The 144,179-nt window shown below is 38.9% G+C and overlaps 2 protein-coding genes across 3 annotated transcripts in view; both read right to left on the reverse strand.

Moving 5' to 3' along the window:
* Window positions 1–10,720: 10,720 nt before the first annotated feature.
* On the reverse strand, window positions 10,721–60,309 carry LOC136883567 (uncharacterized). Of its 2 annotated transcripts, none has more exons than XR_010861272.2 (3): window positions 58,934–60,309; window positions 35,094–35,245; window positions 10,721–10,866 (listed from the first exon to the last, which is right to left on the reverse strand). XR_010861272.2 is itself a non-coding variant. In XM_067155952.2 (3 exons), exons 1-3 carry the CDS (start codon window positions 40,466–40,468, stop codon window positions 10,809–10,811), a joined length of 270 nt encoding a protein of 89 aa, XP_067012053.1. In that variant the 5' UTR covers window positions 40,469–43,534; the 3' UTR covers window positions 10,721–10,808. The 2 variants fall into 2 exon arrangements, 1 of the variants encoding a protein (XP_067012053.1); XM_067155952.2 differs by lacking the exon at window positions 58,934–60,309 and adding an exon at window positions 40,409–43,534.
* A 36,615-nt stretch (window positions 60,310–96,924) lies between these two features.
* LOC136883066 (nonsense-mediated mRNA decay factor SMG9) overlaps window positions 96,925–144,179 on the reverse strand; it is a 51,975-nt gene continuing 4,720 nt past the window's right edge. Inside the window, exons 3-9 of the mRNA XM_067155217.2 lie at window positions 132,257–132,318; window positions 124,634–124,835; window positions 120,452–120,754; window positions 117,303–117,450; window positions 115,875–116,022; window positions 103,639–103,759; window positions 96,925–100,499 (exon numbers count right to left, since the gene is read on the reverse strand). Of these exons, the coding sequence (XP_067011318.2) occupies window positions 100,421–100,499; window positions 103,639–103,759; window positions 115,875–116,022; window positions 117,303–117,450; window positions 120,452–120,754; window positions 124,634–124,835; window positions 132,257–132,318 (1,063 nt within the window). The 3' untranslated portion in view covers window positions 96,925–100,420. The remainder of the gene's footprint in view (window positions 100,500–103,638; window positions 103,760–115,874; window positions 116,023–117,302; window positions 117,451–120,451; window positions 120,755–124,633; window positions 124,836–132,256; window positions 132,319–144,179) is intronic.

The following is a 144,179-nucleotide window of genomic DNA, read 5'->3' on the forward strand; positions in this document are numbered from 1 at the left end:
AGGCTGAGTAGACCCCGTTCCAGCCCTCGTACTATTTGTTTTCAACTTTCATGGCAGAGCCGGGAATCGAAACCGGGCCTCCGGGAGTGGCACACATTAACCACTACACCACAGAAGCGGACTAGTACTATAATGCTACCTATATGTTTATGTTAGTGCTGAAATCCGATTTCTTACTTTACTAATGCTGAAAGCCTGAAAATGTAATGTTATTCTTTAATAGGGGAATCAGTGTAGAAGGAAATGTTGAAAGTGATGTGATATCTATCCAGGTTCGTTGTTATCCTAATACTATGGGTTACAGTACATTGCACGTATATAAAAGACGCCACTTACAAACTTGCTTGTTATCCGCGAATTTCTGCGGCCACAAAAGTCACTATTTTTCAAGAATGATGACATTTACACATGATAGATTGTCTGATTGTGCTGTTTTGAACCTTTCTTCTGTCATTTTGAAGTTATTCGCGATCATGAATAATAAACAATCGGCTTTTAGCAACGGCTGATGCACAACGGCTGGTAGAGCTCCATGCGGTACTGGATCGTGACGTCACAGCGCGCCGCTTACGTCAGAGGCCGTTTCACTCGCCTTGCGGAAAGGCACTATTAAATATTTTTTTAATGGTAGAAAACAAGGCAACATACCACAATGTAATACGTTTACGTACTATTTCATTGGTGTACTTTTCAAAAAAAATATTTTTGAAAATGATGCATGTTCCCAATTCAGGATATCTGTTGAGGAATGTACGAGTTTTTAGCGGATTTTTCGATGATACAGACCACTATCTGATCTGTAGTGAACTAAGTATCTCTAGGCCTAGGGTAGAGAAAGTGAAATCTGTCTGCAAACGAATAAGGGTAGAAAATCTCCAGGACGAGGATATTAGATAGAAGTACATGGATATGATTAGTGAGAAGTTTTGAACAGTAGACAGTAAGCAGGTTCAGGATATAGAAAGTGAATGGCTGGCATATAGGGATGCTGTAGTAGAAACAGCAAGGGAATGCCTAGGAATAACTGTGTGTAAAGACGGGAAAAGGTGAACATCTTGGTGGAATGATGAAGTGAGAGCAGCCTGTAAACGTAAAAAGAAGACTTATTCGAAATGGCTCCAAACAAGGGCCGAGGCAGACAGGGAATTGTACGTAGACGAAAGAAACAGAGCAAAACAAATAGTTGTTGAATCCAAAAAGAAGTCAAGGGAAGATTTTGGTAATAACCTGGAAAGGCTAGGTCAAGCAGCAAGGAAACCTTTCTGGACAGTAATAAAGAATCTTAGGAAAGGAGGGAAAAAGGAAATGAACAGTGTTTTGAGTAATTCAGGTGAACTCATAATAGATTCCAGGTAATCACTGGAGAGGTGGAGGGATTATTTTGAATATCTTTTCAATGTAAAAGGAAATCATCCTGGTGGTGTTGCAAACAGCCAAGCTCATGGGGAGGAGGAAAATGATGTTGGTGAAATTATGATTGAGGAAGTGGAAAGGATGGTAAATAAACTCCATTGTCATAAGGCAGCAGGAATAGATGAAATTAGACCTGAAATGGTGAAGTATAGTGGGAAGGCAGGGATGAAATGGCTTCATAGGGTAGTAAAATTAGCGTGGAGTGTTGGTAAGGTACCTTCAGATTGGACAAAAGCAGTAATTGCAACTATCTATAAGCAAGGGAACAGGAAGGATTGCAACAACTATCGAGGTATCTCAATGATTAGTATACCAGGCAAAGTATTCACTGGCATCGTGGAAGGGAGGGTGCGATAAGTCGTTGAGAGGAAGTTGGATGAAAACCAGTGTGGTTTCAGACCACAGAGAGGCTGTCAGGATCAGATTTTCAGTATGCGCCAGGTAATTGAAAAATGCTACGAGGAATAGGCAGTTGTGTTTATGTTTCGTAGATCTAGAGAAAGCATATGACAGGGTACCGAGGGAAAAGATGTTCGCTATACTGGGGGACTATGGAATTAAAGGTAGATTATTAAAATCAATCAAAGGCATTTATGTTGAAAATTTGACTTCAGTGAGAATGGATGGTAGAATGAGTTCTTGGTTCAGGGTACTTACAGGGGTTAGACAAGGCTGTAATCTTTCACCTTTGCTGTTCATAGTTTACATGGATCATCTGCTGAAAGGTATAAAATGGCAGGGAGGGATTCAATTAAGTGGAAATGTAGTAAGCAGTTTGGCCTATGCTGATGACTTGGTCTTAATGGCAGACTGTGCCAAAAGCCTGCAGTCTAATATCTTGGAACTTGAAAATAGGTGCAATGAGTATGGTATGAAAATTAGCCTCTCGAAGACTAAATTGATGTCAGTAGGTAAGAAATTCAACAGAACTGAATGTCAGATTGGTGATACAAAGCTAAAACAGGTTGATAATTTCAAGTATTTAGGTTGTGTGTTCTCCCAGGATGGTAATATAGTAAGTGAGATTGAATCAAGGTGTAGTAAAGCTAATGCAGTGAGCTCGCAGTTGCGATCAACAGTATTCTGTAAGAAGGAAGTCAGCTCCCAGACGAAACTATCTTTACATCGGTCTGTTTTCTGACCAACTTTGCTTTACGGGAGCGAACGTTGGGTGGACTCAGGATATCTTATGCATAAGTAACAGACATGAAAGTAGCAAGAATGTTTGCTGGTACAAACAGGTGGGAACAATGGCAGGAGGGTACTCGGAATGAGGAGATAAGAGGCTAATTTAGGAACGAACTCGATGGATGAGGCTGTACGCATAAACCGGTTTTGGTGGTGGGGTCATGTGAGGCGAATGGAGGATAGGTTACCTAGGAGTAATGGACTTTGCTATGGAGGGTAAGAGAAGTAGAGGGAGACCAAGACGACGATGGTTAGACTCGGTTTCTAACGATTTAAAGATAAGAGGTATAGAACTAAATGAGGCCACAACACTAGTTGCAAATCGAGGATTGTGGCGACGTTTAGTAAATTCTCAGAGGCTTGCAGACTGAACGCTGAAAGGCATAACAGTCTATAATGATAATGTATGTATGTATGTATATATGTATGCAAGGAAATAATTCCTTACATGTTATAGAGTATTCCCATCATAATTAGGTACTTCGGTATATGACAAAGCAATGTGTTATTGTGTGTAATTGTACGCGACAACTTTAAGACAATGTCCGAAATGCAATGTACTGTAAGTCGTGGATGTTGGTTATTTTGAAGAGACGCCAAATTGCACAGCCCGCTGTACTGTTCGTTCAAAAGAAGTAAAATATGTCAGCATAAATACTTCTGGGATGATCCGGCACTTAAAAACACACAATATCAATGAAGGGGAATGGTCAGAATCCTAATTCTGGTTATCATTTCCAGATTTACTTCTTTGCCTGATATCCTAAGTGAACTTAACCCGCCAGTGCACGAGTCACAAAAAGTTACATGAGTAAACGGGTTGGGTCTCTCAGACCCATCATCACATTTATTTTTTATAGTATGCTAATATACTTTTATTTTCAGTATTCATTCTCTCCTATTCCGATAACATTATAAACACATTGCTGTCACAAAACCTTTGATGATTAACACTAACTTAACATTTTTACAAAGCAATTCTCTAACCACTGCAAATTTACAAACAATATTTTATTTGATCAGAAAATTCAAATCTTATCACGTCAAAATTTATGAAATCGTCATAACCTAATCTTCACTATCCAGAAAGTTCACATTTCAGCTTTACATTCACTGCACACAAATACGGAGTGTTCACGACACAGAATCTTTCTGCACAAACAGCATGAGTAGCGGGTCTTTCTGTCTCTACAGTATGCACGACGTCCTCTTTTTTTTTTTTTTTCTTTTTCTGTGTTTTCATGTCCTGCTTCTTCTGTCACCCCAGATATCCTTCTTGCTGTATCGCGAATGCTCCTGGGAAGATATCTTGAGACAGCTCTTTCTCTTATTTGTTCTTCAGTTAGAAGAAACAAGAGTTTCTTCAAAAAAACTTATTCTATTCCTTGTGTCTGGAGAGTTAGGGTTGTTGGCTCTGAATATTAAATATGCATTAAAGCCTGCAGTATTCAGCAACGCATAGAAGACCACCATTGTCCAATGTCTGGTGTTTCGAGCCACGTCGTAGAATGCCATCCTCTCGTCTACACCACCCTTAGTTGAATTATAGAATGTGACTATTTCAGGCTTACTCTTTCCTCCTATAGGGTACTTTCGTCAGTTTTATCATCGCTGTGCATCGACGAAAGGAAAACAACATTCCTCCTTTATTTGGAACATAGGAAACCAACGTCATATCCTCTTGGAAGCCAAATAAACTGCTGTGAAGTTTTCATTTTGCAGCTACAACAAAACTTGTGGGCAACTCTCTCTTATTTTTTCTAACAGTACCGACCATGGTAATATTATGTTTATGCTTCATTTTTTTGACAATAGGGTACGAGGTAAACCAGTTGTCAACTGTCAAATTACGTCCACTTTCGGACACAGGGATGCATGTTCTCTCTACAACATCAGCAGGTCTGAAAGTCACATCTTGATACGGACCTTCAGGTTGCTTACCACAGTAAATTTCATCATCTGATAATGGTTCCTCCAATAATGCGGCAACTCATTCCATATAACGTGGATTGCTGGCATTGTAACACTCCTTTCTCTTAGACCTACGAAGAAACAAACTCATTAGCCCAGGTCAACTCATTTTCAGTCTCACCTCTGTACTAAAGACCCAAGGAACTAAGGTGAAAGACAACCAGGCTAGCTAAACCACGGATTTCGACAAGACGCTAAGATATAATCACCCTATAATCTTCTTTATGTACACGGTTAAAATTGAAAGACTAAAATGCTTATGATTAAAAAACTTACATGACTGCACGGGTTGGGTCTCAGAGGCCCACAGAGCACTATAACTTAACACTGCTCACGTACTAAAGCAATCACTTCCATGTTCGTCTGCAGGAATACTACACTGGTGAAAGTAGGAAGGTAGCAGAAGTCGGAAAAATGCAGCTCCCACCGTCTATCAGAAAATCTTGGAAATATCAGAGCACGGGTCTCACAGACCCAACCCGTGCATTGGTCATAACCATAAATTTTGTTATTTTAAGTAATTTTTCATTATTCCTGCAACATTGTCTAAAAAAAAAAAACATTGTCTATTATGCGTATGTTTTACTTATCACATACTCTGTTTAATTTTTATTTGGCTGAAGATGGCCACTAAGTGGCTGAAACTAGTCCCAAGACTTATGTAATATCATTTACTTGATATATTATATTGAAAAGGTGAACCCTCTTGTCAATTTATTCTTATTGAAGCTACCCTGTCGACAACAACTGCGAGGTATCCAGGTAGGTGTATATCCTATCTATAGTTATCAACAAATTACACAGGGTTATTCAGCTGAGATGCTCACCTCAAATAAGTCGTGAACAGTAAAACTGACATTCTGTTTTCACTTTTGTTTATGGTATTAAGGGGTTCATAGTTGAACATGCAGTACTTTTGCAGGCTTTCGACAAAATTTATTGGCACATATGTTTCCATATGAGAATGTTATTTCAGGCAGTAACTGCTTATGATATACTATCAAGCTTACACTCGTAGTTACTGGGACATCGCATATATCGCGGCACTGGAGAATCAGTCTTGAGATTCTCGCGAGTGTCGAGATCTGTGATGTCAGTTTCGAGAGAGAGCACTGCCTATCACGATATATCATTGAATAACAATTTAGAACTCAAGCAGTGTGCTTTTGTCAACATTTTTCGGCACACATGTTATGATTGTGCTTCAACATCAAGGATGTTATTTCACACGTTCACCGCCAAAGACACACCAATGACCAGCCTTTGGGCAGTGACTATGCTCGTAGTTACAGGGAAATGCACAGACTGTAGCGTAGGAGAATTGGTTTTGAGAACTTCTCAAGACCCATAATGTCAGTCTCAAGAGTTTTGAGCAAGATCACTGCCAATCCCTATCACAAAAGGAAGGAGAACACACAGATATATATTAAGATTGCAAACAACTTATAACAGTCAATGGACACACCAAGTGCCTGGGTATTAGAATACACATTTATATGCTACAGATAGAATTCGTTGTGTGTCCGTCTATTCAGGTAGATATCTTCATTTTCAAACTGGTGCTATTCTAACCCTAGTTCCTGTAGATCTTGTTTTACCTCGTTGTTCCGTAACTGACCACTTGGACTTTCTCCACTTACACTCTGGCAATTCAATTTTCTTGAGATGACAATCTTAGCCTGGCTCTTTTTTTTTTTTTTTTTTTTTTTTTAACTAGAGTTCTTTCAAAATTGATTTCCACACTGTTGATATCTCTGTTGGATGTTCGTGGTCACTGGCTGACAGAAGTTCTTGCAGAGTATTAATTTTGATCTTAAAAGGACTTGATTAATGCAGAGGATCTTTCTCACCGAATTTCAAAACAATGCTCCTTTTTGTACTCCTCAGGTGACTTGTACAGATAATGGACAATCCCAGCTTTGCATCATCCAGAATGATTACGTTCAGCTAATTCTTACTAATATGCGTATCTGAATATTGGTCTCTCTTCTGTTTGCCTTTCATATAAAAATTACTGACTGAGCTCAAATTTGGCAGGTTTGTAGCTTGTACCTTCGGTTAACATAAAGGCTACTCTTAATGGGGCCATACAGCCAAAAAAAAAAAGCAAGTCAGAGGAAAGTGAATGCCTGGGACCCATAAATTTTTATAATCTGCTTTATCCCTGTTTGGGAAAACAGCGCTCTTACCACTAAGGTTGATGTGCAACTCAATGAGACCATAAAAGTTATCACTGGTACCGTTAGATCTACTCCCATACAGCGGCTACCAGTCCTAGCTAATATCGCTCCACAAGATCTAAGGAGGAAAGCAGCTAAGGTAAGCTTGCTCAAGATCACCTCTCATAAGAACTCTGCGTTGTATGATGCCCAGCAAAATCCACGAACAACACGTTTGAAATCACGCAAGCCACCCTGGGTTGATTTAGAAGATATCAATTCTTTCGACATGACCTCCAAGTGGCAACAACGTTGGAACAAATATCCACCCAACAATACTCATCTGGTTGAAGATCCTACAAAAATGGTAGAGGGATTCAAACTACCACGCCAAACCTGGTCGAAGCTGAACCGCATTAGAACGGATCAAGGGAGGTGTGGTCACACCTTAAAGAAATGGGGTTTCCATACATCTGCTGCCTGTGACTGTGGAGTGGAGGACCAAACCATAGACCATACAACACATAGTTCAGGAGTGCCCACTTCGTGCATTTGACGGTGGTCTGAAGACTCTACACCAAGTGACACCATGTGCCCTGGAATGGTTGTTAAATTTGGATATTTTCATTTGATTTGTAAACTTTTGTTTACTTGTACAACCATACGATATACATATCTGCTGTATAATGCACTGACACAGATAGGTCTTATGGCGACAATGGGATAGAGTCCTAGGAGTGGGAAGGAAGCGACCGTGGCCTTAATTAAGGTACAGCCCCAGAATTTGCCTTTATTCATAAATTCAAAAACACTCTGTACTTTGTTAAATTATATACATAATCAAAATGAGGAAACTAAACCCCTATTGCTCTAGAAATAGTCAGAGCTCTCTTGTCAAGATTATACATTAGGATTACGACAGTCGGCTACACTTCGAATTTTCTCAAAAATTTACACAATGTATTGTTCAAGGAGACTAAAGATTGCTTTAGTTCTTGTGTGACTTCTATCACGCTAGAGTGTTCATTTTATTTTATATTTGTTTTACATGGCACCAAAACAGAGAGGTCTTATGGCATCAATGTGATAGGAAAAGGCTAGGAATGGGATGTGACCATGACCTTAAAAGAGGTACAGCCCCAGCATTTGCCTGCTGTAAAAATGGGAAACTATGGAAAACCATCATCAGGGCTACCAACAGTGGGGTTCAAACTCTATCCCCGTATGCAAGCTGATAGCTACGTGACTCAAACCACGCAGCCACTTGCTCGGGACCCTTAAAACTGAATGCGCTGTCTAAATGGTTAGTCCTATTAAAAATGGAGTCTGCCAGGTGAACTTAAAATCCAATTTCATAGAAAGAAGTTGTAAGCATTTTTTTCCCGATCCTGTTTTCCATGCAAAAATGTTTTTCTGCATTTTGCCGCATGCATTATCCAATGCAAACCAAAATAACTGGTAAACATACAAAAGAAGTATAGATGCAGGATTTAGAATAAAATTTCCTACACAAATGCTCATATGCATTTTATCTGTAACCAACTATATGCCACACAGTTACCCTTTTATATGGCTTAAAGGAGCAATTTCAGCATCCAGCCAAGAGTACCGGTACTCTCACATCCAGCGAGGAAGTGGAAAAACTGTATGTAAAATGCATGGATCAATGTTGTAAGAACTGCTATAATAAGATCTTCTGATAAACTATATGCAATAGAACTTGGTTATAACGACATCCAAGGTACCTGAAAAATTGTGCTGTTATAAACAGGTGTCATAGTAACCGAGATTCGTGTTATCACTCTAGCGAGATGGAAAATTAAAAATACAGTAAACTTAATTAGGCTTCATCCATGTCGCTCCATTCGAGTTTTCGTATTCACTTCATTTTTGAACCATTCTGTTCAAATGCAGCAACAATATTATCCTTGCTTTTCCAAATCGTTTGGACTGTGGAATTGACAAGGCCAAACTCACAACATATGTCAGCTTTTTTTTTTTTTTTAAATTCCATTCTCAATTTGGTGAACCACTAACCTTTTCTTTTTCTTCTAACATTAAAACTTTTCTGCCGGGCTGAGTGGCTTAGACGGTTGAGGCGCTGGCTTTCTGGCCTCAACTTGGCAGGTTCGATCCTGGCTCAGTCCGGTGGTGTTTGAAGGTGCTCAAATACGTCAGCCTTGTGTCGGTAGATTTACTGGCACGTAAAAGAACTCCTGCGGGACAAAATTCCGGCACCTCAGCGTCTCCGAAAACCGCAAAAGAGTAGTTAGTGGGACGTAAAGCCAATAACATATTATTATAAAACTTTTCTTTTAGTAGTCTTATTACTGTGTTAAAATGCGTGCACTTAGAGGAAACTTCCAGTCGAAACAGACCACACGCAGGAACCGTTAATACCGAAATGGGGTGGGGAATCTGCCCTGAGGTCTATGATAAAAGAAGACAGGAAAGAATTTGCCAGGTTGCCAGATTTCAACAAAATATTCCTTAAAATACTTTAGTTCTTAGAAAATCTTATTCCAAACTGAAGATGAAAATGACATACGCGAGGTAGAAGCATATAAGTTTGTCAAATTAAGCAGAAAAACACATTTCTTAAAAGGAATATGTCTGTACCACAGAAAACATGACATTATAGAAGAGTTGTCACTGAAACCAATGTCGTTATTACGAAGTTCATCTGTAGTAAGGTACAAAATTTAACAATAAACAATATGTATTTTTTTTTTATCAGTACCATCATTTTAGGCAGTGTTTAAATCCACTTCTATGGCAGATTCAGCTTGCTTGCATGCAGGTAAGGACATGAGACAGAAGGATCACCCCTCCTACTTGTAAGATGATGAAGGCAAAGAGTAATAATAATAATAATAATAATAATAATAATAATAATAATAATAATAATAATAATAATAATAATAATAATAATAATAATAATAATAATGTTAATTGCTTTAGTCCCATTATCTACTTTTACGGTTTTCAGAAACGCTGAGGTGCCAGAATTTAGTCCCGCAGGAGTTCTTTTACATACCAATAAACCTATCGACATGAGGCTGACGTATTTGAGCACCTTCAAATACCACCAGACTGAGCCAGGATTGAACCTGCCACGTTGGAGTCAGAAGGCCAGTGCCTCAACCGTCTGAACCACTCAGTCCGGCAAGGCAAAGAGTGAGAAAAGGAAACCTGTTACTGCAAGGTCTGGACTTCTTTGAGTTTCTTTGAACGGGGTTGAGGAATTGTCCATAGTGTCGCTTCCACCGCTATGCTCGCACTGAAAAGCTTCTTATACTGTTCGCATGGAGCACTAAAGCTCTGCTGTTGTGTGATGGGAAAGCAGGTGTGAGCTACTTCTGGTTGGGATTCATATCAAACTGGAAAAAATTCCACGAATGTGAAGCCACAGGTAAATGCTAGCATTGAATAGATTGTTAACGTGTTCAATCCAAAAAATTGTCAATAAAAGCTCTCACAATTGGCAGTACTTGAAGGGGCATTAAAACATGCAGTATTATCAGTCATGAAGCATTCAGTTCAACATCTGGGGAATTTTGTAGTCTGCAACTCAACCCAAAACAAAACTTAAACAAGTCATTTTGTACTTTTAATTAATCCACTTCATGGATTTCCAAAATTTGCTAAGTTTACAAAATAAAAGGAGAAAGCAGGAATTGAGAAAAGTAAGGGAGAGAGGAAAGCTTTGATGACTAGCAAACAAATGTTTAAATAGCACAGTTTCAAATGTCAGCAGGAACATTCAAGGCAAAAACAGTATCTCTTGCAAGGTATCATAGCAAACATGATGGAGGAAAAAATAAACACCACTCTTACAAATTATTGGAAAAATTGGAAAGAACAATTCAAACAATAAAGTGAAGACCAATCATCTGACTGAAAATCAAATTCATTTGCTAATTTTCATCTCATTCACTCCATTGTACAATACTGGACACACACACACAATCTACAGGCTGCTGGTAGGCTAGGCTCCATTTCTCATGGTAAAGAACCACCCTTTATTGTACAAGATATTAACAAAGTACACAGCAATATACAAGTCAACACAGAATACTAAACATGAAGCACATCAGTCCGTCCATGCAGCCTTTGTACGCGCTGTCCGCACAGCCTGGAACACACAAACCCAAAGAGAAAAATCACTATATGGTAACTAAGAAATTAATTTAGACATATCTTGGCTGTATACCTCTAAATGTAGGAACATTTTGAAATTCTACAGGACAAATCAATACATTACATCTACTGACAAGCACTCTGTGGGAGATGGAAATAAGGGACAGCAACAAGCAATCTACAGTATATAGTTCTATTTGAGCCCTTCTGATCTGCTAGAAGCATCACTGCTTAATCAAGTCATCCCTTTCCATTCCTATCCATTTTAACATTTTACTGCCTGTATTTTGCCTTAATAAAATGATCGAACTTCATAACCCATGCACAGATAGATTGTTATTTCATGATATTAGGTACTATGCATTTACAGCAGAATTTGCATTCTACAGTCTACTATGTACTAAATTATTTTTCTTCAGGAAGCATTGACAGGTTACAAAAATATACTCTGTTAAATACCCCTCTAGTATTTATTTCATAACTCACAATTCTTGGCCATGTTTTACTACCACAGCAATATAGCAGACCACATGGCCAGTTCTTCGATGTTGAGGGTCTGGCAGCAGTACATAACCAGACACCTTACAGGAGCCAAAAGCTTTAAAAGACTACAAGGCAGCGTCTGTACTCGAGATTAGGAGCAGCTGTCAAAAGTATCTGTTCTCCATATCCAAGATGGCCTTCTATCGTATTTCCAACAAGTGAAGCGCACACATCAGTTGGAAAATTTCCTTTGCCACATCAATTAATAATGCTAGATACATGCAACACACCAATGTCTCTCCTGACAATTCCCTTCACTGCCAGAAATGGAGACTGGTGTGTAAAACAGCAGACCTTGCAAGAAGGCAGGAAAAGTGCTAAAAAGATTCATGAGTGGATCGAGTCATTAATTAGTACTGTTTGGATCAGAAACGTAGGTGATGAAGGAGAGGGATAAAAGCAGAATACAAGCAGAGGAAATGGAAGTTTCAGAGGTATCAAGTAGGTTTAACAAGAATGGATAGAGTACAAAATGAGAGAGTTCAGGAAATGGTAAATGAGGTACTCCTACAGAAAAAGAAAAATCAAGACTGCAGTGGTATGGACATGTTAAGAGAATGGGAGAAGAGAGGATACCAAGAAAGATGTTAGGAATGGAGTTGAAGGAAAGGAGACCTAGATAAAGACTGAGGGACAGATGCCTGAAATGTGTAAAGAAGAGCATCAAGGCAAGAGTAGGGAACTGGATGACAGTGAAAGAAGAAAAGTGGTGGATGGACAGAAAACTACGGAGATGCTAATGTTCGAAGCAGACCCAGCCTGTGGTTGCAAACTGCTGCAGATGATGGTTATGCTGGAGGGAGCACTGTACAAACGTTCAAAAATGGTAGGAGTGGTGATTGTTTTGAAGGTAAATAGACATATTAAGAACATCCACAACACCCTTTAATAAAGCATTAGATTCTCAATGGAGACAGATCATCAACCACCTCCACATGGGAAAACTGATTCAAAACATGTCAATGATTGGAGTTTGTTCAAAATGTACCACCAATCATTTATGCAGCTCTCGCCCAGATACAACTTACTTTTCCACCAGCATCATCAACAATTTACCCAGCAACCTCTGTAACAAAACTTCTCTTTACCTGTAAATGACCAATAGTAAAAACTACCTGCAATCATCTAGAACACGTGGTTCATTTCAACGGACGTTAACTATGTAACATACATTAGTATCTACCAAAGACGAATAAGAATACAGAGCGAGTTGGCCGTGAGATTAGGTTCACGCAGCTGTGAGCTTGCATTCGAGAGACGGTATGAACAAATCCCACTGCCTGCAGGCCTGAAGATGGATGCCCATGGCTTCCCATTTACACACCAGGCATATGCTGGTTCAGTACCTTAATTATGGCCATGACCATTACCTTCCCACTCCTAGCCCTTTCCCATCCTTGAGTCGCCAAAAACCCATGTGTTAGTGCAATGTTAAACCACCAGCAAAAGAAAAAAAAGAAGAATAAGAATAGAGCTTCGACACAGTCACCAACCCAGATGCAAAACAGAATTTACCTGCAATTTCTTTTGCAGAGAATAATAATAGTAATAATATTGGTTTAATGTCCCACTCACTAATTTTAACAGTTTTCTAATATCTTGTGATGTTTTCTGAAGTGGTGAGGTGCTGGAATTTTGTACTGCAGGAATTCTTTTATATGCCAGTAAATCTACCAGCATGAGGCTGGTGTACTTTTAACATCTTCGAATACCACTGGACTGAGCAGGGATAGAACCTACCAACTTGAGCTCACAAGATAAGCATTTATACCATCTGAGCTACTCAACTCAGCTTTCTACAGAGAGAGTGAATGAGATTAACAAGAGAATACACAGCAAAAAGCAAGCAAACTTGTAGTTTTACATGGCTATAGATATTGTGATCATAGCCAGAGGACCACAAGGAATGTAACACTTCAGTTCAAAAATCTCACATGTAATGGCCATGATCTCAATCGCAGCCATCAAGGTGAGTACCCAGCAATGAAGTTATTTGGCAATCAAGTAACGACTGAATGTAAAGTCAGATTAACCCGGGCTGAGTATTATACGTGTATACATCGCTACAGCTCTGCGGAGAAAGTTGAAAATGTTTATTTGAAATTTCACATTCGTATCCGCAGCATTTGGTTTGCGTTTATTGTTTTGGTCAAGCAGCTGGGGCTTGGACTATCAGTCATGTTTTAGTGTATAGTAAAGTACTGCTTATTTGCGACTGTAATTATGTAGGTCATTCGTGACGAAAATTTTTCTTCAGTTTTTGTCATTTAAATATTTTCATAATGAAAATGAAACACAGTAAAGAATTATGATACAATCATAACAGTCTTTAAAGTCAATAATGTTGGTAGGGAAAGCTCTTTTGAGTTGACATCATATAGGTGAACTGCGCACTATCTAAGATGAATTCTAATGCTGAAGACTGTACAAACACAAAGCTCCAGAACCAGAAGAATTAACTAGGGAAAGCAAGAAAAGTGGTGATAAAGAGACAGTGTATTATCTGTGTAAGAATCTGAACCCAGTAAACTCCTATACTGTTGGCATATTTCAAAATATGTAATTGTACAGTCTATGGAAGCTAAATAAATGAATCAATGAATGAGGAGAATATTCCCTAAAACTGACAGTGAGACTGATGACTACAAATCACTACCTAGGACCAAAGAAATTCCCATTCACAAATCAACAAATTCATTCAACTTATCTCCCCACTTTTACATAGAAACTGAGCCTACTGAATTTTCTTCTTAGTTTTTTGATGATGAAGTGTTCAAAACTACAGTAGAGTCTCATTAATCCGAAGTAATTGGGACCGGAGTCTGTTCGGATTACGAAATTTTCAGATTATTGCAAGTGACTAATCTCATGTTTTAATCCGTATTGAAATCTGTTGATATACAATAATAAAGTTTTATTATGAATCCACCTGTTCAATACATTATAATGTTGTCACATTTAAAATATCTTCATTAGTTAAAAAGTTATATATGGGACATGTTTCGCTCCCTTACAGAGCATCATCAGCCAAATATGAATCTCGAATAATTGTTATATACGTAAATAATTACTTAAGAACTATTAGAACATTTTTGACAAACTTAAAACTTACTCTATTAGAATACCATAAAATATAAAATCTTTGTATACATGGCTTAATTACATGTGCTTAATAGGAAGATACATTAAAATTGTGGAAGAAAGAGTACTAAAATATTAAATTACATAATATATATATATATATATATATATATGTCTGAAATCTTAGAAAGACGTGAAAATCAATCTTAGGAGCTAAATTTGAGGATTTTCTTGGCAATGAGATCTGGTAAAAAAAGTTATTTATCCCTTGTGGATAAGAGTCTATAAAGATTCAAATTTATCGTCAATCTGATGATTGAACTTGTAACAGGATAAATGTTGTTCTCCAAGGAATTTAAATGCTTGTTGTCATTTGACCTCGGTGAATGCTGTTGAAAAGATATGTTCTTATAGATGTCAATGACCGTTCGTTGAACATATCTTTTCAACAGCATTCACCGAGGTCAAATGACAACAAGCATTTAAATTCCTTGAAGAACAACATTTATCCTGTTACAAGTTCAATCATCAAATTGACAATAAATTTGAATCTTTATAGACTCTTATCCACAAGGGATAAACAACTTTTTTACCAGATCTCATTGCCAAGAAAATCCTCAAATTTAGCTCCTAAGATTGAATTTCACGTCTTTCTAAGATTTCAGACATGATAAAATAATATATATATATATATATATATATATATTATTTTATTTAATATTTTAGTACTCTTTCTTCCACAATTTTAATGTATCTTCCTATTAAGCACATGTAATTAAGCCATGTATACAAAGATTTTATATTTTATGATATTCTAATAGAGTAAGTTTTAAGTTTGTCAAAAATGTTCTAATAGTTCTTAAGTAATTATTTACGTATATAACAATTATTCGAGATTCAGATTTGGCTGGTGATGCTCTGTAAGGGAGCGAAACATGTCCCATATATAACTTTCTAACTAATGAAGATATTTTAAATGTGACAACATTATAATGTATTGAACAGGTGGATTCATAATAAAACTTTATTACTGTATATTTTCAGATTAACCGGAAAATATTTTCTAATAACAATGTTATTCTTTTTACGCCCCGTTAACTACTTTTACGGTTTCCGGAGACCCCTAGGTGCCGGGATTTTCTCCCGCAGGAGTTCTTTTACGTGCCAGTAAATCTGCTTACACGAGGCTGACGTATTTGAGCACCTTCAAATACCACCGGACTGAGTCAGGATCGAACCTGCCAAGTTAGGGTCAGAAGGCCAGCGCCTCAACCATCTGAGGAAAATAGTTTCTACAAGACAGTACATACTGTAATTTGAAATGTCCATTCTTTAGCAGTTACATTAATAACATATAAAATTACAGTAGGGTAGTTAAGAACCCGTAGAAGAGAAAACGACAATGAAAATGACATTAGCGAGTGGATGGAAGCTGACTGTCATCATTTACAAACAGACCAAGAAATTGTACCTATGGTGGAGAAAGAATCTGGAGTTGATGAGGAACAGATTGATGACGAAGACCACAATGAACAAATAGTGTCACATTCAGATGCCGCGGCCGCCTTACAACTTGCCGTACACTACGTCAAGCAACACTCTGCTACTACGGCCACTGATGTAATGTTTATGAGACGCTGGTTTAACACTGCGTCTTCGAGTAGGTTCCAATCACTACGGCAAAAGAAACTAACAGACTTTGTAAAGATAAACGACCAGTGATTGATGGTTTATAATGTGCAATTATGTTTACATTCCGTTATTCTAGTAAAATATGACTAATGAAATGCAAGTAAATCTTCATTCTATAATATGTTCTTTCACTTCAATAAGGAGTATTAGTTTTTAATTTGAATATTTCAATTTGGATTAACTGGACTTTCGGATTAACGGGACTGTGGTGTATTACCAATCATTTGGTGTAAGGGTTTTAAGAGACTAAACATTACATCTTGTCAAAGAAGATCAAGGTTCAATGCTCAAAACAAACCCCAACCCCCCGGAGTTGATATTGCTACACTACTAGGTTTGTTATACTGAAAGCCAACTTTTCAATTCCACCTGAGTTAATTTATAACTCTAGGTTCATCAGTCTGTGGAAACTAACTAAAGAACCTAACAGTTATTGATGAACTACTAGGTGTCACAATAAACATGTGTTATCACAGAATTGAGAATCACAGTACAGAAAAGACTGGAAAAAAAAAAAACTACATGCAAACAACCAAGCACTATTGATCAGGGTTGAGAACCAGATTTTTTGGAAAATAAATAAATTAAAAACCAGTTTATTTTGTTTAACCCTTTGAGAGTCAGGTTTCTTAGCCCACTGCACACCCCAAAATTTAGGTTTTTGCACATGTTTGTAAAACAACCCTCAAGAGGCATTCTATTTTAATGAAATGAATGAATTTACTACAGTATGTTAACAAGACATCACACAACTAGTTTAAGCACAAAAATTGTGAAACATTTTTAGTATGATAATCCTCAAAACAAGGTACAGAGCAAAGAGTATTGTTGCACTCCTTACAATGGTAGATAGCCCTTGTGTTCCTTTTCTCCCTTCTTGATGTGAGCACACACATGGCACACTCTTGAAGGTGGTCTTCTTCCTGGTTCATTTGCGGGAATAACGTGCTTCATTTACCTTCATTAGCTTCGGACATGGCAGCTGTAAGACCTCATCCTCACTTTCATTTTAAGTCTTCAGCTCTTGAATTATTTACAGATATACCTCCTACATCGTCTTCATCACTGTCTTCAAATACTGAACAATCACTTTCATCATTCATAAGAATTTATTTACCTTAGTTTCCTTTGGACGTGGCAGCTGTAAGACCTCATCCTCACTTTCATTTAAATCTTCACCAATTGAAGTATTTTCAGATATACCTCGTACATTGTCTTTATCACTGTCTTCAAATACTGAACACTCACTTTCATCATTCATAAGAATTTCACAAACTGCATTGTCACTTGTAAGCAAGTCAGCTCGACTTGGCACAGCCATTTTCAACCGTTTGCAATTGACTCGCTAAAGCTGAAGACATCCACTTAAAAACATTTCATTTCCAGTGCTCCCTGTGGTGATAACAATAACCTAACGACTTCAGAAAATAGCCAACAGATGTCGGAAGCTATCCGTTTATCAATCTTTGTCCAAAGACATACAGTTACAAAGATATATCACTTCAAATTTCGACACACAATATATTGCGCCATGACCTTCAAGGGGTTAAACCAGGTTTAACTTCAAATATTTAGTTTTAATTAATTTAAAACAATTGTAGTTTCTTATTAAGTATATATGTGCCCATTCTCAACTCAAACAGAAATTATACTCTGTCCCACGTACTAGTGGAAAATCCATGTTTGGCTCTCAGCCGCCACTTTACACAAGCGTATGCCAAGTCAGGATGAAGGCATGCAATTTTTACATCTTCATGTATGGCTTTATGGTTTCAAGCCAACTCTGCCACAGTCATCCTACTGGCCTTTTCCCATCATTCAGCAATGTCAATCCAATTTGTTGTATCTTATGGCTAACCCGGATTCCAATCCATCAGCTTTCTTGTATTCCAGTATAGATGACTGAGATTTCCTGAAGTTCTGGCTGTCACATCAAGTTTGTTGCATTGTAACAGGTGTTCCTTATCCATTTTGCTTTCAGGGTCATGGCAAAGTATGCATTTCTTGGATCTCAGAATGTTGATTCGTTTCAGATGAGATGCAAGACAGTCGTGGCCAGTGTTAAGTCTGAAGGAGGATACGGATACAGCTCCTCTTATTGGTTTTATTTTATACAGATCCCATTTAGCATCAATATCCTTCCATAATTTGGTTCTGCTGTTTTCTTTGCCATTTCTTCATACCTGTTTCTAATATTTATTTTTCAGAATCCTTTTTGCTGACATAAATTAGTCTGACTGGCAGGTTGTTGCAGTGTGATACCTTTTTTGGCTAATCTGTCTGCCTTTTCATTACCTGTTATTCCAACATGAGAAGGAATCCACTGAAATGAGATCTGTTTGTAGAGTCTTTGGAGGATTTATATCATACATAGAATTTCTTTCAGGTCTTTATTTTGAGACTTATTGGACAAGACGGCTTGGATGGCTGCTTTTGAATTTGTAAGGATAACAAGTTTTTGGTAATCACTGTTTCTGCCTAATAACTGTTGTAGTGCATGGAAAATTGCTTTTATCTCTGCATCAAAATTTGTTTTGGCCTATTGGGAAGTGCAGTGAGAAGAGAGATGAATGTATTCCTGCCCCTGTTCTGTTTTCCTTGTCCTGTGAGCCATCTGTATATATTTTTAGCCACTGATTAGACGGATATCTTTCTTCTATTATACAATGTTATTTAAATATCTTGGCTCGACAATTACTGCATATTGAACTCTCAATCTTGAAATACCAAACTGCATGAGCAGCGCATAGCTGAAGTGACATTCAGTAGCTGATGTTCTACATGATAAGATTCCAGCTGTTTTAGATCATATGGTGAACAGCATTTCTTGCAGGCCTCTTCTCGCAAAGTAAGATCTGCAGTCACTTGCATATATTCAATGGGGTTGACTGGCATACGGAGTGGTTCAAGTTTTATTTGCAGATTGCACTTATTAATATATTCTTTGGCGAGACTCAAAGGATCTTTTTGGGTTTTAAGATTGGGGCGAGTACGAGGTGTGTTTTTTAAGGTCCATTTGAAAAGAAGTACACAACGAAAGGTTTTTTCAAAAAAGTAAATTTATTTTCAGAATTTATTTTCACTCTATTTTTCGACATAGTTGCCAAACACTTATCATACCTCGTAACCAATTTTAAAATAGCCTCTTCATAGAAACTTGCCGCCTGCTCCAATAACCAAGTGTTCACTGCCGTTTTCACATCGTCATCATTGCAATGGTTGCCACTGAGGTGATGTTTGAGGTGGAGGAACAGATGGTAATCACTGAACGCAAGATCAGGATTGTAGGGTGGGTGGTCTAAAACTTCCCAGCCAAAACTGTCCAATAAATTGCGGGTCTGACCTGCAGTGTGAGGTCTTGCATTGTCATGGAGAAGGACAATTCCCTTTGTCAGCATGCCGCGTCTTTTGTTTTGAATCGCTCTGCGTAGCTTTCTCAGGGTTGGCAGTATGCTTCTGCATTGATAGTGGTTCCTCGTTGCATGAAGTCGACCAACAAAACACCATGCCTATCCCAAAACACCGACGCCATGATTTTACGCTGGGACAGAGTCTGTTTGGCCTTCACCTTCACAGGCGAGTGTGTGTCTCTCCATTCCATGCTCTGTTGCTTCGATTCGGGCATGATAAGCGAAACCCATGTTTCGTCTCCAGTTACGATTTGACTCAAGAAGTCGTCACCTTCTTCGTCATAACGAGTCAATAACTTCATCGCACACTCAAATCTTTGGTTTTTGTGGTCCTCTGTTAGGAGTTTCAGGACACAGCGGGAGCAGTTTCCTAAACTTTAGGTGTTCAGAAACAATGTTGTAAAGCACTGATGTCGACACGTCAGGAAATTTGTTTTGAGAGACCTGTTATTGTGAAGCACCTGTTCTCATGAATCTTCGCTTCAACTGAAGCCACCAAATTGTCTGTAATCAATGAAGGGCAACCGGAGCGGTCCTCACCATGGACGTTGTCACGGCCATCTTTGAACTGTCGTACCCACTTACGCACTTTGCTTTCACTCATAACAGTATCACCGTACACTTCGCAAATCTGTCGATGAAATACTGCAGCAGACAGGTTCCTTGCTGACAAAAACCGTATCACTGACCGAATCTCACAAATAGCGGGTGAGTTGATAGTCTTAAACATTTTGAAAGTACAGAACAAAACCGTACAGATTGGCTACAGAGTTGAAACTGAGCATAGCTGTTCCCGAGGCATGCCGGTACATGACGCACACGCTCGTTGCGATGTGTCTACAACAAAACAGACCTTACTTAAAAAACACGCTTCGTAATTGGTTTTTTGGCCCAGGTCGTTTGGAGTAGTCTTTGTAAGCTGAGATACGCTGATTGTTGTTTCATCTCGTCTTCTATTGGCAAGTTGTGGGCATACAACTGTAAGGCGGTTACAGGCGTGGTTGTTATTGCACCTGTTATGATTCATAGGGCAATCCAATCTTTGCAACTGTTATTTCAGCAACCTGAAGTGTATGTGCACACCAACAGAGATGGCTTTCCCTCATCTTTTCAGTAATTGGTGCCACTCCACATTGCTAACGAACCTCATTGTTCCTGACATGGATCATGAAGTTCCAAGCCACAGAAGTCGTTGAAGCGATTGGTAAAATGAAGTCTGGGAAGGCAACTGGACCAGATGATATTCCTACAGAACTCGGAAAAACAAAGCAGTGAGATTTGGCTCAATGAGTCACGTTTCTTTGGTAAGATAATTGAAGGTAGACAGATACCAGCTGAGTGCATGTCCAGTACAACAGTCCCAATTTGGAAGCAGAAGGGTAGTCCAGCTGAACGTTCCAAGTATCGTCTAGTAGAACTTCTGTCTCCCACAATGAAGGTTTTCGAGCGTATTTTTTGGTCAGAAAATCAGATAAATTGTCCACCTCATCATCAACCAGTGCCGTTTGGTCAAAAAATATGATACAATAGATGCTATCCAGGCTGCTCGCTTGCTCATCGAGAAATCAAGGCGCCTACACCTTGCTTTCCTCAATCTCAAAAAGGCGTTTGACCTTGTGCCACATGACTGGATCTGGCATGCACTCCATGGTCATGGTGTCCCTGAAGAGTTGATAGATTGAGCCAAACTGCTCTGCCACAACCCAAAAAGGCAAGTACAATCAGTGGGTGGATTATCTGGTGATTTTCCTGTTTCTGGTGGTGATGGTGGTGTCCATTAGAGATCTCAGAAATCTGTACCTTGGACTTTGTTCTATGCTGACATGCTTTTGGCCTACAAGTTCAGGCATGGGTCAACCGCCTCGCAGAATTTGGACTATGGCTCAACATTAAGAAGACTGAATATTTGAAAACAGATCTAAATGATCTGAATACGATTCAGATTAATGGTGTTGACCTTCCAAAAACAATGTCATTTAAATATCTTGGCTCAACAACTACTGCATATTGAATCCTCAATTCTGAAATATCTAATCGCATGAGCAGCGCATGGCTGAAGTGACATTCAGTGGCTGGTGTTCTACATGATAAGATTCCAGACCGGCCAAAGTCCAAAGTTTACTGATCTGCGTTCAGGTGATCTGTATGGTGCAGAATGCTGGCTTTCTACTAAGGAAACAAAAGACGGTTGTAATTTTGCGATATCTGATGAAAGTGTATTGTGTACTGATAAATAGAAATGTACTAACTTTCTACTCAGCCACAGCTAATTAAGGGATTTATTTCTTGTAGGGTGCGTCGTAGAGATCTGAAAAAGAAAGTGCTGGAAACATGCCTGTGATTTCAGACGGTCAGCCAAGATGGAATATTTTTTTCGAGACTCGCCTTTCACCCATCGAAAAATACATTGTGTAGTCTACTGGTTAATGGGAAAAAGGCCCCATTACCTGGTAATCCAGCAAGAACTGAAAATCGGTTCTGAAGCAGTGTGTGATTGGTCCAGTTATTGCAGGGAAGTTCGGGAGGATTGGGCTGAATGTGATTCAGCCACATACTGCAGGAGTACCACAGAGCAGAAAGTCAACTGTATTTTGGCGGTGCTGAACAAGTGAACAATAAGTTCTTTATCGTGCCTGTGGAATCTCACCACAGTGCTACGTTATTGAATCTTATTAAGGAATATACATTGCTCAAAACTATAATAATATTGGACTGCTGGAAGGCTTATGACTGCCTCCAGGAGGCATTTGAGGCACTTCAATGTCTCTGCATGGCTAGGAGAGGAAAAGTACATGAAGTGAACCAAGATTGTCTAGCGGGAGATGATGTCGCAGTGCACAGGAACACAACTGAGAAGAAGTGGCAGAATATTCGGAAATAACTACCTATATCGGTGCAGAAGAAGGAATGGCTACTTTGCAAAACATTAGTTCAAATACTGCCACCCCACCAGGAGGAACAGATCTACCAGTTTCTACTCGCAGCACACGCCAATGAATCCCCCACACTAATGAAGGTAAGTCAAATCTTATCACAGAAGCTTTCTATGGCTCTTTTCTATGGTTGCAGTACATACTGTCCACACAGCAAGGGGAAAAATGTAATTCTGTAGCTACGTATAATGCACTAATGTTGACAATCCTGTTGAGTGCATTGTGAGGTCATCGGAGCGGGATGATGTTGGATCTCTAACTTATCTTTCGTAGGATGGGTACCAAAGCTTTACCTTTTCAACACTTGCTGAAGACGCCTTTGCTGCAAGTAACTGTTCAACAAAGGTGAAAAACTTTGTCATTAAATTTATCAGTGTCATTCTTACCTCCTGTAGATTGTAACCCGTGATGTAACTTCTTTCTCAAAAAGTAACTCTTGAAAAGGCAAAGTTCTGGACAGAAAATGACAATGGAAAAAGTTAATTACAAATATTTTTACTCTGCAAATCCAAATGCTGCTTTCTTTTCTTCTTCAGTTTAATTCAGTGCTGAACTGTTTTCTTTTGGATCCAGCATGTAAACTAAGAAATAAGCTTCTGCTAAAGCCGTTTTATCGGTTTATGAACTTTTGTGCGACATGTTTGTCCTTTGTAGTTTCCAATTCCACTTGAAAATTCTTCCACACATGTACCGACTCTGAAATCATAAAGCTGTTTTTCTGAAGCATATGCTCTACATTCTGCCAGCCTTTTATAATATGTCTCCAGGCAATCTACCATGGTTTTCCAACACACTTCATTTGGGAGAACGAGTTTTGTGGCACCATATTTTCGGTAATAGGCAGTAGTAAAGTGGTTGTTTCTGAAGTACTTCATTATATTTATGAAATGCTCTCTCTCCCTCATTTGGAAAATGCCATTTGCTACCAGATTTAGTACGTGCTGAACATTCGTAAGTGATAATATCCAAATCGTCATAATTTTCAAGCAAAAGACGCATTTTTGAGATGTTGACAGCATTATCTGTAACCACAGAACAAATTTTGCACTTTTAAAGTCCTCACATTTTTGAATGCTGTTAACAGACTCTTTTGCCAGTTTGCAATGTGAGCATGATCAGATGTGTCAATAATGTCCACTAAATAAACATCACCCATTCTGGTAAGGCATAACAGAGGTTCACTGAGAATATTTGACCAATCATCAAACATTAGACACACTCACTGATTTTTCAGTATAAAAGAACAAGTTTTCGGTTCCTCTTTATAAACAGTTTCCAATGACTCACTAATTTTCCTTTTGTTTGGAGCGGTGTAATCTGGGTGAAGTTGATCCATAAGTCGAACAAACTGAGCATGATCAACACTACAAAAAGCAGCAATTGTTGCAAACATAAAATAAGCTACTTGCTCATCCGAAGATTTCTGCACTGATGTTGATCAAAACACATAAGAATCAAATGATCCAGCTTTTCTCTGAAAATACTGTGATGTATTTTCACTTCTCTGATTAGAAGATTATGCTACAATACCAGAAGTGGGAGTGGCAAAAGCACTGGATGTACTAAGGTTAGGTGTAGCTGTTAAAGTTGTGGTTGAAATGGTACCTGAAAGAAAAAAATCAAGTTAATGTTAATAACATATTTTCCAGATGGATTAGCAGCAATTTATTTCTTATTTGTTCTTACAATAGAACCAGAAGACGTATGCAGTACATGTTAATGCATTGTACGTGCTTCTTATTACATCCCGCTCTCATAAAATTAACACACTCCAAAACCCGACCCAAGACTGAATAATTCCGATCAGTCCATCAGCAGAAGTCAACAAACACTCAAATTCCCCAAACAAAGGTGACGCTGGCACTGATACAGTATAATAGCGGTATTCTGTTTTTAAATTTAGGTCTTTATTATATTAATTTTCCTAGTTTAAAAATTATGCAAGAGATAACATTATTACTGAATATATTTGTATACAATTCTTTTTGTTTTATAACAGCATAGGATCACTTTAGTTAGTCCATCGTTCAGGTCTCTTTGAAGGGATGGTTCGGCCTTTGCGGTCCTCCCAGTTCTTCTTCAGACGCTCCGATCTTCCTGCCCTTTCCTTGGTTGAAAATGTGCGTGCTATGAGTTTGTATCGCGTAAGGGTAAAGCAGAGGTTTTTATTCTTGAGTTTTGTATTGAATATCTTATTTGTGATGTCTTCTGTTGTAAGGCCTATTTCCTTCAGATACCCTCTTACTTCTTGATCCATTTACATCCTGTTGTGGGATTTTTTGCGACGAGATTAATGTTGTCAATCTTATGTTAATTTTAAGGACACTTCCTCTAAAGCATTAATTTTTCAATTTATGTATTTTTCATCTAAACAATGTTATGAGCCTGAAGATGTTGATAATATACAAAACATGTACCACTTTTAACCATTAAGTTGTCTTAGGCAATCATTGTATCGACTAGGTGGAAAATAAATAAATATTTAGTTATGAATCTATTGAAGTGCGATACAGACCATGAAGCTGATTTTATGTAATTGTACTAGTTGTTTCAGAAGTCCTGAATCCTGCATTCTCATAATATGTCCAAAGAATTCCAGTCTCCTCTTACGCATAGTATCTGTAAAGGGTTCTAACTCTTTGTAGACAACTTTGTTAGGTATTATCCACCACTGTTCATCTTTCTGGTATTTCTTGTTGATGCAGGTTTTTCCAATCCTCCTTCCAATTTTCTGAAGTCTGTCAGTCTTTGATTGTTTATTCAGGTGAAAAATTGTTTCTGCTGCATATGTAGTTTCCAGTTTTATAACTGTGCTGTAGTGTTTTATTTTTGCATTTATTGGTAGACATTTCTTTTTGTAGATGTCCCATGTTAATTTTTGTGCTGTAGCTATGTAATCTGTTCTTGTTTGGACTGAGAATTTTTCATTTAGGTTATGTATTATTACTTCTCCAAGATATTTAAATTTAGTTACGATTTTGGTTTTATTACTATAAATGGTAACTTCTTTGAGCTGTGTTGGTTTAGGGGGCCTAATTTATGTTTTTTTTAAAATGATATTCTGAGGCCAATTTAATTTACAATGTTTTGAAGTTCTGATATCTGGGTTTTTGCTTCTTTTATGTCAATTACTAATAATGCTAAATTGAATACATTACCAGAATTTACATAAAAGCCAACCTTCAAAAGTGGTCCATAGTGGCATGTCTGCTGCAGACAAGGGAATATTCAACCAAAAAAAAAAAAAAGTGAAATAACGTTCAGCCCATATAGCTATATTATTGTAACTTTTTGTAGCTAAAATGAAGACTACACCACTATGTGGACAGTCATAGTGACCTCCATGTTTAACTGAAAAACCACACTTGCATGTCACATACAGTACAATTACTTTGGTGAACTTTTTGATGGTCGTAAAAACAAAAACTCTTCTGTATACTGCATTTGGTAATACTGATGCGCTGCGATCATTCATGTCTACAGTCACTCTGCTTTTCATTGCTTTTTAGGTTTACACAACATTCTTATTTTATGTTGTTTTTCACTTCAATGAAATAAATGCTTGTACTACACGAGATAAAAATTACAACAAAAGGATGCAATGGAAGTAATAATCTGACTAGGCAACTCATTACTAAATCACAGGTATTAGGACAGAAACTGGGTATATACACTGGGAATTTGCATTCATCAACGAATGTTACACTCGCTGTTAAAGGTTGTAGACAAGTGTCACTATTTCATCATTTCTTCAAGAACTCCAACATTCAAAACTACTTTCTTTTTTCTTTGTTTCTTATATTCGTGGGGGAAAAGCCCTAAATGCAGATCAGTGGTGAATGATGTCAACTGACTTGAGAATTTAAGAACTTCAATTCAATTTTATGAAATTTGCAATAATCAGCATTACTTCCGTACTACCATAATATACTGTGACAAAACCGTAGAAATAACGGAAAAACCCACATTTGGAGTCTCTACATAAGCACGTTTTTAAAAAGTATTTTTGATTCTTTGAACTATTTCTGTACATTCTTAACCCCTTCAGTGCTAGTATTTTTTATGTATACATACACACTCCATGCTGTTTCTTCCTCCAAAGAATATGCAATTATTGAAAAAATAGCTTTACTAGTTATTTAACTGAAATTTTAAGATTACAAACTGAAATTAAGTATAAATTTACAATGATGATAAAAGTCTCAAAACAGACATTACTGTAGTAATGTGCAAAGAAAGGCACAGTATACAAACCTACATCACATGGTGGATACATGAAGTTTTTTCAGTCTTGTCATGAGTAGTTGAAACATATAAAGTTTTTTCAGTCTTAAGTATTGCAAGTGCAAAAAACATGTACATTTCATTCACATTCGTATCACTCCACTTCTGAAGTCCAGTATTTGGAGAAACTGGGTAAAGAGTTAAAACCTTCTTGTAATATTCATTGATAGCTTCCACAATAACCTGAAACCAGTGCAGAACTGAACAAATAAAGACATCTATTTCCGGAGAACCACCACGTAATATATTGTCTGTAACACCTGAATTGTGTGAACAGGAAGTGTGAAATATTGGAGTAAACTGACCCAGCAATCTAGGAAAATGATGACTATCTTTATCTTTCTATTTCACTAGTGGAGGTAGACTCTTCACCTTCATCTTTCTCAGTGATGTCACCATCATTGTCCACATCTTCACCATTACTTTGTATCACATTTTCAATTTCATATTCACCATCACTTTCAATGTCCAGAAAATTATATATATTTTTCTTTTTGCAATTTGCTTTACGTCGCACCGACACAGATGGGTCTCATGGCAATGAAAATTATTATCCAAGTCACTATCATCTGAAAACTGTCCAAATTCATCATTGCCAAGACATTTCATCTTTCGCGACACGCCATTTTTTGTTGTTGTTGTGGTCGGAAGCACAGAAGATATATATTTCAACCTTGCTAGGAAACAAAATCCTGACATAAATACAAGGAAAAAGTTAACTATCCGTCCTTTAGAACTTCCTTGAACTTCTGGCATGCCATGTGAACTGATGGGATGTTGCATATATTTTTATGGGCTTATCAAAGCAAGCGCTGTATGAAAACTTAAATTTACGGGTTTAGCACAGATGGCTTGTCATCACATAACACATATTTATGAGTTTAGCATTGATACCGTTAAACAAAAAATGAAAATTCATTAAATAACTTACCTGCCATCATCTTCACTGTCTTCAACTTCCATGTGTGGAATTTCTGCTAAATGATTTTTCATTCTGACAACTTGGCCCTCTACCACAAAATGACAAAATACGTCGTAAGAGCTGGATGTCATTCGAAAAAACTTGTGTGACAAAACAGTGTCATGTAACAAAATGTGTGACGCGATATTACCAAGCTACAGTGCAGGCTGCGACGTGAAGTAATGATAGATGGACATGACTGAGAGGCATAAGACATATGTACGATAATTTGATTTTCCCAAACGGAAATTTTCCTATTCTTCCCACTCCCCACATATATTTGGGTCTCACACCCATTCTCGATTTCTTTTCAACTTCATCAAAAGAAGACCAAACAATATCACAGTTTTCTACCAGTCATATTGAATTTTTGAGCTTAAAATACTCAAAAGCCAAGACCAACAAGGAACACATCTGCACTCTGTCACTAAACTTCATAACCTGCCCCAGCTCCTTGTTTCACACCGTGCACCAGCATCTGGAATGGGGACTCACCAGGGTAAGATTCATTACCAATTAGGTGATTATTGAATGATGTAATTGGGCTAATACTGTATTACAGAACAAAGGACATAGGACCTAAAAGGGTCATGTCATTTTCATGTCCAAATATTTGAGTGGAATAGTCTTCAATTTCATTTGATGATAAAGGGCACTGGGGAGGCAAACCACTGTTCATGACATGCTTCACAACCCATTTCCCTTTGTAGTTGTAATTATATTGGCCTATTTCACAAGTGTATTTCTGTTGTTTCTTCTCTTTTTGACCTATGCACCGGTTAGAGCTTTGAGAATACGTGAATCATTGATTTCTTGCCCTTTTTTATATATATTATAGTATCTTGCAGCCAGATGTTGAAGGTCCACCCAGTCAATACTAATACAAAGTCCGATTTAACTAAAATTCAATGTTCTCAAAAACATATTTCATGCAGGACATGTTTCAATCCAAATGGATCATCTTCTGCTATGTAGTAGATTAATAATAATAATAATAATAATAATAATAATAATAATAATAATAATAATAATAATAATAATAATAATAATAATAATAATAAAGTATGCCGATCATTTTTAGTAAACAATACTTCACAATACGTTTATGAAAGTTCAAATCCATTTTTCTACAAATAAAAATATCCTCTCATTCATATGTAGATTAAGTCCAGAATAAAATGTTCCTTTAAAAAATGTATATATAGCAAGGGAACATCACAAAAAATATTTTATTATGCATTAATAAAATCTTATTCAGAAAATGTAATGTAGGCCTAATGTCAACACGTATCGTTAGTTACATTAACTTGAAAATGGAAGTGCAATAAATGTTATTTATCTGAATCTTGAAGATTATGTTTAGAAAGAAAAAAGGAAAAATGAGAAAAGCAGAAGGGAATTAAAGGAACAATTTGGGTTCGGAAATAAAAATTTGTGTATTCATTCCCCATTGACCTCGCTCTGTTACTCACTGCCCGTCAGCCAAGCTGACACTAAAATTTTAAGGACAGCTGATTGCTACGTAATGCTACTTCTGTTCAGGGAAAGGGATGGCAAGGGAGGAGGAAGAGGATCTGGAGGGGAAAATATAATAGGAGTATTATATGCTTTAGGTAAAATGTTGATATGTTGCTTGCTATTAGTATTTATTATTACATTGTATAGTACATCGAATGATTTCTGAGATTTCATTTAGATTTAAAATCGGATTATTTCTCTGATCCAAATAGACCTATATACAAAAATACTATTCCATTTAAAAGAATAAACTATTTTATTAATGGATGTGTGATATGAGGCTGTTCCAAAATTTCCCTCTCTTCATCAAGACAGCCAGTATGGCACCCAATCTAGTGATTACAAATTGTGCATCACCACCTCTCCTGCCCTGCCACCCAACATTCTGATGGTAAAAAGTTTTTCAACCAATAGGACTCGAACTGGCTATCCACGGTGTCAGACCCTATAGACTTCACACCGTAACGAGCATGACCATCAGGCGGGCTATAATAATAATTAGTGGACCTGTGCTGCTCCGCAGCATTGTTGGCTGGATCTTAACATTTTCAAACAATCTTGGCCATGACTGAATACTGGTTCGGGTAAGTAAACTACCCAATTTTTCAAGAGTTTGTCCCTGCGCTTTATATACGGTCATACAGAAGGCTAGTCGAATTGATAACTCCCCATCTGTATGTACGTAGACTGTTTTGTCTTAGCAGCTTGTAAGTTATTAGGAAGGTTCTGCCATCTTTTGAGTATATTCAGAAGCTTGGGAAAGAATCAGAGAATCTAGTACAGAATGGTATTCTTCCATCGTCAAAGGACGTGTATACTCTCTGGGTTCACATATAGTAATCAAACATGGCTGCATGCAACGACATTGCTAAGGATGAAAATCACATATATCAGAACATTAATAGAAGTGTATACGATCTATGATTGCTGAAGCCCTGACAGAAAAGCATTATACATTCTACGAAGAGGTACATGGATTGCCTCAGATGGGGTCAAGCCAGCGGACTGACATGATAGCTATACCACCGGGCTCAAGGGTTCATAACAGACCCCACAATTAGAACCGAAGCATTATCCTCTCAACCACATGATGTATACAAGGAGAAATGTGATATATACGAACCTACAATTCCATACTATGCCGAGAAATATCATCTGGACTCCACAGATGTTTTAGGATTGATTATAAGAGCATGAGGCACCATTACTCACACATTGCAGAACTTTTGTAAGAAATTTAATTTGCATAACGAATTTATTATGGACACTGGATTAGCAGCTCTGAAAGGATCATTAGTAGAGTTTGTGATTTTTAGCATTTGCGATAAATGCGAAATACGTCGAAACTTTATCAGTGTATGTGCCTTCATCTTATATGACCCGTATGAGTGGTTTTTAGCGATTTTGAATTAGCGATAAAATGCGAAATTTGTTCAAAATGCGAAGTTATGCAATTTATGCAAAATAGATGCAAAACTCTTGGTTTTATACGAAATAAACATATATCTTTTTTTAAACGATGCATTCTTCCTAAAAATAAGATATATGTTGTTATTTATTTCAGGAGAAAGAATTATTACGGCGCCCATTGTGATCGTAAGGCGGTAACATACTTTGACGGACAGTGCACGGAACATTTATAAGTTCACTATTACAGTTAGCTGGTCAGAGAGATTTATTCTGTTTGTTTTTCACATTGAACTGTAGGTATTACCTATAGTTCAGTGGTTTTGCAGCTTACCCGATTGATGTCAGAAGCTGAAGCTATTTTCTCTTTGTACATAGTAACTCTGAGCTGAAGTACGGAAAATAAAAAGCACCTCAGTTAGCCGCTCGTTGTAAACAATCATGGTGGCATCCAAGCGCGGCATGGATGAGGTTATTCATAACTGGCTTGAAAATAGTGATGTTGAAAGTAGAAATGATTCTCTGGAGAGTGAAAATACTTCTTATTCTTCAACTGACAGTGATGAAAGTGATTCTGATTTCAGTTCCTAGATGATAGTGTCAACTGAAACTACTTGACAAAACCAGAATGCAACAAGAGCAGGTGAAAAGTCTAGTAAAATGATACTTGGAATTATGATCTTGTTGACAATAAGCCTGTTTCTGTAACATGCAAACCACCAGTTTCTGAAATTCACTCTACAGTGAGGAGGGGTTGGGAAATTATCCGAAAGAAATGGACGTAGGGAATGAATTTCTAACCCCACACCTCTGGGACCACGTTACTAAGGAAACAATGCCTATGCCTCTATATTTCTTGCTAATTTATCTGCTTCCCTTGAAACCAGTAATACTTACGAACAAAAACATTAGTTTCCTGTTACTATAGACAATTTAAAAGCTCACTTTGCTCTGTGTATTCTTATGTATGTGATTAGTCAAATTTACGTTCAAGTGACAGAAATACATAAATGGTATGCAAGGGAATATTTCCTTTCACAAGTAATGATGGGCCAAAGGGTTAAATCATTCAATGTGTGGAATATCTTTCACTGGCCAAAGAGCACTGCAAAGAACAATCAATCAAACAGCAAATGCACTTTCAAGGACACACATTCATTCTCTTTGTGTTGACGCTTGATCATAGTCGGTTATTGAGCAGTAGTTCCTGTTTTAAAGTACGGTGGCGATTTATTTTAATGTCTGGTAGCCATGGGTAGAAGCGAAGTGACGATCAAACAGCATGCCGAGAGTCACAGATCGGGACATTTTTATGTAAGCGATACAAATAGGTCTATATTGATGTGCTGACTTTGCAATCAAAGACTTGAAGGAACAAAAAATATTTTGCAGTCCTTCCTTTGCCTCAGCAGCACTGATGTGCATTTGGGCCTCCACGAACGGTGTCGATGTAGAATTATTTTAGCAAGTACAAAATAATTATAACTGATAGGCCGTCTCGAATGAAGGAGGACACCGTTTAAACAATTGGATGTTGTACTTCAATCATCAGTGAAATTCCTGTTCCTTGTAAGTGTGTTGTATTGTGATAAATAAATACGTTCAGAATAGTATTTTTCACTTTGAAATTGTGTTCGTAAATTTGTAAATAGGCATATCCGTGTGTGTGTGTTAATACTTCTTGAAGTCTTATGTTGATGTTTGTCTTATTTTCTATAGTGAATTTAAAGGTTGCAAGCTCGGATCCCACTGGTGTCCGGTTGGCAATTTTTGTTCTGTACTTAACATCTCTTCAACACGTACTAAATGTACGTAACACGACCTAATAGGTTGAAAGTCGGTTTCGATTAGCAAATTATGCCTATTTTTAACCAATTTGCTACAAAACGCTAAATTTGAGAAATTTAGATGCTACAAAATGCTAAATTTGAAAATCAAAATGCTAAATCTGATTTTTAAATGCTATAAACCACAAACTCTAATCATTAGCAATAGTAAAAAATCATCTATACTCTTAGCTATATCTTTGTCCTATGAGGAATTCCTCATAGATTGCAAAATTATTGACTGATACACATATTTTAAAAATTATTAAGTAGGCTTTACTACAGTATACCTATCATTTATGGAAATATTTTAAACAACCATTGTAATTATTAACCAAATTTTCCTGTAAGCTTTGTCTTTTTGGCAGCCTCCAAATGGGGGAAGCAGAAATAAATGCATTTCTCTCTCTCAGCAACCTGCTAAGTACAGAATCTATTGCGGGTTAGTATAATTCTTTGCCTGCAATTGAGGCGCTCGGGGCTAGATAACGGTAAGTCGCACAGTGAGCAATATTGAGATTTGTACGCATTTTGTATCTGCTAGAGGATGGCGAGCCACTGGAGAAATGGTATTTGAAGAAACCAAGAAACGGCAGCACACGCTCTGTTGTTATGTATTGCACCAAGACACAGCACATAATTTTTTTGCTTTAGTAGGGTAAGCCGCAGCAAGATGGCGTCTTGCAGAGGAAACGGTGTGAGCTGTTGTTTTGATGAAAAAATGCATTTTGGAACGGAGACGGAAGCCGATTGTCTTGAGAGTGAATCCTCGTGCAATGACAGTGTTGTAGATGTGGATTACCAGCCAAATCCATGTGATATCTCATCAACATCAGAGGTAAGCATCAACAAAATATTATGTGGCATGCCATATTATAACATGTGACAATGTGGCTTATCATGACAATGCAGTAGATGTAGTACTGTAAGATAACGCTAATATTTAATGGAAGTATGAACTACAGGACTATGTATAAGATATTTATATGGAGCCAAGTAACCATAAACGACTGTTAAACTAAGATGGGCATCACTAGGTGACTGCTATAGGGGTTATTGTGGCTTGCCATTATATAGCTCTTAAATTGCTGTATTGTTCAGTGTAGTTTCATAGGTTCATGCTATTAGTTTTTTATTCTTTTTTCTTCCGCAAGGATGAAGACTTAGCTCCCATTGTTAGAGAGGTGCCCATCTCACCTGCTAAGAATGGAAGGCATCGATGGCGGCAGCAAACACCAGAGTTGAGTAAAAGGGCTAAACGTAAACACCGGTGTAATCGGGTATGTACTTAAACATAGCTATTAACCAGAATTTTAAAAAATATTAGAAAAATAATTACTGTAATTAAATAATAATATTATTTAGGAAAGCCGGCAGAGAATATTGAATTAATATTAAATTAGTAATACGATATGTTTCATAAACATGTTGTAAGATAGACATTATTTTTTTATTTTTAAGGGTGAAGAAAACACTGTTCACGGAGACTTCCGCAAAATTAATGTCAAGAAGCGTGGTCGTCTTACACAAACATCGTAGATTGCGACCTTAACATCAAAAAATCGTAGGCCCATTCCTATACGGCATAAGAAACTGATGTCATGGACCAGCTTCCCTACATACCTGCGGTGCATCATGGATATTATTTATCTCTGACTCAGTACAAAACCGCAGAGCAGGTTGAGGAACCTGAATTAATTGATGGCAGTTTCTTCGATGACGGAGAGTGTGTCGTGATCGGTGATCAGTAAAGCCAAATGTTGACATAAACTTTCATGATAGACAATGACATGCCACAAAATTATATGTTTTTTCTACTACGTACATTAGTTAAAAAAAGGTTCTATCATGTTACAAGAATACCTTAATGGATGTAGAACCTTATCATTCAATAAACATACCTCTTATGTCCATCACCTGATTTATGGAATTTTTTGAACCTTCATATGTCTCTCCTGTAAAATTTCCTCAACGTGGCTTACCATTATCTAGCCTAGAGCGCCTCAATTATTGGAATGATCATTTAATGATTTGATTGTATGATTACTCAAAGTTTGCTGAACTTAGAGACCCATCAAAGTCTTATGACTCACTGGCAGGTAATTCCGGAGAGAATAAAACAGAAATGAAGCAAATCGGTCCACTAGAATGGACGGACGGATCTGCCAAAGCTGTTCTTAGTAAACTATTTTAATACAGAGACAATAATAGCGCACAATGTTCATTGCAAGCAAGTCAATCAGACATGATTCTAATTTAGAAGTTTGCAGGCAACCCTTTGCTTTTGTGAATATTGATATTAAACTAACTTGTTGAATGCAAAAACAGCATAAAGCCTGTCAGAGCATTTTCTGGCTTGTAATAGTAAATAATCTCCATGTGCCATACCCGGTCCTCTGGACGATGGTGATCACTGTGGTGAAAGATTTACTACAGATATTTTAGGATTTAAATGAATATTAGAACCATTAGGCTTTGAAAACGTGGCGAACCATATGAAACTATGAAGTGAAGAGTAAAGCAAGAACATTCACATTATAATACCTTGGAAAATAAAAAATACAAACCTTCTACCAAGGAATTCCGATGTAGCAATTCTCCAGATATCGGCTGTGATGTGAGCATGGTAGATGTGTGTGAGTAGATGTGATGACAAGTCGCAAGATGGGTACAACGAAATAAGGAAGTAGGTTTGGAAGCTGAGACATAGGACTTCCATCTGAAAGCAAAAGATCAAACTCATTACAGAATTTTTAAAAAAAGAAAGGCTTATCAACACATGAATTTGAAATTAACAGTTCAATAATTCTCTCTCTCACTACAGGCTTTCTGGAGTGCAGAACTGATGTTGATGATGATGATTATTGTTATTATGACTGTAGGCACAATTCAATAAAGATTTCTTTCCAGGTTCTAACATCCATTTGCATCAAAATGGCATCATAAAATGCCCTTAACAAAAAAAAAAACACTTATCTAGGTATTTGGCTTCAACGTTTCAGTTAGTGAATGAACAAACAACTCAGATGTATAGTCATTCAACACAAAAAAGAATGAGCACTTCGTATTGTCTATTCCTCGCATTTACTATCAGAATTAATTTTCTTTTTTTTTTTTTTCCTTTCAATTTTCATCAAAATGTAGTTCTTTTTGAGTGGCTGTATATAGCCTACCTAGTCTAGCCATACATACTGTCACAAACTCTTTTGTGAATAACTGAAAGATGGTTTGTGAGTTTTCAATTTCATTTTAATATGTTATAGACCACGGGTTTCCAAATAGTGGCCCGCAAAGCCAAATTTTGCGGCCTGCAAGTGCTTTTAAAAGAAATATTTTTAAAAGTGTGAAGAAAATTTACAAAACATATTTCATAGTTCGTTCAAAACTATATTAATTTTTATACCCTTTCTGGACCCAAGTCAGAACTAATTAATTCTTTAATATTATTTCCTGCTTTTAAGTATTCACATGGTCTAAATAGATTAATTTTTATTTTAAAAGTTAGAACCCAAGCTTTGCCAGAAAATGAGCCCTCACTGGGTCTTAAAAAATGACTAGGGGATCCACATCAAATCTCAACTCCATGATGCCTTACTGTGGATAGATATTGTATGCAGCGTAACATGCAATGAATACCAAGAAATACTTTAATTGCCATTGGTGTGAGAAGCGGTTTCAATTCTTTGTTCATCTCTCATTGGTAGTATTGGCTGGTACACAGCACTGCAAACTTGAAGAAATGTTTAGGTATGTACTCCTTGAAGTACATTGCTGGAATTTTAGGCTCTTACAACTGTATATCATCGTTCCCTTTTATACTACTCCCACTAAATTGTCCTGTAAGTTTTGTTTTGATTACATTATTAATTTCAGTTTGTCTTTAGGTATTTCCCCCCCACCCCCTTTTTGTAATTTGTCAAATATTAATTCAAATGAACTGACATTGTCAGGTGCTATTCTTCCAAATTCAATTGTCCTGGGTATAACAGTCTTTATTTTAAATTTCACTCTTTTATGCACTTGTAAAATAGTGTTTTAAACAGTTAAAATTATTAAACCTTTGTTTCAATTGAACTATGCACATTCCATACTGGTGCTTCTGTTCTATTTGCAGAATTTTACGAAAATTTGTCTATTATTAAAGTGCGGCCCGTGATCATGCCTAAGCTTTCCAATGTGGCCCTCAAGCTCTTACAAATTGGAAACCCCGGTTATAGAGATACATTACTCTCAGGAGACACTACCAGCAGGTGTCATTACCCACAACCAAACAAAAATTCCTAAACAATTTCTTTGCTGTTAGGCCAATGGTCTGACGTGACGCAAAACTTTCTTTCGAGAGGTTCTACACCAGGCACCCCTAATGTCTTAGACCTATGGGTTTCATCCCTAACTAGAACGTTCAAAGGCTAACGAAGATGAACTGATTTGTTAACAGTTGATGGCATTGTGTGAGCAATAAAATAGGGAGCTAACAGCAACACAGCATAATCCTCCATGCCATTCGCTTGCCAATGCTGCATATCCTAGTGGTACAGGCCGATGTATGTTGCACAAGTCTCACATTCTGCAAGTCCCTGTGTTGGGAGTCACTGGGCTTTAGCAAGATGTGCACTTAATTGAGAATATAAAGGAAAACAAAGACAGAAAATCAATTTTCTGATGATTATGCTTCTGATGATGATGATGATTGTTGTTGTTTAAAGAAGCCTGACAGCTAGGTCATTGGCCACCAATTTTATTTTATTTTTTTTTGCTAGGGGCTTTACGTCGCACCGACACAGATAGGTCTTATGGCGACGATGGGATAGGAAAGGCCTAGGAGTTGGAAGGAAGCGGCGGTGCTTTAATTAAGGTACAGCGCCAGCATTTGCGTGGTGTGAAAATGGGAAACCACGGAAAACCATCTTCAGGGCTGCCGATAGTGGGATTCGAACCTACTATCTCCCGGATGCAAGCTCACAGCCGCGCGCCTCTATGCGCACGGCCAACTCGCCCGGTGCCACCAATTTTATCACCCTCCTAAAAGTTACAATTGTCTGAGATTACATATTATTACTCTTATATTTTGAAGATGGATAATGCATGTTTATTTTCAGCAGTGGCTATAATATTCTGTGGGCTGTCTTTCTGCTGAGTTAACTGCCAGCTAATGCACTGCATTATCACAATGATAACACACAAACAGGTATACCTTGCAGGCAATACCTTATCTTATTTGTTACTTCCTCCTGGTAGACACCCAAAGGCAACAGTCTAAAGTGGACAAGGACATTCTACAATTTACAAGTTTTGCAGATAATCTGACTGGCCCCATCCAAAGCATCAATAAAATAAATCACTAGATATCAGCAAACTGTTTGTTGAATTCATTCTTAATTAACATTTATCTCCTGCTTCCAAGTACCCTCCTGCCATCGTTCCCACCCTTTTGTACTAGTAATCATCTTCATTATCTTCATGTCTGTTCCTGCCAACTTCTGAGTGGTACAGCGCCAGCATTTGCCTGGTGTGAAAATGGGAAACCACGGAAAACCATCTTCAGGGCTGCCGATAGTGGGATTCGAACCTACTATCTCCCGGATGCAAGCTCACAGCCGCGCGCCTCTACGCGCACGGCCAACTCGCCCGGTGCCACCAATTTTATCACCCTCCTAAAAGTTACAATTGTCTGAGATTACATATTATTACTCTTATATTTTGAAGATGGATAATGCATGTTTATTTTCAGCAGTGGCTATAATATTCTGTGGGCTGTCTTTCTGCTGAGTTAACTGCCAGCTAATGCACTGCATTATCACAATGATAACACACAAACAGGTATACCTTGCAGGCAATACCTTATCTTATTTGTTACTTCCTCCTGGTAGACACCCAAAGGCAACAGTCTAAAGTGGACAAGGACATTCTACAATTTACAAGTTTTGCAGATAATCTGACTGGCCCCATCCAAAGCATCAATAAAATAAATCACTAGATATCAGCAAACTGTTTGTTGAATTCATTCTTAATTAACATTTATCTCCTGCTTCCAAGTACCCTCCTGCCATCGTTCCCACCCTTTTGTACTAGTAATCATCTTCATTATCTTCATGTCTGTTCCTGCCAACTTCTGAGTGGTATGAGAAAGAAATATCAGATTTAACAGACATGCCACACACACAAAATCTAGCCAAAAATTTAGATACAAGATGGCTTTCAGAACAAAAAACAGAACTCTTCATAGAATTCATTTCAGAAACAAGATATAGTACAGATTAATTACCTAATGTTTACAAACTCAAATATAGAGAATGCCTCGAATTCTAACTGGGCAAACAGGCCAATATTTTAAAACAAGGTACATCAAACACATCAGAGCAGTAAACTATAATCGAGAATCTATATTTGCCAACCATTTACTTATAGGCTACACAAGCCATAAAGTGAGCATGGAAATTCTCCGTACACACCCGTAAGAACATAGGTACCTTACAAAACTCTCGAAAAATCACATATGTACACACTACACGTCATAGCCATAACGTTCTCGCTGAATAGAAACAATTAATTCACAAGCACTACAATTATGATCACATTTAAAACTGCCTTGTGAAAGGAGTGTGATGCAAGAAATTCTCAGGCCAATCAATGATGGAACAGATTGGAAGCAGAGGACAGATCAAGAGAAAGCACAGTTTGACAAGCAGATATTGGATAGATCCAGTGGGCTAGTCATGTGGCATGCATACATCTTCATTATAGACCATTATGCCTTTCAGTGTTCAGTCTGTAAGCCTCTGTGAATTTACTAAATGCCACCACAATCCTCTATTTGTAACTAAGGCCTCGTTTAGTTCTATACTTTTTTATCTTTAAGTCATTAGAAACTGAGTCTAACCATCGTCATGTTGGTCTCCCTCTACTTCTCTTACCCGACAAAACAGATCTATTATTCTCCCAAGTAACCTATCCTCCTTCATTTGCCTCACATGACCCCACCATCAAAGCATACAGCTTCCTTCCGTAAGCCTCATCAATACAGATAGCTCCCCATCGAATTCCATTTCATTCGCCAAGTTGTTTCGAAGGTGTCCCTCACCTGTCAAATGGGAGTGGGATTCCGTTACTTCCATAGGTTCGACGCTTGCTTAAAACGTTCTGGGTGTGCTCAGTGAAAATTCTGTGAAGCAGGATGCTACCCTTACTTACACAGAGTCCAAGTGAGGATCTTTCTTCTAATGAATTAGGGATCACCGGTGGATTGCATAGTCCTAGCCGCATGAGCACAAAGAGGGCCATGACTCAGAATATATCCGAGATGCCCACTCCCATTCCATAACAACTGGTATGCCGATTATCAGGACCACTTTCTAGGCCACTCAGCTGTTGCCCACGGTTCATAAACTAGGATGCAACTACAGTAACCCACACCATCAACCATAGTCATGTGGCAAGTATGCCAAAAATAGCAATACTCAAGAGATATGATGGAAGAAATAGCAAGAAAAGCTCTTCTCCCTTGGTAGACCAAAAACCAAGCCTGCAATGGTGGGGTGAGCTGAGTGGGGTGTCACGGAAAAGAAGCACTACATCAGCAGAGATGGAGGCAACTTGTGGTCTTCAGGGCTAGTGATCATGGAATGATGAAAACTATAATCACAATGTAGGTATTAGACACAAGATAACAAACATTCCTGTCTCAGGAGTTGGTTGCAAATGTCGAAAGGTTTAAACGATTTTCTTTCAATGTAGGTAGCCTATTTTAACGATGCAATGAAACCTTGATTTAAAAATACTTTTGTAATGAAACTAGCTTCAAGTATTAATGTAATATAAAAAATCCTCCAAAAAGTTGCAGCACATACTTATAAGAGAACATAAAAAAAACTTGTTTACTCACTTTTCTTTCTGGATCTTTTTCATTTGTAACTGCATCCAGAAATCCAGAATCATTTTGCATGATGTTCAGCTAATACGTTCAGCAGTAACCTTCTGGTGTATCTTTCTCCCATCATAGAAATATTCTGACTGAACCATTCTCCAAGCTCATCAATCATAGCGCCCAGATTAGAACGAAAAAAGTCCCAATGGGGGTTGTACATATAATGTAAATTTTTAGAGATATATGTATCCCATCAGCTAAAAAGCTAGTATGTCTTCTTAAAAAGTCCCCAAAAAGATTTGTTTCAGTTTTCATAAGAATATGAAATTTGTGCACACACATACAAAAACTAGACATGCAATATTTGTCTATTTCTGTTGTTGTCTCACAAAAGAAACACGGTAGATGATCCTGCAAAACTGAGGCCTAATTTATCATCTTTTACTGCATTATCAGAAAGTTTAGAAAATGTCCTTGAATACTCAAAACTTAGTCTAAAGCTTTCACAAAACTAACCAAACCTATTATTCCTCCACAGTTGTCCCATTCAGAGAAAAAACAATAGAATTTGGCACAACTCAACTGCATTTCCTAAATTAAATCTACCACTTTAAGAGACTATAAGTCTCCATAAAACTTCAAGATAAATACCCAGATGATCACATCCCAATAACTAGGTTTAAAAAATATATATATTATGCATTGGAGAAGGTTATGTGTGAATGGAACAAGAAATGCCAACCAACTATCAAGATCTGTAGAAATATTAAACTCAACTGCCTTGCTTTTGCGGATGATTTAGCATTACTTGCAAATACAACAGAAGAGGCTAAATTTCAAATTGAACAACTAGAAATTATAGCAACAAAAATGGAATTAAAAATTTCATTTGAAAAAACAGAAATGGGAACTTTTAAAGCTGATTTACCAGTTATTCAACTGAACAGTAATAAAGAGATTAAAATTGTTCAGAAATTCAAATATCTTGGGGAAATAATAACATGGAACACAAATGAAAAAGAAGCAATAGAACACAGAACAACTAAATTTAAACAAGCACAAAGACTTACCTGGCCAACCTATAAAAAAAAAAAATCTCTTTCGATAAACCCTAAGCTGAAACACTATAATTCCGTTGTTAAACCAGAGCCAACGTACGCTAGTGAAACTTTATTCAAATTAAATGTAAAATCTACAACAGATAAATTACAGAAAACTGATAGAAGAATTCTTAGAACAATTATTAATAAAAAAACACCAAGTTGATGGACAGTAGAGATTGTTGCCTAACAACACTGTCTATCGTGAATGTGAATCAATAATATCTACAATGCGTAAAAGAAGAATTTCCTTTTTCTGTCACATATCAAGATTACCAGACACCAGGATATTGAAACAACTATTTGATTATTCTTTGAAAAATAAAATCAATAATAATTGGTTCAAAGAAGTTCAGGATGATTTGGAAGAATTGGGTATAACTCGGCAACAAATCTATTTTTTATTTTTTTTCTGCTAGGGGTTTTACGTCGCACCGACACAGATAGGTCTTATGGCGACGATGGGATAGGAAAGGCCTAGGAGTTGGAAGGAAGCAGCCGTGGCCTTAATTAAGGTACTGCCCCAGCATTTGCCTGGTGTGAAAATGGGAAACCACGGCAACAAATCAAAGAAAGAAAAGAGAAGAGGAGTTTGAAGAACAAAAGCATAAGTCTCAAACTAAAAACAGTTGAACGGAAACAATATACTATATCGGACACACAAAGGGCTTCCAGGTCGGAGAGGATGAGAAAGTTCTGGGAGAAGAAAAAGAAGAAATTAACTCAAATGTATTGATTTGAGTGCTCCAATGTGGGTGTAAAATATGTAAATAATAAATAAATAATATAGTCTTCAACAATGCCAAAGCTAGAAATCTAGTACCACAGAAGTTCTTTTGCAAGCCAATAATTCTACTGACATGGGATTGGCATAGTTGAACATCTCATTTCACTTCATCTGTCAGTCATTAATCAGGAGCGTGACAGGCTTCGGAAACCTGCACAATTCCTATCCTCGCCGCCAGATGGGGCTTCATTTATTCCATTCTTGACCAGGTCAAATGACTGGAAACAGACTGAGGTTTTTCATTTAAGCTAAAATCTGCCAACTTGGGCTCAGATTCTTCTATCTGTGCAACTCAGCATGACCATATATTTGCACAGATTTCCAGTATGTTACCAAGAAGAATGGAGTACTAACAGGTACGTATTTCCCTTATGTAATAGCACTGTTTTCATGTTGCATGTTGACAAACCAAAAATCGTCTCTATTGGAACCCTGATCGAACACACAGGTATAGATAGCTTTGGCTTCTAGGAAAGTCCTGCTCAGTTGCTCTTGTCTATTCAAGTTTTTCAGTACAAAAAATTCAGAAATCACAATTTCAAGTTGAAAGAGGAGTGAAATGTACAATCTGATGATGATCATCACGTCGTCGGTGGCAACTAGTATCCGAGTATACATATTCTTCAGCAGTTTACAATCACACGCTCATATGACTTACTAAACTTAGCCCAATCTTGGCATGAAACATACGTCCATGCAGATCACATAGGATGGCTGGGGGAGAGGGCCGGGCTGTGCTTGTCGTTTATCCTCTTCACGTCGTCGCCCTTCAAACACGGTAACTGTAGTAGAAACAGTGTGGCATCAAAGTGCACAATTCTCAGCAAGCATATCCCAGGACTGAGTGTTAATTCCAGCTCTTTTCATAGTATGTTTTAGCTGATGCTTGAAACACCTCAAAGGGGCTCCATGAAGTCTTGTAACAGAACAGAGTTCACCATACAGGAGTTGACGAGGAAGCCTGGTTTCACTCATGTGACATTCGTGCCCTATTCATCTCAGACAGTAGCCAATGATGGTAGCCTCAATGCTTATAGCATATGCTTTCTCAAGAACTGCAAGGTCGGTGACAAGGTCCTCCCATTTGATGTTAAAGACGGTTCTAAGTTTTTGCAGATGGAAGCGCTCTAGCTTTTTGATATCCTGATGGTAGAGGGTCCAAGTTTCACAACCGTAAAGCAGTGTTGATATGACAACAGAATGGTAAACCATGATCTTGGTATGCCGTGTAAGGTCCTTATTCGGGATAAACATCGAAATGCTGAGTGGGCAGCGCGAATTCTCCCACCTTGTGAACAGTTAGCATTTGTTGAGAGGATACTTCCTAGATATAAACAGTGGTAATTGCGGCAAGTTCTCGGGAAGCTGGTGAGAGAGTTTCCAAGGTCCAGAAAGGTCATGACCCCTCTTCAGTGGAGTATCCATAATGGAGATATTGAAAGCTGGGAGGTTTGACCCAGGTGCAGGCTGTGCGAGTACTTTGGTTTTCTGAACATTAATGCAGAGACCAAAATGATCGCAAGCACTCTTGGAACAACCGACGAACTGCTGTAGCTCATTGAGAGCATACTGCAATTCCGTAACAGAAGAAATCTTAGTAAGCTTTTGAGAGCAAAGTCGAGCCGGATTCATCTATTGCTGCTAAAAAGCAACAATAGGTCAGTACAGGTTCAAAATGCAACAGAAAATAGAGATAAAGACAAATATAAACACATAAAAGGATGATCTCCATATTAACCACTGGTCTTCATAAATATATGTTCACCAATTTGCATTTTCTTACATTACTTGTAGTCAGTCTTCTCGAGGTCTGAGCTCATTTCTGCTTCCCAGTTTCATGAGTGGTACATTAACACTAAATAAAAGAGCTTTTTATTCTTGGCCTGCTATGTTCACCATAAATATGAAAATAGATAAAACAATAAGGGTCAGAAAACGCTCACGTGTCCCAGTTACGATGTTCACGGCAATTGTTACTTATCTGTTAATAGTTGACTAATTTATTTGTTAAATTTTTTTTTTTGCTGGGGGCTTTACGTCGCACCGACACAGATAGGTCTTATGGCGACGATGGGATAGGAAAGGCCTAGGAGTTGGAAGGAAGCGGCCGTGGCCTTAATTAAGGTACAGCCCCAGCATTTGCCTGGTGTGAAAATGGGAAACCACGGAAAACCATGTTCAGGGCTGCCGATAGTGGGATTCGATCCCGGATGCAAGCTCACAGCCGCGCGCCTCTACGCGCACGGCCAACTCGCCCGGTATATTTGTTAAATTAGAAGTTAACTTATACGGGGGGGGGGGGGGGGCAATTCTAGAAAGGAGAGCAAGCTGCTAAGTTGGCAGCAGATCATGTTATAAGAGTACAATTTTAAGAATATAAAGCTGGGAGGTTTTTATGTGTTGAGTGAACCTTCAAAATATAAAAGTTAAAATAAAAAGATTTTACATGTGAAGAGTTAAATGGTTCAACCAAAAAAAAAAAAAAAAAAAGAAAAAAAGGTGGGGGCGATAGAAGTTATTACCAGTACACTATTTACAGAGAAAGTCAAGTTATCCCATGAATTTTCATTGTATTCTTTTTTCATAGCCTTTCCCCCCATTATCTGGGATCGGCACAAATTTGGACTGAAGCCAGTTTTACAGCCAATGGGCTTCCCTATGTCAATATGTGGAGGGATGTATTCACCATTTCATTTTTCTGTGATGGTAGGTAGTGAAGCTGTGTATTAAGATGATCACAAACACCCAGTCCCCAATCTAGAAGAGTGAACCAAACGTAACTAAAATCCTGGCTGAAAATTGAACATGGGGCCCTTTGAACTGAAGGCCGCTACGCTGACCATTCAGCCAAGAAGTCAGAATTTCAGTGAATTGGTCTATCTGCAATCTTTGATGATAGATGCAGCCCCTAATGGTATGAACTGAGACGAAATGTAATGACAATTTAAAAGTCCAAAATCATCCACTGATCAGAATTCAAAACGTTATGGATATGAATTTAAAACAATCGGTGGATCCGACCCGCAATGTCCCACATTCCAAGAAACTAGCGTTAAACAACAGTATAACTGACCAAGGGACTGCTTCTAAAGTACAATACTGAATTGATGATGCTTGTAGTCTAAAGGGTTTCAAAATTCAGGTCATCGGCCCCTCATAATGGTACTTATTGCTAGGAAAGTAGAACCATGGTAGTTGTCATGTTGCGGTATTAATCAAAAGTAGCGTAGACTCGCGGTCTTCCACACATTATGGTATTACTCTAAGGTGATGTAATATGCACATGTAACACAGACCTATGGTGTTTCTCACACAGCAACGCCATTTACAGGCAATGCAAACCTATGGTGTTCCTCACATAGGCTAGGTGTACAAATCGCAGGGACTCTTACTATCCCGTGGTGTTCCTCACATAGTGGGTACTAATCATAGGCAAGGCAGACCCATGATGTCGCTCATATAGTGATAGTAATCACAGGTACTGTAAAACCCACCGTAATTCACACACTGTCGCTACTAATCACAAAACTACTGTGTACCTAACATAGTAGTACTACACGCAAGTAAAGGCGACCCATGGTGTTCCCTCGTGGTGGTACTAATTACAAGTAGTCTCATGGTTCTAATTCAATCATCCCTTGGTCACCTCTTTTGACAGGCAGGGGATACCGTGGGTGTATTATTCGCTTGCGTCCCCCACCCACAGGGGATACAATCTTTGATTTTTTTGTGCGTGTTCTCCTCTTTATTGGCCTAAGTAACTGGGAGTTTACTACACAGGCAAGTGCATTAGTAATTAACTGGGATGATACTGGGGAGGCTTGTACATTAGGTATCATCCCGCTTTGAATCGAATCAAGAAATCTTAAAAAAGGAAAACCTCTGGGATGACCACCAGTGGGATTTTAATGTACTCCATTAAGATAAGTCTTGCAGATATCTTACAGATAACTTAGTGATTGTAGACTATCATTCAAAGGAGATTACCAGGTACAAATTTCACCTTCAAATTATCTCTGTCTAGATAAGCAATTACATACACAGAATGATTATGGAAACAGCATTCATATTTGCATTGTAATACTAAATCAAGCACTCTCCTAGTCATGATCACTCTTTCTCGTGTAATAGGATACATTTCATAATATGACAGCGGCTTGCCTGCCGTCTTTTCACACTACGGCAATGAAGCAGACCAGGCTATTCAAACTCAGTGTTTGAAGGGTAGGGAGCGCTGATGCTACCCAGTGCTGACCCCCTCACTTTCTATCCTTGCAGATGTAGTGTGCTGGGTTGCTGACCTTGACTTTTTAGCCCACTTTACAAAAAAGTGTGAGTGATTTAAATGTTTCTTTGCAAGGCAAAAATGTGTTCATCGGTGAAAATGGGGGAGAAATCATGCCTTTAAGATGAAACTATCAGTTCAAAAAACAATTACAGGAGAAAGATTTTGAAGAATTCACGTCTTTAAAAACATGTGAGGTATCTGATTGTAAAGCTGATCATTACCATGAATCCTATAAACTTCAAATACAGTACCAACTGAATGAGCCGCTGCTGATGTACTGTACTGAAAGCTATGCTTTTAATGTTTCGTCTAAGAGTAATAGAAAGCGAAAATCCCCAATATGATAGGGGTATTGCTTGGAACTGGCCTTCTGTGATGCTCTTCTTCACCAGTTGGTCTACTGTTTCAGTGCATAGATTTCTGGCATTGCCCTTGATCCGCATAAGATGAACTTCTTTTCCATTTTCAATAGCTTAATATATACTAATCACTATGTCCATGATGTATTTATTCAAATGCTTGTTTCTGGACAGTTGTTCTAATTTTTAAAGTACACTTCTAGAGTCCGTGAGAATTAATATTCTACAGAAGTGCTGGATGCCGTATGCAATGGCTGATTCAATAATAATAATAATAATAATAATAATAATAATAATACTATTTGCTTCACGTCCGACTAACAACTCTTCTACGGTTTTCGGAGACACCGAGGTGCCGGAATTTAGTCCCGCAGTTCTTTTATGTGCCAGTAAATCTACCGACACGAGGCTGGCGTATTTGAGCACCTTCAAATACCACCGGACTGAGCCAGGATCAAACCTGCCACGTTGGGGTCAGAAGGCCAGCGCCTCAACCATCTGAGCCACTCAGCCCGGCGGCTGATTCAATGGCAAGTATTTCAACTGTGAACACTGAGGCTTCGTTGGGAAAAGAGAATACCCTAGAAGTTTTTGAGAGCAGGGCAATAGCACACATAAACGACTCCACGTTCGGTCTCAGACCTGTCTGTGTATATTTGAGTATAACTGGCCCAATATATATATCAATGAAATTTGTTAGTTTTTGTTGATGTTGGTATTGTAGATTATAAATTCCAGTAGGTGACAGGTGGATGGTTGAGACATTGAAAGTTCATACCTCCATAATACTGGAAGCAATGGGTATAATGTACTGTAATTCCTTGATGCTTTCGACCAATGACGGTGTCCGCAGTCTTCTCTTTATTCCTCTTTCACACATCGGAAGAAGATAGCACAGTTTAGAAGATGGCTATTTATGCTATAAAATACAATATGTTTATTGACAACCACCTATTCAAACAAATTGTATTTTATAGTATACTGAAACTTAAATACGGATAAAAAATAATATTAATCACTTGTTGGATAGTTATGGTCGAGCGTTTCCTCTCAGACTGATTCTGATGGTTCCGTCAGCTTCTGCTTCGAATGCTAGTGCTGTACCACGTACGGTGAGCCACCTGGTGAAGAATGAATGTACTACTTCCACTTCTATTATTAACATCTAAATTCAAACTTCATTCTTGGAGAAGTCTTCCTCGTGAACAGTAGCGATTTTCTTCTGAAGATACAGAGCAAAGTTCTCTGCTAAATGTGAAGATTTTCAGCTTATTTTCTATAAGAACGGGCTGTGAAAGCATTAATCATTAATGGTAACAGAAGAAAGTTGTTGGCAAGCAGATTTCATCTTATTTCAAGGAGTATTTCTTTAGCCTCCACCAGGAGTGCATTAGTAGGACTTAAATTCATGACTCTGAGACATAGTCTGAGTGCACGAAACTGTAGGACATTAGTTTTCAAAACATGTGCTAAGATGTGTTGCCAAAAAGCATGCAACTATAATCTAGTACAGATCGTATAAATTATCTATATAATAGTAGTAAAACAGATGGTTAATCTCCAAGCCCTACTCAACATACCGCTCTGATGTCTGTAAGGGGAAGGAATAAAGCCCAAGATGTACAGGCAGTGATGTGTAGGGGAGCTTCTTCCAAGCCGTGACAATAACAGAGGATTTCTAATGTTAACATTGATGCTTTCACAGCCCGTACTTGCAGACATGATCTGGGCTTTTGGACTTATGCAGTGTCCAGAAAACAAGGTGAAACCCTTTTCGTTTCGCAGAGAACTTTGCTCCGCGTCTTCAGACGAAAATCTTGACTGTTCTCGATGAAGTCTTCTACAATAATGAGGGTTTGAATTTAAGATGGTTTTACCGTTGAAGCTGTACCGGTAGTGGTACGCTCGTTCGTCACCAGGTGGCTCGCTGTATGCTGGCACAGCGCTCCAAGTGGGAGCTGACGACAACATTAAGCTCCTACAGCCAAGCTACTGGTCTTATATCTCAACAGTAAACTAACATGGAGAGCACATGTTGAGTACCTGGCAACTTGAGTGGGCCGAACGTTCATACATCAGAGCGGTATGTCGATTAAGGTGGGGAGATTAACCATCTGTTCTACTACTATTATACATATCATTTATACGATCTGCACTAGATTATGGTTGCATATTTTTTGGCAACACATCGTAGTACGTTCTTCGAAAACTTATGTCCTACAGTTCCACACGCTCAGAATATGTCTCAGAGTCAGGAATTTAAGACCTACTAATGCACTGCTGGTAGAGGCTAAAGAAATGCCCCTTGAGATAAGATGATATGCTTGCCAACAACTTTTCTTCCTTGGAGCTTAATGTTCTCATCAGCTCCCGCTTAGCAGTTTTTACAAGAAGTTGGTTAAATGCATTTGTGTCACTGGTTGTATCATTCTTCTTCTTCTTCATGTGCCATGTCCTCTCAGACGTTGCTGATCAGTAGCATAAGTAGCATGATCTGTTGTTTGTTGCATCATTCCCAGTCCCCATATCTACTGAATATTCCATATATAAATTCGGATCAGCACGTAAACGCTTAAGTTTGTTTTAGGGTCTAAATAAGCATTCACGTTAGAACGGTTATTACTATGAATACCTGTACTCGATTCTCGTTCCACTGCCAAGTTGACGATGTTGGCACTGCTCATTTCATGATGTCCAGTAAATAAGGAGCAATGTTCCATTGTGAGAGCCTCTTGCTGCTGATTTTGAAGATCCGAAGGGACATCGAGAGGATTCAGTCATACAGGTGTTATAGCTGGATCTGCATAGAATGTCTGTAGGGCAGAATTAATAACCTGCCCCGTATCGGGTAGATTATTCATAGTCCAGTTAATAATGTTAATTGCAATAGATATGTAATTCAATGAAAAATAAATAACCTACACTAACACTCAGGTCTGTACAGTTGGAACACTACATTACAGATGAATCACACTGTAAGTTGCTCAGTGAATCTATATTTGGATTTATTGTTTTATGTATGTTTGGTTTCATCTAGCTTGAGTTCGCTAGTCTTGTTTCCTTTGGTTCAAAGAGCATACTGCAGTCATGGCCATCCATCAATACTTCACATCACAGCCTGCAAGGTAACATAGCGTCACACATTTTGTATTGCTGATTTCAAGATGACCCTCAGCTATAAGAGATTTTTATGTCAAAATGATATAAAACAACACAAAGTAGCTTGCCAGGGACCCACCAACCCACCCACAGAAGTATCTTACTTATATAGAAAATTATAGGAGACTAAATTATCTTTGAAATGCAACTATTTTCTGTGTACCTATTGGCTGGGGAGAAATTTGCTAGTGTCTCCAATAAAGCTTGCATCACGTGTGGCCCACAGCAACCACATTCCATGAAGAATAATCAAACCGTGCAGTGTGAAAGTGATGCATCATGGTGCATACTGGATGTAACTGCAGTATCCACAATGAGTGAAAATCACAGATTACTTAATCATGGGTTAATGAAGTGATGAAATCATTGTGGAGTTTGTGGCAGAGATCTTGAAGTTAAAGTGTGGGGAACATTTGTTCAAACACAGCCACCCAAGCAAAGAGCAGATTCATGAATATCTACTAGCAACCAGCACATTGTATTGCATCCTCCACCATAGAAGGTAAGTCAATGTTTTCATTATGGTAACTGAAGTTTTGTCCAGTCAAATATGGAATGCGCTGATCTCATGTTCTCTCTTTTTTGTCACTAGCTAATACCGCCACAAAGAAGAGGCCTGTGGACTGCTTTGGGGCTCTAACCTAGGGGTTAAATAATCCCAGACTCCCTTTGCTAATCCCCAGCCTAATGGTCTTGTCACTTGCCAGACCTAACCTATCCAGCCCAATGGTCTTGTTGTTAGCCAGACCTAACCAAATCAGACCAGTGGTCTTGTCACTAGCCAGACCTACTGTTGGAATATGAAATAATATTGGAGAGTGTTGCTGAAATGAAAGATAACAGGGAAAACTGGAGTACCTGGAGAAAAACCTGTCCCACCTCCGCTTTGTACAGCACAAATCTCATATGGAGCGACCAGGATTTGAACCACGGAACCCAGCGGCGAGAGGCTGAAGCGCTGCCGCCTGAGCCACGGAAGGTCTTAGTGTGATACCAAATTTATGAAAAGTAATACTGATGGGAGGTTGTGCGTGCGTTGGACCATGCAATTAGCAGCATGTGCAATGTTACCACAGACACACACCTTGGGCTGTTGTACTGTACAATGGAATGACAGTGACCTCACTTTGTCCACATGTTATTTTCAGTCTGCCTGTATCAAGCAGTTGGCCACATAACTTCAAGGTGCTTCAGAGACCGCCATTGTCAGAGGGTGAACTTGCAATGGTTATGAGTACTATTTGTTTCTTTCAAAGTGCGCGCGCGCATATGTGTGTGTGTGTGGGGGGGAGTAGGGGACAAGAGGTTTCCTGAGTACCAGAGTGGTAGACTGTCTTGGATTATTGTTGTCAGTGATGAGAGTAGGAGCCGCTTCAAAAGAGAATGATGGAAATACGTCAACCAGATTAAGATAAGCAGGCCAGGCCATCTGAAAATCAAAGTCTATGATTTAACTTTGGGCACAATACAAAGACAAAAATAAACACAATTTTTACACAACTAAGGTATTCCCTCTAATTGTGCAATTCTTGGTCATATACTTCACCTTTACAATACAAATTGCCTGCTTTTATTAAGACAATATTAAGATTCGATACAAGTTTCGTCCTTTATCAGGACATGTGCCATTTTAAATTCTGATATTTTAGTATTGTTATGACATGACGTTTCATACATCACATTTTAGATGGACGCAATCGTCACTGAATTTTTATACTTAATATGTTCAATATCCTTGTTACAATTTTAAGGTCTGTACATTTATTTTTTGACTGAAGATGTCCTGATAAAGGACAAAACATGTATCAAATTTTAATGCTGACTTAATAAAGAAAGACAATTTGTATTGTGAAAGTTGAGTATATGATCAACAATTGCACAAGTAGTTACTTACGACAATACTGGTTTTACAATGAAGTTTATTTCATGTAATACGGTATTCTCTGCAATTAAAAACCTCTGTTAGAAACAGGAAATGGGACTATGGGGTAGACATACACTGAAGGGCCAAAGCCCAAATGAGAAAAAGTAATGGTAAACAGAATTTGTATGGGGGAAAAAAAAGGCTGTGTTTGTTGCAAGCCGTGTTTAATAACTCCTGAATGCAGCAACATTGCACCTGCTTTTGGAAATGCGTCCACTGCTAATCATACAGTCCAGCATTCACACAACCCCCCTTGAATATTACTCTTTGTAAGTTTCGTATCACACTGTACTGTTGCTGTGGTTGTAGTTTCTGATAACCACAACAGAGAGCTTCAAAATGAGCCCAGGTTTCCTGCTGTATGTTTATCCTGGGCTGAGAAAAACAGGTTACAGTAAAGAAGTGGACCATTGCCAATTCACTTCCAGGTGCTCTTAAATGTTATTAGATACTGTATATTCATTAAGACAAGATAAAGTGGAAAAAAAAAATACTGCATTCTTGTTCTATTACTCAAGATATAAAACATTGAGCAGTTCCTAGAGAAGTAGCCAAAAACCCTACACAATTTTTACTACAGCCACAAATAAAAAATAATTATTGAACAAACACAGAATTAAACAAGCAAAATATTGGTATAACACATTTTGCTATAGGCATATTGGTTCATTTTTTAAACTGAAGTCTAAACTCAAGTACACATAATAAAAAATCTAATTTCCTAAATTGGCAGCCTTGTGTAGTGCAGATGTCGTGTGAGCAGTGCCACGTTGGATTCCTAATCTTTCTTTTGCAAACCCCATTAATAAAGTTTTACCCATAAAAGAAATACATATAGTCAATGCGGGAGAGATGGCATACCGGGTGAGACGGCGCAGGCTAGGCCAGTGCAGCAATCGCCTGCTAGATTGTTTGTGTGTACAGTGTGTATGTGAGATTTTTTTTTTTTGCTAGTTGCTTTACGTCGCACCAACACAGATACATCTTATGGCGGCGATGGGACAGGAAAGGGGAAGGAAGCGGCCGTGGCCTTAATTAAGGTACAGCCCCAGCATTTGCCTGGTGTGAAAATGGGAAACCACGGAAAACCATTTTCAGGGCTGCCGACAGTGACGTGAGAACAAAAGCTATCTATTGGCTGTCACATAGTGCAAGTGATTTCGCCTGAAAACCTGGATATTTCTGGTAAGTACGTCTTCTCTACCTTCAAAGTTTCTCTACGGCATGATATAAAAGCCCAGTGACTGGGTTGTTGTAGCTAAATTAACATTTCATTGCCACAGGCAGCTGACTAGGATAGTCAATGACTATGCTGGTGTTTAAAGATAAAAATTTCATGATGTTCCGTATTGAACTGTATCACAATTAAATTGAAATAACAAATAATGTAGTTCAACCTATTCAATACAAGTAAATAAGAAATGTAGTGTTATATTCTTATTTAATTATAAGCGGAAGTGGTACCGGTTTCGACCCCACTCTGGGTCATCAGCCGAATAAAAATGCAAAAACAATGCATAGGTATATAAGAAATTAAAGGATGAGTCTTTCACCAAAACAGTTGAAGAAGCAATAAAAGATAATGGGGATTAGCACTGCGCAATTTTAAATCATAAAATTTAGAAGAAGTAGGTCAGTCACTTATATGACGTAAGGCTCAATCTTCTGAATAATAGCACAACACACGCAAAGTTCGGTACTGTCTCAAAATGTTTACGAGAAGAGGTGAACAGTTCAGTGAGCCAGCCTGCATATACTATCAGGCGCGAAGTCACAACACAATTTAATGAATATGAAGTCCCAAAATTGTGTGGAAGTCGAAGACGAGTCGCTCCCAGCGACTGGCTGGCTCACTTAACCCCAAATGTCGGGTCAGATGGCGTGCTACATTTCCGGGAGAGATGGCGCAGTATTCTTTGGATTTCCATTTGTGTGTAAAATGTGTTTCCATTCTCCAATCAGTTTGTTAATAAAAATATATATAGCCTATATGTTTTTTGTTTAATTCTGTATCAAATTATACGAATTATGGAGAAGAGGAAGCAGCTACAGCCTAATCGAAGTTTGTGGTACATGCCTGTAATGCAACTTTAAAGCGTAATATCTCCAACAAAAGAGAAATCTCAGTGAACAAAAAGAACAAAGTTCAAAGAAAAATTGCAACCACTGCCACGACGGGAAAGAGTAGGAAAGGAGAAAAACCTCATTCCACTGAAGCAGCTAAAATGATTCAAGATGGGCAAAATAATGCAATATCTGATGATTGTAACACGTGTGTGGAGTGCTGGGAGAACTCTTATTTGACAAAAAAAGAATGACGATTGGATTAAGTGCACCTGGCTGCATGAATTGTGTTCAGTGTATAAGAACTTGTGTAATGATTGTGGACGAGAGAGAGTAAGGAAAAACATATCCTAAAAGGAGTGAGGGATAAATCTTGAAAGTTTAAATAATTGATTCATTAATGACCAAGGAATAATGGACAAGTGAATATAAATAACGTAATTAAATGTATTAAACATGTAACCATAGTTTACTTCTTAATTTCTTCCCTCCTTAGCATATCAACTACATAACACCATCTGACCCGGATACTACGGGAGGGATGGTGCAGGTGACACACTTTCAAATAAATTCTCTCTTTCCGTAATCTACTTACATTAAGACCATTTCCTTCAAAACACAGTGAGGAGAGATATAAGGAAGGACGTCTAGCATAAAAATAAGCGAATTGAAATGCTGGCGAAGACTTGCTGCACGATCATTACAAAATGTGCGCCATCTCTCACCGACTAACTCTATATTCTTTACAATTCACCACTGATGGAGGCAGTTAAAAAAGTTATATGCACTTGAGTCATGTGTGCTTACATGGTGAGTCACTGCTCTCTATTTTCCATACATATAAATATTACTGGTAAAACTACTGACATTAGTTTTTCGCAATATAATACATTTAAATGTTGCCTGTCAGTCCTCAGATTCAGTCCTGCACATTGTACACAGACAGCAAACACCCAAATGACAAACATCTATAGATTACATAAAATCAGCTTCATGGTCCGTATCGCACTTCAATAGATTCACAATTAAGTATTTATTTATTTTCCACCTAGTCGATACAATGATTGCTTAAGGCAATTTTTAATGGTCAAAAGTGGTATATGTTTCGTATATTATCAACATCTTCAGCCACATAACACTGTTTAGATGAAAAATATATAAAATTGACAAAGTAATCCTTAAAATTAAGGACACTTCCTCTAAAGCATTACTTTGTCAATTTTATATATTTTTCATCTAAACAGTGTTATGTGGCTGAAGATGTTGATAATATACGAAACATGTACCACTTTTGACCATTAAAAATTGCCTTAAGCAATCATTGTATCGACTAGGTGGAAAATAAATAAATACTTAATTGTGAAACATCTATAGGACGCAACTTTCTGCGCAATTCTACTATTACTGTATTATTTGTATCAGCAATTTCAATGAGGACGGAAGTGTTTTGACTCCTCAATAATAAGGGTGAGAGGATACAGAAAGAGAAGGATTGTCAAAGATGAACAAGACTCCTTTTAGTTTTTGCTGGTGGTTTAACATCGTAAAAACACACAAAAGGTTTTTTGGCAATTGAAGGATGGAAGAGGGCTAGAATTGGGAAGGTAGTTACCATAGGCTTAATTAAGGTATAACCCCAGCTTTTGCCTGGTGTAAAAATGGGAAAACCATGTAAAAACCATCCCAAAGGCTTCCAACAAAGGGGTTTTGAACTCATCATCTCCCAAATACAAGCTAGCAGCTATGTGACCCAAATTGCATCATAGATGGTTAAAAAAATCGAGAATATCACTGGAATTTCATACTTATTTTTACCTTAAATAGAAGATCATAATGGGTTGAAGGTAAATTAACAGTAAAATTTGATCATCATTAGTAATATTATTAAAACACCTATTTCGCAGCACACGACTTTCTTCAGAGGCATTGCGCTTAAACATGTTGTCTTTTGTTTAGTCTACCTGTTCAGGTTCAGGGCTCATACAAAGTACAGGATGTCTCGAAATAATGTACTAACACTCCGAATGACCAGAAAGTCATGCTGATGTTTTTTGTTTTGTTTTCAGGTATAACATGACAGCATGGCAGGAGACCAACTCAGCTTTGAAGAGATTGCCCTTAAATGACCAACCACATGGATTGGATGAAAGGGTAGCATTGAATACCCTCCGCATTCCCAGACCTCACGCCAATGTCCCCCTGTGGGTGGGGGTGGTAGAATAACACCCATGGCATCTCCTGCCTGTCGTAAGAGGCGACTAAAAGGGGCTCAGGGGCTCTGAACTTTGGAGCGTGGGTTGGTGACCACGGGGCCCTCAGCTGAGTCCTGGCATTGCTTCCACTTACTTGTGCCAGGCTCCTCACTTTCATCTATCCTATCTGACCTCCCTTGGTCAACTCTTGTTCTTTTCAGACAGCGACATTATTACATATGGAGGCCTAGGGAGTCTTTCATTTTCATGGCCTTCGTAGCCCTTGTCTTCCTTTGGCCGATACCTTCATTTTTCGAAGTGTCGGACCCTTAAATTTTTCTCTCTAATTAGTGTTATATAGAGGATGGTTGCCTAGTTGTACTTCCTCTTAAAACAATAATCACCACCACCACCACCTCATGCCAATGGACTTGTTTTTATGGGGATACCTCAAGGACAGGGTTTACCGCACAAAACCAAGAATAACTGATGCATTGAAATTGGAAATTGAAAGACCATTTCACGAAATTCCAAATGTACTGCTTCGGGACATTTGTGAACATGATTCTGTAATGACATGTTTCTTCTGTAATTCAAGCCCTCAAACTTGTCTCCATGTCCACATATAACGACTTTACAGTCCTTCTAAGTGTTAGTAGGCCTACATTATTTTGAGACACCCGATATTATGTCTGCGAAGTCTCAATATTTTGGCACTTTGCTCGAACATGTCATCTTTTGTTACCTGTTGGTCCAAAGAATGTCGAGTACTATGTCTGTCACAATAATAACTAAACTAACTACATTGGTCCACCTTTTCAAAACTATATTATGCAATGTTTACATTACATTTTTAATCTAGGAACTAGTTTCAGCCTTGGCTGGCCATCATCAGCCATAATACAAAACAGTACAAGCATATTTAATGACTAAAACAAATGTATAAACATACACAAATTACATTAAAAGGTATTAAAAGCATCTGGGATGAACTATGTGCACAACACGTAAAATATATGATGAAATTAAAATAAGGCTCAAAAATCCTTAGAAGTGTTGCATCATGTTAAAATGTTTCATTAGTGCTTCCTGTTAAAATATCTTGAAAAACGCTGAAAAGTTCCTCTCTCAGAAACTGACAATGGTCGAGTCAAGGACAGCACACGAAGATATGATTAAAAAGCTAGCACATTCTTAGATCACAGCTGATAGAGATTCGCAATTCAATGCGGTGTGCATGAAGTTAACCTTTTCTTGCGGCCTGTAGTGCATGGCCTATTGTCGTGTGCCTCATACTAACCTTGTAATCACAATTCAGTACGGATCAAAACCATGAAGTTTATATCCTATGTATACTAGCCTACGAAGTCTGAATACCTCTCTCTGTCCTTACTCTTGTTTTAGCTTCCAACTTGCGATCTTCTAATGTTACATAACCCCAGCCATCAGCTAGCCCTGGACCAATAACACGACCAATTAACAAATTATGGCTATATAATTCGAGCAATTTAACAAATTATGGCTATACAGTTTGAGTAATTAAATTATGGCCATATCATATTAAGTCTTTCATGACGTTATTTTAAGAATCAATTAAAAAAATTAAAGCAAAGAACTTCATACGAGATAAGACACTGTGTTTCTTACAGAAAAAAGACAAAGCACAGTGACGAACTAAATAAAGTTCTGGGTATGTACATATATACTTTCGTTTTAATATAAATAATACTTATCAAGTGTCACCAAATTTTACTCTTGATTTACCCTAAACCCATTATGATCTTCTATTTAAGACAAATAACTACAAAATTCCAGGGATACACTCAGTCTACGTAACCAGAAGACAATAGTCTAATGTAAGGTAATTCAAAACAATTCTATAATTCAGCTTATGGTCACCAAACACATCACACAAATTGTATATTACTAGCCCAGATGGTGTGATATGCATTTCAGCATCTTTAGCTATCAGGATTCAAGTTTCTAATTTAGTTAAGGAACAACTGCTCATGCAGATATATAATACGAGCTTCAGGCAGCTTTGATCAGCAGCTCCATGTAGCCTATTTGTGAGTGTAGAAACTGTTCAAAACATGTGATACCCGAGCTTTGCAGCTGTGTACCCAAGATTGGCATAAATAACATTCATGACGTCAATTAAAATGCCAGGATCAGTTTTCGATTAGAACTGCATGTGCAACTAACTCACATTTCTAAGATTAGGAAATATGTTCGTGTTTGTGTAGATACATTCGCCAGTACAGAGCACCTAGTTCACAATTGGCTACCTTATGGTAAAACCTATCTCATGCCACTGCATGACCAATATAAGCTCTCCAATTCTCTTATCAGTTGATTTCACCTTGGAATAAATTGGCTAACAACTTGTTCTACAAACAAAAAACTTCAATGAGAAAAAAGAGCAATACTCACAGAAGGACCAATCAAACATATGGCATAGACAAACCAACCATTACTCATTTCCTAGATGTACATGCATTTTCCTCCTTGATTAGGAAACTGTTATTTGTGGCTCAGAGACATTAGTAAATATATAAAGCTTTATATTATCTAAATTTGAAGATCAAATTCAATATACTTAAAATGCTCAGCTGTCTAAGTCACAGAATACGATTTCTGTTTGTGCTTTTTTTAACTAAGCATACTTACATTGTGCTACCAGAGACGATGTAGATGCAGGTTACGGCTAAGAACACTCCGCACATCATGGGTGAAGCGCAGGGCATCCAACATGGGCAACAGGCTGAGTAAGGCTGTATCCATGGGATCACAGAACCATGACTTGATGGGAATAGCATTATCAGGATAACCCCTGTATGCTCCAGGAGAGTTGTCAAGAATAAATATGCTGGAGAGATCAGGACAGATGGCAGATAGATCTTTAGTATAGCTACCAAGATCTGGTGTGCAGTGTTGACGATAGTATCTTCTCCGTAGGATGCCACGGTTGTTGTCTAGTTTATCTGCTACAGCAGCACCATAGATTTCCATGCTCGCTGTGAACACTACCAGCTCATACCACTGGGAAACAATATCAAGGAAGAAGTCGACATGGGGTCTCTTGTGAACAAAAAACCGCACAGGATGCCTATCTATCATAACCTTCAACACAAAATCTGGAGGTGTACCTGGCTTTACTGTCTGTCTCACTACACCATCATGGTGGGAGTGGATCAAGGTCTCGTCCAAATCTAAAACCAAGACCTTTTGTTTGACTAAGCTGAGCCTGTGTCTTGACAATGGAGATAGAGGAAATATCTCGTATTTTACTGCTTGGTGTTGTATTATTCGCTTCTTCAATATAAAACAGACGCATGTCCAGACTTTAGATGCCAGTAATAAGAACGCACGAAGGCCCATTTGCAACTCCTTCAGCATTGGTATGTTATTCATTAATATAGTAACACGTAAAAAATTATTCAAATACAATAATTCCGCAAATAAGTCGCATATATGCTTCTAAATAAACACTTCGTCACTACACTATCATGATTGACTGGAGATCAGTGAGCACTATAGTCCTTCAACACATAGGAATCGCGGTTCACCAACGAGATACAAGTTTTTTTTGCAATCTGAGTGACAAAAATATCCTTCGAACCGCCCGGTTCGTGCGTCTTCTAACGTAAAATATCGTTGGGATAGGTTAGGTACTTCGTTGCGATCGAAGTCCACGAATTCACAATGAGAAGGAGTAAAGCTCTCACAGCCCACCTCAGCTTAACATGGGCTTTCTGACACACTATATCAGATTAATTCTTCCGATCATGTAAATGATGGACAAATTATAAGTACATAATGCATGACGTACCTTTACGCCATATTACAACTCTTCAACAATAAACGTAGCTCTACATATACTCCCCACTTCCACTTTGTACACTGCAAAACACTTGTTTCTTCGTAAATACTACTATACATCATAATTCATCTCAGGTATAACCAAAAATCAACACGAAAATTTAAAAAGACAAGATCTGAACTCTCCTACCGGAAGCCATGTTACCGGAAGCAGTCCTTCAATGATAACTCACCACAAGGAGTATTTAACGAAAATAATCTACAACAAAGAATAATAAATGTCAAAACGAAAATCATATTGAATTTTGCTCCGCAAAGAGTCTGTCACGGGTCAGAGATTGTACCGAATGGGAAGAGATACAGGTGAGATTCCTAATTCATAATTTAAGAAAATCACTGTACCTTTATCCAGATCTAGTTTTTACTTGACGTTTCGATGGATGTTGTCCAATTTAAAACAAATGACGGTGAACTTTGTTTCCGCGCAATATCAACAAAAAGTCAGCCACATCAAATGAATGATTCACTTGCGAATGTACAGTTCGCTTGGAAACGCAAGGTCTGAAAGACAGCATTGGCAGTGCACGAAGAGGTCCATGGATTGTCGAAGAAAGGCAGTACCCGTAGGATTGATATGATAGTCTTCAAAAATAACAACAATGGATATATTATTGATCCTATGGTTCGGTGTGAATCGCACGCTAACCAAAATTCTAGCTAGTTGCTTTACGTCGCACCGACACAGATACGTCTTATGACGGCGATGGGACAGGAAAGGGGAAGGAAGCGGCCGTGGCCTTAATTAAGGTACAGCCCCAGCATTTGCCTGGTGTGAAAATGAAAAATAACGGAAAACCATTTTCAGGGCTGCCGACAGTGGGGTTCGAACCTACTATCTCCCGAATACTGGATACTGGCCGCGCTTAAGCGACTGCAGCTATCGAGCTCGGTACTAACCAAAGTAAAGCAGGAGCCATCAACTCAATACAGTAGGTACTGTGTAGGCTAGAGTTACCCATCTACGTGAGCCTATCCTTCAAAGGGAAGGAAAAAATAAACGGTGATAACAGCTATGGCCTGTCAGGCAGTCAACCATTATGACATTTCAGTGTATGGAGCTTACTAAGTTAAGCGACTTACCGTACTTGGCAGAATATTATCTGGCTGGTTGCGGTATTTTTAGAAAAGTTAAAAGTCTTGTAAACAGAGTAAAATCGGCCTTGAATGATGTGATCCTTGGTTTGAATAAACTGAAGGTCCAAGTTCAAGGAATTATTCACAGATATTTCTTAAAAGAGCCCATCAAAATATGTCGAAAAATATTTTGAAATTTTACCATTCAAATTTTGAAACATATTAGGAATTCATACTTGATGAAATATCAGATACCATCTATAACCTGAAAGACAAGAAAGCATGTGGCCCTGATCTTTTATTCAACGAACATTTGAAAGCTACTTTCCCAGTGTTACAGAACTCGACATCACTACTGCTAAACGAATGTTTGCGTCAAGGTAGAGTACCAGAAAGTTGGAAACGATCGACAATTGCACTGGAGTGTATTCTCTTAAAAACCCTGGCTGCTTTAGTTCATAAACGCATTACAGAGTTCATTGCGGACAAACTCCCAGATACCCAATTTGGTTTCAGGAGTGGTAGGTCAACACTTCAGGCAGTTCAATGCCTTCAACAGGACATAGAGGAAGCCTTGGATCAACCTAGAGGAAAACTTCATGCATCTTCATTGATTATTCAAAGGCTTTTGACACGATTGACAGAACTATTCTTTTAGAGAAATTGCAAAATATCACCGACCATAGTTTCTATCTTCTTCCACTAATCAAAGATCTGCTCACCAGCTATTGGATAGAAATCAGTGACGGCATTACCAGATCAGGTCCTATTTTACAAACTATTGGTGTACTCCAAGGTGACCCGTTGAGTCCTTTGCTCTTCATTATTGCAACGACAGACATTACAAAATCGATAACGTCTAGCAATGTCAAATGCAGATGACATGGCCTTAACGTCCATCTCAGAGTCTGACCTACAAAGTAATTTTAACAAAGTGAGTAACTGGGCAGAAGATACTAAGCTGAGACTGAATGAGGATAAGACCGTCTCGATGACTTTTAGGAGAGGAGGCAAGAAGGGAACATTCTACTATGCGGACCGGCAGTTAAGATCAGTAGCAAGTTTCCGGTACTTGGGAATAACATTTCAATCAGCTGGAAAACAATTTTCCCTTCATGTCGAAGAAAGATCTAAACACGGCCATTAAAGCAATAAGTGACATCAAAATTCTCAGCAGCTTGTCGCTGACAACGGCCACAAAGTTGTTACATCTCAAAGTCAGTCCAGTTGCGTCCTACTGGGTAGAAAACAATTGCAAAGTTTAGAGAATGTAAAATTAGCATTTCTTAAAAGGGTACTTTGTCTATCCAAGAGCTGCGTCTGAAGTTCCTGCTCATCACCATCACGGCGTCTAAGGCACTACTGGAGGAACTTCTTCAAAAGAGGAACACCATATCGGACGATTTTTACCTCAGTGACGCAATGATTAACTTAGAGTGGATGAAAGGTGGTTATAAATTAAGGCATATATCAACAAGGCTCGCCGTGCATGCATTTCACCATAAAGTTGTGTGAATCCAAGCAATTTCATGACCCCTGCCATGACTGTAAGTGCAGAAGATGTGGTGAACTCTGTGAGAGATACCATGTACTAAAGTGCAAATTGAGAACAGAATCTCTGAGAAACTTTTGTGAGACAGTGTAATATTTTGTATACTTGTATTCATGCACATTGTGCGCAATTAAATATTTAATTGAGGCGGTCCGTTCCAAAACTGCCTATTTGACATTTTATACATTTTAAAGAAAAGGAAAAACATCTGGTTTTGAAACTACTTCAGATAAAAAGGAGATATTTATATAAAAAATATTCTGCTAATTTAGAATTATTTCAGAAAGATACCTCACGTAACGATTTTGTAATTTTAAAGGTATTTAGTGTTTAATTGTGTACACAGACAGTTTTGGAAAAACAGCATGAATAAACCAGTTTTGGAAGAATACTACTTGTGACATAGCATGTTTCGGGATGACGGAAGTTTTGGGAATTGTATTAAAATGCTGATAAGAGAGGGTGGACATTGAAGAACAATGTTTAGGAATAACACAGGAATGTAATAAATGGTTATAAGAATAGAGGTGGAAAAGTTAAATGAGTTTTAACTTAAATTATTCACATCATCATATTGTACCATTGAGTTAGTGCTTATTGAATAAAAGCTTAAAATCCAACACTTAAAGAGGACTTTATACAAGTTTTCACAGAACACTATAATTTTACAGAACATTATAATTTTAGACAGTCCAATCTGGAAGCTCGTTGTTAAAATCAATCATACTCCATATGGCGTCTGAAGTTCCACTAGTATTTTCCCCTTCTAATAATTCTGGGGACTCATTATCTTGTTCGGCTACGACATCAAGTAGTTGTCTGTACACGTCTATGCCTTAATCTGTTGTTCTCCAAGATTGACCAAAATGTGCTGTCAGTAGTCTGTTGATATCCCTAAGCTTTGCAGGATTCACGCCCACCCTTCATGGTACCGGAGTAACGCTCAGGTCAGCCAGGTGTTTAGCTTTTTGACTACAGATTTGGACATTCCAATATCCGTAAAATAGTATGGTTTTTCAATCACTAGTGTGTTAATTCCCAAAGCAAAACGAGTGAGCAAAAGCCTCTCTGTACTATTGAACTTTGCCAAGTTCCAGCGGGCTTGATGAATTGAGAAGCTGCTTGCTTCCAGTTGTTAACTTCACAGTCCGCTTCCAACATTGTGACAGACCCATGCTCATAAAAGAGGTTTAAATTAAGGCAATGAGTATTTTATTCTTTCGGTCGTTTTAAGGTATTATAAAATAGATTTTATATTTTATTTTCGGTTCGGTTCTTCGGTGACAACTTTGGGTTCTTCCTTAGCTTGTTTTTAATGTTTTTACTTGAAAATGACGGTTGGTTAAGCTTCACTCGTTAATACAGGCTGGGTATTCTCATTTTAAATTATTTTTCGTGAGTATTTTCTTATAATAACTACTTTAATTCGTTTGTGATTTAGGTTTCGTTAGTGCTCCAGAGGGGTATGCACAGGATGAGCGAGAAATCTCCGTACCCCTGTAACTTATTTATGCAGGTTGGTAGCTATATTACTTCTTATTCATTGTTGGAATCAAGTGTTGGAGTACATATTGTCACAGTCGAGTGTTAATGTGAAGCCATGACAGATGCGAGTGGTAAGTTGCTCTATAGAGGAGCGGTTAGTGGCAAGTGTGTGGGTGCACGAACAAAACACAGGGCAGACAATGAGACAGATTTTGGGAGCATTCCAGGCAAGATTTAATGAGGCTCCACCGCATAAAGCTAAACTTATCGATTGGGACAGACGTGCTTTGGCCTCGGACAGTGTTAAAGACAGGCCGCGAAGTGGAAGGAAGAAGATAAGAGAAAACATATTTGCTGGAGTCTGTGCTTCGATTGAACAATCTCCTGTGAAGTCGACTCGTAAACGTGCTTCTGAACTCGGTATACCGAGGACAACAATGAGAGATTACATTGAAAAATACCTTAAGTATAGACCTTTCATCCGATATTCGTAAATGAGCTATCGGATAGAGATCGGAATGGGCGTGTTTTAGCATGCTGTGCTTTGTTAAGTACATTCCCAATAACGCATTGAGCCGTGCCAAGGTTATGTTTTCGGATTAATGTGCTATTTATCGCAGCTCGCGTTCTAGAAATGTCGCGTGGGCCAAGGAGAATCCTCATTGCAGTGTTGAGTTGGAAAGGAACCCGCCTCACGTAATGATGTGGGTAGCGGTGACATCACAACATCTGTCTGGACCGAACATTTTTGAAAGGACTGTGAATGATGCAAATTATTTACATATGTTACAAACGTGGTTAATACTCCAGCTTGAGGAAAGGGGCCTCACAGAACGCGTATGGTTGCAGCAAGACGAGCACCTGCTCACTATGCTCTTGCAGTGTGCGAGTTCCTAAACGAACACTTTTTTCAGGACGGTGGATAGGTTCTGATTCACCAGCAACATCATCTCCCTAGAAATGGCCACCAAGAAGTCCTGACCTCACAACACCTGACAACTCGTTATGGGGAGTCATCACGGCGCATGTACCGGTATCTGCATTGTCGTTATGCTACAAACGAAGAACTATGCAATTTTGTTGAGGATGCATTTCGCACTATAACACCGGACGTGCTCAGAAATATGTGATGAATAACACGGGGGCGTACAGAACTGGGTTTAAAACATGATGGGAAACATACAGATATATTGCGCACTTAATACTTAAGTAACTTCACCTAAATAACATTTGATACTAAATAATTACAGGGGTACGGGGGGGGGGACTTCTCACCCATTCTGTAGTTCCTAACATACCAGGTATTGTAGTTTGTTGTGCTGGACACTGGGAGTGCATAAGTCATGTATTTACTCCCCTTGATCTTTGGCGCTTGAAGTTTTTTGCAGAATGTGTACTGTTCTAGTCGGCGAGCTAGAAACAATAATTTATTGTAAACCGGAGGCAAGGCTGAAGCCTAATCACTAAGATTAGATTTGTGCAACATACATTGGCAGAAAATGAAATCCCAACACCAAGAAGGAGTTGTGCTATAGTTGGGCCCACGAGAGTTAAAATCTGACGTTTAGCACCATCCGCGAGAAAAAGTTGACTAACGCTGCTCAAAAATGGCCTGTTGTTATAGCAACGATAACAGAGATGCCACATTTAAGGATGCTATCCCACTGTGGATGGGGGCGGTAGGATAACACCCACGGTATCCCCTGCCTGTCGTAAGAGGCGACTGAAAGGGGCCCCTAGCTTGGGAGCGTGGGTTGGTGACCATGGGGCCCTTAGCTAAGTCCTGGAATTGCTTCCACTTACTTGTGCTAGACTCCTATCTATCCTACCTGACCTCCCTTGGTCGACTTTTGTTCTTTTCCGACTCGGACGCTATTAGGTTTCTGACGGCTAGGGAGTCTTTTATTTTCACGCCCTTCGTGGCCCTTGTCTTTCTTTTGCCGATCTTTCATTTCTTCTCTCTGATTAGTGTTATATAGAGGATGGTTGCCTAGTTGTACTTCCTCTTAAAACAATCATCATCACCACCACTTTAACGATGCTATCGCCACGTGGGTTGGCTTGCTCTCAGTTGCTTTTGTGATATTATTCGTAGTACTGTGTTAGTTGTTGCTGGTTTGTGTAATAATTTAAATATTTGTTTCCTGAATTTTATATTTGTTGTTAGTTTATTTTTTGTAAGTTAATCAGTGGCTAGTTGTTCAGTTCTATTTTCTATTTAACACGTGCACTTGTTGAGGTTATCACCAGTTTAGTGAATAAGAAATCTCATATTTATCGGCAATGACGTGTTCTGCCTTAAATGCCGGGATTATTAGCACGAGCTTAGGAACGGGTCAAAGTCTATTGAATTGCATTAGGCCAACATAATTGATTAAATAATCAGGCTGTATGAAAGGGTAATATGCCGCAGATTGAGGTAACTATGACACGCAGCGTACTTTTTAGTTACTGCTTTCGCCGCTCAAATGTCAGACTTCAAATCTCGTGGGCCCAACTTTAGATAAATGAACTTGGGGAGGCGTTTGCTCATTTGAATTATGACGCCTATTCACGTTTGCCCTAGTTGACGAAAAGTGGTGCTGGTAGCACCACTATGGCCTTGCAAAGGAAGTTCGCTTTAAACACGCTCTGTGCACTTTGTGATTCGTCGGCTGTTGCAATGTACGCTTCGGCTACAATTGGTCCGACAGCTCTTCTGTGGCTTTATGCCTCTGAATGTGGGTACTGAGAATGATTTTCCGGTGGATTTCCATTCTCCTGCACTAAGATCACCACCAAACACCCTCACCTTCTCCGAGCATCTCATTCACCGTAACAAATCTCCTGGCCTGAGAGACGGCGTTACTGTCTAAGAGGCCCTCCTCCCAATTCAGGGGAGGAATGAAAATATTTAATATAGTAGTAGTTCGTGAGCGTTAGTCATTGTCCGGTGTTGACATTGTGAGCTAGGTGTGAGTCAGACATGCCTTTAATGAGACAAAGAAGGCAGTATCAGCAGCTTACTGAGTTTGAACAAGGCCGTGTCAAATAGGGCTATGAGAAGGCGGATGTTCTTTCTGCGATATTGTTGAAAGACTCGGCAGGGATGTATGGACAGTTCATCGGTGTTGGATACAAAGGTCACGAAAAGGCACTGTCTCAAGATGGTCGGGGTCCGGCCGTACACGGGCCACTACTGAGAAGGAAGACCGCCGTAATCGCCGCATGGCTGTGGTGGATCGTATTGCATCAGCAGCAGCTTTTAGATCTTCAGTTGGCACCAGAGTGAGACAAAGAACTGTAACAAATCGATTATTTAAGGGACAGCTCCGAGCTAGGCGTCTGTGGCATTCATGCCACTAACTCCAAATCGCTGCCATCTTCGACTTCAGTGGCATCAAGCTAGAGGTCACTGGAGAACTGTTGTGTTCTTAGATGAAAACCGTTTCTGTCTTGGTGCCACTGATGGCTGTAGGTTGGTAAGGAGGTAGTGGTGGTGATTAGTGTTTGAAGAGGAAGTACAACTGGGCAACCATCCAGGTGAGTGCTTGGAACCATGCTGTCTGTGGCATCGACACACTGGACCTACACAAGGAGTTACAGTGCGAGGAGCAATTTTCCTTTGCCAGAGGAGCACTCTTGTTATCCCAAGAAACTTGAGAGTGGATTTGTACGTTAGACTGGTGATTGAACCGGTTGTGCTGTCATTCATTCGCAGTATTCAAGGGAGTACTTTTTATCAGGACAGTGCTTGTCCTCATACCGCTGCTGTCACACATCGTGCTCTATGAAATGTGAACCAGTTGCCTTAACATGCGGGATCACCAGACCTTTCACCCTTTGAGCGCGTTTGGGACATTATAGGGACGACAAATCAAGTGTCATCCAATAACAGCATTCATTCATTCATTCATTTATTTCAATTAATTCCAACGAGCCTGCAGGCTCATACATAGGAATTGTACAGGACATTACATACTGGCGGGCACTTACACATCAAAATATAGTTTGTGTATATAAGATAATTAGTAAACGGTTGAACATATAAACACATACAATATATAAAATATGTACATCATCGATATGAGGATTACAGAGAATTATTTCTGACTGTATTTACATTTACATAACATGAAAGTTGCATGAAAGCATTAAACATTGCTGATTTGACTGACAAAGTGCAAAAGGCGTGGAACTCAATCCCTCAAAATGACAGGTATATACACTGGCAGAAAATGAAATTCCAACACCAAGAAGACATTAGTTTAGTTAAAAAGGTAACCAATTTAAGTTAAGGAATTGTCTAAGTAAGATATCGATTTGATTAAAGTTTCCAGGTCACAGGTTCAAGTATGCACGAGAAGACATAAGGCATGGTGGTACACTAATAACCGCTGTAGTCGCCACAATGTTCAATGCAAACATGTAAACATGCATGCAGTGTGTCGTACAGATGCCGCACTGGTATCAATATTCGGGTTTGCGTCTTGAATCGCTGATTTATAGTTATACAATTACAATATCACTACTGATCTGGATTTAGGGCAGTCGCCCAGGAGGCAGATACCCTATCTGTTATTTTCCTAGCCTTTTCTTAAATTATTTAAAAGTAATTGGAAATTTATTGAACATCTCCCTTAGTAAGTTATTCCAATCCCTAACTCCCGTTCCTATAAACAATTATTTGCCCCAGTTTGTATGAGCTCTCGCGAGAATCTCGTGACCGGTTCTCTGTGCTGCGATTTGTGCGACGTCCCAGTAAGTACGAGTGTAAGCTCGATAGTATATCATAAGCAGTTATTGCCTGGAATAAGGTTCTCATTTATGGAAACGTGTGTGCCAATAAATTTCGTCAAAAACCTGAAAAAGCCGTGCATGTTGAACTATGAACCCATTTACTGCAGCTCGATTTGTTCTGGGTGATTTCTGACAAAAGAGTAGTGTTACAAAAATGGTTGCAAAGTTTGGGCTGGGAAGACTTGGGAGAAAGGAGACGAGCTGCTCGATTAAGTGGTATGTTCCGAGCTGTCAGTGGAGAGATGGCGTGGGAGGACATCAGTAGACGAATAAGTTTGAGTGATGTCTTTAAAAGTAGGAAAGATCACAATATGAAGATAAAGTTGGAATTCTAGGGGACAAATTGGGGCAAATATTCGTTTATAGGAAGGGGAGTTAGGGATTGGAATAACTTACCAAGGGAAATGTTCAATAATTTTCCAATTTCCTTGCGATCATTTGAGAAAAGGCTAGGAAAACAACAGATAGGGTATCTGCCACCTGAGCGACTGCCCTAAATGCAGATCAGTAGTGACTGATTGATTGATCCCGTCTACTGTACAGTTATTCATAAATTGTGCATGATTATTTTGCTAAGATGTCACAGCAAGTCAAGTGAGTCGTGAACAGTTTAAGATACTGGTTTGCAGTCAAATCTGTTTGTGATATGGTCCAAGAACCCAGCCGAGTAAACAAACTAGAGGCGTGCATTACTCGAACTTTAGGCGGGGCAAGATGTGTTTTGCTGCATATGCAACCATCATTACCCATGAGTCGAACGTGTAATCTAAAATGACCGATTTTACTCCAGTTCTTTTGACAGGGTTGCTCCCGAGACCGATTGTCGTGTGCTGAGATCAATGCGACGTCCCAGTAAGTACGAGTTAAACACATTTACTGTACAATATAGCTCCTAATGTGAATAACCTTCTCATTAACTTAATTTATAACTACTTATGAAATTATACTGTATATGCTCCAAACATCTACAATACATTGTCTGACCAAACTGCTCTTTGGAATGAATAATTAATTAATAACAGTAACGTGGGCTTCTTCATCACAATGCAGCTTGATTACACCGTCTCAGCCACATAATTCTTATTCAAAAATATAAGTTCATCTATGAGATTCCCATGCAACCTATTTCTGTGTTTATTAATCAGAAAACCAGTCTTGGAAAAATCCCTTCACTCGGAACTGATGTAGCCGGTATGGAGAGGTGTTTCCTGGATAAAATACTCGATGTTCGATATCGGCTCTCGTTGCAGCGCCAGTATTGTAGAGGATTGTCTGTGCGCTGAACACAGGCTTCACCAAATTAACGCTGCATCTCTACAGCAGCATCGGCTGTAGCGTTATGGCTTCTGTTTCTTGCTGCTGCTGCTACTGCATCTTATGATGCCCATACTGAAAATACGTCGGATGATGATGGTGTGCATTGCTCACTGGTTGAGGTATCTGATTGATGACTCGATGTATTGGTCAGTAAAGCCGTACAGTGTGTCGGCAAATACTCCACTGCGCTTGTCGCATGATGTTCGTTCGTGAATGGCAACGTTTTGAAACGAGGGTCGCGGTGGCGAATAGGAGATATGTTTCACGTTCACCTAGTTTTATATTTACGGATTCCCGCAAGTCATTCTCGAAGTGCCACGCTGACTCTGTTTTCCCACCTCCCCTTGACAGGGGAAGTTGCCTGTTGGTAGGTATAACTTTAGATATCGAAATATGCTGTCCTGTTGACATCTCTGTGGTAATGTGTTCAAATGGCTGCAATATTTGAAAGGTTTCATTTAGAAGATGCCACTCTTCGTGCGGCAGACATTCAATGCCTACACGGAGAGCTGTCAGACAGGCTGCAATACACTCTTTTTGTTCCTTCAGCCTCCTAAACATGTGAAACGTACTATTCCAACGCGTTTCCACCTTGTGAATGAGCTTGTGTTCAGGGTTTTCAAGTTGTTTTTGTGCTTCCGTTAGTTTCTCCTTAGCAGTGCAGCTGGACTTGAAGTATGAGACTATTTTTCTCGCTTTTTCCCGTACGGCTGATAACTCTTCATTGCTCACAAGAACTTTCTTTATAGCTACGTTAAGCGTGTACCCCATGCATGATCCATGTTGCGCATCCTCACCTCCGCTAAGGACCAATTGCATAGCAGCTGTAATGTTGGCAGCATTATCCGACACAACTGATATTACTCTTCCACCTATCCCCGAGTCTTTATTTACCGTATCCAATGCTCCACTAATATCCAACGGCGTGTGTCTCTGAGGAAATCGAAATGTTTTGAGCGGTATACTCTGCATGCCCCATTCGTTGTCGAGACTTGTTAGGGTCATGTACGTTTCACAGTTCATCTATGTCCACATATCGGTGGTCAAGGAAACATGCGCTGCGGCAGCTACTTCATTACGAACATGTTTCTCTACCTGTTCGCTGAGATGTTATGTGTTTTTAAGTGCCGGATCATAACAGACGTATTTCAGTTCTTTGGAACAAACAAGACAGCGAACTGTGCTATGTAGCGTCTCTTCAAAATAATCCCAAGTCCACGACTTACGTTGCGTTTCGGACATCGTCTGAAAGGTATCGCGTACAATTAGACCAATTGCATATTGCACACTCGTATGCCGAAGTATCTTATTATGACGCGAATACTCTATAATATTGTAAGGGATTCTTTCCTTCGTCGCCGTCATGTCGGTACATACAAGCACTGGAAAATGGGTGGGGTAATGAATGTGAGATCTGATAAATTTAGCGATGCAGGACGTACAGTAGCCGTCAGTTTCTGATTTAGCCCACTCATTCGTGAACTTACCGCTGCATACAATGCCAGAATGTGTATCCTTTATAACAGACCTCGGTAGAAATGAATGGCCTAGTCGCTTGCTGACAGGCATTTACGGAATCGAGAACGCTCGTGGTTGGCTACTCGCCTACTCCGCACACGCAGCATCCAGCTCCGTCTACTTGTGAACCTACGACAGCATCTCTTCAAAATACCCTACATCCGCGACTTACGTTGTGTTTCGGACATAGTCTTAAAATTGTCGCGTACAATCAGACACAATTGTACCATCATATACCGAAGTACTTATATAATTACGACGTGAATATTCTATAACATATTAAGGAATTACTTCCTGTCACCAAAATATTGGTAAAGACAAGCAGTGGTAATATGATATTGAATGTAGGGTCTGATAACGATGTACACCTACCTGTCGAAATAATTTGGACAAACTCAGGCATTGTAAATTACACGTTCCACTCATGCATAATGGTAGTTGCATACGCAGCAAGGCGCATCTCGTGTCGTCTGGAGTAGGCCCTACCGGTAATGCACACCTTTAGTATCCAATGGGGGTAGGTGTACCTACAGAAGCCATCAGTTTCTGTACTTAGCCTAATCATTCGTGTACTTTCCGCTGCACACAATGCCAGAACGCGTATCCTTTATAATTATGTTATATTGCGTCAAAATGGACACCGGTAGAAACGAACGGCCTAGTCGCTTGTTGACACGTATTTACGGGATGGAGAAGGCGCATGGTTTGCTATTCGCATACTCGACATAAACATTCAGTTCCGTGCACCTGTAGGCCTACGACACGCTTCTGGGTACACAATGCGGGGAAAACGCTCTCGAGATCTCTCGAAATAGTGCCTGCGCTAGTCTCGAGAAATCTCGAGACCTCGTCTCAGACTGGCCATCACTACCAATTTGTCCTTTTGAATTCCAACTTTATCTTCATATTGTGATCTTTTGTTCTTTTAAAAACAGCACTCAAACTTATTAATCTACTAAACGTCATTCCACACCGTGTCTCCACTGACAGCTTGAAACATACCATATGATATAAATCATTTTGGATCAGTACCGTATTGATGATATTTGATATGTATCAATACATCTCATGTATTGATTAGGTGGATAAAATAACTTATTGTCATTATATAAAGACATACTACTTAATCGAGCAGCTCGCCTCCTTTCATCCAAGTCTTCCCAGCCCAAATCAAGCTGCTTTTCTTTGGATTTTTTCAGTTCTTGAATCAAGTAACCTTGGAACCATACTCTATTTGGGGCCTTACCAGAGACTTATACGCCCTCTCCTTTACATCTTTACTACAACCCCTAAACACCCTCATAACCATATGCAGATCGAGGTCATTTTGCAGTGGCTCACAATCTTGCAACATATTTATTACTCTATACAGAATAACATCATCCGCAAAAAGCATTATCTCCAATTCCACTTCTTTACTCTTATCATTTATACATATGAGAAAACATAAAGTTTCAATAATACTGCCTTGAGGAATTCCGCTCTTATTTATTACAGCATCAGATAAAGCTTTGTCTACTCTAATTCTCTGAGATCTATTTTCTAGAAACATAGCGACTCATTCAGTCACTGTTAATTGTCAAATACAGATTTATTATGTTACGTCTTTGTTTACAAAATTCGACGTTTCATTAGTATGTTCAAGTGTCACAGATCACAAATTTATGACTGTATTTTACATGTCTGGCTCCAGGACTACATGGTTAGCATGCTGGCTTTTGGTCCAGAGGCTCCCGGGTTTGATTCCCGGCTTGGTCAGCGAATTTAACCTTTGTTGGTTTATTCTGCTGGCTCGGGGGCTAGGTGTGTGTACCATCTTCAGCATTAGAATTCATCATAGGTAGAGTCCCATCCTCACAGATGTGCAGGTTGTCTATACGATGTCAAATTGGAAGACGTGCAGCAGACCTCTTCAGAGACCACACAGAAAGAAAAAAAAAGTATTACATGATTAGTTGCTTGATATGCAATATCTTGTTATTTGCTATCTTGGCCAAGTTGTTATACAATACCAACTTGAAGTAATGTATGCAGATTTTTTACATCAGTGCATACCAGAGATCGATTTGGGCTACACTTTATTTTAGCTACATGGATTAGCTATTGCATTTATATTTTATTGTAGTTATTAACTTGTACGACAAGTGACAGGCTATTTGTGGGAAATACTTTATATTTTACTAGGTGGCAAATTATTACCCCAATGAACAGCAGACAGCTGTCAGAAAGTGGCAGTGGAATACACGTCTATCCCACCGTAACATATTGTTTAATGAATATGGTTTTGTAAAATAAATGTACGGGTTATTTATTTATCATATGGCGATAAGTTGCATATGTATTTAAAATTATATACATATGTACACAAACAAGAAATAGGAATTTTAGGGCACTGTATCAAATTTGAATGTCCAATTCCTTGATCCATTTTTGAACTTCAGATTTTGGTTGCAGAAAGTCACTACAACTTGCACTCATTCACAATATGGAGAACGGTTTACTGTGGGGCACCACAATCACATTCTGGCTTTATAGTATAATTACAAGTAATAATTCTACCAGTAAAGAGAGTCCTTGCATCTTCCATGTTTTGTCCACACTTGATTCAGTGTAGTCCACATCTTACGCGGTAGATAAAGTCCACTGGGAAGGTGATCACCAGAAAAGATACTGTGCAGAGAAACATCTGTGGTGGCTGTCCAGCGATCTCTCCATTCCTCCAAAGGGTCAGAGTTGGTAGTAACCCTTATGCTTATGGTTGTACTCTCTAATTAGAGCATATATATATATATATATATTTGTATCAGATGGCATTATACCTGACAGAATTGGAAGCCAATATGGGGAGTGTGGATGGTACCAGATATTAAACGCATACTAGCATTTAGTTGAGTGTTGATGAGTCGTGTGTAAGGACTATTCAACCATTCTGCTGCATAAGAGAAAACCAGTCCCAAAGTAGATGATCTTAAAGTGATTGCAGATGTTCCCAACTTGAGTCACATAATTTCTGAAGGATCTTGTTCCATGTCTTAAGCTTTTTAGACAGGTTTGAAGTTGACACTTAAAAGAAAGTGGGCGATCAAGAGTAATGCCTACATATTTTGTATACCAGTAATGCCGCAGATCTGGTATGGGTATGATGACCTCTTGTATTTTATACTAAACAATAACATTTACTTTTAAACTTATGAGGGTTAAGTATCATTATTCTTTCCTTTAAAAATGTGATAGGATCATTGAATCTAAATATTATGTGACATCTGCTAAATGTTACATAATTTGTTGTTCTCCGCTTATCCTTTGGTTCTGATTGAATCTTCTTGTTTTGAACAATGTGGATTGTCATTGTTATCTCCAGGCTTGGCTTCCTTTGGCTATAATGTTTTACACAAAAATATTGATTTTCTCTATCTTCAGTTTGCGTGTTGACACATTACCAGTGGAGTATTTATCATGCTAGTAATTTTGGGAATTAACCATGTTTAGCTGTTTTTTATTGATCATTTTAAAATCCTTTCTGGATATCCATCCCTTATTTATTGTATTGAGTTGGATTTTGCCTTGCAAGTGAGAAATAGGTTGAATTGGTTCTATCAACGTTTTAATTTAGCTTCATATTTTAATATAAATCTATCTGAGATTAGCTATGGTAAGATTACTAATTTTATTAATACACAATGTAAAACTTCATTGATCTTCTAATGTTGAGTAATATTAATTCTAGTGTGAAGATTCCCAACTTAAAATTTTATGAACCTTCTGTTCACCGAATAAATTTGTATTTTATTCTTGTAATATTTGCCTTATTTATTCTCTTATTTTATCTTAATTTGACCAATCTCATTTAATTAAATATATTCAAAAACTTCAATTGTGTTGGAGAATTATTTATTTGACTGATAGGAGATACAAAGGCATTAAATATATTTAATTCCTCTTTCTTAGCTTTCATTTAGCTTTTGCATCCTGTCTAGCTTAATTTCCACATTTCTTGTTAACATGTCACATGTATGGTCATGGAATGCTCTATCTGTAAACATTAGGGACGTTACCTCTTATCGCAAGTTTTAAGTGGCTTGTTGTGAGAACTTGCTGGATAATTGTTGAAAGAATTAATGAATGAATTACTGTATTTACATAATTTAATAGTACTTTAGTTACGGTACTTTAAAATTATAGATTCTACAATTATTATTAACAACATTATTACTATTATTATTGCTATTAATATTATTTGTGTTTTTTGAATCTGTAGTTATAAGTAATGCCAGCCCTGTGGTGTAGGGGTAGCATGCCTGCCTCTTACCCGGAGGTCCTGGGTTAGATTCCCGGCCAGGTCAGGGATTTTTACCTGGACCTGAGGGCTAGTTTGAGGTTCACTCGGCCTACATGATTAGAACTGAGGAGCTATCTGACGGTGACATAGCAGCCACAGTCTAGAAAGCCAAGAATAACGGCCGAGAGCATTCGTCGTGCTGACCACACGACACCTTGTAATCTGCAGGCCTTAGGGCTGAGCAGCGGTCGCTTGGTAGGCCAAGGCCCTTCAAAGGCTGTAGTGCCATGGGGTTTGGTTTTAGTTATAAGTTATGTCACATACTCTCCTAGTGGTTAGGTATCGGAATGGAACAAACAAGTATCAATTCAAGTCGTATACAGGGTGGTTGGAAACAACGTGAACCAAAGTATATGAGCGTTGGTCATACTGATATGTAATATGAAAAAATTACATCAATATCTCTCGCTGTTGTCATCGAACAGCTGCTGAAGTTAGCCAATCAGATCACTTCGCGGGCGAATTCAAGTGGGCTTTACGAGGCGGGGTTGCTAAATCTGCACGTGGTTTGGTCGGGCGTGAGGGCCATGCCAAGAAACGAGCATCAAACACTAACACACCGTGGGTTTCAGCCAACGCCACTGTAGCGTGCTTGCTATGGGCTGAGCCTATCGGCAGGGAGGTCCTTGTTCAAGTCCCTCCCCAGGAGAAGTTTATCTGTTCTACTGGTGCTCTCAGGCGGTCATAAGCCACGTGCAGATGTAGCAACACTGCCTCGCAAAGCTCATCTGAAGTTGCTCGTGAAGCGATCTGATTGGCTAAATTCAGCAGCTGCTAAAATGACAACTGCGCGAGATATCTGTTTTTTTCCCCAATTATTTATCTGAATGACCAATACTCTAATGCTCATATCTTCGGTTCACGTTGTTTCCAACCACTACGCATAGATAGGAGGAACAAGAAAAGAAACACACAATAGAATGAACATAAAGGCAGGTCAGTAGGTGAAGAAGGAGCAACAGAAAGAGGAGACGAGGACAGACATGAAACACAAAAGAACAGACAATCCCGTATCTTTCTATACTGCTGTCAACAAACAGATTCTCTCCTCATCAATCCCAGTTCTTCTACACCCATCACTTCTCAGCCTGCGACAAGCTCGTTTTTACTTCCCAGTTTCATGAGGAGGGCGGGCATCAACACCCGCTGAGGGGCCACATCTTGCCAGATCTTTAGTCTTCAGAAAACATAACAGATTATACCTGTCACTTAAATAATATTTTTTCAGGTATTTTCCGATTTTATTTATCCTACTAAATTAGTCTGGAGAGACTGAAGAACCTCAAGAAGAAGCTAAGTCGAAAGGAAAGAGAAATAGCTTCCACTATAACAAAAATCTTTTACAGTCAAGTTTGCTGTAGTGTGAGGCCTAAAGGAGCCCCTTTGAATTACTAAAAAGACCTACTTAAACATAACATGAAGTTGACAGGTATCGACCCAAAATCCTGGGATGCATTTGATGAAAATCGTTCACTTCGGTGCCATTCTTTCCCTACTGCCATTAGTACATACGAAGAAGAACGCTGCAGACATGAACAGGCTAAACTACAAACTGAACTGATGTCTGCAATATCCATTCAGTGCAACTTACGTGGATGCTGATTTCATGTAAAAACTGGCCTATTTATTCATCAAAAGGCCATAAACTATACTGAGTATGAAGATGGTTACTGTACCGGGCGGTACACCTCTACACCGTTTATTTAAAAGTTGCGCCAGTTGAAACTCCTCTTCTGGAGGAAGGTTGAACTTTATCTATTCTATTAATTCTCTACTTTCTCAGAAGATGTCACCACGTGGAAAATTTTGAGTTTTTGAACTGTGTCACTTTTGATGTGTTTTTGTCTCGCTTGAAGTAAGAAGTGTGAACTTTCTCTTCTAGAGGACACTACTGAAGAATTACAATAGTGCAACCTAGTGCGAAATCAAAGAACTATTTTGTTGGAGAAATTTTTATTTCAAGAGTTTGTTCTTTGTTAAATTTCTTTCTGTCATGGTTTAAGTTGGCTGTATACCCCTCTTTTTCCCCTTATTTTGGATCTAGCCAATCCCGAATTTCTTTAATTAATTTTCCACCAATAATGTGTTTCTTCTTCCTCTATGTAGGGGTTTCTTTTCCCTAGCCAATAAAATTTTTTGTGGGAGGGTGTTTTATTTCCCCTAACGCCTAGAATCTTCCGCGAGAGGATATAAACTGCTGATTTTAGGGTCTCCAGGCCACTTCTGTTCCATCTTTCAGTGTATTAAGTACATAGCAGGAGGCGGGAAGCGCCTCTTTCTTCTTCAGCCGTTCAACACCAGGTAATGGCCTATTAATAACTTCTTTTCTTGCTAGGTCGGCAGTTTAACACTCGCGGCGGGTTCGAAGCATTTCCATCATGTAACCTTTTCCTAAAATGTAATTACTCTTTTCATCTTTTTTGTAAGGCTACATATTGGGATAGAGAGTGCTAACCCTCTCGAGCTCCCACTCACATTTGTTTTGAGGTGAACTTATTTTCTCAAACTATTCTTCGTTTATGTAATGTAAAGTGTTCTTCTCTAAGTCACCTCTGTAGTATGGGATTAGCCCTTGCGTTAGCGGCCCAGAGCCAGATTAGGTTTTAAAAAAAAAAACAAAGTGTATTAGGAGTGCAAGATCGCCTCCTCTCAAATTGTTATTTTAGAGGTCATGTAATCAACCTTCTTTTCATGTAATAGACCTCTGTAGGTTGGGTATTTTACCCCTGTGAATACGTCCTTAGAGGACAGCTTGAAGGTAGAGTTTGGTTTGGCCTTTGAGAGGCTTAAATTTTAAGAGCGGATCGCTCTTTTGAAAATGGAGTGTCATATGCCTCGTGGAGGCTTTTCTGTGTAATTCGGAGCCAGGGGCTCCTAGGGATGAATGGGGTTTTCTGCCCCTCTGTTAAAACTTGTGTTTGTGGTAAAACTGAGCTGATCGCAGAAGTCAGGGCGTGAAGCCCAAAACCTGTAAATATTGTATCTCCCCTTGTTTTGCTACATTGTACCTGCCATGTCTGTTATTGCTTTGTTTTTGAAAAGAAAATATAACCTAGTTAAATTTTAAATTACTTTTACATTAACTTTGATTCCGTAGTTTGAAACCCATTCACGCCCGCACCTTCTTACGCCTCTACCTACCGCTAAAACACGGTAACAAGTGGTAGCAGAGCGTGGTTGAATGGGTCTCAATTTAGCCCCTTTTTACGGCTAAACATTGCTTTGATTCGAACTCTAACAATTGTCTCAGTTGCTGGAATTTTTTGAGTTTTTCAAAATTGTTCTGTCATCATGCCCGGCCCTCGCGATGTTCTCCTCCTTAACTATTTGCGCAAAGAGGAGTTGATATACGAGTTAACTATCAGAAATGTGCAATCTGGAGGCACGGTTGCAATCGACACCAACAAGCTTAGAGAGTCCCTTGATTTGCCCATTTCCATCCCCAATTTGGGAGAGAAAGAAATTGATGACTCTCTTTCCACGATCGTCGAGAATATTACTGGGCTAGCATCTGTAGTCAGCTTTTTTGATGAAAACGATCCGTCTCCTAATCAAATTAAGCGTGTGCAAGGCAGGCTGTATCACTTTGCAAATAGAGTTAATGATCTGTTGTCTCTAAAGGTGAATGACGTTCAGAGGAAGGACGCTAATACGCTCCTTGAAACTATTTCTGAATTGTCTAATAAGGTCACTCAATTGCTAACCGGCGAAGTTCCTCCTAAAACTGATCAACCCGCCACAGTGAACGTAGGTAGTGATGAAGAGCCTCCTCAGGGAGAAGTCAATAGGATAACCGTTGCTGCTCAAACTATCTCTGCCCCATCGAACAACGAATCTGAACGCCGTGCGTCATTGGGTAACATCCGCTCTGAATTAACTTCTTTGCCATTGAAACCTTTAACGACTATGTCACCTGGGTTCAGTAGCTTGCCTCATCCATTGGCAATGTTGCTTAGAGGTATCTCTAAGTTTTCCGTCAACACCACCAGTGATGTAATTTCATTTTTAAGATTTCTAGTGGAATTTCAGGATCATGCTCTGGTTTTTTCTCTTTCGCCATGTCAAATTTTGCAGATTATCTATCCGTATGCTATTGGTATTCTCTCTGATAAAATCGTAAGAGCCATTGCCGAGCAATCATCTATTGAGGATTTCCATGCCCATTTGCTAGCTAACTTCATCCCGGCTAGGGCCAGGTCCTCCCTGATTCAGAAGTACTATTACCGTGTACAGCGCTTGGATGAAAACTTGGCTGATTTCATTCAAGATATCAAATTCTACACTAGGGTGTTTGCTCTGCACTTTCCTGAAGATCAGATTGTGCAGGCTATTGTAGAAGGTATTTCGCCATCCTACAGGTCATATTTGTGTTTCGCGGCGTGTCCGCAAACCTTCTCTGAACTTGAAGCATTGGCCGTCTCAGCGGAAGGAGTTAGATACGCCGATTCTTTGCGTGTCGCGAAAGAACCCCCGCCTTCCTTTAGTAACACTCGGCCTCCACCTCGCCGACCAGTCAATCCCCGTAAATGTTATGCTTGCGGGTCGCCTGAACATCTGCGGAATAAGTGTCCTCTGATCAAGTCAAGTGGGACAAGGAATGGAGCAGGGTCATCACAAGGCTGTTTTAAGTGTGGGGCCTTCTCACATATCGCCAAGAATTGCCCAAACTCAAATAGCACCCCCTCCTGCTCAACGTCTGGTGCAAATTCCAGCTATTCCAATAATAAAAAGTGACTAGTGGCGTCGGCTGAGCCGACTAATCCATCTTCCCGAGACTCAGCCCCTAGTAAACAGGTTGTAAATGCAGAGAACAGTCAGCCTTCAAATTCATCTTTTGAATGCCCTAAAGAATGTCTTAGGATTGCGGCGGATACCCCCGCACCTGTTCCTTTTCTTAAGATTGAGTTAAATAGCGAGCCTATAACAGCTCTCTTAGATTCAGGCAGTGTTTGTTCGATTATTTCGGCTGAATGGTATTCTAAATTGAAATCTGTTTGTAAACTACCTGATCATGTCTCAGCTCTTATTCAATATGTTTCGGCTAATTCATCGCCATTAGAAATTCTAGGTTCCTTACATGTCAAAATTCGGGTTTTTAAATTTACATGGAAGATCAAATTGTTTGTGGCCAAGCGTTTGTCTTGCCCCATCATATTGGGAGCGGACTTCATTTCTCACACTGGTCTTGTGCTCGATCTCCAGAGTAGGTCGTGCACATTCAAATTTGCGTCCAATTGTAGAATTCCCTTGTTAAAGTGTAATTCTGGATCATGTTCATCTATTTCGCCTACCCAGGATGAGATGTTGTTAGACCTTAGACATCTACCTGAGGAGCAGGCTGATAGTATTCGGAAACTGTGTCAGTCGTTTCCCGAGGTGTTCTCTGATACTCTTGGTGTTACTGACCTTATTGAATACAAAATTGAGGTCACGGATTCAATTCCTGTCCGTTTTCCACCGTATAGGCTATCTCCACCTAAAATGAAGGCTCTGAAAGAAATCATCGATCAGATGTTGAAGGATGGTATTATTAGGCCCTCTAAGTCAGCGTATTCTTCGCCTATTTTTCTAGTCCCGAAACCCCAAGGAGGCTTCAGGCCTGTCATTGATTACAGGGCTCTCAATCGGAAGGTGGTGTTGCAATCTGTGCCCCTTCCCGACTTTCATTCTTGCTTTTCATGGTTTCGTAAGGCCAAGTTCTTCACCATCTTGGACTTGAATCAGGCCTATAATCAAATTCCCCTTGCCGAAGAGTCTAAACATCTTACAGCGTTTGCCACGGACTGGAATTTATATGAATACAACCGCGTGCCTTTCGGGCTCCCCACGGGGGCAGCTGTGCTCACTAGGCTACTAGATAGGGTCTTTTCCGACATCAAATTTGAGTACTTATATCACTACTTGGATGATGTCGTCGTATTTTCCGAAACCTTTGAAGAACATCTAGATCATTTGCGAGAAGTTCTCAATCGCCTTCGTAAGGCTGGGTTAACTGTTAAGTTGTCCAAGGTTGCCTTTGCTAAGCCCTCTATGTCATTCCTAGGGCATATTGTGTCACCTGATGGTGTAGCAGTCGATCATTCTAGAACACAGGCCATCCGTGATTTTAAACCTCCCAAGGACATTAAAGGTATCGCCAGGTTCATTGGCATGGTGAATTTCTTCAGGAAGTTCATTCCTAATTTTGCTAATAGAGCGGCGCCCTTAAACCTTCTTCGTAGGAAAGGCATCAAATTCGAGTGGGGACCTTCTCAACAAGCCGCTTTCGAAGACCTTAAATTAGCTCTCTGTAATGCCCCTGTACTTGCTATGCCGGATTTCTCGAAGAAATTCATCGTCCAAACCGACGCGTCGTCGTCGGCGGTAGCTGCAGTCCTTCTTCAAGAGACTGAACTAGGGAGGCGACCCATCGCCTATGCGTCTAGGACATTGTCAGCTCAAGAAGCAAAGTACTCCATATATGAGCTTGAAGGTTTGGCAGTCTTATTCGCCTTAGAAAAGTTCCGTCTCTATCTGGAACACGTCAAATTCGATCTGGAGACAGATAATCAAGCCTTAAGCTGGGTCTTAGGTAGGCCGCGTCGTACAGGTCGTATAGCCCGTTGGGCCATCCGTATTTCTGCCTTCCAATTCGATGTACGGCATATCAGAGGTACTGAAAATGTTGTTGCCGATGGACTCAGCCGTATGTTTCATAACGACGTAGAGACCCACGAACCGGTCGACAGTTCATCACCTTCCGAGTCCATACTATCTGGTGTTAATCCCATCTTAACAGATGCTCCCATGCTTTTTAGGGATATTGAGAAATACCAACGTGAAGATCCGACGCTGGCTCCGATAATGGAAACCCTTTCTTCTGGGGAACATGCTGTCCCTTATGTTCTGAGGAATGGTGTTCTATGTTGCCCTTCGAGGCATGATAAGTTGATGAAAGTTGTTGTTCCAGCGGTTCTTGTACCTATGATCTTCAAATACTATCATGAGACCCCATTGGGGGGGCACCTGGGTATCTTTAAAACTCGTGAAAAGATTCGTGAAATGTTCATCTGGAAAGGTATGGACGGTGAAATTCGGGAACTTGTAAAAGCTTGTAAATCTTGTTTGATCAGTAAACCCACCATGTCCACTAAAGTAGGCCTTTTGTCTTCTCATCAAGCGTCGCGCCCCATGGAACGCCTGTATATCGATTATGTGGGACCCTTCCCCCAGTCAAAGGGTAATGCCAACAAGTTCATCTTTGTGTGTGTAGATGGTTTTACAAGATTTTCCTGGTTATTTCCGACTAAGCTGGCTACCGCTCAGTCCACCATTACTTGCCTAAATTCTATTTTTGCTTCTTTTGGTCCGTGCCAATACATTGTATCTGATAATGCTAAAGCTTTTACATCAAATCTGTTTCGTAAATTCTGTTTTGACTTGTCCATCTCTCATGTAACTACATCTGCTTATTACCCTCAACCATCTCTGGCTGAACGGGTTAACCGTAATCTCAGGTCCGCACTTATTGCCTATCATCATGAAGATCATTCTAGGTGGGACACGTCCCTGCATTGGTTAGCTTTTGCTTTGAATTCGGCGGTTCATGAATCTCACAAATTTACTCCAGCTTCTTTGATGTTTAAGTTCGTTCCCAACACGCCGCTCTCTAACCTCTGGTCTCTGAATGACATTCTGCCCGAGACAATAGATCCGGACAACATTAAAGATCTTTGGAAGAAGGCTAAAGCTAATCTTAAAGTATCTCATGAAAAGGTTAGGGAAAGGTATGATCGTGGACGGAGACCCACCACCTTGAAGGTAGGTGACCAGGTTATGGTCAAAAATTTTGTTCCCGCGGGCAAGCTTGCCCCCAGATTTCATGGGCCTTGTATCATTCTCGATTTTCTTACGCCGGTTACCTTATTGCTAAGCAATCCAGCCACCGAGAGGATATTTAGGGTTCACCTGTCCCAGGTGAAACCGGTGTAATTTCTGTGTTAACTTGCTTCATATTATTTTGAAAGGATATGAAGGTTATATTTTTTTTTGAGTTTCACTTTTAAGGCATTCTGCCCCTTCTATAGGATTTTGTTTCTTATGTAAGCATGTTTGTGAAACCTGCCCCGACCCATTAAACTGCCATCCTGTCTTTGCCACGGCCATTACCACGCTCCCGTCTCCTGCTCCACCTTACACTGTGGCTTCATAATAGTAAATGCCATGGATATCTACACGCCGCTGGCCCCTCAACCTCTCCACAAGCCTGTACCCTCAAAGAAGATGATAGTCCAACACAATTCTGCCGCCTAGCTTTAATGTTTCAGCGCCCCCGCAGCCGCGCAGCGCCGTGCAGCGACTGGGGAGGGGGATGGGCCCCCTCCTCTCCAGCGAGGACGACATGTGCACGGCGAGCCGGAGCTCTCCTCCCGGCCAAGGCTGATGTGCGGCGCACGACCTGCTACAGGCCCGCAGCCTGTATCTGTTCACCGCGGGCGCGGCGTACTTCAACTCCTCTGCTCCCCTCATAGTGCGGGCGAGCGGTATCTCAGGGTACTTGAGGGGTCCGAGCGGCCTCCGTTGGACGCAAGCTGCAACGGCCGGTCTGGCCATCCGACTCAATCTACATCAACTACATGGACAGTCACCATAAGCAATAACTACACTTGGGAATTCAACAACAATAATTGGTGGACATTGCCAAATTTTTCATCACTTTCAAGTATTAAAAGTTTATCTTCAGAAATTCAAATTTTACAAACATAAAGACTTTCATTCACCTGCAACAACAATATTTTGAAACTGAATTAAGAAATCTTGTAAATGCTTCTGCTATCTATCTTCGTATCAACATCATTACTTGGACTTTGTTTCAAACTGATTTCATGTGTCACCCCTGGGGGAACTTTTGGGGGGGGGAGGTCTGTACCGGGCGGTACACCTCTACACCGTTTATTTAAAAGTTGCGCCAGTTGAAACTCCTCTTCTGGAGGAAGGTTGAACTTTATCTATTCTATTAATTCTCTACTTTCTCAGAAGATGTCACCACGTGGAAAATTTTGAGTTTTTGAACTGTGTCACTTTTGATGTGTTTTTGTCTCGCTTGAAGTAAGAAGTGTGAACTTTCTCTTCTAGAGGACACTACTGAAGAATTACAATAGTGCAACCTAGTGCGAAATCAAAGAACTATTTTGTTGGAGAAATTTTTATTTCAAGAGTTTGTTCTTTGTTAAATTTCTTTCTGTCATGGTTTAAGTTGGCTGTATACCCCTCTTTTTCCCCTTATTTTGGATCTAGCCAATCCCGAATTTCTTTAATTAATTTTCCACCAATAATGTGTTTCTTCTTCCTCTATGTAGGGGTTTCTTTTCCCTAGCCAATAAAATTTTTTGTGGGAGGGTGTTTTATTTCCCCTAACGCCTAGAATCTTCCGCGAGAGGATATAAACTGCTGATTTTAGGGTCTCCAGGCCACTTCTGTTCCATCTTTCAGTGTATTAAGTACATAGCAGGAGGCGGGAAGCGCCTCTTTCTTCTTCAGCCGTTCAACACCAGGTAATGGCCTATTAATAACTTCTTTTCTTGCTAGGTCGGCAGTTTAACACTCGCGGCGGGTTCGAAGCATTTCCATCATGTAACCTTTTCCTAAAATGTAATTACTCTTTTCATCTTTTTTGTAAGGCTACATATTGGGATAGAGAGTGCTAACCCTCTCGAGCTCCCACTCACATTTGTTTTGAGGTGAACTTATTTTCTCAAACTATTCTTCGTTTATGTAATGTAAAGTGTTCTTCTCTAAGTCACCTCTGTAGTATGGGATTAGCCCTTGCGTTAGCGGCCCAGAGCCAGATTAGGTTTTAAAAAAAAAAAAACAAAGTGTATTAGGAGTGCAAGATCGCCTCCTCTCAAATTGTTATTTTAGAGGTCATGTAATCAACCTTCTTTTCATGTAATAGACCTCTGTAGGTTGGGTATTTTACCCCTGTGAATACGTCCTTAGAGGACAGCTTGAAGGTAGAGTTTGGTTTGGCCTTTGAGAGGCTTAAATTTTAAGAGCGGATCGCTCTTTTGAAAATGGAGTGTCATATGCCTCGTGGAGGCTTTTCTGTGTAATTCGGAGCCAGGGGCTCCTAGGGATGAATGGGGTTTTCTGCCCCTCTGTTAAAACTTGTGTTTGTGGTAAAACTGAGCTGATCGCAGAAGTCAGGGCGTGAAGCCCAAAACCTGTAAATATTGTATCTCCCCTTGTTTTGCTACATTGTACCTGCCATGTCTGTTATTGCTTTGTTTTTGAAAAGAAAATATAACCTAGTTAAATTTTAAATTACTTTTACATTAACTTTGATTCCGTAGTTTGAAACCCATTCACGCCCGCACCTTCTTACGCCTCTACCTACCGCTAAAACACGGTAACAGTTACTAGAGGAATAATTTCAATATTCTTCATTGGTACTATTTACACAATGTAAACAACATTGAAATTACATACACATGATGAAAGTTATTTGATAAAATCTAATGATGTTCTTTCAGAACAAAAATGTCACTGCATTACAATGAAACATTTTCTTTTCCAGGCAATTTCTAGTGGATTCTGTTACTGTTTTCTTTTCCATTTTGCTTTAGTTTCAACAAACTGAAAAATATAAATAAATGTATATATTTCTGTTTATTATCAACAAGCAGGGAATAGGAAGAGTGATTCCATAAGCAGAAAGAAAATTACGTTCAGAAAGGATGAAACAGTATTGGGCTGACAAAAAGAAGAAAAAACTCCATAAACCTGGCTAAAATAGTCCCATGTTGGCTAAAAAATTAAAATAATCATTTCTGTTTATTAAAGGAACTAACCTCTTGTATTTGTAGGCTGCCATTAAAACAAGGTAATACATATCGAACTGTATCCCATCTCTCCCAGTTCATTGGCAATGCCGGATCAGATTTTATGATGCAGTGAATTCCTTAGGAATTCTCCATGTCTGCAAAATCTCACGACATGACCAAGAGTTTCTTTCTCTCCGTGGCAATGCCGACAGAGACTGTTGACTAGGGATCACAAAGTACCACATACACTGACTGAGCAAATGTCATGGGATAGTGGGGCACTGATGTGCAGGTGTGTTGTCTGCGCACCACACGCCCCCTGTGCCAGCGGCAGTTGTATAGGAGACCTTGTGAGCAGTGGCTGTGCATGGGACAGGTGTAACATGGAACGTCATCGTGAGCTGACACCGTTCGAATGGGGTAGGGTGGTCGGTGCCCGACGGATGGGAAGTGCGATTTCGGAAGTGGTGCGGGAATTCGGCTTTACACGATCAACTGTGTCCAGGGTGTATCGTGAATAGCTGAATGCGGGTATCACCGTCCACAACAGACGAACAACCGGCCGTATGGCCACCCTCAATGACCGTGACCAGAAACATCTGAGACGGCTTGTCAATAGTGACAGATGGGCAACCGTGCAACAAATCACGGCTCAATTCAACACAGGCCGTGCCAGACACGTCTCCCAGTGGACAATCTGTAGGAACATGGGTTCTGTGGGGTATGAGAGCTGGCGCCGCACAAGGGTGCCACTGTTAACCCAACGTCATCGGCCACAACGACGTGCATTTGTCGCCAGTCACCAGGGATGGACACTGGAACAATGGCGTAATGTGATATGGTCGGACGAATCACGATTTTAACTGTACCATGCCGATGGGAGGCACCGTGTATGGTGCAGACCACATGAAGCGATGGATCCAGCCTGCCTCGAAGGTGTGGTCCACAGCGCTGGTGTCTCTGTTATGGTCTGGGGTGCATTTTTCTGGTATGGAATGGGCCCCCTAGTTGTTCTGGAAGAGACTTTGAATGGTACGTGGTATGTTGAGCTGCTCGGAGACCATCTCCACCCATTTTTGGCCTTCCAGCGCCCAGACGGTTCTGCGGTGTTTCAAGATGATAACGTGCCGCCACATCGCTCCCACGTCGCCCGGGAATGGTTCCAGGAACATGCAGTGGAGGTCCAACGATTGCCATGGCCACCCAGGAGCCCCAATATGAACCCTACTGAGCATATCTGGGATGTCCTGGAACGCAGGCTCCGTGCAATGGATCCAGACCAGCATTGGCGGGCACTCTGCAAATGATTTGGTGTCAGCTGCGTCCAGAGAACTACCAGGGACTTGTCGACTCACTTCCACGGCGTCTCACTGCAGTTTGCAGGGCCAGAGGAAGCCCCACATGCTATTAGGTGACTATCCCATGACATTTGCTAAGTCAGTGGAGAAACATTAGCATTCATCTTGACAGCCTCTTTCCAAAACTGTTTAATCTGACCATTTTTACAGTCTCTTTTGGTCCGTATTGACTTGTACTATTAATCTCATTACAGTAAAAATTAGGAGTTTAATAGGAGTCCACCTTCTCAAGACTATACACTCTTAAAAAATTTTGTTTATAACATTTATCTACTGATACATGTTTTGAGAAAATAGTCCATTATCTTCCTCAGCGAAAATAATAGCCTAAAAAACATTGATGACTTGATTAAAATCACACATTACATTATAATTAAAAACTCACAATTAAGACTGTTATGACTAATTCTTCCTCTAATAAAAACTGTCTGTCTCAGTCTCATTACAGGATTACAAATAAAACTTGAACTTCTTTATTCATGTCAGAAGTATCAACTTTACTTACAGATATTTAAAAAAAAAAAAAACCATATCTACATTCCTACTATACAAATATACAGATCTATTATACAATCACAGATAAAGCAACAATTCGAGAGCTAGATGATTCTTGCCCAGTATTGGGTGACGTCAATAGCGTTGGGGGAGGCTGCAATCAAGTCTCTCATAGTACACATTGAAGGACATCAAACACACTGACATAGATGTTGGATCGTCTGCTACTCTCCGCCATCACAAAGTGAGGAATCACTTGCGAAACCCCACTTCCGCAAATTTACTTTTGTTCTGCTGACTTCTGTACAGAGTCTGTTAAGGGATATCCATAATGTCCACTTCTCCTGGTATCCACATGGAAGACTTTCCTTCGGCTCTATCCAGTTGGAAAGGTGGCTGATTCTTTCCACATTTTGACCCCAGCATTCTCTGCTTTCCACTCAAGGTTAACTGATGTGTGGAGAAAACTTTTTCTAGATTTTAGCCTCTGTGTGGCTGGGTGGTATCCATAGACAGGATGTGCTTCTGAAGAAGATAATTGGAGCAAACTTGAACTGCTAGATATAAATAAGAACTGCTGTCCAATTTTACAATTTAAAAAAAAAAAAAAGTCTCTTCTTTATTATTAATAAGTATCTTGTATACTCTATACAACCCCTCCTCATAATAAAACTACATGTATATCAAATCTTGTTAAAAAATTAATTTCACAGTACGATTCCATTAACAATGTGGAATGACCTACTTAATTAATGACCATGTGAGCCAGGTCTATTTTCTGTACTTTATCTTCCTTTCACACTTTCTTCTCATAAATTTTTCATTCAGACAGCAATGCTATGTTTTGCAGTTCGATATTTTAATAGATCAAGTATGAATTGAATAATTTTGGGCGCATTAGTGGAACAACTTTATAAAGAATATAAACCAGCAAACTCTTGGGTACAGCATCATACTGAACTGTCTCGCGAGTGGAAAGAGGCTTAATCTCATCACACTGAAAATCAGGAGTTTAATAGCAGGGGCAAGGGGGAAGAAAGGGAAGAACAAATTTAATACGCTGTTGTTTTCACATTTCTCCTTTAATCAATCTCAGCCCTACATTCGTTTCTTAGCCTCCGCAAGCTTGTTTCTGCAACCCAATTTCATGAGAGAAGGGAAAAGGCATCCACAATCATTTTCTCAACAGACCTTCGGTCTTGATGTGGGAATTGTATAAGAAAAATGACAAATATACATAAAGAAAAGGAAAAAAAATATGCAGATGGTATAAATACCAGGTTAGAAAGGTGTGGATAATCATATGTAAACATATTCCAAATAATGTTTACTGGATTTAAGGAAATTTCAAGGGAAAAGAATATATAGATATAAACCTAAACTGTACATTTTCACATATTATATTTGATTTTGCAGTCAATGAATTCAAGTTTGTAACAAGCATTCATTAGTTGAAAGGATTCTTTAATTAGATACAGTGTCCCCACTCGCTACTAAACCAAGTATTCCCGCAATAATTCCGCAACCAATGAAGATATTGGAATGAAATTTGAACAAGACTTCTCATTTTGTAAGGAATGTGACGAAATCATAAAATATGCTGGAAGTAGCCACCATTTTTGTCCAGACAGGATTGAGCCTTGCATGAATATTATGAAAAGTGCTTGCCAGTACATCCACTGTCACTGCTTGAATTTCTTCTATATGTTCATGGTTCCCCAATACATTCCCCTTGGTTCCCAGTTTCGACAAGGCCCAAATGTTGGACTTGGTAAGCACATGTCGGACTCTAAAGTTTCCCAGAAATTGCTGTTGACATAACTAATGACTGTTTTCCAATAAACACTTGCTCCTTCGGAGTATACAAATTCATTTTCAACTATTCTGTGTCAACTTACACACAATGCTCTGCACTAACACTCACAAACAACAACCAACTGTATGGAATTGCGTAAGCATTTCAGCCAAATGACATAAGAGACCAACAGGCAGGAAGGCTGGCATCTAATCACTGTCATATCAATTAGGTGCTAGAATATATTCTTATTCTAATGAGGCACTTCTCCCTCATCAAACACATTTGTGTTCAAATTTCGTTGCAATAATCTTCACTAGCGTTGGAATTAACATGTAAATATTGAATTCGGTAGCAGGCAGGTCAATCTATATTCATTTTTAGTAGATACCTCATACCAAACAAATTTTTTGTGTGGGTTTTTACATAATTATTCCCATTTAAATTGGGACAAATTTCACTGAGAAGCTATACACTCAGAATATTTTTAAAAGATTTTAAACAGTAGTAGAAAGAAAATGTGTACTTATTTTCAACAAAAATGACACATATTATCCAGATAACAAAACTGTGTTCTTAGCCCTTCTGACACGGATCAAAATATCAATATTATTATGTAAATAAAAGTACTTTTGCTTTATTCTCTGTAAGCCCAGGAAAATTTTACAGTTCTATTTCCCCATCAATTATGGAACAAAAGCTTTCCTCAAAGTGTCCCTTTATAAGACCTTCTTGCTACACATTCTGATCTACAGACTGGAACCTGTAACCCTCACCGATAGAGACAAAGGACAACAACAAGCTAGAGAAATTAAGTCCCTTAAGTAAAACATTCAAAAGAACATGAAAGGACAAAATTAGAAACGAATCAGTGTACTTCAAACTAGGGCTATGGCAGTGTGCTTGATACTCTAGAAGAACCATGGCTGAAATAATCAGGCCACATTATGAGAAAAATGTAATAAGACTCTCCAGGCCTATTTTGAAGGAAAAGTTAACCCATTCAGCCCTGCATATATTTTGGTTTAAAAGTGCATTGGGGCTGGGATTATTTTGATGGAAGTACAGTGATGCTTCACTTGATGAGAAATTTATTATTTACGTGAGCATTAAGGAGTTAATTATACAAGAATACAACATAGTATGAGTTAAGAAACCCTATATCACTCCTAAAATTTTCCTCAGTAGTTCACAAGTGTGTGGTAAGCCTGAAAACACACTTCCAAAAGTAGTGGAAACTGGCATTTTTGGCACAACCACCTAACTTCAGCTCTCTTCTTGTGTTTTGTGCAAACTTTACAGGCTCTGGAGGGGAACTGCTTTGTTGCAGTGGGTGGAATAGGAATAGGGAAATGAGCCCAGTTCCTGGATTGCAACCTAATGGGGTCATCAGCCAGTGTCCTGAAATTCTCCATTCTGGAAGAATAACACTGCTGATAATTCTTTCAGCTACATCTACTCTAAAATCAGAGTAGTGCATCTTTTTCACAACAATTTTCTGGTACACAACATATGAGTTGAATAAGGTCATCTCCAACATACAGAAGAATAGTTTCTGGTAACCCATTACTGTACGACGCATTACAGGAAAGCTAGCAAGTCCTTGATCTTGCCTGTCCACTCCAGGCATTCCCTTGTCGTAGTCTATGATCGGAAGAGGCTTCTCAATCACCTGCTCACCACCAACCCTACGTTTCTTCCTCTTCCTGGTCTCTTGCATAGAAATGTCGGTATGCATTGTAGACAGAAGACATACATCTCTACGGTCCTTCCATTTCACTACCAGAATGTTCCTACTACTCTGAGTCACTGCCTCCCCTGTTTATTGTTGAACTGTCCTGAAATTTGGTGGCATGTTCTTTCTGTTTATCCTAACAGTGCCAACAGCATGCAAACCTACTTCTAGTAGCTTATGAAACAGCTGGGGTGATGAGTACCAGTTATCCAAGTACATTACATGACCTGCGTTCATAATGGGCTGTACTAAGTCCAATACAACAGATTCACTAACTGGAAGATCAGGGTTCAGGGCCATGTCATCCCCTGTGCAAATCCTAAATGCATAGCAGTAGCCTGTCCTACTCTCCCAAAGTTTGTACATTTTTATCCGAAACCTGGCCCGTTTGGAAGGATTGAATTGAACATAACTCAGATGACCACGGAACTTGATAAGGCTCTCATCAACAGCTTCGTCACATCCCATTTCGTAAATTTGCATGAATTTAGTTTCTAAATAATTTGACAGGCCTTGTCTTTTGGAGCTTATCAATTACAACAGTGGAACTGTCGTCAGAAAGAAGAAACCTGCTTATCAGCATAAACCGTTCATAGCTCATTATGGTGCTATATAGGAGTTTCAGTCACCTTCCTTTTACCCCAGTATGACTTTATTTTTGACTTTTTCATTTGGTCCATAAGAATATACAAGGCAATATATGATTTCAATTCATCCACAGTACATTCTCGCCATGCCAACTCGGACTGTAGTCTCTTTCGTTTCAGATCACTCAACAAATATTTTGTAAAACTGAAGGATTATTGCCTAGCCTTGATACAAGGGCATTCACACCACGAACGGCGGAACAGGGAATATAGGTATTTTATTTTGTTACCATCAAGGGTCCATACACAGTCTGCCTGCTAAGCACGGTCATCTTTTTCAGCTTCCTCCTCAATTTCCACGTCTCTTTGTTCATCAGAACTGTTATTAACACTACTACTAATATCACTGAAAGAGCTACATTCTTGATCACCATCACTTTCTAAAAGGGATTGTAAGTCAGTATCTTTGAGTTGTTTACTCGTAGCCATGTTGATTACATATGAAGCTCAAAGTTGAAAGATAGCCCACTCCAATTTAATATTACCAAACACACTATCGATATATGTTAGCAAAGAACATATAACATTGAAGGCAAAGAGATTCTGCACACATTACACATGCGATCTAATCTGCCATCTCTTGAGGGAAAGTTGACTTACGTAGTAAAGTGAGACAAAGGAACAGTTCCGTGGTCCGGCAAAGAATGGTTCCGTGGCTTGGGCCCAATGAGTTAATGGAGAAAGACCATGACAAACCTAGAGATATCTGGATTAAGCAGACAGAAAAAGATCTGGTCAGGAACAGCTCAAAATGGGAGAAAATACTGGAAGAGAAGTGGTGGCAAGATAAAGTTTATGGAGGAGGCTTATTGATTTCCATACCTGGTTCAGGAATCTAAACATGAAAATCTTTCAAAATCTTTTAGGTTTATTCTTTGTCGAAAAAAACTACTTGAAAACTCGATGTTTCACAAAAACCTTAATTATTCAACCTAGTCAAGAAGTGAAATCACAAATTTGTAAAGTGTTAAGTTTTCCTGCAGTCTGTCTTGATCTATCATCATCAATGTCCCACTCCAGTCGCCCGCGTGTGGTTAACAAGCCTCTTTCTGTCCTTCCACTTTTCCTGCTCCATTATTTCTGCCACATCCAATCCAGCTTCTCTAATGTCTTTCCAAATCTGATCCATCCACCTTCTTCTCGGTCTTCCAACCGGTCTCTTTCCCTTAACTTCTCTTTCCAATTCCCTTCTTGCTACCCGTTCCTTTTCCATTCTTTAAACAAGTCCGAACCATCTCAGTCTTAATTTGTTATGTTCTGTACTAACGGTTCTATATTTAGCTCTTCTCTGATTTTAATATTTTGAATTCTATCTCTTCTTGTCCTTTTAACTGATGTTCTTAAAAATTTCATTTCTACTGATTGGATCTTACTATCTTGTCACTTGTTAGTTACCAGCATTTCTAGTCCGTATGTTACAATTGGTATGAAATGCTGTTTATATAATGTTAATTTCATTCTCTTGGGTATTTTGTCATCCCATAAAAGTTCTCTGACTTGATGATAAAATGCTGTACCTTTACTTAATCTGTTATTAATTTCAGGGTTGATTTCATTACCTCCATTAATAATGCTATCCAGATATGTAAACTGTTCTACATTCTCTAACCGTTCTCCGTCTATGTTTACTTGGCTTCTTTTTTTCTCTTTTCCACAGTGCATGACTACAGTTTTCTTTTTACTAATTACCATTCCAAACTCCTTCAGATTTTCATTCCAAATGTCCAGTCTCCTTTCTACTTCCTTTTCTCCCTTTCCCCAAATCACCACCTCATCTGGAAATACCAAAGCATTCGCTTAATCATTACTGATACTCTGTTTTACACATTTTATGATTTCATCCATCAATATAATACACAATAATGGCGACAGTGCACTTCCTTGCTTGAGACCTTTTTTTGTATAAAATGTTTCAGAGTTACCACTCCCCACTTGTACACTGCTTTTACTCTCATGATACAACATTTTTATCTTGTTAATTAATGATTTTGGTACATTCCTTTTCAGTAGACATTCCCATACATATTATCTCTTAACTGTATCATAAGCTTTTACCAAATCCAAAAATGCAAAGATTATTTCCTTGTTCCTTTCCAGATGTTTTTCTATTATCGTTTGCACTGTAAATATCAAGTCTATTGTTGATCTATTTGGTCTAAAGCCATATTTTTCTTCCTCTAACTGTGCTTCTATTATATACCTCAGTCTTTTGTCTATGACTTTCTCCATTATTTTTAGCCCATGTGATAATAGGGTTATACCTCTATAATTTTCATATTTCTTCCTATTTCCTTTTTTGAACAGAGGTACAATGCTTCCTTGTTGCCAATCTTCAGTTATCCTTTCATCCTTCCATATGGAATTGAGGGCTCTGTATAGCCACTGTAGTCCAATGCTTTCTGCTGCCTTAAATCATATCAGCATTGAATTCATCTTTTCCACTTGCTTTACCTTTGGTCATTGCTTTCACTGCCCTTTCAAGTTCCAACCATGTTATTGGGTTCTCTTTTTTTTTTTTCCTCCATCTATTATTTCCATTTTCTTATCTCCTCCTTCTTCCGAGCAGTTATCCTCATTATAAAGTTTTTCAAAACACTTTGCCATCACCTTCTGAAGACCCTTTTCTTCATGTACTACGGGTCTATCTTCTCTCTCTAATGCCTTGATTTTTTCTTTTCGATTTTATTACTCTGTATAATAGTTTCTGATTTCCTCGACTATCTTGCTCAATTTTTTGGTAAACTCTCCCCAACATTTCTCCTTTTCTTCCTTGATACTCCTCTTTACTTGTAGTTTCAATCTTTTGTATTACACATGTAACCTTTCTATCTTATTCACCTCCCTCTGATACATGGGCGCCCGCAAGGGGGGGCACTTGCCCCCCCCCCCCCTGGAATTCTAAAAAGTTGATGTTCAATTGTTTAATATCATACCAGATTATTTCATAAACTGAACTTACTGACAGTCATCTAGCATCTGTTATATTCGCAAATTTCTGTAAAAAATTTAATGTTGCTGACGTTATATTGGTATTTATATTCAAGAAAATTGTTAATGTGGAAAAGATCCTGCGCGCGCCCATGCTCTGATACGTTTTTTGCTTTTCCTTATCCATTTCTAGAGAAATGAATTTTATTTTATGGATCCGTATTGAACTTTGATTAAACCAAATAAAATAATAAATGATTTATTCCACCTTTTCAATACAAATTAAATAGTGTTTATTAAATAAACATTTAATGGGACTAGTTTCAACCTATTTAAAGGTCATCTTCAGCCATATCACGTGTAGTACAAAGTATTTGAAGCAGAGTTGTTTTAAAGATGGTCTTAAAGCATAGAAGGTTGACACTATGAAAAATTGTTTATAGAATTTCCTGAAAACACATTTGTTGTGTCTCATCAAGACTGTGAAATTTGAATTGTATCCAAGTTCTTAAATACTACGAAGAACATTATAAGACTTCTTCTTCTAGTATATTCCTACAGCTGTGAACTAATTTCTTACAATTCAATGTTAAAATATTTTTTGTTCTAAATCGGGTTTTGTTCTCAGTTCTAACACTTGCACGAACATCAGCATTACCAACATACTGTGCAACTGTAGTCAGAGACTTGTCAATTCCATTTCCATTTTTAAACTTCCATCCGAGACTTGTATTACAGCTGAAAGCAAGAACAAATATACTCATCTGCTGACCTGCTAAGCCTTATTTGAGGATTTTCTTTTGGGATTTACTCCCTTAGCCTTTGAAGATCCTTCTTCCCCACAAGGCAGTGGTTTCCTCTTCTAATTTTCCCCAGAGAGGAAAGGTTTCAAACTAGGAAGAACAAGAGGAAGGTTTCAAACAATGTAAACAAAATTTCAAACACCCCCTACTCTGTCATACTGCCCTTATCAGTACACCTTGGATTTTAGGTATTAAAAAAAAAAAAACCTATTTTGTTCCTGGAGAGACAACTTAAAATGAAATCGTATTTGCACGTTTCATGTATTTATAAGGTTAGAAACAATGGTCCTATAATATGCCTAAATTCATGTTAAAACCTATATTTGCCTATATTCCTATTTTTAATCTTTTAATTTATTAGAGAAACTAAAACATTTGCCAAATAGTTTTCATTATCTTGAACAGTGTATACTCAAAATACTTTTCAAACAAAATCTTAAAATCGGGAATTGTAAACCATACTCCCCGGAAGTCCTTTCCTTAAGTACCTCATGGAGTACACGCCCCTGAGAATGAAATCTCTACCAATGACTCTGTTCTGGAGATACAGTGAATTTCTCCCATGGAATTATTTGCATTGTGAGCAGTGGCAGAGCCCAGCTAAAAAAATGCATAATCACGCTTATGACTCTGGAAAAGGGGATTCATCAATGGCATTCACATAAGCAACACAATCAATTATATTCTCAATGTACATCTACATACAGGATCATCTGGTTGAAGAGCACATGCCAAGTGTAATAATTTAGTAACCTTTTGCACAGACCCATTTGAAATCCCCAAATATTGTGCAAGACGACAAAGTGACTTTTTAGGAAAATTTTTCAGATGATGACTAAGGTCATCTAATTTTTCTTTGGTAAGAAACTTATGCTGATCTTTTTTAGTTTTTTAGGCTGGATAATTCCAATTTCCTGAAATTTACCGTAATTCGTTGGATACTTAACGCATTTTTTGTCGAAAATACAGGCGAAAACTTTGGATGCATCAATTATTCAAGGAATTCAGATATTTAAAAATTATTTACGATTCATTTACATTTAAAAGATACATCAAATATAATGTAAACACAATTGATTCAACTCATTTACCCACTACCCTATCTTGGATATGAACGTGGATCCCTTGCGGAAACCTTACTTTATGCATAGCCATCAGCTGTTACAGCAGCATTGCAGTATATTATTGTTTTTCACTTCCGGTAGCACGTACGGTAACACCCAATGTCCCTTTCTTATCGACTGTTCAACTTTGTGCCATATTGGGACTGATTGGTGTCTGACCTGCGGTTCCTATTTGGGAGATCAAATATTCCTTCACTTTACGCTTCTCAATCACAAAGCGATGAAAATCAATTACTTTTTGGTTGAAATCATTAGTCATTTTTTATTTTTTGGCATAATGGTGTTCTTCATCGAAGAGAAAGTTAATTTCTCTTCATAAAATTAATCATGCAGTCCTGGCTAACCTTCAAATCTGGGACACTGATTCCATGTGCAGCGGCTATTTCTAGTTCTTTAAAATACAGCATTTCTTTAGAAACGGCTTATCCAACGTAACGTAACAAAATCAAATACTTAAGCAGATCCTCCTCTACTTGTGGAAACTTGCCGCTTTTTGGTCCGCGAAATGCTTTGCGAGACTAGTTGGTCGCTTGAAGTGCACTTCTCTGTTACTGCGGTTTGGACACTGAATATTTGTGGCCCGCTGCCCTATTCCCGTATGTTGCAGCGTAACTGATCACCGCAAGTATTACTTGAATACTTGCTCACTGTGGACTAACGAACAATTTTGAGATCACAGAATGTCCCATACCCGAAACACTTGTAAAATATGTTTGTACCAGACTGGAATAGAGCGACACTACTCACTACTGGGCTGATTCTCACAATGAACTAGTGCAGTGGGATTTCCTGCCGGCTAATAACAGCACGTTGCCATGTATTTGAAATCCTTGCTTTAACAATAGGAAGGTTGCAACTTGAGTATTTGACACCTTTATTTCGGAACGCATCCAGAGCTGCGTGATGGATGCTCGAAAAAGTGGGTGCGTCAAATAGGTGAACATTTCTTTTTTCTCCACTTTGGACCCAAAATTAATGGCATGAAAATACGGTATTATAAAGATAATGGACTGGATCTTTCTTCAAACCACTTTTGAATTTCATCAGCTGTGTTATAGCATACTGAATCATGCATAAAGACATATTGAGCCACTGAATATGCACAAGCCATAATACGCTTTCTACAGCGCAATGCATTTTACCACAGTGTAAGAAACTTTGTCTGGGATAAGAAGTACTAAGGAAGTGTAAAGAGATAATGTAAAAAAATGTATTATGCACCCATATTAACGTATGCAGCTGAGACCTGGACAATGACAAATAGGGAGGAGAGCAGAATTCAAGCCAGCAAAATGAAATACCTAAGTTGTATTTATAGGAAAGATGAGAAAAGACAGAGTGAGAAACAAAGATGTTAGAAAGGAAGTCACAATAGAAAACCTAAATGAGAGAATTGATAGGAATAAACTAAGATGGTTTGAATATGTAAAGAGGATGGAGGACGAAAGAATACCACAACAGATGACGGAGGTGAAGTTCGAGGGAAAGACAGCGGGAGGGAAATATAGAAAAAGGTGGATCGATTCACTAAAGAGTTTGCAAGAAGAAGAAACGTGGACTGGGACAAAATGATGGAAGAGGAATGGTCGAAGGAGGGAGGAGAAGGTAGAGAAGTGCCATAAATACCCCGACCAAGCAGGGGCTAGACTGGAGAAAGGAGGAGGATGATAATGAAATGCAATTGTACAATAATGGGATAAAGACATAAGCTAGTATTTTATATAATTGAGTATACACTGTATTTTAACTAATAATAATAATAATAATAATAATAATAATAATAATAATAATAATAATAATAATAAACTATTCTCTTTAGTGAGAGAAACTGAAATACAGAAATACATACCTACTCGTGTTAACATTGATTCTTTCACGGCCCGTACTTGCTACATACCTACTAATTACTTCTGGTTTATGACTACTTAAAAAGCAACTAAGTTATTATTATAATAATAATAATAATAATAATAATAATAATAATAATAATAATAATAATAATAATAATAATAATTCTCTTTAGTGAATGAAACTGAAACTGATCACCTCTGCTATCTTATCAATGGAGTGGCGAGAGGACTGACCTTGCAGCTCCTGGTAGAGGATGGGGTAAAACAAAGGTGAAAGTCAACAGTGATCTGCTGTTAAGTTTGATTAAAATAGAAATCTTTTAAACTGTGTTTCGTTTGAAACAAGCCTTGACAGAATTCACCCTTACTACTCAGAAACTCTCAATTCAATTTTAAATCACATAAATCATTACTATCATGTTCTACCCAAACTCCTCAAAACCAGCCACAGAAAACTGTCTGAACTGACAGACTGTTTAGGTTCAAGACTGCACATGAAAGAGTGAAGCCTTCATTGCTGCATATTACCAATATGATCAGTATCCTCTGGAAACCTCTTACCGACCAGCTTACAGCAGTTATCAGTTGGACATCACAACCAACTAATTTCACCCTCAGTAACTGAGGGACAGGAGTAAAGTAGCTTGATTCCAATGGTACATGCTACAACAGTTTTAAGGCAGCAGTCTGCTGTATTCCATGAAGAAAGAACTCTTCTTTATTCCTTCCCACACTTTGGATGCATAATGGTACCTGCAACATAATATGAAATGATATGCATATCATAAGAGTTAAAAATTGAGTCAAAAATAAAACAAAAGTCAATACAAAAGAACATACGTTTATTAACCTTCCAAGTGGTACATTTCTTTTGAGTAGCTACTAACACAGTGGCACATTTTCCATAAGGTACTGGGAAGTAACATATAGTGAGATACTCTTGTGTAGTATAGTACTTTTATCAGGTTCAAAAAGTACAGAATATGTATCAAGCTATCAAAAATGATCATAGGACGAAGGGCAAGGCGTCTGGCTTGCTGAGGAAAGCAACGGGAACTTACGGTGAGATACTTGTAACTGGTCAGGTATTTTCATCAGGTTTAAGAAACAAAGTCTCAGTTTCAAGTTATTAAAATGATTACAATGCTAAGGGCAAGGAAATAGAATCTGGCTCAGTGAGGAAAGCAATGGGAAACCCACAATAACATACTCTTGTGTAGTCAAATAATTTACCAGATTCCAAAAATACACATTCATTATCAGCTTATCAAAAATGATTACAGTTCCCAGGAAGCCTCTGTAGTAAAGTTCAGTCAGGGCATTACATTACTAACTCCTCTTCAAATAACATATTTACTTACAGGATAAAAGAAATTGTCTTAGTTATTATGATCACAACACTTATTCTATACTTTCACAATATTTTATTTGTATTCATCAATCTTGAAGCATTGCTTCCACTTCTGTAAAAGTAGTCTTCAGAAGTCCACAATTGTGTGGTAGCGCTGGAAGCAAGGTGCGGCGCACAGGGCTACTTTGCAATCTTCACACTCATACCTAGATTCTCGTCCCTGCCCCATTTGGTAACACACAACACACTGCTGAGTAGGGTTTTCCTTGCATGCTGTTGCAACAATGTATGAGGGGATAGTGAGGGGCACTGATTCTTGTTGGGGGAGGAATCTTCAAAGGTCTGCCTGGCTGTGGTCTTTCATGTTTATTGTACTTCATTATGATGTTCTCAATAAGTCTCATCTGGAATTCTAATCAGGTATCCTGACCTCCTAACTTCTTGTACAACAAGTAGGCATTTAGGCAGCATATGTTCAGCATATGGTGGAAGTGCTTCTGGAAGTACTTCAGTTTTTTTTACAAGTACTTCGATAGGTCACGAGATACACATCACTCCGGTCAACTCCGCCCATCTGACAGTTGTAGTCAATGGCTAACTTTGGTTTTGTGGTTTCTTTCCCTCTCTCGCTACACGACACCATGGTATCATCATGCATAGTGCTTATGAGGCACACATCCCTTTTTATCCTTCCACTTCATTATCATGAGTTTCCCGTTAATAACTGACGCATTTTCTCCCTTCCTGAGCGTGCTGTTCTTGATTTCCAACGGAATGCCCTGTCGATTTTGACGCAATGTACCCACTGCATCTGTCTCCTTGTCACACAGTTTGTTGTACAAATCTGGGGTCGAGAAGCAGTTATCCCTTGTTACGCGATATCCTTTGTTTAGAAGTGGTGCCATGAGTTGCAAAACAACTTTCAAACCATACGGTTCATTTTGCAAAGTCATAAAACTGGATGTCTTTTCCTATATAATTTACACCAAGAAATTCCACACGTAACCAGACTTAGATTCACACACCTCAAATGATTTGATACCGAATCTTGAGGGCTTAGACGGTATGAAAACTTTCCACGACAAACGTCCCTTACACAACATAACAGACTCATCTACAGACACATCGCTTTCGGGTGCGTACACACTTCGGAATCTGCTGTTCAAGTGGTCCAGAATGGGTTTCAATTTGTAGAGTTTCTTCAGGCCACGTGTGGCTTCATCGTATGCTTCGTTATCGACAAAGTGTAAGAATTTGAGAAAGAGATGAAATCTTCTTTCAGAGAACAGCTCCAAAAACATTGGGGTCTCTTAATATCTGTCTACGAGAAAAGTAGCTCTTCTTGTCAGGTAGCTGATGAATGCCTTGCAAGAGAAAGAATGCAAGTAAAGGCATAATTTCATCTTTATTCGTATCAGTCCACTGATTCACTCTCGAATACAGTTTCAAGGTTAGTATGCTTTCTAAAAACTGTTGTGCGTACCGGTTTGTTTCCTTACTTATTAGTTCCGCTAATTCAGGAGTGATAAACAATTGAAAATATTCTAGCGGATTATTTACGTCTTCAATTTGTACATTTAGTCCAGGTTGAGCTGTAAATGTAAATCTCGGCCGTTCAGATCCTACCTTTGTCCACACACCGAGCTGAATATCAGTGCTAGTACTACCGTAACGTTCACTTGAGTTGCTTTCACCATTACACTTGCTATCTTCTGACATTTCAACATTAGTCTCGCTATCAGATGACATATCACTCTCCGAATTGTCACAGTGTAATAAATCAAACAGTTCTTTTTCTCGTAGACGATTCTGAGCTCCGCTTGCACTTGCCATAATGTACTATCTACCACTCTCAGCAGCCCAGCGGCCGGTACTGGCAGACTGCCAGCTGGGCGTGGAACGAAAGCATTTCATCTGGTCACGTGGTTTTAGGAGTGTGCTGCTGTAGGGAAAGCTTGAAACTAACATACACACACAAAGGAAAGTGATCTCGGATCCTATGACGGAATAAGTCGTCATACCCATCACTGGAAGACATTTACAATGTGATGACAAAATATTCCATCATGGCAACTTAGGAAGCCATGCGTCTATGACGATTTATTCCATCATTACCGCTTGAAAGGTTAAGAATTGCTGTAACATGTTATTCCTTGCATGAGCTTCTTCAGAGGTATTAAATTATGCTTGTAATGATTTCTCCAGGGGGTGAATAATTTTTTGTCCAGTGAGCTTATTTCACTGTACAATAATGACAATGGTATAGGAAGTACCCTCCCTCTACTAAGAAATCAGGGTGGAACATGTAAGAACTAGGAATTTAGAGGGAAACAGTTAATATATTTCTACAGTTCAGAACCTTCCCACCTTCTCACTATGCATATTCCTTTCAAATATGGTGAGTGAATAACCGTTCCAGTTTGTAAAATTTAGTTTTAACCCCTGCCTAATCAGAAAATCAAAATGCTGCATAATGCTGGGCTATGGCTTTGGGTACTGAATAATCACAATACTAACTACAAAGGATAACATAATTCATACCAGTTCTTCTCGGTTAGAGTAGTGTGTGTGAGTGGGTTGCGAGTCACACCATGAAGTTGGTTACGCAACTTGGAGATCAGAATGCTCACACCAGGATGTCCTCGATACTGGCCTTTCTCTTCTGTAACAAAAATGTAAGTCTATCAATCTTCACATGTGGGTCGCTTATAAATAAAGCTATGACACAGGAAAAAGAAAATATAATCCAAATAAATAGCAAAAATTTCAAGAGATTTGACATGGCTTGAATTCATGAGTCACATTTTTAAAAATCATTAGTCCATAGAGTGGTCTGATGCAGCGCTCCATGCAACCTTATCCTGTGCTAACCTTTTCATTTCTATGTAACCGCTGCATCCTACATCTGGTCTAATCTCCTTGTCTTATTCATGTTGAAATTTCATTGCATGTGCTATTAACATTACATTTTAGTAAAACAATTAAGTCAGGGAACAGATGGATATGCAGGTTGATCAAGAACGTATGGATAGAGAAAGAAGCCCTAGAAGAGAGGAGATAAGGTATGTAATAATTATGGAGGAATATCACCCTGCATGGCATATACATCTTCAGGGCAATTCTTTATGTTGTTGTCTATAGGCTTTTAATGCAGCAAAACTCAGATATACATTGCTACTATGTAAGAGGAAAAAGACTTGCTGGCACTCATGAATAACAGGTTTATACTTTTTGAAAGAGAACCTAGCTATATGGGTATAATAAATCTTTACGTCTTGTGGTACCAGAAAATATTAACCCTAGAACTGATAAGCATTTTTCTCGTAAGTGATCGGCAATTTCTCGCTATGTTACAGTCATGTATTGAAAAAACAATTAAGACACGAAAAACAGGTAATAATCATTACATATTTCCTACAATTTTACTCAAAAAATCAGCAGCATCGTACTTACTTGACAAAAATAGTTTCTCGATTGTGTTTCAGTAAGCAAGACTCAAACAAAACTTAAAAAGTGAAAAAATGATAATCATTTTTGAAATCATTGAAAAAATAACAGTATTGAAATGTCAAAATATACAAAATGTGCAAAATTTTACCTTGAATATATATATATATATACCAGTATATATGGTATGTGTCTGTGTGTGTGTCCTATCCAGTGCCTGGGGAAGATGATGTTGAGGTGTCGGCGAACTGTAATGCGGAAGTGGGGTGGTGCTCCATCATAAAGAAACCACATAACCTGTCTTATTGCCAAAGGCACATCCTCAAGCAATCCAGGCAGAGTATCTATTGCAGTTTTGGTTTCCGTAGTGGGCTATTCTGAGCGCTGATTGTAAAAACAAATGAGGCATTCTTTTCATTTCGTAGATCTCGGTAGCCGCGCTTTACGGGCAAGGTCTTGTCAAGGTTGCTGGTTATTTGTATTAGATATATTGTTGTCTTATGGTATTTTCTAGTAAATGATGGATCCTTGTAGATCTAGTGACATTCGTGAGTGCTTAAAAGATGAAGTGTTTTCCAGCAGCGATAGCAGTATTTCAGTAGAGGATTTGTCTTGTGATGATGACGAGGTTAGGGATCAAAATTACTCTGATTATGAAACTGATGTTGAAAACAAGGGAAATAGTGAAGATCCAGAAACCGATCCTGTACATCGGAACTGGGCAAGAGTATATCCACCCAAACCCGAGCTTGTTACAAAAGACTTTCATGTATGGAACCCTGGAATTCTGATGAAAGAGACCAGTGATTTTCGACTGTGGACATGTGGAATATTTCCTTTTGTCAGGGCCACAGATTAAAAATTTCCCAAAATTTCTATGTTGCATGGCCTCCTAGATCATCGGACTTAAACCCCTGGGATTTTTACCTCTGGGGACATCTGAAAAGTGTTGTATATGCTGAACCAGTTCCTGATGTGCAGACCCTTCAACAGCGTGTTCACGACGTCTGTGACGCTATTCGGCGAGAGGCCGGAACGTGCGAAAGAGTGAGGGAATCCATGATACGATGTCTGAACGCGTGCACTGCAGCCCATGGAAGCCACTTTGAACATCTGCTGTGACATGGATGCGATTCAGCTATGTACTGTGTTCCGGAACTACTTGTTGTCGTTGCACGCACACAGTCCATTTCCGGACACATGTTCGTAGGACATTTTTTTCATCCATTTCCAGTCAGGAACCAATCCCTGCAGTTTGTCGGTTTTATTAAAGTTCACCCTGTATATTAATTAGTGTTATATGTGTATTATGGCATACCCTCCATCGTCGTGTGGGAAACCACTGCAATTGGCCACCCGAGTATTGGCGGGATAACCATACCCATTTCACAAAGGAGAAAAAACCTGCCATTGATTCTGAACACCTAGGGAGATGCTAAAAGCAGCTCTGAAATGCTTGGTGACAGGCAATGTGACAAGCTGGCCGTAAAAGTGCTCTATCACAATCTCGTGGAATAATGTCTTTCGGATTTAGTACCATGCCTAGGGCATCTCCTGTAGGTGACGAGCATTGGCAAGGCTCAATCAACTTGAGAAGTATGCGAGGGTTACCGTCGCATGACTGTGACGGCTAAACAAGCTAGCTCATACGACCAGTCTTGCTTCACTCAATGTCGGCACTATGTCTGGGTGGTACAGGTAACTATCAAAGGCTCTCGAAAAGAGACAGATCGATGCCTGTTCGGCGCAGGAAACACAATGCAGTGGACAGAAGTCGTATGACATCGGATGTGGGTACAAACTGATATATAACCAGTGGCATTTGTACTATTGTATCAGCAAAGTTCGATGGATGTATCTCTGATGTGCTGAGGTATGATGACCATCGGATGAAGATTATCTACACCACAGATAGAAGAAACTGATCTTTAAATAACTCTGTAACAGCTGCATAGAAAGCATCACTGTTGCCACTGAACACAGGTAAAGGCCAAAGAATGCATCAATTACCTCACCACTGTGACGAAAAACACACTACCAGTCTATCATGCATAAATGTTTTACCCAGCCTTTTATATGTCAATTCATCACTTAGCAAAGAAAGAAATGTGTTTTTTTTCCCTTCCAATTTTGCTTTACGTCACACTGGCACAGATAGGTCTTATGGTGACGATGGAATAGGAAAGGCTAGGAGTGAAAAGGAAGCGGTCGTGGTCTTTCGGGTGTTGTCGGAGGTATAGCTTTTTGCCGATCCCTGTTCGTTGGCTTCTTCTCCATCCAAGTTCCAGCCGCTATTTTGGCTTCCTTCCTCGCTCTCTTCCTTTCCTTGTAATATGCACTGTTGCGAGGTGGTCTGTCGATATGAAATCTTTTGATTTTCAATGCAGAAATATTCAGTTCTGTCTCTACGGACGTTCCTGGTTTGCTTGTTTTGAGTCGGCGACAGCCAGTCCAATTGGGACTTCTGTCTCCATTTTTCCATCTTGGGGTTGCCCCCAGATCTGCTCTACTGGAGCTTCCACGGCTTCCCTTAATGTCGAGGTTTTTGAAATTGGTTCTTTATAAGCATCCATATTTCAATCAGGACCCTTGCGGGACCCTTCTAGGGTCCTGAGCATCGTTCTCACCACCCGTGGTGAGGCCAGACATTGTCCTCCAGCAACTCAGGCTCTCCGTAGCAGAGACCACGCCCCTCAGTCATCCATCCAGTGGTCCGCTCCTGGCCCGAACCTAGCCAGGTTTGTTTCCCCTTCAGTAGGCCTACTCACGTGGTCTCCACTTGGCATTATCACGACTGAGTTCGCAGCCATGATTTTCCCCTAGGTTGGGATCGCCCCTTTCCCAACCTGCGGCTCATTCAGGCTACGTAGAGCAAAGTGATGTGTTGGTTCCAGCACCCCGCAGTGAGCCTTCACCTCAATCACAAGCCCAACTTCACCTCAACCACTGTATCACCCACGTGGAAGAACCATGGATGCCTCTCTAGCACGTGTGGGCGAGGTCTCGGCTTCCAAGCCTTGACTTGGGCTAGTAACAATCACAATGCCTCAAGACGTTTCCTGGCAATACCTATTTTTGGTCCGCAAGAGGGTATTTTATTTCCCTCAGACCCTCCAGACAAGTCCGGAGGGCCCTCCTATCCGCCACCTGGGATGCGCTTGATAGGGGAACAGGTAAGAAAAGCCCCACGGGCGCCTGGTGGTTTACTTTTAGAAGTTCATGTAACTACTATGAACTCTCTTTATCAATAACATTGTTTATGATAGCATTCAATTTACTTCTATCACACTGAGTGTGTTTTGCTATTTCTGAAGCAGCATACACGGCTTGTAAAAGTTTAGGTGTATGTTCTATCGGATATATAGATAAGTCATGCCCAGACAAAAAGCTCGCAAAGTCTTATTTCACTTTATTTTTACTTGATCACCAAATTTCAACTTCATAGGTAATATGTTTCATAATATTCTGTACTGAAGAGCAATATAATATAAAACAAAAACTAAAAGGTTTCCACCTATTCAATACTATTTATTGTATCCTAAAAAGAGTTACATATATTTGACAAAACTAGTTTTGGTCTTGCTAGAGTCAATCATTAAAGTTAAGGCAAGATATGAATTGTAGGTACATAAAATTTATGAAGCAAGTGTGTGTTGTTGATATTCAGTGCAAAACAAGTAAAGAGTTGAATGTTAAACACTCATCATGATCACACGTCTTGTGTAAGTTCTCAAAAGTTTTCTTCCCATTTGAAGAATGCACTTCACAAAAGACAAGGTGAAACACTTAAAATACTAGCACTTGAAGAATTTTCTTGAATTCAAGTCAGCTGAAACAAGTGTAACACATTCAACTCTTCACTTGTCTTGCACCAAATATCAACAATACACGCTTGTTTCATGAATGTTATCTAAAATTCATGTCTTACTTTAACTTTAATGATTTTGACTGATGGTCTCTAGCAAGACCGAAACTAGTTTCATCAAATATATGTAACATTCTTTAGGTTACAATAAATAGTATTGAATAAGTGGTAACATTTTAGTTTTTGTTTTATATCAATTTCAACTTCCCTGAAAAAGATGGTAATTCAGTCTCTTTACTTTATTTGGGAAGACCACTGCAGTTTTCTTCATGTTATTTTCCCTGCAACATGCTTCCTCAAATAACTTTTAGCAACATTAGGGAGAAACGAGTATCGCAAGCACTACAACATATGGTGCATTTTTTTTCTACCCACCCATGAAACGAAAGTTTTTTCCCCCATTGTTGGTTGTATTTTGCAACATACTTCAATTTTTTCTTTCTCGTTTCCTCAGAAGATACCTTGAATTTGTGGCTAAAATATAGAGTTTTTTTTAAATAATAGCCTACCAGTGTATAAAGATTAGTAATATATAATACATTGTATTAAGTATTAATGAAAACAAGATCATACTATGGTATGTACCATTAACAGTACAAAGGGCACTAGGAAAGTTTTGCAATGTGAGTGAACGCTTTAGACCTTTTCAAAATAATTACCACCACACTCAATACACTTCTCCATGCATCGAAACAAGTCACTGAACCAACTCTGCCACTTTTCTTCGGTTACATTTTCACACTCTTGATCCCATGCTGCCAGAAGCTTCTCGTCGGATGCAAAACGCCGCCCTTTCAGCTTCATCTTCACTTCTGGGAAGAGTGCGAAGTCACATGAGGCAAGATCAGTACTGTACGGAGGGTGATCAAGCACAGTCAACCCTGATCTGGTAAGAAAATCCATTGTTACATTAGCACGATATGCTAGAGCATTGTCGTGATGCAAGAGCCAAGTGTTGAGCCGTCACCTTGGACGGAGCTGCTTGAGAGCCTGGATGGCCTGAGGCAGAAAAGTCTCATGGTACCACTTCGCAGTACCTGTCCTTTGTGTTTCTAGCACAACCTGAGTCAGGATGCACCGTTTAGTGAAGAATAATGCAATCATCCTTTTCTTCACTGACCTTGACTTTCGCACAGTTACAGGAGTACCCTTATCTTCAAACAGCCACACCTTGTTCTGGGATTTTGCTGGGACATCGTAATAATAAAGCCAAGTTTCATCACCTGTAACGATGCTATTGACATTACGCGAAGTCACATTTTCAAACTGTTTTAGCATTTCTCAGCAACATTTCACTCTACGTGCCCTTTGTTCCTCTGAAAGTGAATGGAAACAAGCTTTCCTGACATGGAGATGGTCGTGTAGAACTGAATGAATAGCTGGTGCAGGGATGTGGAGGGTCTCTTCTACCTGCCGATATGTCAACCGCCTCTCTTGCTGCAACATTTTCCTCACACCTTCAATGTTTTTCTTAGTCACTGATTCAGACGGTTGCCCAGAACAAGGATCATCTTCAACTTCAAAATTTCCCCTCTGGAACTCTTTGTACCAGCGGAAAATTGTTGTCCGATGTGGACAATCTTCCCCAGCATAGGAGTCATTTCTTCCAGGGACTGGTCAACAATTAATCCACGAACAAAACTGTAGTGAATAATTGCACGATATTCACCTTTAGACCACACTGACATACAGTAGAAGTCCGTTATAGAGAGAATTCATAACAGCAAAAAATTTACTCGCTATAATGGATTGTCGTTATATCCGATTTTTGTATAAAAGTCGGGAAACCCCCCATATACATTAAAATCGGTATGAAACGGCAATACATTTGTTCAAAACCTGCGTTTCCGCAGATGATATCCACACCAGCTTACTTGTTTGTTATTTTTCGAAATCCGATACTACGTGAAAGTGTATGTTTAATTTTATTCTGAAGAAAGATAGTACCGTACTTCTCCGAAACCAAGATGAACCCCACATTTTCCTTCAAAAAATTTGAATCAGGCTCAAAAAGTACTTTGTAAAATCATATGAATGCCTTTGTTGTAGAGTAGGCCTACCGCATTTTAAACTATTTTTAGACGCTGAACATTAACTTTCGTCATGCCGGGTTTTTTTTGCGGCTGCAAAATTTTTCTTTATTTCCGCGGGTTTAAGGACCATTAACTTAAAATTGCCATCATAATACCGAAGAGAACCCGTTGAAAATTTGCCGGCAATACCTATTCCACGAGTCTCTACAATACGACGATCTATAAAACTGTTACTTTTACTCAGCATCAGATATAACCGGCTACCGCTACACACACGTCCCGCTTGCCGGATTCAGCCAAATTCAGCAGCTGGCGAAGTATAGGCCTAATTGCAGATGTTGAAAGTCAACGAACGAGTTTATTGCGTCACGGTATGGCCATTCCGCCCTTGCGTTTTTCATGCACATACCTCACAATTTCATCTTCGACTTCTTTAAAGCGTCCTTGTTGCGGACCACTGAATGCATTTTATTTAGTACTTTGTCTTCACGCTAACGCCAAATATTTGCTTTAGTTAGGCCTATGCCGTATTTTCTTGTGGCTGCACAATTATTCTACATTTACGAGTGTTTAATAACCATTAACCTACAGTAAAATTGGCATCATAATATCGACTAGAACCCGTTGAAAATTTGCCGGCAATACCTTTTCCACGTATCTTTACAATATGACTATACATCACGAAAATATTCCTGCTGTCTATAAAACTTAATTTTACTAAGCGTCAAGTACAATACACGCGTTATAACTCTGTCACTGAGTTTCTAAGAATTCAAAGGCTCACATGTTTTAATGCCATTCTGCACATTTGAGAAACGTTTTTGTAGAAGCTAATAGAACATCATACTCTCTTCACTATTTCCTGAGATCCAGTGACGTTACACACAAGCAATGTACGACCGGTTGTCGCGGATAACGATGCAGGCTATAGTAAAGAGCCGGTCGTTTATTGTCAACAAGTTTTGTGCGCGTGTGAAAAGAAGCAGCGTGCTTACCACGGTAGTTGCCAGTGGTATCCATTAACTTACCGTACTGTTAGGCCGCGAATGCAAGACAACACTTGAGAGATTCTGAGAAAAAAAGTCTTGGATTCGGAGAAATACAGTATCACTCCAGAGGTTTCTGTGGCAAACACTTCAGTTTTCTTCAAACGGCGTCACCTAATGTAACTGTATATGTATCATGAAAACATATTTGAAACGCATGTAGAGAAATGATAACCTACTCGCGAAAAATTTACATGTAAATAGCCTTTCCAAAATTTAACTAGACGCGAGAAGATATGAAATATCCACTGAAATCAGTGATGTACTCTGCCATATCTTGAGGTGTATCACATTCTTACTTAACTTCCGAATATAACATTCAAATCAAGATATCGTTTAATTCAGTCATTATTTTTAACGAGTTAACAACTGCTATCGGCCACGTTATTTACGCATTTATTACGAAAACGTGTTATCCTCTTTCATTTTGAATCTTCTTTAGAGAACAGCAGTTGACGGGTATTAGTAATCAATTCCAACATCGCCTTTGAATGTCGACGAGAGAGCTCGCAAATGCACAAAGTTAGAAAACTATACCGTACCGAAGATGATCGATCGCATTTTGTTGCAAACGTTTCAGTTTTCTTATTCAAACGGCGTCACCTATCCAAACTTAACCGTACTATACGTATGATGAAAACACACATCAAGCACCAGTAGAGAAATGATAACCTTCTCGCTATACATTTTCATAATAGCCTTTCTGTAATTTAACCAGACGCGGGAAAATATAAACTAACGTCTGAAATCAATTAAGCACTTTGCTATATTTCGAGGTGTATCCCATTCTTACTTAATTGCAGTATTCAGCCTCAAAATTAAGCGGTAGTTTAGTCAGCCTTAATTTTTAACGAGTTAGCAACCGTTATCGGACACATTATTTACGCATTTACTACGAAAATATGTTCTCTTTCATTTCAAATTTTCTTTACGGAACAGCAGTCGACGGGTATTACTAATCGACTCCGACATCGCCTTCGAATTAAAAATAGGAGAGGATTTCCACCAATCAATACTTATTTATTGTATATATTGAACTACAGGACCGGTTTCGACCTCATATTCAAGGTCATCTTCAGCTGAACCATACATACATATTTATATAATGAAGCTTTGATTAAGATTGTGGTGTTGAAGGAATGCCATATGATGATGATGTACATTTAGTTACATACAAATGGGGCACGTCTTAGTGTGAACTGGCGTGTATGTCATTCTGTACAATATTGCAACTGTATGTCTAAAATGTTGAAGGTCTTAAATCTAGTGTATAAAACACGTCTTTTCCTCAACTAATTTATATATATGTACAAGATAAAAACAATATATAAAAACACTTCATGCATATGAACATTCGTTCTTGCTTGGTGGTCAATACATTGACTAACTTCCGTATTTAAGTCCTTATTCACAGTTGTACACTTCAGCTGCTATTCTTGGAGTTTGTAAAATTGCATGGATAAAAGTTTTGTCTTCCTGTGCGTATGTGAGATAAAACACTTTCAATTAAAAAAAAAAAAAAAAGTTGCCAAATGTATGGATGAAATTCAAGTAAAATATGTTCAGCTCTGCTGTGTGTGTTGCCCCTTTTTATTAGAACCAATTCATGTTGTCTCTTATCTTCCACAGATAAACATAACATCATTGCACAGCTACAAATGGGAAAGGAGCCACTACTTTGAAACCAATGTCATCCAAATTTACAGACGCCAAAAAGACAACATGAATTGGTTCTAATAAAAAGGGGCAACACACACAGCAGAGCTGAACATATTTTACTTGAATTTCATCCATACATTTGGCAACTTTTTTTTTTTTTTTAAATTGAAAGTGTTTTATCTCACATACGCACAGGAAGACAAAACTTTTATCCATGCAATTTTACAAACTCCAAGAATAGCAGCTGAAGTGTACAACTGTGAATAAGGACTTAAATACGGAAGTTAGTCGATGTATTGACCACCAAGCAAGAACGAATGTTCATATGCATGAAGTGTTTTTATATATTGTTTTTATCTTGTACATATATATAAATTAGTTTAGGAAAAGACGTGTTTTATACACTAGTTTTAAGACCTTCAACGTTTTAGACATACAGTTGCAATATTGTACAGAATGACATACACGCCAGTTCACGCTAAGACGTGCCCCATTTGTATGTAACTAAATGTACATCATCATCATATGGCATTCCTTCAACACCACAATCTTAATCAAAGCTTCATTATATAAATATGTATGTATGGTTCAGCTGAAGATGACCTTGAATATGAGGTCGAAACCGGTCCTGTAGTTCAATATATACAATAAATAAGTATTGATTGGTGGAAATCCTCTCCTATTTTTAATTGTGCAATTGTCAATACGGAAATGAAGATTATAGATTACGATATCGCCTTTGAATGTCGATGAGAGAACTCGCTAGTGCACACAGCGAGGAAACGATACCGAAGGTAATCGATCACGTGCAATATCATCGCTGGGGTGCATAAATATCGGTAGCAGAAAAAATTGTGCGCACTTAATCGCTCGTAATAACGGATACGTCAGTGATAGGGCTCTCGCTGTAACCGGAAGTACGATACACAGTTTTATATAGGAATTTTTAAGGGACAGAAAACAATCGTCACTATAGCAGAGTTCTCGTTATATGCCGTACTCGCTATAGTGGACTTCTACTGTATTAACTTGCTTTCAATCCCACTGCTTGGTAACTACTGGTGTGAAGGTCGCAGCTTGCTATCTTCTAGACCGGTTTTCACCCCTCTTTTCACACCTCACCATAACACGGGTGTCCAGCCAAACATTTTTGCGTATTGCATAACTTTCCTAGTGCCCTTTGTAAAAGCGCACCCACTCATAGTCACTTCGATAATGTACTATCAGAAGCCAACTAAGTTCACTGGACAAAAAATGTCATCCTAGTGCACACGCACAGAGGAATTGTTTAGCCTGTACAGATGGCACAGCGAACGAGTCCCATGATCAACCGCACATGCACTGCCTCAACGTGAGCATGAGGTAGTAGCGATCAGAGAGGCATTAATGTTTCAAGCGGACAGTGTACGCCAACATGGGTTGATGTAAAGATGTGACAGACTGGCAAAAGGGGGCAATCATGTTTGGCCATGCCCATGGCCATACAGTGCGTGAAAAGTTGCTGGATTTGTTGATGTTTTGCAGAGGACCATTCAATATGCCTACAAGCAGTGGTGTCCTACATGTGGCCAAGAAACAAGACGTCAGAATTGTGGTCGGAAAATGACCCAGGCTGAAATGGACCGGAGACGCGTTCCACAGTTTGTGAATAAAATTGCTTCCAAACCCAACAGGAATTGCTGCAGTCAGGGAATGAGGGTGCATCCCAACCTGTTAGCAAAAGAACACTGCGACGGGAACTGCATGCAATGAACATTTTGAATCAGTCACCTCACAAGAGGCCATTGCTCACACCGGCACATAAAGCTGCGAGTCTTCAATGGGCTAGAAATCATCTAACTCGGACAGTAGCTGAATGGTGGAACGTAATGTGGTCTGATGAACCACGTTTTTGCCTGCATTCCAATGAAGGATGTCATCGAGTGCACCAAAGGCCAAATGAAGCACTTCATCCTGGATGTGTGCAAGGTCAGATTCAAGCCGGAGGTGGGTCTGTGATGTTTTGGGGGTGTTTATCATATCATGGATTGGGCCTGCTTACTGAGGTGACCACTAACATGAATGAGCATGTTTATTTAAACATTCTGGATGATCAGGTGTCACCTTTCAGTCAACATCTGCATGATGAGTATGCTATTTGATACCCCGATTTTCTAGATGACAACATCAAAGTTCATCGGGCTGGATGCATATGTGACTGGTTTTATGAACATCCCGCATCCTATTTCATCTTGATTGGCCTGGAAAATCACCTGTGTTGGCATCAGCATCCCCACAATTTGATGGAATTGCACGATAAAATCCTCAGCGAGTGACTGGGAAAGGGAAAGTTATGATGAATACTAAGAACTTGACATAACATCTGCAGTTAAAAAAGTGTGAATTCTAATCCTATTGCTGTTTAGTCCACCAAGTTCTAAAATTTTCTTTCTTCAGCCTATCCGAGGTTGCTGGTGCCACCCTGGTTTGTTTTCAGTTTTGGCTAGGAATATAAGGCAATATGTCATTTCCGACACCCTGTAATTTTCCAGGTGAATATTTCAACCCAAGATCAACCAGAAATTGAACCCTGACATCCCAAGTAGAAAGCCTGCAGCTAAGCCACTATGTAATATATTGTATATGAGTGTGTAACTCTTTAGCTGATTCAAACATCAGCTTCAAGGTTGTCTTGCAAATCATCTACATTGTATGTAATTAAACTACAGATGATTCAGTTCTACTTACCAGGCTCAAACAAGTCTGGAATCAGGAAAAGATTAATGGGCTCGCCACACAAGGAAGGATTCAAGACATTAGCAACATCGCCAGTAGCAATCCCCATGCCGCTCTGTATTAGAAGACGAGACCGGAGGAAAGTCCGGTTGTAAATATCCTAGAACACATCGTTATAATGAATAACTGTTATATTTTAAATTATGAACATATTATAAATATTTATATTATATGATGGGAGGACTTTTTAATCTGACCAGACTACATTCGAAAAGACTAATCAACATCACCCTGATAACAGAAATGCAATTTGCAAATGACAGTGCTTCTTCTGTTGAGTATTTTAAGACTGACCATCAATACTAATAAAAGTAAATTGCTTGCATGACCTGCCTCTAGAACTGCTTGCCCAGATTTCAATATTACCATTTCAAATACACCTCTAGAACAAAAAAGGTCACTTCTCCTAGCTTGAAATGATTCTCTTTATTGGATGAACCTTGCAGAAGGGGTGGGAAACAAAATTTGTGCACTCTACTATCTGACTCACTCAGCCCAGTGACCGCGTATACCGATATAAAGTTAGATCCAAGGTGCTCGATACAGATAAATACCAGATAGATTAAACGATGCCTAAAAGGCAATTTTAATCAAATTTAATGATATTTCAATTTGTCCCTGCAAGTTCATTTTAACCATCAAGCCTGTGAGATGGCTGCCAAACTTTTTCACAGCTATCCCCATCTCCTTCTGGGGTCCTATTGAATTTATAGTTATTTACATGAAAAAAAACTTGTGTATGTACCCTGATATAAAATAAAGGGCACTCTAACCGATATGGATTTTGGACATCAAAATATAAATTTATGTTTTGAATGTTCCAGTAATTTTGCTTCTTTTACCAATTCCAAGTTCTTTATAGAAAGCTGACACAGCACGGAAGTAATCATATTTTCCCTAGAATTTAGAGAAAAATAGAAAGGTACATGTTTTCAGAACACCATTTTAGTATTTTCTTCTGGGTTTGTGTTTTTCCTTTTATGTTTTGAAAACATATGAAAACATTTTTAAAGGAAGCAAGTTCAATACACAAGAAAGCACTGTTCAATTTAACAGGACATAACAGACATCTGACACACACCATCATATCAGTTACAGTAACAAAAATACAGGATAACAGATGAGAGTTAATAACATTTCACTATTTTAAAATTTTATGTGAAATTTAGTCATTAGTAAAAAAAAAAAAAAAAAATCTGAGGCTATGCTGATACAATCCCAATAGCATTAGCTGCCTTAAATATTCCACTATGATAAACTGAAATATGATTGCCACGACAGAATTTAAGGCAGCTGTTATTCAGTTAGGAAGAACACAATCATGCTAGTAATTCTGTGGCTGACACCAATTTCAGTTCATGATTGTAAATGATGTTTTACCTGCATGAGTTTTATCTGTCGAGGAGCAAAGTCAGACGGTCGTGCCCGGTTCTGTAAAAACAAGACATGAGGAAAGTATTCAATGATCTCCTCATCAGGTGTTGTTGTTGGAGTAGAGGGCTTCAACATCTCTGCTGAGTGTAGGAACCTACAATGGAGGCAATAACACAATGAAACCAATCAATTACACACTTAACAATCACATTACACATGTAGGATAAAGTGGTCAATGATTTATGAATTGCTGACTTTAACCATTCCTGACTATAGTACAAACCTGCAGCATTCAAACCGCAACACCCTCTTAGCAGTCGTGTGATGTGCTACGAGAGAACGAAAAGCCAAGCACTCTTTGTACTGTGAAATCTTATTTTATTTATTGTTTCTCATTTTCTTAAATTTTTATCGTATGGCTCTTAGTGACGGAAGTGTCTGAGGACATGTTCAGTTTGCCTGGTGCAGCCCTTGTAAGGGAAACCTTTCAACGAGGGCAGGCAGCATCTGCTGTGTATGGGAACTGTGTATTTTTGTAGCGGAGGATAGTGTTGTGTGAGGTTTCATTTGATTTGCTTATTTATCATCAGCAGAGTCATTACTTCTCCAATTACAGATGATAAATTCAAATAATAATAATAATAATAATAATAATAATAATAATAATAATAATAATAATAATAATAATAATAATAATAATAATAACTACTATTACTAATAATGCAGAACAACACCGATTTTGTATAAACCCGCATCTAATGGAAGAAATTTCCAGTCCCGAAAATTATTCCATAAAAGCAAAGCAATTTTATATTCGATTTAACGTCATGCAACATGGGCAAAACACACATTTAGTTTTAAGGAAATGTTACAATTCTCAAATATTTATTTCTATTTGTTTTGGTTATGTGACATTAAAACCTATGAAAAAGATGTCATAAGTTTGCTAAGAATGACTGAAGGCAGAAGACGAATCTAGAGCGTGCGCACTTAGGGCTTTTTTTTTTTTTTTTTTTTGCTAGCTGTTTTACGTCGCACCGACACAGATAGGTCTTACGGCGACGATGGGACAGGAAAGGGCTAGGAGTGGGAAGGAAGCAGCCGTGGCCTTAATTAAGGTACAGCCCCAGCATTTGCCTGGTGTGAAAATGGGAAACCACGGAAAACCATTTTCAGGGCTGCCGACAGTGGGATTCGAACCTACTATCTCCCGAATACTGGATACTGGGGCACTTAGAGCTACAGTGAGGTGTTGGACTACGATACACATCTGACAGCGGCTGTTGTAGTAGAAGAGAACCTCCATTTTAATGACAATGTTCTATAACCTTCAAAAATTCCTATATTGATCTGTGCAATATCCTTCGGTTACAATGAGAACCCTTTTACTGATTCCTCCAATATTATGGTCAAATTTGGGCGTGTTAGTTTTTATCCATTATCAATATTCATAAACTCTACTCCAGCGTTGATATTGAATGCGATCATCTTCAGTATCGATTCCTCGCTATGCGAGAGTCAATCTTGAGTGAGACGGCTCACAACTCCAACTGGTGTAAACAAACATCGCAATAACATGTTTTCGCAATAAGTGCAATGACAACAGTTGTTAACTCCTTAGAAATAAAGGCTGAAGGGAACAATTGCTTAATTTTAATACTATGTACTGAAATAAAATAAGAATGTGATACTTCTCCTTCTCAAAATACAGCAGTGTGCATAACTAATTTCAGAGGTTAGGTTATGTACTTTCGCGTCTTGTTAAATTTCAGAAAGGCTGTTCCCATGTAAATTTATAGTGAAAATGTTATCATTATTCTACGTGGAGCTTGAAATATGTTTTCATAATATGTGTGCAGTAAACTTAGGTTATTGGACATTATAAATTTTCCAGCTAACTCATTCCTGGTTGCCAGCATTTTGCCTGAGTGTGCTACGTTGGGCTCATCAGTTGGTAAATACATCTACCAAGACGCATGGTGTGACCTCTGCCACAAGCCTCTACAGTGATGCTATTACAATTTTTAAGAATGAAACTGAATACGCGTGTTTAGACTATTGGAATTAGAAAATACATGCTAATGAGTAAGCCGCTGCTTGGAAAACATCCACGAAAATGTTTAAACAAACCAATTGCTGTTTCTTACCGATTTTAATGTGTGTTTGTGCGAGTTTGGTATCTTTCCCAACTTTTATGGAAAAATCATGTATAAAGTTATAAGAACTTTAAACCGAAGCAGTTTTGCATTTACCGACAAAAATCTGTCAAAATGAAGCATAAACCGTAGGCCTAACTACAGTACAGTGAAATGTGAAAATGAAATGTTGTATGGCTTTTAGTGCCAGGATATCCCAGGAAGGGTTCGGCTCGCCAGGTGCAGGTCTTTCTATTTGACACCGGTAGGTGACCTGCGCGTTGTGATGAGGATGACATGATGATGAAGACAACACATACACCCAGCCCCCGTGCCATTGGAATTAACCAATTAAGGTTAAAATCCCCGACCCGGCCGGGAATCAAACCCGGGACCCTCTGATCCGAAGGCCAGTACGCTGACCGTTCAGCCAACGAGTCGGACTACAGTACAGTGTGTAGGGTAGATATCTCCTTGTTTTATTGGTGTCACTGTGTAAATAATTATGATGGTACAATTTATGTTAATAAGGCAAAATCTCTGGAAAAGGTGTGCTTTTTACTGAAACCTCGATTTAAGGTAAACCCCCATTTAAGGTTTTAAAAAAATCAGGTCCCTAAAAAATGTAATAATAGGGGCTCTACTGTAATTAAACAATATACAATATACACATATTTTTTAAAAAAGGAAGAAGACAACATGAAAACAGAAAAGTGTTTATACATTTGAAATGACCGACAGATAAAAGAAGCTATGAATTTCACTAGCTGATGAGTGGAATACTTCCACCATCCTGCTAATTTCATTCAGAGATCTTAGGGCTTGCATAAACCAAGAGTTGCTGTGTGATTCAGTTCTGCACCTGGGTTAAGTGAAAGGTGACAGTCTGTCACGTGTTAAGGGAAGAAACATGAATTGGTAAGAGAGGACATACATTAAAATTTATAGACAGGATGAAATTAAATATCAACGGGCAGTTAAAATGAAGAGATGAAATGATTGATAAGCAGAAGCACATACCTGAGAATATTCGGATCAAAGAACCAGTCTTGCACAACAATGACCACGTGACATACAGACAAGAGGAATGCTGCAAGTTGTAAAGACTGGATCTCCAGAGCATTCTCTGTGGAGGTAAACTCGGGAGCAACAAACTTCTTACTGCTCTCCAGTTGTACGAGGCGGTCCATGACAGATGCTGACAACATGGGCTGTGTATCCAGCAAGATCACTCTGTTAGGAGTAACAAGCAAGTCTACACCAGAAGTGCAGTGACTGCCAAGCTCCAACTGTTCAGGACCTTGAGGCTTGAATAGCGGAGCTCTGGAACAAAGACTCCTTATCAAACATCTAGAATACAAGAATCACTTTTTTAGGGGTGATGAGCTAAATCAATCAATCAATCAATCAATCAATCAATCAATCAATCAATCAATCAATCAATCAATCAATCAATCAATCAATCAATCAATCAATCAATCAATCATCAGTTATTTATATTTAGGGCAAATGCACAAGTGGCAGATTTCCTATCAGGTGTTTACCTAGTCTTTTAAATAATTTCAAAAAGTTTGGAAATTTATCAAACATCTCCCTTGGTGAAAGGTTCCAAACCCGAACTCCTCTTCCTAATAAAAAAAATCATCACTGACACCTTCCAGAACCTAACCATTATATATATTTTTTAAAGTATGGTATCAGTAGTATAGAAATCTGTGTGACAGCAAAGCTCTTGGTAGCAAGCTTCTATATCAAAATGGCCGTGGTAGTACTAATCAACTCTGACAGCGCCTTCGAATGACGATGAGAACGATGAGAGAGCTCGCTGGTGCACGCAGTGAGAAATGGATACCGAAGATGATGGATCACATTCAACATAATTACCAGAGTGCATAAATATTGAGGATGGAAAAAATAATGCACTCTAAACCACTCGTAATAACAGATGAATCAGTAAAAGGGTTCTTCTCATTGTAACCAAAGGATATTACACAGTTTAAAATATATTTTTTCAAGGGGCATGAAAACAACGTCATTACAACTTGCTAAACGTTAAAAATTAAATAACTGAAAAAGAGGTTCAACCTATTCAATACATAAAAGAAAGAAATGTAGTGATTACATTCTTATTTAATAGTAACTATAAATGGGACCGGTTTCGACCCTAGTCCAGGTCATCGTCAGCCATAAAAACATGTAAAACAATGCATATGAAAAAGAAAAAGATTAAGTGAATTCTGGATCGGTATAAGATGAAACATAAATTAACGATGGGGGTAGAAATTGTGAGTCACTTAGAAGAAAACAGTACGTAATATTAAGAATGGTAGTATGGCACACGCAATGATAGGCGAAGTCTCACAATGTTTATGAATATTGGAGAACGGTCAAATGGGTCAGTTTCCACACTCTGTCAGGCACAAAGTCACAACACTATCAAATAATATATGAAGATCATAATTAACTTGAAGTCGCAGACGAATAGATTTGTAGAAGCAAACTGCAAGCTCCCGGTGATCAGCGCGGCACATTCAAGGTCATGCGCTGCGGTCTCGAACGCCAAAGTAGAATGGAGAATATCCTGAAGGTCCAGTATTTGTCTCGGTAGCGGGAAGTTAAGTACGTATACATAGAAATATACAACGCAAATCAGTATAATTGAATGAGTACTTCTGCTCCTGCTAAGTTCTTGGAAAACAGTTGACTTGAAAAAACAATTGTAAAGAGAAAAAAATATAGTAAAAAGCGCAATATCGGAAAACAAATGAAAACTTATATGCACAGTGCGCTATTTTTTAAATTGAAAAAATTTTAGGTCATGATTGAAGTAGTCGAAGTTGGCGCAAGACAAGAGTTAAAATTTGAAAGAGGAGAACCGAAATGAAGGTCGATTTTTTTTTTTTTTTTTAATAGAGAAGGTAGAATAAATTAACAGAGGAAGAGTGATAGTGAAATAAGAGAAAGAATAAAAGAAATTGAAGTTAGATGGTATTGAGGAAGGATAAGATAGGGAAATGAAGGAGGGGTAGTTAATTTATTCTACCTTCTCTATTTAAAAAAAAAAAAAAATCTACCTTCATTTCGGTTCTCCTCTTTCAAATTTTAACTCTTGTCTTGCGCCAACTTCGACTACTTCAATCATGACCTAAAATTTTTTCAATTTAAAAAATAGCGCACTGTGCATATAAGTTTTCATTTGTTTTCCGATATTGCGCTTTTTACTATATTTTTTTCTCTTTACAATTGTTTTTTCAAGTCAACTGTTTTCCAAGAACTTAGCAGGAGCAGAAGTACTCATTCAATTATACTGATTTGCGTTGTATATTTCTATATATACGTACTTAACTTCCCGCTACCGAGACAAATACTGGACCTTCAGGATATTCTCCATTTTACTTTGGCGTTTGAGACCGCAGCGCATGACCTTGAATGTGCCGCGCTGATCACCGGGAGCTTGCAGTTTGCTTCTACAAATCTATTCGTCTGCGACTTCAAGTTAATTATGATCTTCATATATTATTTGATAGTGTTGTGACTTTGTGCCTGACAGAGTGTGGAAACTGACCCATTTGACCGTTCTCCAATATTCATAAACATTGTGAGACTTCGCCTATCATTGCGTGTGCCATACTACCATTCTTAATATTACGTACTGTTTTCTTCTAAGCGACTCACAATTTCTACCCCCATCGTTAATTTATGTTTCATCTTATACCGATCCAGAATTCACTTAATCTTTTTCTTTTTCATATGCATTGTTTTACATGTTTTTATGGCTGACGATGACCTGGACTAGGGTCGAAACCGGTCCCATTTATAGTTACTATTAAATAAGAATGTAATCACTACATTTCTTTCTTTTATGTATTGAATAGGTTGAACCTCTTTTTCAATTATTTAATTTTTAACGTTAATACTTTCAATACGGAACAATGAAATTTTTATCTTTAAATTACAACATGCTGTAGTAAACTTCTACAACGCACACTTTTTTTGCTATTTGTTTTACGATGCACCGACACAGATAGGTCTTATGGCGACGATGGGACGGAAAAGGCCTAGGAATGGGAAGGAAGCGGCCGTGGCCTTAATTAAGGCCTGGTGTGAAAATGGGAAACCATGGAAAACCACCTTCAGGGCTGCCGACAAAGAGGTTCGAACCCACTATCTCCCGGATGCGAACTCACAGCTGCGCGCTCCTAACCGCACGGCCAACTCGCCCAGTAACGACGCACACTGCAGAAGGAATTATGAAAACACACAGTTTACAATTGTACAAAAACTAACATGTCAATTATGAGTACAGCAGCTAGAAGTAAATACAGATGCAGTATGCTCAGTCTGGGACTAGTAACATGAATTTAAAATTTCAGTAGGAAGAACTGTGAACACACTAAACAATGATGTTACTGAATTTTTGTTCCACAAGCTACTTTTATGGTTTTCAGAGACACCAAGTTCCTTTATGTGCCAGTAAATCAACTAACATGAGGCTGGAGTGGTTGGGCGCCTTCAAATACCACCGGACTGAGCTGAGATTGAATCTGGTAACTTGAGCTCAGAAGGTCAGTGCTCCTAATGTCTGAGCCACTCAGTCTGGTGAATTCAAAAGGGAGATAATCATGAAATCTAATTCTTTTAAATACAATTTAAAAGGATAGAGCCAGAACTCAATAACATACATGTACTAACCAGGTATATTCGCTAAGGACATGCTAATTACTAGGGACTGAAAAATTTTGAGGTTATGGGACACACGGCTATAAATGCCTGCGAGAGGGCTCGGCAATATTCAAATGAAGGTTTAGATGCCACAGATTCATTGACAGTGTTTCACAAATTTTGTAAGTGCAAAGGTACGTGGGTAAAGAACAGTATTCTAAAACATGTTAACAGTGAAAAACATGTAACAAAACTATTTTTCTTCCATATTTGAGCATTTTGATTTGTTGTGGACCCTAACAAACAATGTTGACTGTGGGCGTGTTTTATCCCATTAAAAAAACCTAATTTTCAGAAAATGTATGCTAATTTTCATAAAAATAGATGTTAATTTTTCTAGTTCCTGTTAATTACCATAGATTCCTCCACATATTGATGAGAAAAGAAACAAAAATTCCCAAACAACCCGTCTGTGATTTGAAAGAACTTTGCAAGAATACAAGTGTACGATTGGAGAAATTATTTAAGAATTTAACATACCTAGCACATTTCTCCACTGAGCCTTCCGCCACCAAGTTGAGGACTGTTGACTTTCCAGCCCCCTGCAGACCAAGGATACCAACAACAAGGAAGTCGCTCTGTTCTAGTAGATACTCCAGAGCACCATCCACAAACTGGAATGATTCATCTAGTAATTTGATAGGACCCTTCATCTCTGGGGGAGGAGCCAAGGGATTAATGTCTGAAACAACAAAAAGAACTGTTTGTAAAACATTTCCTGAGTGAATTTCCATGAGAGAATAAATCTGTAATGATAATCAAAATACAGTAGAACCTCGATAATTCGAAATTGGTTAATTCAAAATCTCGCCTAACTCGAAGCAGCTCTCGTTCCCGCAAACATGAGGTACGGTTTTGCATGTTATTTAAATCGTTTAATCGAAATATGGATAATTCGTACGTCGAAGAATAATGTTACCGAAATTCAGACTTTTAATTTGAAACTGCCTTTACATTTTGATTACAGAGTAATTTAAATTCAAAATTTCTCCGCGTCATGAAAGGAGAGGTAGAATCCGTGAACACTGGCAATGCAGACAGTTGGCGAAAAAGCGTGGCTTATAGCCTATAATCAATTCGTACATACCAAACAATATTGTCAATGCCGATGAAACTGCATTGTTTGTTTGTTTTATTTTTTTAAATGCTGAGGCCAAACGGACTTATGGCTTTAAAGGAGAGAATTGCCAGCCAGCAAATGTACTATGTTGCTATGCAGTGCACACTGCAAACGGAAGCGAGAGACTTCCTTCCCCTGCCATAGGAAAGTTCGAAAAGCCACGATGTTTTAGGGCGTTGGGCACTTTCCATGCCAGTTTAAGGCATCTAAAAATGCAGACAGTACAGCAATCCAAAAGATAAAGCATTTGCACAGGGGACCGAGCATAATTTTTCCTCGTCTTTGAATCGTGTTTTTCTTCCGTTTGTTGAGTGAGGTTATGTTTGTCATTGTTTTATACAAGAGCATTATTTGAATAATGTAAATGCACCTTGTTGGATAAATTTCTGAAATAGTGTTTTCCATGGCATTTGAAAAGTTTAAACTGAGAATGAAGGTGATTGCATGCATTCATGGGTCTTAGAAGTGCCATGGCAGGAAATCGTACAAGTATAGTCACTGCAGTACTTTTGTTGTATTGTGGACGGAAGGGAGAGACTTTCTCCCCTCGTCATAGGAAAGTTTGATAAGCCGCGATGTTTTAAGAGCATCGGGTACATTCTGTGCAAGCACAAGGTATCTAAAATGCATACAGTACAGTAATCCAATGAATAAAGCACCTGCACAGGGAAGTCAGTATAGATTTCTCCTCGTCTTTGAATCATGTTTTCTTTTGGTTTCATTGCGTGAGGTTATGTTTGTCGGTGAGTTATCCAAGTGCTTGAATACTGTAAATGCACCTTGTTGGATACATTTTGGAAATAGTTTTTTCCATGACATTTGAAAGCTTTAAACTGTGAATGCATGCAGTAACGGGTCTCAGAATATAATGTGAGGCCGCAAGGGTTGGCATTTCCAAATGTGCGTGTTGGCGGTTAATTCGAAGTCCGATTTTTGCACCCCAACGACTTTGAATTAATGAGGTTGTACTGTATACACGGTTTCCTGAATTGTAAAAGATCCTCCAAAAGTGAATGAGACTTATTTATCAGAAACTGTGCTAAGAGTACTATTAGCCATTTCACAGAAGAGGGGTTAGTAGGATAGGCATGGTAGTTGAAGTCTGAAAATATCATGGAGAAAGGGAACACTATCAAACATTGATGAAGGGGAGATTTTAGGGATGCAAAACGTTGATGCACTAATACATTTTTCAAGAACTGCTTTGAATGGAGAGTACTATGTATCTCCATACAAGCCATGAAATCTCCTGGAGGAGTGGTTTTCAATATCCATAACTTCAATACTGAGGGAGAAGGTGGTTAATTCTAAGCCCAGCCACCTTTGCCCTTGGGAATTGTTTTTGCAAGTGGTTAAACATCATACTTACTCATGATAGGTGTTCAGTGGCAAACTAATCTAAAAAAAAAGTGCCTCCCCAATATCACCTGATTCAATCTCTTCGTCTTATGGAGATACATTAAAAACAGAGTACAAGAACAGACACTTTCTGAACACCAGGAGACCTTCAGGAATGAAATCGATGACACTGATGAGGATACACCTCAAAGAATGTCATAAACAAGTTCAGTTGTGTTTGCATATAGGTGGAAGACATTTTCAATTTTTCATCATCATCATCATTTCCCTTTATCCAGCTGTCGCCGGATAGGGGCAAATATGGTTCCTCTCCACCTTCTTCGGTCTTTCCACCACTCCTCCTCCAACACTGTGTCCCAGTCCAGGTTTCTTTCTATAATACTGCGTTGGATTGTGTCCATCTCAATCGTGGTCGTCCACGGCCTCTCCTTCCTTGCATTTGCATTTCCATCACCTTATTTGGCATTCTTTCGTCACTCATTCACTTTATTTGCCCAAACCATCTTAGTCGGCTCTTCTCTATTCTATCTTTTTTTTTCCCACTCCAATTTCTTCCCAGATTTTCTCATTCCTTATTTTGTCTCTTCTACTCTTCTGTATCATACCATTCAAGAACATTTCGGCTGCCTGTATTAAGACTCTCATCCCTCTTTGTCACTGTCCAAGTTTCTGCTCTGTAAGTTATGGGTACATAATACATCTTGTACATAGTTTCCTTTGCTTCCATTGGCACATCTTTGTCCCATAACATGTTTCTTAAACTATGATAGAAACAGCTTCCAGCTTGAATCCTCTTACTAATCTCAGCACCCAGTCGAGCATTCTCCATTAAGTCACTCCCCAGGTATTTGAATGTCTCCACTACTTCCAGGGGCTTGTCTGCAAGTCTAATCTGACCTTTCCCGTCTTTCTCCCCTCTAGTCATAACAAAAGTTTTACTCTTTTCTACACTTATTTTCAATCAACATACTTCGATCTTCCCATTCACCACATCCAACTGTTTTGAACCTTCATGTTTTCTCCAAATCACAGTATCATCTGCAAATAACATGATGTTCATTTCTCTTCCTCCATATGTTGCTTTTGCTGTTCTCATGATGTCATCCATTACTACTGTAAAGAGGATTGCTGATAGAACACTTCCCTGTCTCAGCCCACTAGTGATTCTGAACCAACTTGTTCTGCAACATTCCTTGTACATTGCCAAGATAATTTTTATTAATCCCTGTCCAATTCCTTTTTGCACCAGACTGTCCCAAACTTTAGTCCTGGGGACACTGTCATATGCCTTTTCAATGTCAATGAATGTCATCACCATATCATTCCCATAGTCCCATTGCTTTTCCATTAGTTGTCTCATAATGAAAGTGGGCTCTATTTTTGACCTTCCACTTCTGAAACCAAACTGATTTTCCTGATTTTATTCTCCCACAGTTACTCTGAAATTGAGAACTGATTGAACATATTTACGCTTATTGGTTCAGAAGTTATGTCACTAAAATGGTTAATTTACATGGATCATCTTGTACAATATAACTGAGAATAGTACCACAGTTTTCTGTCAACTCAAATTACACTTACACTTGTTCACAAGTAGTAACTTCTGATGTTAAGAAGGGACATCTGAAAAAAATTTCTTAAATTGAGAAAAATCATGAATTACAATACTGACACAACATGCACACGTTTAACTCACTCGCATGAAACTGAAGCTAAGCAGGACATTACGCTTGCTGGTAGGAAAATTTCCCTTTTCCGTTAATGAAGGTACCCTTAAATAAATGAACAACCTGCATGCAAGGTTATTTTTTTTCATAAATTGAATACTTAATTTTCTTTCAGACCCATAAAACAAAGGCATGAAGACATTCGAAAGACAGAAAGAAATATCACCATCTAGCTACTTCACAAAAATCAAATCAAATGGAGTATGGCATTTAGTGCCGGGAGTGTCCGAGGACAAGTTCGGCTCGCCAGATGCCGGTCTTTTGATTGGACTCCCGTAGGCGACCTGCGCTTCGTGATGAAGATGAAATTATGAAGAAGATGATATTACTCTTAATGGTTCAGAAGTTATGTCACTAAAATGGTTAAGATTTACATGGATCATCTTGTACAATATAATTGAGAATAGTACCACAGTTTTCTGTCAACTCCAATTACAATTGTTCAAAAGTAGTAACAGTAAAGTAGTGACAGAGGAATTAACCAATCATGGTTAAAATTCCCAAACCTCCCGGGAATCGAACCCGGGACCCTTGTGACCAAAGGCCAGCTTACTAACCATTTAGCCATGGAGCCGGACAGCTACTTCACAAGTAACTACACTATCGGCAAAAAAATTGCAACACTTCAATTCCTTAAAAACAGAGAGATTTATTTTAACCCTTTCCGGGTCACGGCGCAATATATTGCATCTCACGGGAAGTGCCCCAGCAGTTACGGCGCAATATATTGCGTGTCGAACGTCCGAGCATCATGTCTTCACTTCTCTTTGACTTTCAGCAATGACTGAAGAATTGGTTATATCTGCCATCTATCGGCTGTATTACGGAAGCTCGCGCTAATTTGTATTCTCTTTGGGAGCACTGTTAACTTAAATTTTTCATGTGAATATCTACCACACTTGCGAGTCAATGCGATCTGATAAACATGGCTGCTCGCACGCATGAGGAAGTTTTGAAAGGTGATGAAAAAGTGTTTGAAATCTTAATGAATGATGAAAGTGAGGGTTCAGATTTGTGTGAAAGTGATTTAGAGAGTGCTGATGATATTGTACCCGAAGTTTCAACTGTTGACGATGAAGGTGTAAGTGACAATGATGAAGAATTATAACCAGCAACCGCGAAGAGGCAAAAACGAAATGTATCAACTGATCACCGGGTCTGGGAAAAAGAAACGGGTAATAATCAATTTTTACCTACTGATTTAGGCTAAAAGCCTGATCTTGCCGGAATCCAGGACGAACCTTTGACTGAAAACTCTCCAGAACTAGACATTTTCTAAATAATTTTTACGCATACCTTAGTGAAAAAATAGTCTTAGAAACGAACTTGTATCACTCGCAATACATAGAGAATAATTAGGTAATTTCTCCCACATCCCGAGTGTCAAAATGGACTGATGTTACTGTCGAAGAAATGTATTTATTTTTAGCAATATGTATTAATGGGTCATGTAAACAAACATAGGTTAGAAGAATATTGGTTTGTGCCCAGCCCCTTGCTTTGAGGAATATCATACAAAAAACTTTTAAGCAGGTAAATTGTGTGATATTGTTGTTTTTCATTTCATTCATCTGTATTGTATCCATTTTTGTGAATATAATGTCCAATGAGTGTGTTTTGCTATTTATAGAGTGATTAATTTATGTGCCTGTAAAAACCTAAATTATGCGGTATGTGAGCGTTTAGAAAACCTGACCTTGAAAGGGTTCAATTCCAGTCACTCTTGTAACATTAATCTATTTTATAATAAAATATTATGGTATGAATTCCTTTAGGTGTCTGGAAAACGAAAAAGAACAACTTCTTATAAACAATTTGATCAAATTAACACATTGGTGACCGAGTCAGAACAGAGGCTGATACCGCCTGTTGACCAGATAGTTCAAGTGTGCAAGAACAAAACTACATTGCTGCACTGAAACTAATGTAACACGAAACATATTCTAGATAATGAGCTCAAACTTTTATATTATGAACTAGATTATCTTTTGAAAAGCCCCCAACTGTATCTATACCTACTACAAGCACTATCTATACTCGACTAGTGTATATCTGACAAGTGAGTCACTGCCGTACCGGTATTCCAAAACATGAGATGGTTGCCTACAATGTGACAAAGAAAGACCAAAATCATTGTAAGAATCACTCACATAATTAGAAATATCTAATTCACTGTCTCTAAGTACATCTGATAACTGCTCTGCACATAATTCATCACAAATATCCATATCTGTTAGCAACTGCATGCACCGCGTCATGTTAACAGCTGCCCTGAAGCCCCAAGAATAGCTCAACATTTCCAATATTATTTTGTTAACTAGATGAAGGTTTAAAGAAAAGATGAGCAATAGCTGCCTTATACTATTTATTCCATGACTACATTGTTTAAAACGTATAATTTTGCCACCAGATTGTAGCAGCGATCACAGAAACACAAGGTCCATAAAAACGAGAATTCTCGTAGCCCATCACATACGGTCGGCCAAGAAACTACGAGAATTCTCGGGGCTCATCACCAATGTGTTAAGTGAGAAATACATAAGTAACACATATGGATTTACACTTCATAGAGTTATTTTCTCATCCTCAGAAGCATATACTGTATTACCTGTTCTTGCACCAATCATAACATCCAACCTTTTAGGCATGCTTCTGATTATCACTGCAATATCCTCTTGAGGAATCATCTTCTGGTCTTCTAGAAGGGCCTCCCATATGTCCTGTAGGGTGTCTGGATAGTGCTGACAGACTCTCTACCTGGTCCCATAGATATTCAAATAAGATTCAACTTGGGGCTTCAAGAACGCCAAACCATAACATGAATCTACAAACTGTTGGACATACATTGGACATTACACATGATTTCTTCAGCATTTATTACGTGTTGCTTTTTTTGTACTGGTGAGTATACCGTATTGAATTATGACAGTGGTACAGCAAGAAAGCTTATTACCATCTAGTGACTGTAGCAGTAACTATAAACGCTTTATAAGGTGTGGTGTAGATTTCGTGCTTCAACAGCGGCGGTGTGGCAGTTGCGGAGAACTTGAAGCCATAAAAACTAACAGTCTCTGTCGATGTTGCTCTTCATGGACCTGATCCAGGTCTCCTTGAATAGCCTCCAGTTCCCCTGTACCTTTTTACAGTTCTAGAAATTGTAGAAGGTGTAGTTCTCATCACTTTTGCAATGTAATGCATGCTGCAACAATCTTTCACCAAAGCAACAGCTTTTGCAGCGTCTTCAGGACTTAGCGACATGTTTACTCCAAACAACTGATTATAATAATGACAGAAACAAATTAAAGTTAGTCCAATACACAATCCACACTTCATTGTTTGCTCACAAAACAAAGCCAACAATTTTACCCGTCTAAAAATATTTTGCACTTTGATTAAATAGATAATTACACATGATTTCTTCAGCATTTATTGTTACTTTTTTTGTGCTGGTGAGTATACCGTACTGGGTAGAACTGACAGAGGTACAGCAAGAAAGCTTATCACCATCTAGTGACTGCAGCAGTAACTATAAGCACTTTATAAGGTGTGACAGCACTCCAGTGAGAAGCCATAGAATTACTGTGCCTGAGATGAAGGGAATTTGTCATACACACCCTGTCACGTCCCTCAATTAAATGTATGGGATGATGTTAAGGAATGCATCAGCAAGTCCATATCGCTTTGTGTATCTATGGCTATGTTACAAAGTTGGCAAGACGTACAAATCACTAAATCAAATGAAACTTGGCACCAATTTAGAAAAACAAGGAACTACTTGAAACAGGTGACATGCTATATTTTTTCCACAGCAATAACGAACTTTGCTGGAGAGGCAAGTGGCCATGTGCCCTTAAGGTAGGATCGCTCAGTTGCTCCATTAAAAATGTTCATACTCACTTTCTGCAGGAACATGCTTGCCAGCCAGATGATACAATGGTTGTGCTGTTTCATTCTCCTTCCTGCAATAGAAAAGCCTACAGGTTAGCAAACTATGTAACAATGAGGTAACTTAAGAAAATAAGAATACAAGACAAAGGATTAACAGATATTTAACTCACACGATACAATAATATGGAAGAGGAAGAAAACGAATGAATAGAACTGAAAGATTACAGATAGCTAACAATGAAAATAGCATCAAATCTATGGAATAATCATAATCACAGGTCGAATCATGCATAAAAAGGAAAGGAACACGTAACAGGAACTGAATGTAGAAGACAATTTTTCTACATATTTAACACAATTTATTGTATGGAATAGGTGGACAAATATATGAAAATTCTTGATAAGATTTTTTAACTCTATTTTTAATTTAAACTATATTTTTTAATTTTTAACTATATTAAAGTCAATACAGAGCCAAAGATGAATTATTATTTGTTTTGCAAAGCAGCCATGACCTTAATTATGATAAAGCCCCAGCATTTGCCTGGTGTGAAAATGGGAAACCACGGAAAACCATCTTCAGGGCTGTCGGCAGTGGGGCTTGAACCAAGACGAAATTCATCACATGTAATCACATTATTATGGCTGCATGCTATAAGTACCATCTGAAGCGTACCCCATGACGTATGCCCCATAACGTGAGCTGGTGAAACAGGTATATAATGAATGCAACCGATACGCTTGCTGTACACATTGCACTTTCTGCTGTCATGGGTTACCAAGACGATTTAACCAAGTAGCAAAAAGGGATGATCAGTGGATTTTGGCCAAGAGGGGCAGCATTTTATAAACAGTGATGTTTGTGAACTGTTCACGTACATCTTTGGTAAAGGTGTATCGTGAGTGGACAAATGGCACCACTGGAAATAACCATAATGGATAATGCATAATTCCACACACCATTTTTGTCCAAGGTGAACATCAACTATGACAGTGCGCGAAGGCCAACTGACAGGCTAAAGTGGAACAGCTCACCATCCAAATGAACCATGGGTCATCCGGACACGTTTCTACTGCAACAGTTCAGCAAATCCTTCTGCAAAAGGGTGACTGCATCCATGCTAACACAGGTGCATCGACAAAAACAACCAGAATTTGCTTGACAGTATAACAACAGGACCGCTGAAGGTTGGCGATAGGTAGCTTCCTCCTATGAGTCATGTTTTTAGCTGCATAGAACGGATGGACATCAGCGTGTCCGGTGAGAAATGTGAGAGAAGCAACATTCTGCAGCCACTGCTGGACGAACACAAGGTGGTGGGGGCAGTGTTATGGTCTGAGGAATAATCTCACAGTATTATCTACATCCTACCATCCCTGTGGAAGGTACTCATGATCAATTTAGATATAAATCCATCCTTGGCAATCACATCCATTCATACAGGATGACTGTCTTTCCCTGGGAGGATGGGATCTTCCAGCATGATAATGTGCCCTGAACAATCAAGACTTCAAGAGTTCTTCTCTGGCCCTCAAACAGCCCCGATATCAATCCGAGTGAACATTTGTGGGACCAACCAGATAGTTATGTTCGCCGACTGTCTCCTCTGCCATACATCCAACTGTTGTAGGACCCACTGCAAACAGCATGGCCCTAGATACTTGTGGAGATAAGTCAAGATTGCCCCTTTATGAGTGTTGAGGTCTACTCTCCTGATGAGGCTGGGAAACAGAAATGAGCTTATCATGGGCAGAGAAGAAATGGATGTAGAAGAACTAAGACTGATTATGAGAGAGCCAATCTATTTGACGATGGCAGTACGTGAAGGTGTAAAGATTGTCTCTGTCCTTTTTTCTTTCTATTTCTCCCTCTTCCCACACTGATCTGTCATATGTTTTTCCTATCGCGTGTTCCTCTCAATGTTACCCTGTTTCTACACAGTAAAACCTGCCTTTAGTGGAACCTTTATGAATTGGAAAACTGCCCACATTGGAAAATTTTCCCAATCCCGTGAATTAAGGTTTAATATTCATTTAAGTTTACCTGTATTCAGCAGGACCTGTCTGATGTGGAAACAGAAGGAAATTTTCCTACCATGCAGTAAAAGTATGTATATTTCCTTCCTAACCCATTTCAGTTCATGTGTATTCTGAATAGACCAAAGATGGCCGAGATAGCATTCGGCCAGGAAATGTCTGTCTCTGTGCTTGATGCTGTAATTCGTATCGCAGAAGCAGCGAAAGGAGTGTCACCAAATATGGTACGTTAATGCTTTCACAAAGCCAAGTTTGTCTCGCACCCTGACAAAGGGACCATAATAAACGAAAATACTGATTTGCTATAATAAACTCTCAAACAGTGTAAGTGTGGTAATGTCAATGCAGAAGATTACATGGCCATTGATCTAGAAGTTGAAACATCGAAGAAAAGGAAACAGAAATGGCTGGCGGTGACGACAAGAATGAAGACGATGGGGAATATGGTTTATGTAATGTGAAGTCCAAGCAAAATGTCATATAAGCCATAAAGGACAGTCAGTCTATTTTGCTAGTGAAAGATGATGCAGAATTGTTCAACATTATTTTCCATTATTTAATTGAGAACCTCGCTACCAAGTATAGTTGTGTCCAGTGTACAATTCTGGATTACTGGAAAAAGTAAAGGACATTACTGTACAGTATCAGTATTGATGTTATTTCTTAAAAAACATGTAATGTGTATTAAATAAGTGTATGTACTCTACTACTGTGCACTGTGAGAAAGTTTTAAGCAAAAACAGATTTGTATTAGTGCTGATGAAGTAGTACTTATCAGTGTGTGATTAGTGTCATTATTGTATCTACATACAACAAGGCTTTTGAAATATGGAAGGAAGGAGAAGAAGAAAGAAGAATTATTCGGATAGGGACGTGGAATGTTCTAACCCTTTTACAGGAAGGAAAATTAGAAAATGCTAAATATGAGATGAAGAGGAATAATTTGGATGTACTTGGAATGTGTGAAGTGAGATGGGGTGGATGTGGAGAACTAGAAAGCGGTGACTTCCAAATGTACTATTCGGGTGAAGATAAAAAATGGATTGTATGGAGTTGAAATACTGATTGGAAAACGACTGAAGAACAAAGTGATGATATTAATGGAAGGATTATGATGATAAGACTGAAAGGGAAAAGAAAAGACTTAGTGATCATTCAAGCTTATATGCCAACCTGTAATCATTCTGATGAAGAGGTAGAAGAGTGTTATGAGAAGATAGATCAACTCATTGAGAAAGAGGAAACAAATGCATGTATTGTTGTAAAGGGTGATTGGAATGCGGTTGTTGGTGAAGGATCAGATGGTAAGACCATTGGTAAATTTGGATTGGAAGACAGAAATGAGAGGGGAGAAAGGTTGATTGAATTCTGTAATGAAAATTGCATGGTGGTTGGAAACACTTTGTTTGACAACCACAAAAAGAGAAGGTATACTTGGATATCTCGATTATATGACAAGAAATATCAAACTGATTATATAATGATACAACAACGGTACAGAAACTGCCTAAAGAATGCTAAATGCTAGCCACGAGCAGACATTTATTCTGACCATATATTAGTTGTAGAAGAGGTACTAATTAAATTGAAAATAGTATGGAAAGAAAGAAGAGAGAAGAAATTAATATTGAGAAACTGAAAGACAAAGACAAGCACGTGTGGAGAACTAGAGGATGAGTATTGTAACAATAATACATTAGGAAATGAAACAGAAAATGTAGAAAGGAGATGGGAAACTTTTAAAAATGGGATAAAAGCAGCTAAGAAAATGCTTGGAGTCAAGGAGAGGAAAAGGACAAAGAAGGAATGGATGACATCAAAAATGATAAGTAAAGTGGAGGAATGCAGGAAATGGAAAACAGTAAATACAGAAGAAGGAAAGCATAACTACAGGAAGTTAAATAATGAATTAAGAAGAGAAACAGAAAAAGCAAAGAAGAAATGGTTGGACAGAAAAGTGTGATGAGATAGAGCAACTGGAGAAAGAAGGGAAATATGACTTGATGTACAAAGAAGCAACAAATATAGTATTCAGAGAAAAGAGAAGGAACAACAGCAATAAGGAAATAGAGGCTACAGATGGCACAATGATATATGAACCCCAAGAAATAATGAAAAGATGGGAAGAATACATAGAATGGCTATATGATCGGGACAATTGACCAAATGAAGAAGAACTGGAATTAGAAGAGGAAGATATGGTTAAAGGGGATGATATAGGGGAAACCATACTGAGAAAAGAGATCGAAGCATCACTGAACGAGATGAAAAATAGAAAAGCAATGTGAATAGATGAGATTCCTGTTGAACCGTTAAAAGCGTTAAATAACGACGGAAGAAAGGAGTTGATTGGATTATGTAATCAAATATACATGACAGGAAAATGGCCAAAGGACTTTAGTGAAATCATCTTAATCCCTATGGAAAAGAAAAAGAACAGCAAAAAATGTGAAGAATATAGGACATTGAGTCTAATTTCACAAACAGTCAAAGTCTTACTGCGGATGCTCAACAGAAGGATATATGGAAAGCTGAATAACTTTATAGGTGAAGAACAGTTTGGTTTCAGGAGAGGAGTTGGAACAAGAGACGCCACTGGACTTCTGAGGGTGATAGGAGAGAGGTACATAGAGAAAAACAGGAAGGTTTATGCTGTATTTATTGACCTTGAGAAGGCTTTTGACTGTGTCAGATGGGACAAATTGATGACAATCTTGAAGAAACATGGAGTTGATTGGAGGGACAGAAGGCTAATAAAGAATTTGTATTTAAACCAGAGAGCAAGAGTGAGAATAGGAGATGAGTTGAGCGAAGAAATTGAATTAGGAAGAGGTGTAAGACAGGGCTGCTCTTTATCACCGACACTGTTCAACATCTATCTCGAAGAAATAATCAATGAAAGTTTTAATGGAAAAAGTGGAGTTTGTGTTGGAGGTAGGAGAGTAGAATGTATAAGATTTGCAGATGATATGGTTGTGATGGGACAAAGCAAACGTGAAATGATACAAATGTTAGATGAACTCAACATGAAACTAGAAGAATATGGAATGAGAATTAATAAAAAGAAGACCAAAAGTATGATAATTGGAGGAAAATGTAGAAGTTATCATATTAGTATAAGGGGAGAAGAAATACAGCAAGTCAGTAACTTCAAGTATTTGGGAAGTATGATCAGAGATGATATGTATTGCACGACAGAAATTAAGAAAAGAATTGCCATAGCAAAAGAAGGCTTTAAGAAAAAATCAAAATTACTTTGTGGACCACTAAACAAAGATTTGAGGAAAAGACTTGCTAAGTGTTACATTTGGAACATAGCGCTGTATGGCGCAGAGACTTGAACATTGAGAAAGAAAGATGAGAGCAGATTGGAGGCACTACAGATGTGGGTATAGAGGAGAATAGAACAAGTGAAATGGGAAGACCGGGTAAGGAATGAGGAGGTATTACGAAGAGTTGGAGAAGAACGAAGTATGTTACAAATCATTAGAAGGAGAAAAATGAACTGGATCGGACATTGTTTGAGGAGGGACTGTTTACTGAAAGAAGGAATAGAAGGAATGGTGAAAGGCAAACGAGGAAGAGGAAGGAAAAAATATCAAATGTTGGACAATATCCAAGGAAACAAATATTCGGACATGAAAAACTTGGCGCAGGACAGGCAACAGTGGAAGAGGTTCATCCCATGACAAGACCTGCCATAAGGCAGACTACCTAGATGATGATGATGACATACATACATTATCATTATAGACCACTATGCAATTCAGCGTTCAGTCTGCAAGCCTCTGTCACCACAATCCTCTCTTTGCAACTAGTACTGTGGCCTCATTTAGTTCTAAACCTCTTATCTTATCTTCCTCTACTTCTCTTACCCTCCATAACAGAGTCCATTATTCTCCTAGGTAACCTATTCTCCTCCATGCGCCTCACATGACCCCAACACCGAAGCCGGTTTATGCGTACAGCTTCATCCAACGAGTTCATTCCTAACTTAGCTTTTATCTCCCCATTCCTAGTGCCCTCCTGCCATTGTTCCCACCTGTTTGTACCAACAATCATTCTCGCTACTTTCATGTCTGTAACTTCTAACTTATGAATAAGGTATCCTGGGTCCACCCAGCTTTCGCTCCTATAAAGCAATGTTGGTCTGAAAACAGACTGATGTAAAGATAGTTTCATCTGGGAACTGACTTCCTTCTTACAGAATACTGTTGATCGCAACTGCGAACTCACTGCATTAGCTTTACTACACCTTGATTCAATCTCACTTACTATATTACCATCCTGGGAGAACACACAACCTAAATACTTGAAATTATCTACCTGTTCCAGCTATGTATCACCAATCTGACATTCAATTCTGTCGAATTTCTTACCTACTGACATCAATTTAGTTTTCGAAAGACTAATTTTCATACCATACTCATTCCACCTATTTTCAAGTTCCATGACATTAGACTGCAGGCTTTCGGCACAATCTGCAATTAAGACCAAGTCATCGGCATAGGCCAGGCTGCTTACTACATTTCCACCTAACTGAATCCCTCCCTGCCACTTTATACCTTTCAGCAGATGATCCATGTAAACTACGAACAGCAAAGGTGAAAGATTACAGCCTTGTCTAACCCCTGTAAGTACCCTGAACCAAGAACTCATTCTACCATCCATTCTCACTGAAGCCCAATTGTCAACATAAATGCCTTTGACTGATTTTAACAATCTACCTTTAATTCCATAGTCCCCCAGTATGGTAAACATCTTTTCCCTCGGTACCCTATCATATGCTTTCTCTAGATCTACAAAACATACGCACAGCTGTCTAATCTTCTTGTAACATTTTTCAATTACCTGGGGCATATTGAAAATCTGATCCTGACAGCCCCTCTGTGGACTGAAACCACACTGGTTTTCATCCAACTTCTTCTCAACCACTGATCGCACCCTCCTTTTCATGATGCCAGTGAATACTTTGCCTGGTATACTGATCAATGAGATACCTCGATAGTTGTTGTAATCCTTCCTGTTCTCTTGCTTATACATAGATGCAATTACTGCTTTTGTCCAATCTGAAGGTACCTTACCAACACTCCATGCTAATCTTACTAATCTACAAAGCCATTTCATCCCTGCCTTCCCACTACACTTCACCATTTGAGGTCTAATTTCATCTATTTCTGCTGCTTTATGACAATGGAGTTTATTTACCATCCTTTCCACTTCCTCAAGCGTAATTTCACCAACATCATTTTCCTCCTCTCCATGAACTTGGCTGTTTGCAACACCACCAGGAAGATTTCCTTTTACGCTGAGAAGATGTTCAAAATATTCCCTCCACCTCTCCTGTGATTCCCTGGGATCTATTATGAGTTCACCTGAATTACCTAAAAGGCTGTTCATTTCCTTTTTCCCTCCCTTCCGAAGATTCTTTATTACTGTCCAGAAAGGTTACCCTGCTGCTTGACCTAGCCTTTCCAGATTATTACCTAAAACTTCCCACGACTTCTAATGGATTCAACAACTAGGCTATTTGTTTCGTTCTGTTTCTTTCATCTATGTACAATTCCCTGTCTGCATCAACCCTTGTTTGGAGCCATTTCTGGTAAGCCTTCTTTTTACATTTACAAGCTGCTCTCACTTCATCATTCCACCAAAATGTTCGCTTTTGCCTATCTTTACACACAGTTGTTTCTAGGCATTCCCTTGCTGTTTCTACTACACCATCCATGTATGCCACCCATTCTCTTTCTATATCTTGAACCTGTGTACTGTCTACTGTTTGAAACTTCTCACTAATCACATCCATGTACTTCTGTCTAATTTCCTCATCCTGGGGATTTTCTACCCATATTCGTTTGCATACAGATTTCACTTTCTCTATCCTATGTCTAGAGATACTTAGTTCAGTACAGATCAGATAGTGGTCTGTATCATCGAAAAATCCCCGGAAAACTAGTACATTCCTAACAGATTTCCTGAATTTGAAGTTGGTTAAGATATAGTCTATTCTGGATCTGGTATCTCTAGCCTCCCATGTGTTCATAACTGATAAAACCCATACTAGCACAGAAATCCAGCAAACGCTTCCCATTCCCATTAGCTTCCATATCTTCCCTACATTTACCAATCACCCTTTCGTATCCTTCAGTTCTATTTCCAACTCTTGCATTGAAATCGCCCATTAGCACTATCCTATCCTTGCTGTTGACCCTGACTACGATGTCACTCAATGTTTCATAAAACTTGTCAACTTCGTCCTCATCTGCACCCTCACATGGTGAATACACTGACAATTCTCGTCCTAATTCCTTCAAATGCCAAATCTACCCGCATCATTCGCTCATTTACGTGCCTAACAGAAACTATGTTGCGTGCAATGGTACTCCTGATAAACAGCTCTACCCCATACTCTGCCCTTCCCTTTTTAACACCTGTCAAGTACACTTTATAATCTCCTTTACCCGAATACCACTTACTCCTAACACATCCAGATTCATCCTCTTTTTTGCTAGTTACTTTACGTCACATCGACACAGATAGATCTTATGGTGACGAAGGGACAGGGAAGGGCTAGGAGTGGGAAGGAAGCGGCCGTGGCCTTAATTAAGGTACGGCCGCAAGATTTGCCTGGTGTGAAAATGGGAAACCACGGAAAACCATCTTCAGGGCTGTCGACAGTGGGGTTCGAACCCACTATCTCCCGAATACTGGATACTGGCCGCACTTAAGCGACTGCAGCTATCGAGCTCGGTGATTCATCCTCTTTGCTGACTCAGCCAGTTCTACTTTCTTCCATAAGGCCCATTAATATTGATAGCTCCCCATCAAATTTCATTTCGTTCGCCAAGTTGTTTCCAAGGAGTCCCTCGCCTGTCAAATGGGAGTGGACTCAGTTACTGCTGCCTTCATGTATAAGTAATGGAAATGAAGAAACAGGTAATCATGTTTAACAGCTATTTCATACCAATACCAATATTGAAGCGTGCACCCTCACAAAAAGAGATTCATCAAGACTGCAAGCATCAGAGATGAAATTTCTTAAATCCACCATCCAGAAGACGAAGATGGACAAGTTAAGGGAATGAGGATATGAGGAATGAAGCCGGAATAAAGACATCTTTATTACACAGAATTGACACATCCAAACCACGGTGGCACGGGCATGTAATGAGCATGGAGCCTGCAAGAACAGCCAGAATAAATTTGTAAAGATATGTGGAGGGGAAAAGACCTGCAGGAAGACCTAAAACCTGATGGATGGACATGATCAAGGTTGATCTAGTTGCCAGATGATGGACAGTGGATTATGTTCTCCATGACAAGTTGTATATGAACAAGAAGAAGTGGAAGAGGATCATTAACAGTACCCGGGAAACTGGAACTATACAATGATGATGATGATGGCTTAGGAGCTTTTATTGTGCCACATTTGGTATTGACAGCTATCTGTATTCAATTCTGAGGAGCTATGTCATATTGTATAAATTTTGGACTTCGGAGAGGCCTGGTGCAGGTCTCTACAGCTAAAGGCCATGGGCAACCTGCATGTCTGGGTGGGTGCATGATGAGGCACATACCCTAATCCTGTTGAATAACACCAAGGGGACTGCTCAAGGCTCAATGTCTCCATTCGATGGACGAATTGCTATCAACAGTGTCATTTGCCCTCATGCCCTATGACCTCTGTGGAGAGGTTTGGAATTGAACCTACGCTTGTGGCATGGAATCCAGTGATTAGAAAATGTACACCACCACCTCTCTTACCCTGCTGGCCAACACTCTGATGGTGAAAATTTTTTCCACCACCAGGACTCGCACCATCTAACCACGGTGTCAGACTATACAAACTAGACGCCTGAACGATCACGGCCACCAGAGGCCTAATTTCAATCAATGGCAGTGGTTATTGATACCAGTAATATTGAAAATGTCTTACGATTTAAGATATTAGGTTATAAAAGTAAGGAGAAATTGAAGGAACTTACTGGAAAATTGAATCTAGCAAAGAAGGCAGCTAAGGATAACATGATGGCAAGCATAATTGGCAGTCATATGAATTTTAGTGAAAAATGGAAGGGTATGTATAGGTATTTTAAGGCAGAAACAGGTTCCAAGAAGGACATTCCAGGAATAATTAATGAACAAGGGGAGTGTGTATGCGAGGATCTACAAAAGGCAGAAGCATTCAGTCAGCAGTATGTAAAGATTGTTGGTTACAAGGATAATGTCGAGATAGAGGAGGAGACTAAGGCCAAAGAAGTAATAAAATTTACATATGATAACAATGACATTTACAATAAGATACAAAAGTTGAAAACTAGAAAAGCGGCTGGAATTGATCAGATTTCTGGGGATATACTAAAGACAATGGGTTGGGAAAGAGTACCATATCTGAAGTACCAGTACTTATTTGATTATTGTTTGGTCGGAGGAGCTACACCAGATGAATGGAGAGTTGCTATAGTAGCCCCTGTGTATAAAGGAAAGGGTGATAGACATAAAGCTGAAAATTACAGGCCAGTAAGTTTGACATGCATTGTATGTAAGCTTTGGGAAGGCATTCTTTCTGATTATATTAGACATGTTAGTGAAATTAATAACTGGGTCGATAGAAGGCAATTCGGTTTTAGGAAAGGTTATTCCACTGAAGCTCAACTTGTAGGATTCCAGCAAGATATAGCAGATATCTTGGATTCTGGAGGTCAAATGGACTGTATCGAGATTGACCTGTCTAAAGCATTTGATAGGGTGGATCATGAGAGACTACTGGCAAAAATGAGTGCAATTGGACTAGACAAAAGAGTGACTGAATGGGTTGCTATATTTCTAGAAAATAGATCTCAGAGAATTAGAGTAGGTGAAGGTAATTAAGAGGGGAATTCCTCAAGGCAGTATTATTGGACCTTTATGTTTTCTTATATATATAAATGATAAGAGTAAAGGAGTGGAATCGGAGGTAAGGCTTTTTGCGGATGATGTTATTCTCTATAGAGTGATAAATAAGTTACAAGATTGTGAGCAACTACAACGTGACCTCGAAAATGTTGTGAGATGGAAAGCAGGCAATGGTATGTTGATAAACGGGGTTAAAAGTCTGGTTGTGAGTTTCACAAATAGGAAAAGTCCTCTCAGTTTTAATTACTGCGTTGATGGGGTGAAAGTTCCTTTTGGGGATCATTGTAAGTATCTAGGTGTTAATATAAGGAAAGATCTTTTTTTAATAATAATAATAATGTTATTTGCTTTACGTCCCACTAACTACTATTTAAGGTTTTCGGAGACGCCGAGGTGCCGGAATTTAGTCCCGCAGGAGTTCTTTTACGTGCCAGTAAATCTACCGACACGGGGCTGTCGTATTTGAGCACCTTCAAATACCACCGGACTGAGCCAGGATCGAACCTGCCAAGTTGGGGTTAGAAGGCCAGCGCCTTAACCGTCTGAGCCACTCAGCCCGGAGGAAAGATCTTCATTGGGGTAATCACATAAATGGGATTGTAAATAAAGGGTACAGATCTCTGCACATGGTTATGAGGGTGTTTAGGGGTTGTAGTAAGGATGTAAAGGAGAGTGCATATAAGTCTCTGGTAAGACCCCAACTAGAGTATGGTTCCAGTGTATGGGACCCTCACCAGGATTACCTGATTCAAGAACTGGAAAAAATCCAAAGAAAAGCAGCTCGATTTGTTCTGGGTGATTTCCGACAAAAGAGTAGCGTTACAAAAATGTTGCAATGTTTGGGTTGGGAAGAATTGAGAGAAACAAGAAGAGCTGCTCGACTAAGTGGAATGTTACATGTAACTAATCTCATTATTAGACCCGTATTGAACTATGCTATGATATACTAACAATTTGTTGGTTATTTTGATCCACCTTTTCAATACAAATTACAGTTTGT

The sequence above is a fragment of the Anabrus simplex genome, chromosome 11 (assembly GCF_040414725.1).
Source record: "Anabrus simplex isolate iqAnaSimp1 chromosome 11, ASM4041472v1, whole genome shotgun sequence".
NCBI lineage: Eukaryota > Metazoa > Arthropoda > Insecta > Orthoptera > Tettigoniidae > Anabrus > Anabrus simplex.

Coding starts and splice junctions, on each gene's coding strand:
- LOC136883567 (XM_067155952.2), bottom strand. CDS start 40,468: ATGCAAAATGATTCTGGATTTCTGGATGCAGTTACAAATGAAAAAGAT. Junction 35,246..40,408: donor AAAAAGATCCAGAAAGAAAA/GTGAGTAAACAA, acceptor TTTTGCTTTCAG/ATGGAAGTCCTATGTCTCAG. Junction 10,867..35,093: donor TCGGAATTCCTTGGTAGAAG/GTTTGTATTTTT, acceptor TGTGTGTTCCAG/GCTGTGCGGACAGCGCGTAC.